Consider the following 121896-nt stretch of genomic DNA (forward strand, 5'->3'; position numbering starts at 1 on the left):
TTCCTCAAATGGCCAGCGCTGGGCCAGGCTGAAGCCAGGAGCTAGGAACTCAGTGCAAGTGTTCCATCTAGGAGCCCACTACTTGAGCTATCATCACTGCCTTCCAGGGTGTGTTTGAGCAGATTGCTGGAATCAGGAGCCAGAGCTAGGACTTGAGCTCAGGACACAGGGATCCCAAGTGCTTTCTTAATGGCTGGGCCAAATGGCCACCTCGACACCAATTAAGTGGTTTTAGTCTCTTCTCCTTATCGGTAGTTAATAGTAACTCACCACAGAACATTACCTTCCAGAAAACTTGGACATTTTGACAAGAATATAGAAGGGAAAGTAAAAATACTGATCTTTCCAATAGCTCACATTTCTGACCATCATTCCCTCTGGTTCTCAGCTTCACCTTTAACATACTGCCTGCTAGCAGTCGCGCCCGTGGTCCTGGGAATCCTCAGCCTGCTACTCTTGGTGTTGTGTGGATTCTTTGGTTATCACTGTAAGTGTGCTAAAAGGAAGAAGCGGGATTTCTTTGTCAGATGGTCATATTTATTTAAGTAAACTGCACATAATGTTTCATGGTTCATGTTTTACAGCCACAATGAATAGAGAGCAGGAGAAAGTGACATGAAACTCTCATAACTTTTTCCTGGATGCACTTGTGGACTCTTAATAGTTGAAATTGAATTTGTGGCTCTTAATAATTGAATATTTAATAAGGGGAGGTTAAGTATTTTTAACCTATACAGATAATATGGAGACTAATCAGTCATTGCCATAATTATTTTGAAAATTTTACAGGTTGTTAAAAAATGTAGCTTCTTTCATTATGCTCAGTGAAACAAGCCTATTTCAAAAGGACAAGTATCATATGCTCTCTCCAATTTAAGGCAAAATACAAGATCAACAGATGTATAGGCAAGCGTGTATATACATATATTTATCCAGAGGAACTGTATAATGGAGACAAGTGTACCATGACATTGAGATACAATGCAGTATGTGTCTCTACTTCTGAATAAGAGATAGACTCCCAATGAAGCTGTTACATATAACCTGACACTAGGATGTTGGACCTTATGCCATTCTCTATACCTACAGTGTCAGGATAAAAAAAAGTTTAGCTTCACAGATCTCCTTTGAATATAGAAATACCAATAGCATTCTAAATAAGCCAAAATATTATCACTCAAGTTTTTTGAAAATTTTAATGCAAAAAGATCAATTTTAGCAATGTGATCAGATTAGTGATAAAAATCAGAATACTAAAACTTTGAGCAGAAAGTTAGATCAATTAGTTATGACACCAAAAGGTTTGTTCTGGGACTTGCTTTCTATGATCTGCTTTTGTTGAGTTGAACTCAATCTTATAAGAAATTGGGATGACACTTTAATATTAGATTTTTAGGAATGATAGTGTATAAATGAAGACATAGTTACGTATCTTTCTATAGTTTTAAAAAATTTTACTAAGAAAATAATTATAGAAATTTAATCATCTTCAAGCAGCATCTTTTATATCCATGTTGTGAATTCTTGTGCTTAGACTTTCAAAACGTTCCAGTCTCAGAGAGCACAGCGAAGACCTTTCATCAATTGATTCAGGATATCCAAGATGAAGCAAAAAAGATTCCTCAGCTCCAACACGTTCTTGACCGGAGTAGAGGTATTATTACTAGTGTGGGGACGAGCCATCTTTACAGGTGGCTGGGTTATTTTGTTTCAGTTCTGAGCAATGTCATTGCAGTTCACGAGAGGGAAATCTCTAACAGGGTAGAATGATAGTGTCCGTTGTTTCTGCCACTTTTAATTCCTTGTGTAATCCTCTATGAATGGAAGAGCAGAGGTAGATACCAAGTCAATTTGCACTCTCACTTACTAATTCACATTTATTTGATGCATATTGTTTACCAACCACTGGACCGGTGAGCAGTGAAAAAAAAAAAAAACACAATGCTAATTTTACTCCTGGAAGGTTTATGGAAAAACATAAAACCCAAAATAAACTTGAATGTCAGGTATACAATAAGAGTATGTGCAAAATGTAGTGTTCTGAAAAATGTGCTTTTGTATATTCTAAATTCATCCTTAAGGAGAGAAATTTCACATACCTGAGCAATCATGCGACTTATTTGTGCTAATTAAATTCTAATATTAGGTTAGTCTATATTCAAGAAAAATAGATGACAAAACTATTGCATTAAACTGTCTTTTAAGTAAAATAAAAAAGTATGTTTTAAATCGATAAGTTGATTTAAAAAAAAAAACCAAATTTCCTAAAGTTCTCCAGCCTTTAGTTGCTGACTTAAGGTAAAAGGTGAGTTTCTAAGTATTAACTTGTTTTCAGGCCAAGATTAAGCTAACTCAGTTAGGGAAAGAGACTGAAAACAGTGTGTGTATTTGGTATTTTGATCATGTGACAGCAACGTATGATCTCTAAAATAGGACAAAGCAGGTATAATGAATAACCCCATCCTTGTGTAAATCTTGTTGGTTCCTTCAGATATCCTCAAGGAACTCCAGAACCAGGACAGGTGTCTCATCAAACCTCAGCAAGGAATAGAAGGTAAAGAAAGCAACTTAGAAGCCAGAGAATTCTAAGCCTGTGGCTAGCAGTTCTTGGTATCAGATACCTTCTTCAGATCATTGGTAACTACTGTTTTGGGTGAGCAGGGAAAAGGCAAGAAACATTTAATTCTGAGAACACTGTATAATTTTAAAGAATTCTTATCACAAGTGATCATGGCATAATGTAGAAATTCATGCCATTTATATATATCACATTAGCCTCTTCTTTCTTTCATTCTAATCCTGTTTTTGTGTCTCTTGCTCCTTTCTGTTTTCTGGGAATTTTTTGTTTTGTCATGTTCTGGTTTTTTCCCCTTTCAGTTCTTATTAGCTTTCTGTGAAGGGACACAAATAAAGCAGGAACCCAAAAATCAGAACGTGGTCAGGGTGGGAGGTCAGCACTATAGCTGGGATTGGTGGTCTCTGGGTTGTATTTTCTTTCTTAGGAGACGGGTGTGAATCTCCTCTGAACCACTGGGTAAGGCACGGAAACTACTGCTACCATCAACCCACTGGCAATGCTTCTTGGTTAGAGTGCTCCAACCGTTGCAGCCATCTAAATGCTACACTTTTAAACAAAGAAAGGATCTGTTTGCAGGTAAGGTTGAATTCCGTCCTTCTGTAATATATAAAGTGAGCCACACGGGAAGAACATGCCTGCCGCTCTCAAACAAGGGAAAGAGGTTCCGTGACTTCATCTGGGGATCCTCGTTCCCCAGAAATGTTCTTTCAGAAAAGGCCATCGTTAATTCCTCAGGTCCTCAAAAATTCACCTGCTGCTAACTCCTGAATGAGGACCAACACAACAACCCCGGTTAATATTAGCACCTGTGAATCCTTGTCTCCCTGTCACCCTCCCTATTATTCTCTTACCCTGCTTGAAATTTTTGGTATCATGTAACCCATAAAAACCCAATAAAAAAAGATTTGTTTTAATTTTATGTGAAAGGTAGAGTTACAGAAAGGAGAGATAGAGAAAGACGGAGACCTTCCACCCGCTGGTTCACTCCTCAAATGGCTACAATGGCCAGAGCTTGGCTTGTCTGAAGCCAGGACAAGGGAATCTCCCACGCAGATGCATGGGCCCAAAGGTTTGAGCCATCCTGCACTGCTTTCCCAGGAGATGGATCAGAAGCGAAGCAGCAGGGACATATCCCTCCATCCATAAGGGATGCCGGCGTAGCAGGTGGAGGCTTCACTTACTACACTCGGCACCAGATCCAGCATGCATCTCATTCTCAAATACATTTTTACTTACATTGTCAACATATGTTATTACTTTTTGTCTAAACCCAGTCCCTCAGAAGCAGAGCTTCTGTCTTTTGTTGTTGTCGTTGTTGTTGTTCAATGATATACCTCAAACTCAATGCATAAGCACAGAGTTGATAAAAGGTAAAGTGAATTTAATAACAGAGTAATTCAGGCAGGGTGTTTGTCACAGCAGTTAAGCTGTTGCTGCATTGAAGAGCTGAATTCCACTGCTGGCTCTGCTTCTGATCCAGTTTCCTGCCTATGCCCACTTTACGGGCCGTGGCACCTGTGTGAAAGACTCGGGTAGAATTCCTGGTTCCTGGATTCATCTTGGCCCTGCCCTGACTGTTTGGACATTTGGGGAGTGAGCCAGCAGCTGGAAGATTTTTCTGCCTTTGTCTCTACCTTTCGTATAAAAAGAAAATAAACATTCTAAATAATAATTCACATTGGAATATAGGTTGCTTTCCAACATCAAACTTCATCTCTCATTTTTTTGTATTTAATTTATCATTAGAAAATGCAGAGACCTTGTAGTGCAGGATTTTTTTTTCTAGTTCATTTGGTGGTAGAAACATACAGACTTCACTACTTTTAGAATTTGTTTTTTCTTCTCACTTGAGACAAGTTCTGTATTTTTCACCTGCTAAGTGCTTTTAATATTGATGAATCATCTTTGTGCTTTATGTCATTATTCAGGACGTGATGAAGCATTTTTCGGCAAGTCGTGCTTGGTTGAACACTTACAACTTGGAAACCAAAGAATGGAAGTTGAAGGAAGGCCCCACTCCTGCTCCTGGCCTGTGAGTTTCTGACATATGACCCAATCCCTCGGTCCTTTCACAGTCAATACATTTTGCTGAATAAACAGGAAAAAAATCATAGGAGGTCCTAGGGACAAATTTAAACAATATTAATTCTGGCTTTTGTTATATTATGCTGTCATCCATTTTATAAACTTTTAATTCATTTACAACTATGATAATTTATATAAATACGCTTTTATTAATAGATTATTTGGTTGTTACAATTTTAATGATAAATATAATAAGGAATTAACATTATGACATAGGAGTTTTAAGATATCTGTTGTTTTTATTGAGAAGGAATATAGAACAATAAATTTTCAGAGTTAGGCCTTTATAAAAGAAAGTGCCCATTATTGAATTACCTTCTAAAAATACAATTCTTGACACTTATGTAATATTGTAAATTTCACTGTTCATTTTGGCTAAACTTTATATTTAAAGCAATGTGTTTATGAGGGAAATAGACTTCTAACTACTGAAAGTGTCCATGGTTAGTTGAGGGGAGTCTGTTTCATTAACCTCTGTGTAAGCATCATTTTATGTTTGGGCCAAATGTCCCATCTTTTTTTTGCTGTGGTTTCGCAAGCAGACCATTCTCTTCTTCCGTACAGAGATGTGTTTTCTCTGCTGTAAGATCAGCATTGCATTTGTATATAGCTTATTTTCTTACTTGTCTATTACATTTATTGTAGAAATGCATGAGTTCTGTGAAAAGACAGGTTTACATACCTGTGTCCTCCACAGTATCATTCAGTGAGAACTTAAGTAAATGTACACAGTTCAAACATGCTGAATATGAAGACTGACTCTGTTTTGCTTTGTTTTCCTTAGATTTCACGGGGATTTGCTAAGTCCAGGTGTGGAGCAAAAGGACAAATGTGTGTACCTGGACACATGCACACACACTGGTACTGATAATTGCACCATGCTCTATGCATGTATATGTGAGAAACCACTGAGGACCACTGAAAGTTTAGGAAAAGCCCAGGAGGTCCTTTAAAATAGTACAGGTGCATGACCCACCTTCCTATCTTATTGTGATTCTTTATTGTCCTTTGTCCATACTGATTCCTGGTTTATGACAGAAAGAGGAAGGGAACAGCTTTGTAAAGAAAAAAAAAATCTCATGGCAGCCTAGAAAATGTAGGCATTCCAGAAACCCACTAGTTTTGTGAGAATTACATGAGCTAATAAAATTATCATTTGCTATGAGTATTTGGATTTCTTCAGTGTTCTTTGTATTTCAGAGCTGTTCATTTAGAATTGCGACACAGGAAACACAGAAAAATCTAATGAGAAATGTTTAAACGATTTAACACATAACCCAGAAAGCTTTGCAGATTTGCAAAGATCGGTATTGGAATAATAAAAACAAAAATTTCATTAAAGCAAATTTCTGAAGTTAACTCTATTTCTAGCTCCTTGGAGAGGTTTTCTAGCACACTGTAGTTCATTTACACCTTCAATTTCCTTGTCCACACTTCAGGAAACAGGAGTGATCTCCTTCCTACGAAGGTTACTTTTAATAGTCACTGGATCTGTTCTCACGTTATTTGATTTTTAATTTCATTAATAATCTCTCTCACATACAGGCTTCACTTCCATTCAAAATTTATTATCTTCAAGTCAGAAATAAATACAGATATTCAGAAAAAAATCCACATATCACCATCCATCAGTTAAATGGATATCTTTGTCTATTCACTTTCCCTTCCAAGTTTCTTCAGAGAAACTGTACTTGAGCAAGAAATATACTCTGTCTACTTTCTCACTTTCCAATCGCTATTCAGAATACTTTTTTTTGGCTTCTCTTTTTCCATATCACTGAGACTGTTTTTAAGACACAACTACGTACTATTCATTTGTCACAAATTTTGAGTGTTTTTTAATACAACTTATCTCTGTTTTAGCAGTAAATATTAAATCTAAGTTATTTTAACTGTTACATTATTTCATCAAACAGGACTGTTAATCTGATATTCTTGAAAATTATTATTGGCATTTTTGGACGTGTGTTATTATTTTGTGTTTGACAGTTTTGTTCTTTCTTGGTTTTCTTTTACTCTGGCCTGGCAGTTTTGGTTTTCCCAGTATTTTCATCTTGAAGGTTTCATTAGGGAACACCAATGTTACTTAGAGTGATATTTGATTTACCTGCACAGGTGCATAAGAGAGAGAATTGATGAACAGGCTGAACACAAATATCTTCAATTACTGATACATTTGACATGCTGCAACATGTTTTATATGAGTAAATCTAATTTTCTAATTCATGAGATTGGGAATAGAAGAGTTGTACTACATATCTGCTTGAAGATGAAATAAGAGCATCTGCCTAAAACACTTAGATCACACACACACACACACACACACACACCTCCTCTTCCTTCCTCACAATACACCGTCTTGACAGAAGAGGTCACTCTTGACCCAGAAAAAAGCACACCACAGATCACAAAGAGTATTTTTCAACTCTATGTGTTGCAATAAAATGGATTGATTTAACAGAAACAAAGATAAATTTATGATTGTGAGTCATGATTGAAAGCTGCTTCACACATCTGTTGCACATATGAAACAGCGCATTCCATTGAAAATGAAACTTTGTAAAGAACCAATTGTTTCAATTAGACATCTGAGGTTTAATTTGACACAATGTAAATTTTTCATATGAGCACAATTTTCTGTATTTTCATACTGGTTTTATAATTGATGCTAAAACATAATTGGCCAACGACCTGCCCTCTTACAGGAGGGAAGCATGTGGAGCAGTGAGGCCGTCCAGGGACCCCCCACTTAGCCAATGAAATCACGCAGATCAACCCTAGCAGTCAGTGGGATGGCAGACGTCGCAGCCAGATCACCCGCACGTTCATAAAATACAATCGTAACGTCCCGTTCATTTTACGGCTAAAAACATTAAAATTTTAAAGTGAATTATCTTTTCAGTTAAGACTTTAAAATGAAAACAATATGATAACATTCCCTTATCTACAGAAGACACAAATTACACAAATTATCCAAGACCTCAAGTGACTTTCGTTATGAATAGCAGTGAATCCTACATATACTGCATTTTTGTTTATATATGGCACTTATGAATAAGTCATCTTATAAACACAGTATTTTTCATATACATACATGAAAATTTACAAACTGGCATAGTGATATTTTTAAACAATGACTATTAACAAAATAATTTTTTAAAAAAATAAATAAGGCTTTTCATAATAAAGTTTTCTAAAACTCATGGGGCCTGGGCATATAGCCTAGCAGTTTAAACACCTATTAATATGCAAACATACCACATTGAAGGACCTGGGTTTGATTCCTGGTCCCAGTTTCTAACTCAAGCTTGTTGCTAACACAGACTCTGGGAGACAAAAATGATGACGCAAGATGTTGGATTCCTGCAATCACGGGCAGCTATGGGTGGGATTCCTGATTTCAGCTTCACTGTGGGCATTTGAGGAGTCAGCCATCATCTATGAGAGCCAATTCAACTGGCCGGCTGCTTCACTTCCGCACCCTGTTTATAGTTTTGGGGGAAAAGTGGAAGACGGCCCCCGATTGTGGATCCCTGCACCCAAGTGGGAGACCAGGAAGAAGTTTTTACCGTTTGTTTTAATATTGTAAAGATTGTTTTTAAAGCTGCTCAAGTTTGCATAAGCTTTGGAGTTGAAATGCCAATTTCTACCACCTTGGATCAGAAGACTTTGTGGAAATCAAGTAGATTTGAGGCTACATATGTAAGAAAATCTTGCCACCCATGGCATTTAGGACTTTGGTCTTGTGTTTTTTTCATGCTCAGTAATTCTTGATCGATTGTTCTTCCAAAACACAGACCCTAGTCTATCAATATCAAAGAATTCTGACGAATTTCTTTGCCACAGAGTGAGGCTGAAATCAGGAACCCCACCCATAGCTGCCTGTGGTTGCTGCAGGTGGCAACTTAAATGCTGTGCTAAAACATCAGTCCTAACTCCTCTCTTGTTAACCTACATAGATTTTCAATGGTTCCTAGAAGATCAGGGTGCCGGTTTGTAACCAGGAAGACATAAGATAGCTCCCACGGGGAAAAGCTTTTTCAGCAAATGAAAATTGTATAACGAGTGACGGTGCAGAAAAGACTGAAGAATTTCCTAAAGAGCCAAATAAGGTGACCCATATACATAATGAAGGAAAATTACAAATGTTTTAGTTGCCCATGAGGCTTTTTAATATAACAAAAATAAGCATGATACTGAATATTTACATATGGGGTTCAGCTCTTCTCAGAGCTGGGCGTTTCAGTGCATTATGATAATCACATTTTCCACTGTTTCTTAGAATATGTTAAAAGGAGCACCAAGGAGAATCAAGGTTACGAGACGTCCTGTTTCAAGACAGAAATTTTCACTTCAATTCTTATATCTTCAGAATTTTTGAAAACAGACTCATTCACTGGGCAATGCATTCAATATTGTCACAAAATATGAATATTATGATAGTTATCTCAGGCACAGTTTCCGATACATAACTGATCTGTTCATACACAATGATGTTTTATTTTAAAGACAAAGCAGAGAAGTTTAAGATTATCATTTTTATAAGGAAATGGAGAGTCCTTTGAGCTGGAGTGCATGAGTTCAGATTCTCAGAGATGCTACTTGTGTAAGAAACTTTTGACTGAAGAAACAGAAAGGAAAATGGCACCTAAATGCTAGCTCTACTCACACAAAAGACAAGGCTCAGGTGTTCAAGGGCTGAATGGTGTTTCTGAGGAAGCAGAGTCTTGGAGAAATGCGTATTGTTGCTTGTTGGGAATGATTGATCAACTGATTTACCCCTGACACACCCATGCATGAGACTTGGATGGAGTCCTGGTTCCTGGATTTAGCTTGGCTCTGCCATGACTGTTGTGTTTGAGTAAAAATCCAGTGCATGGAAGAATTCTCTCTCTCTCTCCCCAGCACGCACACATGCACACACACACACACACACACACACACACACACACACTTTTTCTCTTTTTCTCTGCCTTTCAAAAAGAACAAAAGAAGAAGGAAAGAAGGAAGGAAGGAAGGCCTGTTTTTATGGAATTTAAAATCAATTCCTAGTTTTTACTTAAAAAATATTTCTTGGCATGAACTTCTTAAAGACCAAATATATGAACTTTAATAAAACATTTTTGTGGGGAACTATTCGTGAGAAAAGCCAGTCTCTGGGGAGTGACTAGGTAAGGCATGCTGGAAGAGAATATACTTGGAGGGAAGAGAAATAAAGAGCTGTGTGCCACAGATGTAGGATCATGCACATGGACATTGATGTTGAAGGAGAAATAGGGTAAGACTCCCAGTATGCCCATACATGAAACATGAGAGTTCCTAGGGAGACACAAGCAAAGGACAAAGATCAAAACTACACTTTACTGGGACTCCTAAACAAATGGGAGAGGTTTAAAGAGAATGCTATGAATACTGCTATCCTGAATCACCGGATAGAAATTAACACATCATACCTGAAAATGCATGGCTTCATTCTATAACCTTATTGCCATTGAACTGTTTTTAAATTATAACATAAAATTATAATTATAAAATTATAAAATAAAATTACTAATTATCCTGTATCGTACCATACTACGTTTGTCTGACAATGCTACAAATTTTTTCTTCTCTTTTTATTGTTATGATTATTTTTCATGATGCAATTTTATAGATGTAGGAATTTCCCCCTTTCCGTCTCCTTTCTCCCTCTCCAATTCCTCACCATCACCATTTTCTGCCATATTATTACGGTAGTATAGTCCTTTGCTAACTGTATCTGGTTGAAGTGAATCTTGCTGTTGAAGTGCATCATGGGAAAGAATAAAAAATCTAGTGTCATATTTGCTTTTCTCCACTTTCGTGATACTGTTCTTTCATGTAACTGCCAATGCTTCTTGCAAGCTTGTTCTTTTTTTCTTGTTTCAACAAAATTGATAGAAATACATAATGACACATATAAATAATATGCTATGAAATAAAATGGTTACACACAGGATGGCTTCACTTTTGGAAAACAAAAAGTATAATGATACACACAAAAAACTGGAAGGGTATAAGATTATCAACAGATTTTACTTCTGTTTAGTGATCAAATACTCTTTGTTTTGCTCTTGTACATTGCTTTGCAAAATGATTATTTCTTAAACAAAACAAAGCCTTGCTGAAATAGCTAGTAAGTACCAGAATCAAGAAGCTAAATCAATAGATCGGTGAAACCCAGGGCAGGTACAGCCAGAGTGAGTGGCCAAGCCCAGAGGTGACTCATTACTCTGTCCTTACCCTGGCTGCTGTGTACTGGACTGCTCTGTATACAGCTGACTCTGTCCGCGTATTTAATGGGACTATACGTGTTAGCTGAAAGAATAACAGGATGACCCCAGCAACCTTGGTTTTGCATTGTCACAAAATGTAACTGTTCTGTACTCATTTAGAGTACACAAAAGAGAAACGAAGCACTCCTACAACAAGCTTAACTGACCACAACACTGACTGTTGTTTTCAATTTTCAATGCCAATTTATTTTTTTGTGCCCTAGACTGGAAAAAGTAATTCTTCTCACAAGCAGCTTGGCATGATTGCAGGCTGAGCACTGGGTGAGGGCTTGGGTTTAGGTGCCCTGCTAGCTGGTCTTGTCTTCCAAGTATTCTGCAGGCTTGGAAAGGTTGACCAAAATCCAATCCACATCCAATGAACATTCAGTTTCTTAAAAACATATATATATATATTTGTAAGTCATCAAAAGAACAGCACAATAGATGCGTTTTTATGTAAATAAGACCACCAATCTCAACCTTGCATCTTTTGTCATTCTCCTACTTCAATATCCAACATCTCATGCTGCTAATTACAAACACTACTGAGAACGATTTAAAATTTTAAAATCATGACGACAACCAAGTCATGCCATGCTTAATCTAAGGTGTTTTCTGCATGATGCCTCAGAGTTATTACTTGACATTTTCTGGTTCGTTTTCTATTAAAAGATGTACAAGTTTGGCATAGTTGCGAAGCTTGTGGCATATTAAGGCAGCATTTTTACTCCCTGATAGGTTTTTGTGGGGTAAGTCAAGTACAACTCAGCAGTTACACGACAACTTCCTTTGTTGTTTGTCACATTCTCTGATTCACAAAATATCGCATTTTTTTTTAAATTTTAGCCAAAAGTCTTGGTAGATGTTCTTAGCACATAGTATCAGTTGATCAGTTGTATGATCTTGTTATTCCAATGTGACAAGGATCTCCTACAGAAAACTCAGATTCTGCAACTAGGTAAGTAACCATTTTTTCATTATTTGCCTCTTTCGAGTAGTTAATACTATCTGTTGTTTTTGGATATTAATTCAAGCCACACCTCAGAGGTATTAAATGGTTGACTGAAGTGGAAACATTTTCTGTAAATATGTAATACGCTTTGATTTAATAAGGTAGTGAGAGTAGTGAGTCCAGTTATTACATTGGGTTCTTTTGTCTTAAAATGTTCTTGTGCTTTGGATTTCAAACTGGTTAGCCTCTTCTCTCAGATTAACTTATTAAATAAACAATAACTTTCTCATCATTTTCAAATGTAGATTTCTTACATATATCATCTGATTTTAAGTACTTGATGAAAATTGCTTTCCAGAAAGATGGTGCTAGTTTATAGATTATCCAGATATACAGGTAAATAATTCCTATTTTCCTTTCCTACATACTGTCCACCTCAGTGCAACCACACTTCTCAGAACAAAAATGCCTAGCAATAAGCAAGATGGAAGTAAAATGAACAAGCAAACAGTAACATACAGTAGTTTAAAATTTCCTAAATCTCAACGGACGCAGAGAATATCCAGCAACACAGATGCTGTCATGTCAAGCATGGAGCAGGTCCATTATGCCGACCTGAAAGTTCACAAAACATCCAATCTCCAGGAAATAAAATGCCTTACAAGGGGTAATAAAAGAGGTACAGTAATATGATTTGTTATAATTAGCTCTTGATTCTTTGGTTTAACATATTACCCTTCTCAAAAGCGTTATATACTGCTGTGTTAATTATCTTTACGGCATATTTCTTAGCCGCATTTCAACAGACTATGGTGGAATGGAATACCTCAAATAGTCTGCTTATTCCCTCCAAATGTGTGCTAGCTTCACAGCAAAAATAGGTTATAGAAAAATATTTAGGAATATTTCAGAGGTGAGTTTCATGATTAACGAGGGAAAAGATGTAAAGGTGAGAGATGAGTAAAATATTGTAGCAAAGCTTAAGTGCTTGAACTAAGTGGTAATTGTGCCCATGGTTAGAAAAAATGGACTATCAACACAAATAAAGCCAGTGAAAAACAGAACATATATAACATTAGAATGTCTCTTGATAGATCAGGGGAGAGGCTGACGGTGCTGGCAGAGGTTAGGAAAAGACTCCTGTGAAAATTAAGGTTGCAAACTGAGACTGCTGGAGTGGAAAGCTGATCAGTGGGCAGAGAACAACCTGCGAAAGGTATCTGTGAGTACATAGCCAGAAAAAAGTAGCAAATAGAATATTCCAGGCGAGGAAGAATGGCCAAGTAACAAGCAAGCAGAAAAACATCCTTGTATTTATCCACCTCCACTCCTCCCTTCATTCTGAATTCCATGAAAACAAGAAGCTTGCTGATGCTCCAGGTGTAAGGCCTCGTACGCTCAGGCTTCAAGAAGTTATAAACTCCAGATTTTTCTCTAAACATCAGAGAGCCATCTCCAGGCCTAGGGTGTCTAGGTGAAAACACACCAAGCATACACATCTTTGGTAAAATCAATTGGTTAACAAGTGAATGCTGTAGATCATAAGCCATTTAGCAACTCACAACATCACAAATCAATCAACATCCATTCATTCTTTTTTAAAGACTCATTTACTTTAATTGCAAAGTCAGGTATACAGAGAGGAGGAGAGACAGAGAGGAAGATCTTCCATCCACTGATTCACTCCCCAAGCGGCCACAGCAGCCAGAGCTACACCGATCCAAAGCCAGGAACCCAAAGTCTCCTCTGGGTCTCCCACATGGGTGCATGGTCCCAAGGCTTTGGGCCACCCTCTACTGCTTTCCCAGGCCACAAGCAGGGAGCTGGGTGGGAAGCAGGGCTTCTGGGATTAGAACTGGCGCCCATATAGGATCCCGGTGCGCACAAGCCAAAGACTTTAGCTGCTAGACTACCACAGCTGATTTTTTTTTTTTTTTGCACAAAATTTTCTTTTCTGTATGTGTGCATAAGTTGCTTCATGATTGTCCAAAGTTAATAAATTGTAAAACAGAAAAGTTTTATAACTATAAGATGTTGGGGAAATTGTCTCAGATGACAAATGAAAATGCTTTAAGAATTTAATGGAAAATCAATTTAGTTTATTTTAATGAAAACTATGAAATCTATGCTAACGGAACATTTTAAAGGCTCCTAGAAATGTGTCTTGAGAAACTAATCATAGATTTCCATTTTTGTACAAAAGTAAACTTATCTTTTAGCTTGATTTTTCCATAAATTCAAAAATGTGCTATAGTATCCTGGACTTCAATTTGGATGGGAGAAGTGAGAAAATTTGATGATTAAAGAACCGGGGTTCTCTGTGTGCCTGAGAAGTAGCTAAAGTCAAGAAGAACATTTCAAGGATTTGGAAACCCAAGGCTGTTCTCTGAAAGTGGGGTGGCATGGTCTACAACCCTGTGTTTGCTGACCTCTGGGAAGTGATCCAACCCAACCATTCTTTCCTTTGTGTTATTCTCAGAGCCCCAGTCTGCAGCATGGCCTGTGATAACCGGTGTCCTGGGCATCTTATGCATGACCTTGCTTGCAACACTGGGTGTTTTGCTTGCAAACTGTAAGTTATTAAGAAAATAGCTTGCTTTTATTATAACCAGCACATGAGCAACATAATGTGTGCATGTGTGTTGTGTATACCGAATGACTCTATGCAGACTGGTTTTCTTTGTTTTAATAATTGCATCTGAAATAAAACTAAGCATTGCCATGTTTCTTCTCAGTTTTTCCGAGCAAAGAAGAGCAAAGCAGAGAAATCGCACTTACTCCTATCCCATCTTATAAAAATGATGGTGAGTATTCATTCTTTGCAGGCCACTTGAAATGCTTGAAATTTAGTCAAAGATGATGGCTTCATCAAATTCGCAGATCTTCAGTGAATCATGTGAACAAACGTAGTTTTATCATATATTCAAACTATTTTCAGGTAAAAATACTTACATGGTTGAAAGAATATGAAAATATCTAGATAAATATAAGCATTATCATCTGAATTTATTGTTCTTGGGAGAAATTAGGATACAGATATCTTAAATGCCATTTATTTATTATTTATTATCATCTATTACTATACAATATATAATATATTGCATTATATATCATATATCTCATACTATACAATAATATAATATATGATTTGATATTGATTGTACTAATTTGTAATATTATTTTATTAATTACATAATCATATGTTACATTAACTTTAATATATATTATTGTACATGATTATGTAATAATGTAATGATATATTACATAATATAGTGAGATTATTATTATTTATTCTTCTTGGGAGACATTAGGATTCAAATATTTTAAATGCAAGAATTTTTTAATGTTTTTAGTTAACAAGTTTGAAAATAAAAATCAGTGAAGCAGAAAATTGATCATGGGGAAAAGTAAATTAAAATCTCAAGGAGTTTATCCTCCATATTTACTAAACAGTTAAAATCTGAAAGGTCGATTACACCTATGGTAAGGAGGTGAGAGAAGTGCTCCCGGCACACACTCATCCACTCCACACAGGTATTTAACCAGAGAAATGGAAACACATGTCTGTAACAGACTTGCACACAAATTCTTGCACAATCCGTTCTCAGTATCACAACATGAACAACTGATCAATTATCTTTTCATCATATAATGAAATGTTACTCTGCAATAAATTGGGATGAAATACACACAAACCAATTGAAACCATACCAAGTGAAGAAAGTCAGTTGCAACGAGTTCCATTATTGAAGCATTAGGCTTATACAAGCTGGTTAAAAAGACAGGAAATAATCTATGGTGATATAAATTTGACCTTCATTTGCTTCAAATGGAATAGTGGTGGGCATTTGGGAAGTGACAAGTGGTTGGAAGAACTCTCTCTCTCTCTGTCTCTCAGTTGTCTTCTCTCTCCCTCCGTCACTCTTCCTGCAGTGTAAATAAATATACATCGTATCTAGCTTAGAAAAATTATCTAGCTTAAAGAAACATCAAGTTAGATGTCAAATACTAAAGTGTATGTGGGGGGAAAGTCAGAATCATACTTAGCTGAAATAAGAATCTGATTATTATGTGTTAATATATTCAAATATTGGAAGTACAGGATAAAGAATAAAACCTAGCTGGTTTGCAAGTACACAAAGGAATCAAAAAAAAAAAAAGGAACTGGCGATATACAGAACACTAATGCAGGAAATCACAGATTTTAGAAAAGGACCAAACTATCTGTGGCCTGGTGTTATAAAAATATCAAGGCTAAGGTGAGAACTAACCTGCAGATGTTGTGTTTGGCAAAGGAAAATGCAAACCAGTGAGAAAAGGAGGTGAGCAGACTGCAAAAACTGAAGTAACAGCAAGAATGTGCTATGGTTCTGGTTGTTAATTTTCCAGTGAGCAGTTAAGAAAGAGAAAACAATGAAACACTACCAATCACTTTTTTTTTCTTTACTCCAGATTGAAATAGGCTGCAAGGAGAAATCATGAATTTGAGTAATCCAAGAATGATAGGGGGAGAATAGGCACGGTTGAGAGACAGGAAAATAGAATCGTTTTCTGCAGAAAGAAGTAATGTTAACTGTGTTTGGTTGACAAGAATTAGCTAAAAATTAGAAAATACTGAAATTGTATATATTGATTAAATAGTTGGACTACAAATATTAAGAAAATTTAACGAACTTTATCCTGAAATTATTTGTAATCAAAAGTCCTCATCAGATTTGAAACAATTCATTAATGGTTTTTGTTCACATGGTTGTATATTATTCAGCCATTTAGATGTACACGCATAATTTTAATCATGTCAAACATGTTTATATCACTTTGAAGGTGTCTTCTTTATATGTATAACTTTGTAACAAACTTTTAAAAGTTCAATTATTGAAAGGCAAAGTGGTAAAGAGAGGAAAAAGCAAAGAGTTTGGTCTTTCGTTCACTCCCTAAGTGACCACGATAGCCAGGGAAAGGCCAGGCTGAAGCCAGGAGCGCAGAGCTGAGTCTGAATCTATCAAGTGGGTGCCAGGGTCCCAAGCATTTGGGCAGCACACATCACCTTCCCAGCTACATCAACAGGGAATTGGATCAAAAGCAGACCAGCCAGGACTTCAAGCAGCACTGTGCTACGGGATGATATCTATGACATTAGCAGTGACTAAATGTGCTGTGTCATAAGCCAGTCCCAGCGATTTTGATATAGAAAATTTGGAAATTTATTTATTAAAATTAAAAATAATTAGTAGGGGCCACTGTGATGGCATAGCAAACTAATTCTGCATCCTGTATGGGAGCTCTTTTAAATTCAGGCTGCTCCACTTGCAATCCAGCTCCCTGCTTATGGCCTAGGAAAGCAGTGGAGGATGGACTAAGGTCTTGGGTGCCTGAGCTCATGTCAGATTCTTAGAAGAAGTACCTGGCTTGCAGTTTCAGACCAGTCCAGCCCTGGCTCTTTCAGCCATTTGGGGAGGGAAACAGCAGATGAAAGATATCTATCTATCCATCTATCTATTTACCTCTATCTCTCTTTTTGCTTTTTATCTCTCTCTTTACCTCCATCTCACACTAGGTGACTATAATTTTCAAATAAATCTTTTTTAAAAAAAACAACTTCTTACTTTAAAAACAATCAGTAACTATGGGTTCTGTAGATTGTTCAGAAATGTTAAAGATGCTTGAATGTTCATTCTAATATCATTCACATTACAAACAACATACACTTAATAATAGTTATTCCTACTATAGTGTGTGTGTTTAATATGTTTGCATTTTCTAGCCTTCTCCTGTGATCTGTCTTCAAACAACTGGATTGGGTTCAGAAATAGTTACTATCATTTTTCTCAGAAATATAAAACCTGGCCAGAAAGCCATGCTGCCTGTGTAGAACTGAATGCCCATCTTCTGATGCTAGACAGCGAAGAAGAGAAGGTAGGTCAGGCCTTCGACCTCTCTGTTATCTACAACTGCATTTGGTTTGGAAGCATTGGTGATGGACATCATGACTCGGCAAATTTTGAATGCTCTCAGAAATGTACACCATGCTCTCACTTTGACTTATCCTTCTTCTATTATTAGAATATTTAATTCTACAAGGAAACCCAAATTAACAAATGGGATATCTTGATGTGTCTGAGTGGGAGCCCTAGGGATTTCTTTCATTTTAACTCATGAGTCGGGAAGAAATAGATTACAGACTTTGTGCATTTTCTGGCTCATAAATGCATTCCCACAGGAAATATTATCACTGCTTCGAATGAATGGATGGATAGATCTGAAATGGGATGAAACCAGTGGGTGCTGGTTCCAGAAAGATGGCACGCAAGTCAACGAAAGCGGGTAAGGACAGTGTTTGGATAACAGCTTTTCTGAGGGAATATGGATGGTGCAGGAGTTACCAGTGTAAGCCACAGAAAGCGCAATCAAGAAAAAGGAAAGAAACCATTGTATATGAGGACTAGCATATGGAAAATACTAGCAAGCAATGCTCAAGTCATTCTAAATCATATCACCCTAGGACGTTTATGTATTTACATACTTAACTGCACTGGACTCTTAAGAGATATGTTTGCATAGCTTTAGATAAATTTATAAAGTTGCTAGTGTGATCATCTGTCATTTCATTCATAATTTTCTTTTTAAGGAACACAATAGGGGTAAACATTGACGCTTTCTGCTTAGTGTTTTGTTGTTCAAGGGCATCAATCTCCAGACTACATCATTTTGTTTCTGTTTCAATTTGTCATTTTTAAGGGGGGCCTGGCGGAGTGCTTGTTTGTTCTTGTTAATTTGAACAATTAGATAAAATTGGCTTTTAAAGATACCGCATCTTGATTTTTCAATACCAGTGTTGTTATTGCCTTTACACAGACTAGTACCTCTGGAAAAGGACGACTATTGTGGATATACGGAAGGAAAACTCATTTACAGTGATAACTGCTCATCCAGAAAAAGCTATGTATGTGAGTGTAACATACTCATCTAGTAGCCTCTATTGGATCAAATATATTAAGGAAAACAATAATATAGATAGTCACCCACTGACTTTTATCTAAACAGTGTAAATGGAAAGAGAGTGGAAGATCTTTAAGGTTTGGAAAAAATAAATTGTAAAAAAAAAAAAAAAAGCTATCAAGTCAATTGATGTCTGTTCCCACATGTTAGGGAAGCAATGACAATGTTTTGTTGAAAAACCACCCAGTTTAAGGTATTTTAATAGCCAAAGCTAAAATCCAGAGGAAGGATAATACAATCTACAACTGACATGTTGGTAAGCTCTTGGTGCAAACAACATGAGAATTTAAATTCAAGAAGGTCCAGTCCTACATATTGCCCACACTTTTTTTTTTAATTTACTTATTTTTATTTGAAACGCAGATTTATAAAGGAGAGACAAAGAGAGCAAGAAGATCTTCCATTCATTGGTTCACTCCCCAAATGGACACAATGGTCAGAGCTGAACAGATCCGAAGGTAGATGCCTCCTCCAGGTCTCCCACAGGGGTAGGAGTACAGGGACCCAAGAACTGGAGCCATCCCCTGGCTTCTGGCTTAAGGCATGCCTTGATCCAGCTGTTACTTATATTTGAACAGGGACCAGTGAATGAAAGATTTCTCTCTCTCTCTCTCTCTCTTTTTCTGTGTGTGTGTCCCCTTCTCTCTATATATATATAACTCTACCTTTCAAATAAACGATCTTTAAGGAAGGAAGGGAATAAGAAAAAAAAAGGAAGAAAAAACAACAATTAGATAAAACTACATAGTAGAATCACTCAAACTTTTGCAAATTGATTGGAAAGAATGTGATGATAACTGGCACTGTTACGTACTGCAGGAAAAAAATGTAAAATGGCACAACTAATTGGAAAGTTAGCAGGGTTCTGAAAAAGTCAAAGAGGCCCCTACCATAGACTCAGCCATTCCCATCTTATGTATTTGCACCCCAGAACAAACAAAATAAGAAATAAGCTTATTCTAAAAATTGGAAATAACTCAAATGTGCACCAGCAGATGAGTGGATAAACAAATGATGTTTCCCTACAGCCCAGAATACTATTCCACAACAAATTACCATAAACTATTAATACCCAACAGCACAGACAAATGCTAGTAATCAGAGTAAGTAAAATCCAAGAAAGATAGTAAAGCAGCAGTCACAGCAGATCAGAAATTACCTGGGGAGGGAGAAAGGAACAGGACTGAACGGAGTGGATTACAAGTGTATAGGCCGATTTCGGAGGTGATAAATGCATTGGCTCTCATCAGTGTGGTAATGCTTTCTCAGGAACATACGACAATCAAAACTGTTCAAAATACACATTCTGTGTGAAGCTTCGTCTTTGTCTATTATACAACATCAAAGCTCAGTTTAACAGTATGTCTGTTCAGAGGGAGCTGAAGATACAGTGTTAGTAGAGTCCAGAGTCACGCTGTTTGATTGGTCCCAAAGTTCTCCTGATTTCATTTAGAAGTTCTTAAGCATTATATTTTTGTTGTTGTTGTTTTCTGTCTCACTGGTCTATTTTTTTCTCCTTGCTTCAATATTACTTAGGAACTCAAGTATAAATTATTAAAGATTATGAAAAATAAAAACACCCAATTTGCTTCTTGCTTTCTTTATTATGAATTTATTTACTTTTACTTAATTGAAGGTTATGTAAACAGAGAAATGCGGGAAGAGAAACACAGAGATCTTCCATCTACTGGTTCATTCCCCAAACACTGTCACAGGTGGAGCATTGTCAATTGCAATGCTCTTGGCATTCTCAACGCCAAGAACCTAGGACTCAGTCTGGGTCCCTAACGTGTGGCAGGGACGCAGGGACTTCACTCAACACATGCTGCTACCAAAAATGCACATTTGCAGAAAACCAGCATTGGAAACAGAGGTGGGACTTGAACCTAGGAACTTCAATGCAGGATCTAGGCATCCCAAGATGTGTTTCAAACACCCATCCATCCCCCATGTTCTCCTATCTAGGTTTTAAGTGTATTCTAGATTTATTTTATTTTACTGTGTAGAAAATGCATTGAATTGACTCACCCCTTCCCCATGATGTCTCATAGATAATAATCCTTTATGAATGAATACAGTTGACCGATTTGGGTCAACTCACTAAGTGGCTGTATTCACTAATAGTCAAGCAGGGATGAAAACATTAACACATTGATGTCAGTAGTTATTTTTGTCAACATGGCTTCTAATAATCTTTTTTTTAAGATTGATTTATTTATTTTGGCAAAAACAGCATGAAAAGAGCTATTGATCTTACAATTTGCTTGAATGTTGTCTTATATCAGACAGAACATATGATATTTGTCCATTTGGCTTTGACTTATTTCACTGAGCATAATGGTGTCTCATAGGTTTTGATATTTTTGTTCTTATTTTCATTTATTCAAAATAGTTTCTTTTCTCTTATTAAATTCTTCACTGACTCATAAATCGTACAGATGCATCATGTTCTCCAAGAAGTTTTTCATTTCTTCAGCAACACATTGGTTATAACAAGTAGCATGTTATTTAACTACATGGTGTTGTAAAAATTTTTAACTTTATTCCTGTTGTTGGTTTTGTTTTATGGCTTTTTATATATAATAACTGTATAATAAAGACTATCATATCCAGATGTGAAGATACAATGCAGTATATATCTCTACTTCTTAATCAAAGATGGGCTTCCAATAAAACTGTTAAATATATCTTGACAATAAGATGCTGGACTGTCTGCCATTGACTGTACCAGCAATGTCAAGGAAACACTTAAATAGCACAGTGATGGGCTTATAAGTGCTTATGAAAGACTATATTATTGCAATAACATATGGGGAAACCAGTGGGGGGTGGGAAGGAATTTTAGGAGTAGGTAAGGAAATCCTAGAGCCTAAGGAATTGTATCATAAAATTTTAAAAAGTATTAATAATAATAAAATTCTTAAAGATTTATTTATTTCTATTTGAAAAGCCAATTTACAAAAAGAGAAGAGACACACAGAGAGAAAGAGAGAGAGATAGAGAGATCTTCCATCTACTGGTTCATTCCCCAGATGGCCCAGTAGCCAGAGCTGGACTGGTCCAAATCTCGGAATTTGGAGCTTCTTTCGGGTCTCCCTATGGGTACACGGAACCAAGGAATTGGATCATCCTCTGCTGCATTGACAGACACATTAGCAAGAAGCTGGATTGGAAGTGTAGAAGACAAACTTCAACTTGGTACTGTGTGGGGGTTTCAGCAGCTCGAGCAAAACCTAGCCTACTATGGAACAATGTCAGCCACTCTAATATTCTTTTAGTAATTGTGACAAGAATTTCTTGCACCATCAGCATTATTAATATTTACTGTCAAAAATATGTCAGAGAACATATTTTCAAAAGTCCTTTCTTGAACAACATGTTATTGCCACAATTTAAAAATGTGTGGGTATTCAGTGAACACAAAAAGCCTGTGATATTTGTGTGGGCGTTACATCAATTGGACAGCCACGGCAATGAAAGATTAGAGACAGCGATAGAAAGGGCACAGTGGGCAGGATGTAGATGGGCACATTGGGGAAATTCTTGAGACCTCTGAACGTACCAGGGGGCGATGACTAAGTGTGAGACACCTATGATCTGACGTTGAAACTAAATATAAAAACTGCTCCCCCATTTCCTGTGACCCAGATTACCATGCTGGCAACAGAGGACCGCTGTGTCCACTTCATGGAGGTGACGTGCGTTTCACAACCAAAGGACACCTGTTTCCTCTAAGTTGATATCCACAAAACAGTGCATCAATGTTTTGTGAAACTCAAGCATGAGAACAGCAACAGGTGTTTTAAATTCTATTACTAGACTCTGTAATAATGGGAATTTCCATCAGATGCATGAGTTGAATTGATAATAATAATATCAGTAACAAAAGTTATGGTTGCCTCAGTGATGTCCTTTGTTGAGTATTCTATTATCTAAGATGTCCTTGCCTGATTAACCTCGTTTCTCTTCTAGTCATTTGTTAACAACTGCCCTCCTGGCCACAATATTTTAAGCATCTCACTGTCCCAGGCTGCAGCCTTTGCTTTCCTCTGAAGAAGCCCTAAAATTAAATGCCCATTCATTCATAAAGTCATTAAAGAATAACTTTAGATAAATAAACTATGTTTTCTAGGAATGCAATAAATTTGGAATTATTTAGGAACTGGTGAATAACAAGTGAGGAGTAAACAGATTCAAGCACTTGTAAATTGTGTCTAGATTTCCACATCTTTTGTTTGCACATCTCATTACTTTGTTCACTCACTTCTTATAAGTAGAAGGGTGTATTTGTATTATTTTCATAAAATAAATACTAACCAAGCAAATGTAAGGGATTTAACTAATTCTTCCTAGGACACTACTAAAAATGAATTCAATGATTAAATTGATCATTAGAAATCCACAGAACCAGTTTGAATTTATAATCCTAAATTTTCTGAGTGACAGAGAATCTGATTTGGCTAAGAGAAGCTTTTTCTCTCATACAGAGTTATAGTCAACTTGCATTGGTGAAGACTAAGGCACCATCACATAGGTTCATGCAAAATACATTATAAAAATTATTGAAATGCATTTTATATAGTTTAACTAGAGCCCCACTTGATAAGGGAATGGACTGCTGTACAACCTGATTTTCATGTATTAGTGTTAGTATAGTCCTTCAAGAGCAGTCATAACTCCATCATTCTGCTGTTTCAGTGTATCCTGAAAATTTCTTTATTTTACTAAACACTATTATCATCTTAATGAAAGGATTTGTATTTATTTATTTATTTTGAAAGAAAAAGAGAACGAGACCCCCCATCTCCTGATTCACCAAAACAAATGTGTGTCCAGGACAGAATTATTTATATCCTTACTCATGAAACACTCAATATTTTTTTGAGAACTGTTGTTCATTTAGTTATACAATGTGCTACTCAAAATTACAGCTAGGATTTAACTGTTACAATTAAATATGTATTTGTTTCATTCCATTCCTGGCTGTTGCTTCTTCTCAAAATGTCAATATCAAACTAAACTCTAGGGTAATTGCACAATAGAGGCACTTTGCATATATTTACTGCATTTTGTGTATTTATTTATGTATTTTGACCATAAAAAATATCTTACTGTACTTAGAAGCAAGGTGATGTGTGGTACTTACACCTTGTGAGTTCATAATGTTTTGTTGAGATTCATTAGAATGTATTATATGCATAGTAGTACATTTCTTCAGTCTGCTAGGTGAATGTTATTTTGTGATTATCAGGCTGCGTAGTCATTCACTCTTCCATTCATGATCGTTGGTCGATTTTCAGATGTCTGATACTGTGATCAGCAATGCCATGAACATTCCAGGAAACTATACATTGCTGGGTACAATATTTCACTCAGATACAGAATTACGACTAGAATTGTCCTGTCTGGCTTTAAAAGACAACACCAAAGTATTTCCCAAGTATGATACCAGCTTATACTTTCCTTAAAGTTGATAGTAAACATGGTAGTTCCGTGTATTTTCAGTACGTGGTAACATTTTTGTGTAGCTCTAATTTTAAAACTTATTTCCTGTATATGCTACTTCTCCTAATTTAAAACATTTTCATTTATCTGAAAGGGAGGCATTTGGGTCACCTCCCAAATGCCTACAACAACTAGGATTGGCAAAGTCCATTACACAAGCAGGGTCTATTGCATTGGTGGAAGAACACAAGTGCTTGAACCATTACCCACTACCCAAGGCACACACTAGCAGGAAGCTTAATTCAATGAAGAATAGTCAGGACTTGAACCAGGCATTCTATTATGGCTTGTGGACATGCCAAGGAGCACCTTGACCATTGATCAAAGGCCTGTTCTATCTAATCTTTTTTGTGTTTATTTGAGAAACACACAGAAAGAGGTACAAACACAGAAAAGGAGAGTAAGTGAGAGTATAGAGGGAGTTTCCTTTTCCTGGGTCACTCCCTAAATGCTTACTGAGAAAGTGGGGATGGAGGACTCAATCCAGGTGTCTCATGTGGGTGGCAGGCACCAAGCTACCTGAGCCATCACTGCTGTCTGCTAGAGTGTGCGTTAGCAGGAAGTTGGAATCAGAAGCCGGAGCAGGTGGTTGAATGAAGGAGTCCGGTGATGTGAACATCCTAACACAAATGTAACCACCTCAGATCCTGGCACCTTACCCAGCATCGTTACCGACAGGCTAGATTGTTTGTCCATCCTTTCTATTGTTTGAATTAATGTTATGTTACTCTATCTACTCTAGAAAATATCCTCACTGATATCTCCCTCACTGGATTTTATGAGCGCCCCTTTAGCCGTATTAGCCGATCAATACTATTTTTAACCATTGATTACCATTCATCTACTTTCCATGATGCCATATGATTTTGATTTCCTTCCTGTTTCTCTCACAAAAGCATCCTTTTTAACTATGCATTCTTCTGTGTGCTTCTAAATGTTGGATTCTCCTAAGGTTCATTCACCACATCTCTTCTCGTATAATATAGTATGTTCTGTCTAGTTTTATAAGACTCTCCATATCGTGGCTTTCTTTTCACATCGTGTTTGCAAATACTGATTATATTAATTGATACATCAAAGTTTAGATCTGTATTCCAAATATGTTCTAACCCCCCTTATTTCTTATTTTACCACATACATGATGTTTTAGGTTTCCCACCAAAGATTCGTCTGGGGACAAGAGAGATTTGATCATCTTACATGATACTTCACAAACACCTGAACCTTCACTATTATAAACATTTAAAAAATAGTTTCTATTTAAAAATTTATTTATTTAAATTGGAAAGGCAGATCATACTAACAGAGAGGAGGAGAGACAGAAAGATTTTCCATATACTGTTTCATTCCCCAACTGGCATCAGCCAGAGCTGAGCCAGTCTGAAGCCAGAAGCCAGTAATTTCGTCGTGCTTGGAATGGCGAGACTAGCAGCAATTCAGAACTGTTGAACTATCAAAACCACTTGAGCAGGACGCTCAGAACATGCCCCGCATCAGGGACCTGGGATGGATCGGAGGTTGGGTGGGGCTTCTCCCTTTTTCTCCCCCTTTGCCCCAGATACAGAAAAAAAAAAAAGCAATAAATAAATAAATAAAATGCAGAAATCCCAAGACTTGAGAAGACAAGCTTAGTAATGGTGGCTTTTGTGCTAGCTACAAAAAATAAATAAATAAATAAATAAGAAATCTGAACATTTTTTAGTGTAAATAGGGAGAAGTATCATTTATCTGTCAGTTGTTTTCCTGTAATTTTTAGTAGTTTTCCATAACAGAAATGCCACTATAAAGCTATAGCAAAGGAAATATATAATACTGAGAGTATGCAACCTGGTGTAAAAGCATGACTTAAACATTGGAGATACTCTTGGCAAGACTAAAAGTGGCAATCTTTGATACTGGGATGAAATCAGATTAACTGAATGAATGGTCAAGTTGTCCAGAAGCACTTGGAAATTAAAATACTAACTAGCACATGTAGAGGTCCCATCTGTCCCCCCCATGAGAGCTGAAAGTCTCCTATATTCTGGAGGTGTGTGAGGAAATCATTTCAAAGGAGCCCAAATGTGAGAATTTCCTGTTCGAGCCTTAGGTGACACACTTAGATGAGAAATCATGTTTTTTCCATTCTTGACTCACTCTGAGCCTTGACGGAGCCTTGACAGACATTGCTGGTTCTTGCCTGAGATTTATGTCTTGAAATTTCACCTTTTATTACTCAGCTATGGCTGCCCTTCTGAAGGAGGCACGACTCTGTGGCAACAGCAGGTATGTGGAGCTGCTCTCATCTCTACTAGGGAAAGGAAGATTATGAATGCCAAATGCGATGCAGCCAAGGTACTACTCAATGCGTAGTAAAATACAAGTAGAACACTGATATATTTACTTAATAATTCAAGATAAAAACTTTAAAAATACACTGGAAAATGTATTCAAATATTCAAATCACTACCTATGGGGAATGAGCCAAATGCATCCCTACACATTTGAATTTGTTAATATAATTTAAGCTGAAATAAATTGACCTCATGGCAACATTTTAAAGTCATAATCAATATAACATGTCTTTGAAAATATCTTAATTACTATTTAACCCAGTTATTATAAATGAATTCAAGTAATTTCACTGTATTAAAAAGGACATGTAGGGTTCAGGGGACGCTTCTTCAATTAACAGCTAACGTCTCATAAGAAGCAAAATGAGACATTAAATATAAATTTAACTCTAGCAAAAAATACAAATTAGAAAGTTTAACATATCAATTGCAACTACAATAATAATTTAAAATAGTTAACATCTATTGGGAGCTACGAGTAAAAGTGTGAGTGGTTTTTAAGCTAATATTTAATAAATTCTTAGTGCACTTTTGGATGGGCAAACTAGATTATTAGATACCAAAAAAACTAATTCTCGAGTGACTACAGAGCCCACCAACTTAATCATTAAATCACATTATCTGAATTATTACAAGGATGCAGCTAAAATGACCCTCAATGATTTAGGGAGACACAGCAGCTTTCACTAAGTTCCAACCTACCGTTTTCTTCAATGTATGGCTTACATTTCTGTTTGTGAACCTGCAGTTTTCTCTGTTAGCCATTAAGTCATCTGTCATTTATTCGGATGTGACATTTGATTTTTTCACTATTTCAACATTGTTTAGGCTATGCATCAGTGAACTGTGTTTTCTCATATTCATTTAAATGTAAAATATACTTAAATTTGTAACTTCTCATAGTAACTCAATATTTCATGATAAAAGATCATTTAATAATGCCTAACCCATTTAGCGAATAACTGTAAGGCTCTTAATAAAAATAATATTATGTTAGAAATTAATATATATAACAATGATTTCAATGCTCATGTTTAGAACACAGTCTTTAAGCATTCTTGGATTTTAAAATTATAATAAAATAGATACTTTTTTCAACACAACATATATTTAAATATTGGTATTTTGATGATGCTAAAATATTTCTAACAATGTCAAAAATAAAATACATTAAAAATATATGTAATGTTTTAGTGCAAACAGACCTTATTCATGGTCATCTTTATTTCTCCTTCATTTGTTTTTCCTGGGCTCCACATAATAAATATTTTTAAATACATGGAGCTGTCAATGTCGGACACTTGTGTGATGGTCTAAGAAAAGTTTCAGGTTCCTCCACTGCTAAATGAGCACCAGTTCTCACTCCCCGCCCAGCGTGGCTTGCCTCTCTGAGGATCTACGCATCTCGTAGGTCATTTATTACCGTCTTCCGCAGCTCTCGCAACACAGCACCAGACACCATTCAGCTCCAAAATGAGGAAGGAGAGAGTGGTCTACGCAGAGCTGAATGTGTCCAAGGGCTCAAAGCAGCAGCAAAAAAGACCCCAGGCCTCTGAAAGCTCCACTTCAGCAACTGAAGAGGGAATAATCTACCTGGATTTAAACCTTTCTGGTGCTTCCCGGGAAAATCCGGGGAACGGAAAAGGCAGACATTGCAAAGGTAACTTCAGCTGATCCTCTATCTACGTAATTGTCTGAAATGTGCAGTTGTGGAAATATGGAGAAGGAGTAGGGGATTTGTGAGTGAATATTCTCATTTGTGAAGACCAGAATGTAGGGCAGGTGAGTTTGGCTAGCATGAAATCTGATGACTAATGTTATTCAGATCTGCTCTAACGTGTCGTTTTGTCTGAGAACTCTCTCCATGGAAAGCACAATGGCACAGATGACAATGGTGGATGTGGGTTTGGAAGTCCAGTTTATCTGCATCATTCACGATGCAGGTAGATTGTCCTTCATACCGTCCTTCTGTCTCCATTTTCCCGCGTCAGTGTTTCCATGTCTCTCCTTGTAGACTCAGCCTCCTCTCCAGAGAAGCTCATTTCTAAGATCCTGGGAATCATCTGCTTTGTCCTATCCATCATGATCGCACTCACAGCTACAGGTGCCATTCCCTGTATGTACATTTTTGTCACATTTGAAATGAATTTTCTACTTTTGTGATCAACAGTACTTTTGTGCAAAAAGATCAGGGGATGAAGTGTTCATTAATATTAAGGGTAGTTCAGTAATTCAACTGAAAAATGGAATTAAAAATAAGTTTACTTGGGTTCCAAAAATGTTGCAATACATGGAAGGGTTTTTTTTTTTTTTCGTAATATGCACTTCCCATGAAAATTTTGGGTATCTGCTAGATATATTTTGTCTCAATGTGGAATGCCTATACATGTGTCAAAACATTTAGTTTTTAAATGTATGTATGTAGTCTGATTTTATAATTCAAAGAAGGCTTTAGGAGACTGAAAGATCTTCCTGAGAAATGTATATGGACTTATGTAAGTGGTTCTATCACATGGGTAACTGTAAGAAACAATATTTGACTCTTTCAACACTTTTGAAACAAGTTACCCATGAAACTTCAATACTGTGTTTTCTTTATGCTAATTCTTAGCAATATAAAATTTTGATCTAAACAGCCAAGAGTAATATGGCATATTAATTTTACATTAATTCTTTTCCTAGCTACTGAAACACAGGAACAGAACCATTCTTCTCATATAAGAAGAACTCAGAAAGGTATACGGTTGGTTTCAAAGTTCTGATATTGTAGAGATTATCTTTTGCTTGTAATAAGGCCATGCAAACATGGAGTCATTTTAGGGGAGTAAAACCAGGAAAATGCACATTAGCTGTTACTCAGCACAAATAGCACATTGTTTTCTTTTTTGACCTACAATGAGAAGAATCAGTCATTTGAAATAACTGCACAATAATTTTGCCATTTGAATCAAATTTCCTTCTGCAACATTGTGATAAGAGATGAGCTTAACTATTTGAAAGCCCGTGGTGTGTTCAGTGACTTTTCAGAGCCTGCTGGACTGGATGGTGTCTTTGCTTGCTGTGTGTTAGCAGATCAGTTAGCAGGGAAAGCTGCTGCCTGCTTTCTGTGCCTAAGTGCATCAGTGCTTGCGTTTGGTTCCCATAACCAGCCTGTGGGTGTGCAGATGTGTTATATCCATAGACATTCACATCTAGGTAAGCTCACCTGACTACTCAAAATGCAATAATTCACATTCTTTTTCAGCAAACCATTGTCATCTCTGTCCAAAGGAGTGGTTCAGTTATTCCAACCATTGTTACTACCTTAGCACAGAAAAAAAAACTTGGAGTGAGAGTGTGGCAGCCTGTGCTTCCAAGAACTCAAGTCTGCTTTATATTGACAGCGAGGAAGAAATGGTAAAGTTCTAGATGTTTCATGCATTTTAAACGCTATTTCATGCTACTCAATACGTGTATAATTCATCTACCTTATTGCACATATATGTTTTGGTCTGTCTGACTTTACAATAAGGTATTTCTTTGTATGTCTAGCATTTAATCTTTCCTGTAATACCATGTTTGTATGTACATTTTGTTCCACAAAATAATTTTCCTTTTCAAATTTAACATTCATTAAAAAATTGATTTTGTGTAGGTTAATCACAAAGTGGATGGAAGATGTCATCACAGATCAGATCACACAATACAAGTTTTCAGGCACTAATGGCCTTCTCCCTGAGCACCTGCTCATTGATTATCCTCCATCAGCTATTATCCTGATCTGAAACACCACACATTACCATGGCAGATTTTGTGAATGTTACCTCCACTGCCTCACTCCCCAAATGGCCGCTGATCTGAATCCAGGAGCCAGGAGCTTCTTCTGGATCTCTCAAGTGGCTGCAGGGTCCCAGGGCTTTGAGCCATCCTCTGCTGCTTTCCCAGGCCACAAGCAGGGACCTGGGTAAGAACTGGAGCAGCCAGGATATGAACTGGAGCCCATATGGGATCCTTGCATTCAGGAATTGGAGGATTAGACAATTGAGCCATGCACTGGGCCCACGTCACCTGTATATTTCACTCCTCTATAGCTTACTGATCTTCACTGCTGCATTTTGGACATAGACGCTCTGACATTCCGTTTCTCCCTGATGCTGAGGCCAGTCCATTTTGCCTCTTTCTTTACATCTCTCAGGATTCTCTTGGCTGTGCTCTCGTGGGTTCCAGAGCCTATACATGCATTATCAGGCAGTAACAAAGAGAAATAGGTTTAGATCATGCTGAATCATCCATATCCCACCAACATCAGGATCAATCTTTTTTTTTTTTAATTTACAAGCAACAGTGGGAATGTGCCTAGATTAGGAATGCTGTGGCACCCAGGAACCCACACATTGGCTTCTTTGTCACTTATCTCTTTAGTTGTAATCCCATAATTTCCTTCCAAAACCCACACTCCAAGGAAGACAGTAGAAAAATACATTGACTTGGTGACAGTAACTGGAGACAGGAATGTGTAGGATCTGGAAATTTAGTCATGTCCATGCAATGTTTGTTTCATTAAAATGAATGTCTTTAAACTTACATGAATCAGACTCCTTATGGAAATAAGGAAAAGAATGAAATTGTTAAGTGTAAGTATCTGAGCATTAGTTTTAACTTAAAATGACAAGTATATGTGGAAGCTATTGACAATTATGAAAAACCAGTTTTCAACCATTCTTTGATCAATTCACTGTGTTTTGCACAATTCCGCTCCTATTAAATAGCTAATAACCTGAAGGTAATTATTAACTGAAAGAATAATGAAATTTTTTCAGTGATGTTCTATAATTCTATGTTTCTGATAGAAATTTCTAAACTTGCACTCAGTCTGGTCATGGATCGGTGTCTCTCGTAAAAGCTCTAGAGACTCATGGATGACAACAAATGGCTCAACTTTCAAACTACAGTAAGTTGTTTTGGATGATGCTATATAGGTGAGAAATATATATACATATACATATTTTGCATTTTGTATATATAATGGAAAACTCAAAAAAGAATGAAACACATAAACTTAAGCTGAGTTTTACACAAGAGTCAAAATATTGAAAATTAGTGAAGGAGGCAAGCCTGGTTCAGTGGGTTAACGTGCTGCTTGGGATCTCCCACATCCAGTATTGTAGTGTGTGGTTTGAATGCAGCTTCCTGTTAAAGCATTCTTAAAGACTGCAGCTCCTGGATCAAGTCTTGGGCCCTACCACCCATGTCAGAGTGTGGGAGACTCAAACAGAGTTGCAGGTTCCTAGTTTCAACTTTGAACAGCCCAGGCTCTTCTAGCAAATGACTCTCTCTCTCTCCATTTCTCTCTTTTTCTCTGTCTGCCCCTCTCTATGTTTTCCCCCTCTCTTTGTCTCTGCGCCTTTCAAAGTGAAAATAGTTAAATAGAAATTTAAGTTAGTCAAATCTTGTATAAATTTAAGATGGGCTGCTCGTTTTTAATAATAATCAAATTTCCTCATATTATATGAAAATGTCATTATTCATTTGCTTTTGTTTAAAAGATAGTCCCTATAAAATATGACTGAACTGTGTATTTTCAATCACCACAGAATATCAGAATCATCATACAGTGCACATAACTGTGTTATGTTCTACCAAAATGGCCTTGCATCAAGCAAATGCGGATCTTTAGCGCCATACAGTTGTAAGCATAAGCTTTGGGATTAATGCATCTGACTTTGGAATCTTCCGGGTAATTTCATATTTCGTGAAATGGAATATTACAAAAGTCTTAAAGTTATTTTTGCTATTTGTTGTATTAATGAAATTTATAATAGTTAAATATTTGTTTTAATTGGATAGAAATAGTGTATTTCTATAGTTTAATGGTTTTGTAACTGTTTCAGACTGCGTTTGAGTGATTTGGAATGAATTTTCATTTGGTAATTGTTGATTGTCTTTGCCTGCTTTCCTGCTGGACCAACGTTTTCTTACATTTTTATCGTTAAGCTCTATTTAGCAGAGCCAATAAGCCTTTGACTATCACATATACCAAAATTCATTATCTCTAAAATATAGTACTTAAAATATTAAGTTGTTAATAAGTTTAGTCATTTTAACAATATGGGCTGATATCCTGTTATACTCCTCAACATTATAAGTTATTTTTTGCCTATTTCTTCCAGATTTTATGTTCTTTGTAATGAATTTTGCTGAAATGTCAGTGTTTTACATTCATGCTTTGTCAATGGCATCTTTATTTCAAGTTTGGTTGTGATGTTTGAACTGTAAATAGAAGCATAGTTGAGATGCATGCATTTAGGGGCTGGTTTGACAGACAAACCTAGACTCTCTTGAATTTCTTTTTCCTTATGCAGTTATTCTATTCTACTCAATCACACCTCTTTTTCTTCCTTAGTCAGAGTCAGAGAGAGAGCTCTTTCATCCACTCCTGAACTGCCCAAGCATCCACAACCGCCGAGGATGGTGATTCTGAAGCCAGGACTCAGGAAGCAAAGCAGGGTCTCGCGAGTGGGTGGCAGGGAATCAGGGGCTTGAGCCACACCTGCTGCTTCGGGGCTGTGTTTGCTGACATCACACAGGACATCTTAACCCTGCCTGAAATACAAATACTTACATTCTAAAGCCATGTTCACTGTCTCAAAGAGTTATTATTTTTTTTCATGAACATAAAGAAAGGTAAAATGAACAGTATAGGAAATATTGTCCTCACCTGCTATGTCATGATACATTTAAATAAGAGAATGATGGACCTATAATTGTTGCTTAAAGTCTGTACTATTGCAATGATATTGGGGAAACAGTGGGGTATATTGTTAAGGGGAGGTGGAATGGAAAATCCCTCATTCTATGGAATTGTAGCATGAAAATAAAATTAAAAAATAAACCTATACTGTGCAATATAACGTACTACACAAGCCGACAGAAGGCTGTCGTAAAGCTGCAACGATGTGGGAGACAGGGCCACAAGCACTTGCATCATCATTTGCTGCCTTCCCAGTCTCATTGGCAGGAAGCTGGACTGAAGCAGAGTAACTGGGGCTTGAACCAGCGCTCCAGTGGATGATGCCAGTGTCACAAACAGAGGCTTAACTCACGGCACCACAACATGTAGCATAGCAGGCTGATCCTCTGCCCTGTGGCACCAGCATTCGATAGGAGCACCGGTTCTTCTCCCGGCTGCTCCAGCTCTACGTTGTGGCCTGGGAGATCAGCAGGGGACAATCCAATTCCTTGGAACCCTGCACTCATGTGAGAGACGCAGAAAATTATCCTGGCTTTTAGCTTCAGATAAGTTCAGCTCTGACCATTGTGGTCATTGGAGGAATGTACCAGCACGTGGAAGACCTTCTCTCTATATATGTATCTGCTTCTCTCTCTGTAAAATCTGCCTTTCAAATTAAAAAAAAATTCTTTAAAAAAATGAAGTAATCACAATAATGTACATTTGCTTCTCTCACTCTCCATACGCACTTATATTTGTATATGGAGGTTCCTCAAAAATCAGTAAACAATAAACACCTTTTAATCTATTCTAACCACAATACATTATAACACTCTGTGTGCGTATGTATGGGTGTCTATATTTGTGTATTTTTATGAGAACAAATTTATACTATTTCAGTAATACGTATGCAGCTTGAAATCACTACCCCCAAAATGACAAATCTGTGTTTTCTGTTAGATGTAGTAGTTAATGTAGAATATAAAATCCCGTGGGTTGGAACAGACACCCTGGAATACGATGATTGTTTTCCGCTCATGTGTGCACTCCTGTGGAACTGTGGTCTTTATGCTTCGTACTTGTTGACTGTTATGGTTAGTGGTGCCTTAGCGGTGCCTATAAAGTGGGCTGGAAAATAAAATCTTTCTAAAAAACTACTGTTATTTTCATTAATTTCTACTTTTGTCTTTGTTTCTATTGAAATTATGTAACAGGAAATTTTAATCCTCCTAATGATTACATATAAGGAAAAGCTGATATGTGGCACTGTTTAAATGAAAAAAGCTAGTCAATATTACAGAGATAGTAAATCCAGAAACTTTCAACAGAAAAGAACACTGGTGCATGTTCCATTATTTCACATCTTTAATGAATTATTGTATTCTTTGAATTCCATGTGAGAAAAGGTTATTTAATTTATAAAACATTCATATGCAAGCAGAAATAAAATATTAGTTATAATAAATAGAAATACGAGTACTTACAACATTAAAGTAATTAGATAAATAAATGTTTTATATTTTTAACACTTTGTATTTATTTGAAAATCAGAGACAGAAATACAGCTTCTATCTGCTGGGTCACTCCCCAAACGCCGACAGCACCCAGGACTTAGCCAGGTTAAAGTAGGAGCTTAGATAGTCATCTACACTATGCCACGTGCCTGGTGAGTGATACCCGGAGAGAAACACCATTGGGAAATCACGCTGCGTTTATCTGCCATAATTCCCTGCTCTACCAGGCACAGAACTAAATAACCAGCAGAAAACTCCTTGCTAAAGCTTGTTGCTCAGAAGGGAGAGAGAAGGGAGGGGATGCATGTCCAACATTCTGGTTTCTGTGCGGGATCTGCCGGAGTGGGCTATTAAGGGAACCCTTGTAGGGAGGTTGATTTATCTCTCTCCTAACTGAAAGTTGACTGGGACCTGTTGAGAACCATGCTGGGACAGTGCAGCACCATGGAGCTTGCAAAGACTTCAGGAAACCACAAGAGGGAGCCACAGAGTAAGAGCTCTAAGAACAGGGCACTCCTCTTCACTGGGAATTTACACACAAGGCAACTGACTCTCACTTTCCGAAAAGATTGAGATCTTCAGAATCTCTAGCTGACCTGAATGGAGGAGGTAGCTGGTTTTTCCAATAGCCTAATCTCAGCAAGAACGGCAAGGCCCTCAAAGAGACAGGGTAACACAGCCCAATGATCAGAGGAGGCGGGGGGGAGGGGGGGAAATGCAGAATCCAGCAAATCAAAAGCAGAACTAATAATTCAGTGAGCAGTTAAAAATAATTAACTTACATTTTATTAATAAGCCTAGATGAAAGAGGACACAGATTGAAAACTAAACAAAAATAGGAAACCAATAAATGACCCCAAAAAGCATCCCAAACATCCAACGATGAATCATTATTATCTGTCAAAAATCACACAGAAAGAATCTTAGTAGCGTCATAGGAAAACGCTGGAAAAGAAAACTAACCAAGAATATTTCATCTGGGAAACCTATTGATCAAAATAAAGAACAAATTCGGACTTTCCCGAGAAACGGTAACTGAAAAATATCCCCAGTGCTGAAACTACCACACAAGAAATACTAAAAAGATTTGTTTAACGTGGATGAAAGATACTAGACAGTCATATAAAGGAATGTGAAATATAAACTCAATGAGAAAATTCAAAGTACATACTAATATTAAATAGTATAATGTGATGTAAGTCATTTTAAATTCTTGTATGGAATTAAAAATTAGATTCTAAAAAAAACAACAAAGTTCTGCTAAATGTATTCATTAAACTATATGAGAAAAACTCCTTGGCTTTCATGATTTGAAGGCTTCATGTAAAAGATCTAGTTTCATACACTAGTGCAAATGTGAAATACTGTTATACTTGGATTATAAAATAGGTAATTCATTGTTCATGAGATGTGACATTAAATTATGTGGATGATCACACCTGAATATCCTGTGTGTGCACTTGACTGCTTGCTTATACTTAATAACTTGACTATTTCAAGAACTGAGACTTGCTTTTTTACATTGAATTGTTGAAATCGAGGCAGCAATGCTCCATTTTTTATTTCCTGCATAGTAATTGCATTTCGGCCACAACCTGTGGTGCAGGTGCAGTCTTGCCCTGAGTGACTGCTGGAGAGACAGAGCAATGATAAACTCCTGGGCCACCAGAGTCTCGAAGCTCTTAGCGAGTCCACCTCACACTTCTACGCACATACATGCCATCCCCGAGCATGCCACGTGTCCCTGGGAAGACTCAAGGGTGACGAGAGGAAAGGGCAGGTGACTCAAGGGTCACTCAAGGTTCGAACAGAAACTTCTCACCTTGGGGACTCTTTGAAATCAAATTTTCTCTCACACGTCTGCAGAACGCAGCAGGCCTCAGATTCGCGGTGTTTCATTTAGTTTGTCCATTCTCAAGGACTCCGGGGAGACTGTTCTTATTCACAAGTTACGGCGGAGCACAAATGCTTAACCACTCACACAGTTAAATTGTTTCCGTATGTCTAAGACGCTTGCAACTCAGCCCTTAGAGCATTCGGAAATGGAAACTTGTACTGTTATGGAAGATTAGTAAATACTGTTTCACACACTTCTTCCCTTATATTCTTATTATAGCATTGCTACTAGGATGACAAAAATATCTAAAATAATAATATTGCCAAGAATGGGCATTTAATGATATTTGTCTTTAGTTATTCATGCAAGCTACTATGTTTCCAACTTTGATATAACTTAAATCAATTCCCTAACTTCTTTTATATTTCTCTTTTTTTATTTCTCTACCTTAATTCTTAAAGTTCTTGCATTTAATTCTATTCTCTACAAGTTATTCAGACTTTCTTGATGAAAATAAATATTGCTAGAGAGGATAAAATAATAGGCAACAGTACACTAATCACCATAATATTAAATTGTGACTCATGTTGATTGAAGATGATTCCTGCAATTTTGTTCAGAATTATTTGTTACAAATGACAAAAGCCCAGGAATGTAAGCAGGTACAGAAATTGATCGTTAAAAAATTCGCATAACTCTAAAGTGGGGAAGCTGGGAGTAGTGGATTCTGAAGGCACCTGTTAAATGACAGATGAGAAGATGTTTGCCCCAGCACGTAAAATGCCCTGAATGCCAGTAGCCCATGTAGGAGTGCTTGGCTCTGCGTCCTGGCTCCAGTTCTGATTTCAGACTCCGGCTAACACACACCCTCAGAGGAAACATATGATGCTTCAAGTGCTGGATTCCCACGACCAGGGGGTGAGAACCAGATGGCTATCTCAGCCCCCACTTGGGTCTGGCCCACTCCTGCGCGCTGTGGGCATGTGAGGTGTGAACTAGCAGATAGAAGCTATATCAATGTCCCTATCTCTCTGCTTTTCAAATCAATACCAAAGTGTTAAGAAGTTAAAACTTATATTTATTTAATTACTTTAAGTTTTTGATATTTTAAATTTACATAAAGTGAGTATGGTTCCCATTTTTTCACAAGACAGATTCAGAAGTATAAGGCTCTCCCCTCGGCCCCCTCCTCCAACCCTCTATTTGCCTCTTATTATTTTTCCAAATTGTTACACTACCATAAAAATAATTCATTTCACAGTAAAAAGTGTTACATAATTTTATTTTTTTGTTGTTGTTTTCCTCTACTGGCCACAACACGATAAAAGATAAATCTTTAAAAATATGAGTGGAAACAAAATTTTAAATAATGAAGTTTGTTTCAAACAGAATGATTTTCATTACTTCCATAAATGCAATTAATTGTTGCTGGCAATTAAAGGAAATAAATGAAATGAAACAAAAGGGAATGTTTTTATCATCATTTCAAAGGATATTTACTTCCAAAAACATCTAGGAGATTGAGATCAAGCAAACACAAATTTAGCTTTCTAAATGCTGGAGGAATGGAGTTTAACTCCAGAGTGTATCCATGTACCCCAGGCAGTTATTGAGTCTTCCATCATAGTCACTGAGGTGAATGGCTTGTACGTATTTGTGTCTGTGTATTTCTTTATATTTAAATTAATATTCATGTTTATACTGTATGTGCATGTTGTATATACTCATGTTCCTACTTATTATAACTAATATTTTATTTATGCTTGCATATAAATGTTTTATAAATTAAATGACCTTTTCTCACATGGAATTCAAAGAATACAATAATTCATTAAAGATGTGAAATAATGGAACATGCACCAGTGTTCTTTTCTGTTGAAAGTTTCTGGATTTACTATCTCTGTAATATTGACTAGCTTTTTTCATTTAAACAGTGCCACGTATCAGCTTTTCCTTATATGTAATCATTAGGAGGATTAAAATTTCCTGTTACATAATTTCAATAGAAACAAAGACAAAAATAGAAATTAATGAAAATAACAGTAGTTTCTTTAAAAAGATTTTATTTTTTTCCAGCCCACTTTATAGGCACTGCTAAGGCACCACTAACCATAACAGTCAACAAGCACGAAGCATAAAGGCCACAGTCCCACAGGAGTGCACACATGAGCGGAAAACAATCATCGTATTCCAGGGTGTCTGTTCCAACCCACGGGATTTTGTATTCTACATTAACTACTACATCTAACAGAAAACACAGATTTGTCATTTTGGGGGTAGTGATTTCAAGCTGCATACGTTTTACTGAAATAGTATAAATTTGTTCTCATAAAAATGCACAAATATAGACACCCATACATACGCACACAGAGTGTTATAATGTATTGTGGTTAGAATAGATTAAAAGGTGTTTATTGTTTACTCCTTTTTGAGGAACCTCCATATACAAATATAAGTGTGTATGGAGAGAGAAGCAAAATGTACATTATTGTGATTACTTCATTTTTTTTAAAAGAATTTTTTTCAAAAAAAATTTGAAAGGCAGATTTTACAGAGAGAGAAGCAGATACATATATAGAGAGAAGGTCTTCCACGTGCTGGTACATTCCTCCAATGACCACAATGGTCAGAGCTGAGCTTATCTGAAGCTAAAAGCCAGGATCATTTCCTGTGTCTCTCACATGAGTGCAGCATCCCAAGGACTTGGATTGTCCCCTGCTGATTTCCCAGGCCACAACGTAGAGCTGGATCAGCTGAGACACGAACCGGTGCTTCTATCAAATGCTGGTGCCACAGGGCAGAGGATCAGCCTGCTATGCTACATGTTGTGGTGCTGTGAGTTAAGCCTCTGTTTGTGACACTGGCATCATCCACTGGAGCGCTGGTTCAAGTCCCAGTTACTCTGCTTCAGTCCAGCTTCCTGCCAATGAGACTGGGAAGGCAGCGAATGATGATGCAAGTGCTTGTGGCCCTGTCTCCCACATCGTTGCAGCTTTACGACAGCCTTCTGTCGGCTTGTGTAGTACGTTATATTGCACAGTATAGGTTTATTTTTTTTATTTTATTTTCATGCTACAATTCCATAGAATGAGGGATTTTCCATTCCACCTCCCCTTAACAATATACCCCACTGTTTCCCCAATATCATTGCAATAGTACAGACTTTAAGCAACAATCATAGGTCCATCATTCTCTTATTTAAATGTATCATGACATAGCAGGTGCGGACAATATTTCCTATACTGTTCATTTTACCTTCCTTTATGTTCATAAAGAATAACTCTTTGAGACAGTGAACATGGCTTTAGAATGTAAGTATTTGTATTTCAGGCAGGGTTAAGATGTCCTGTGTGATGTCAGCAAATACAGCCCCGAGGCAGCAGGTGTGGCTCAAGCCCCTGATTTCCTGCCACCCACTCGCGAGACCCTGCTTTGCTTCCTGAGTCCTGGCTTCAGAGTCACCATCCTTGGCGGTTGTGGACGCTTGGGCAGTTCAGGAGTGGATGAAAGAGCTCTCTCTCTGACTCTGACTAAGGAGGAAAAAGAGGTGTGATTGAGTAGAGATAAAGAGCTGCGTATAAGGAAAAAGCAGTTCAAGAGAGTCTAGTTTTGTCTGTCAAACCAGCCCCTAAATGCATGCATCTCAACTATGCTTCTGTTTACAGCGTCAAACATCACAACCAAATTGAAATAAAGATGCCATTGACAAAGCATGAATGTAAAACACTGACATTTCAGCAAAATTCATTATCAAAGAACATAAAATATGGGAGAAATAGGCAAAAAATAACTTATAATGTTGAGGAGTATAACAGGATATCAGTCCATATTGCTAAAATGACTAAACTTATTAACAACTCAATATTTTAAGTACTATATTTTAGAGATAATGATTTTTTGGTATATGTGATAGTCAAAGGCTTATTGGCTCTGCTAAATAGAGCTTAACGATAAAAATGTAGGAAAACGTTGGTCCAGCAGGAAAGCAGGCAAAGACAATCAACAATTACCAAATGAAAATTCATCCAAATCACTCAAACACAGCCTGAAACAGTTACAAAACCATTAAACTATAGAAATACACTATTTCTATCCAATTAAAACAAATATTTAACTATTATAAATTTCATTATTACAACAAATGGAAAAATTAACTTTAAGACTTTTGTAATATTCCATTTCATGAAATATGAAATTACCTGGAAGATTCCAAAGTCAGATGCATTAATCCCAAAGCTTATGCTTACAACTGTATTTTTTTAAAGATCCGCATTCGCTTGATGCAAGGCGGTACTGGTAGAACATAACACAGTTATGTGCACCGTGTAATGATTCTGATATTCTGTGGTGATTGAAAATACACAGTTCAGTTATACTTTATAGGGACTATCTTTTAAACAAAAGCAAATGAATAATGACATTTTCATATAATATGAGGAAATTTGATTATTATTAAAAATGAGCAGCCCATCTTAAATTTATACAAGATTTGACTAACTTAAATTTTTATTTAACTATTTTCACTTTGAAAGGCGCAGAGACAAAGAAAGGGGGAAAGACAGAGACAGGGAGAGAGAGAGAGGGAGAGAGAGAGAGAAAAAGAGAGAGAGAGAGTCATTTGCTAGAAGAGCCTGGGCTGTTCAAAGTTCAAACTAGGAACCTGCAACTCTGTTTGAGTCTCCCACACTCTCACATGGGTGGTAGGGCCCCAAGACTTGGGCCAGGAGCTGCAGTCTTTAAGAATGCTTTAACAGGAAGCTGGATTCAAACCACACACTACAATATTGGATGTGGGAGATCCCAAGCAGCAGGTTAACCCACTGAACCAGGCTTGCCTCCTTCACTAATTTTCAATATTTTGACTCTTGTGTAAAACTCAGCTTAAGTTTATGTGTTTCATTCTTTTTTGAGTTTTCCATTATATATACAAAATGCAAAATATGTATATGTATATATATTTCTCACTTATATAGCATCATCCAAGACAACTTACTGTAGTTTGAAAGTTGAGCCATTTGTTGTCATCCATGAGTCTCTAGAGCTTTTACGAGAGACACCGATCCATGACCAGACTGAGTGCAAGTTTAGAAATTTCTATCAGAAACATAGAATTATAGAACATCACTGAAAAAATTTCATTATTCTTTCAGTTAATAATTACCTTCAGGTTATTAGCTATTTAATAGGAGCGGAATTGTGCAAAACACAGTGAATTGATCAAAGAATGGTTGAAAACTGGTGTTTCATAATTGCCCATAGCTTCCACATATACTTGTCATTTTAAGTTAAAACCAATGCTCAGATACTTACACTTAACAATTTCATTCTTTTCCTTATTTCCATAAGGAGTCTGATTCATGTAAGTTTAAAGTCATTCATTTTAATGAAACAAACTTTGCATGGACATGACTAAATTTCCAGATCCTACACATTCCTGTCTCCAGTTACTGTCACCAAGTCAATGTATTTTTCTACTGTCTTCCTTGGAGTGTGGGTTTTGGAAGGAAATTATGGGATTACAACTAAAGAGATAAGTGACAGAGAAGTGAATGTGTGGGTTCCTGGGTGCCACAGCATTCCTAATCTAGGCACATTCCCACTGTTGCTTGTAAATAAAAATAAAATTGATCCTGATGTTGGTGGGATATGGATGATTCAGCATGATCTAAACCTATTTCTCTTTGCTACTGCCTGATAATGCATGTATAGGCTCTGGAACCCACGAGAGCACAGCCAAGAGAATCCTGAGATGGAAAGAAAGAGGCAAAATGGACTGGCCTCAGCATCAGGGAGCAAACGGAATGTCAGAGCGTCTATGTCCAAAATGCAGCAGTGAAGATCAGTAAGCTATAGAGGAGTGAAATATACAGGTGACGTGCGCCCAGTGCATGGCTCAATTGTCTAATCCTCCAATTCCTGAATGCAAGGATCCCATATGGGCGCTCCAGTTCGTATCCTGGCTGCTCCAGTTCTTACCCAGGTCCCTGCTTGTGGCCTGGGAAAGCAGCAGAGGACGGCCCAAAGCCTCGGGACCCTGCAGCCACTTGAGAGATCCAGAAGAAGCTCCTGGCTCCTGGATTCAGATCAGTGGCCATTTGGGGAGTGAGGCAGTGGAGGTAACATTCACAAAATCTGCCATGGTAATGTGTGGTGTTTCAGATCAGGATAACAGTTGAAGGAGGATAATCAATTATCAGGTGCCCAGGGAGAGGGCCATTAGTGCCTGAAAACTTGTATTGTGTGATCTGATCTGTGATGACATCTTCCATCCACTTTGTGATTAACCTACACAAAATCAATTTTCTTAATGAATGGTAAATTTGAACAGCGAAATTATTTTGTGGTACAAAATGTACATACAAACATGGTATTACAGGAAAGATTAAATGCTAGACATACACAGAAATACCTTATTGTAAAGTCAGACAGACCAAAACATATATGTGCAATAAGGTAGATGAATTATACACGTATTGAGTAGCATGAAATAGCGTTTAAAATGCATGAAACATCTAGAACTTTACCATTTCTTCCTCGCTGTCAATATAAAGCAGACTTGAGTTCTTGGAAGCACAGGCTGCCACACTCTCACTCCAAGTTTTTTTTTCTGTGCTAAGGTAATAACAGTTGTTGGAATAACTGAACCACTCCTTTGGACAGAGATGACAATGGTTTGCTGAAAAAGAATGTGAATTATTGCATTTTGAGTAGTCAGGTGAGCTTACCTAGATGTGAATGTCTATGGATATAACACATCTGCACACCCACAGGCTGGTTATGGGAACCAAACGCAAGCACTGATGCACTTAGGCACAGAAAGCAGGCAGCAGCTTTCCCTGCTAACTGATCTGCTAACACACAGCAAGCAATGACACCATCCAGTCCAGCAGGCTCTGAAAAGTCACTGAACACACCACGGGCTTTCAAATAGTTAAGCTCGTCTCTTACCACATTGTTGCAGAAGGAAATTTGATTTAAATGGCAAAATTATTGTGCAGCTATTTCAAATGACTAATTCTTCTCGTTGTAGGTCAAGAAAGGAAACAATGTGCTATTTGTGCTGAGTAACGGCTAATGTGCATTTTCCTGGTTTTACTCCCCTAAAATGACTCCATGTTTGCATGGCCTTATTACAAGCAGAAGATAATCTCTACAATATCAGAATTTTGAAACCAACCGTATACCTTTCTGAGTTCTTCTTATATGAGAAGAATGGTTCCGTTCCTGTGTTTCAGTAGCTAGGAAAAGAATTAGTGTAAAATTAATATGTCGTAGTACTCTTGGCAGTTTAGATCAAAATTTCTATATTGTGTAGAATTAACATAAAATAGATTTTCTAAGACAAATTAACACAGTATTGAAGTTTCATGGGTAACTTGTTTCAAAAGTGTTTAAAGGGTCAAATATGGTTTCTTACAGTTACCCATCTGATAGAACCACTTACACAAGTCCATATGCATTTCTCAGGAAGAGCTTTCAGTCTCCTAAAGCCTTCTTTGAATTATGATATCAGACTGTATACATACATTTAAAAACTTAATGTTTTGACAAATGCATAAGCATTCCACATTGAGACAAAGTATATCCAAGCGATCGTCAAGAATTTCATGGGAAGTGCAAAATGTGAAAAAAAAAAGTGGCCATGTAGTGCAACATTTTTGGAACCCAAGTAAACTTATTTTTAATTCCATTTTTCAGTTGAATTACTGAACTACCCTTAAATACTATGAACACTTCATCCCCTGATCTTTTTGCACAAAAGCACTGTTGATCACAAAAGTAGAAAATTCATTTCAAATGTGTCAAAAATGTACATACAGGGAATGGCAATTCTAACTGTGAGCGCGATCATGATGGATAGGACAAAGCAGATGATTCCCAGGATCTTAGAAATGAGCTTCTCTGGAGAGGAGGCTGAGTCTACAGGGAGAGAAATGGAAACACTGACGCGGGAAAATGGAGACAGAAGGACGGTATGAAGGACAATCTACCTGCATCGTGAATGATGCAGATAAACTGGACTTCCAAACCCACATCCACCATTGTCATCTGTGCCATTGTGCTTTCCATGAAGGGAGCTCTCAGACAAAACGACACGTTAGAGCAGATCTGAATAACATTAGTCATCAGATTTCATGCTAGCCAAACTCACCTGCCCTACATTCTGATCTTCACAAACGAGAATCTTCACTCACAAATCCCCTACTCCTTCTCCGTATTTCCACAACTGCACATTTCAGACAATTATGTAGATGGAGGATCAGCTGAAGTTACCTTTGCAATGTCTGCCTTTTCCGTTCCCCGGATTTTCCCGGGAAGCACCAGAAAGGTCTGCTTCCATGAGGGTTATTCCCTCTTCAATGGCTGAAGTGGAGCTTTCAGAGGCCTTGGGTCTTTTTTGCTGCTGCTTTGAGCCCTTGGACACATTCAGCTCTGCAAACTCCACTCTCTCCTTCCTCATTTTGGAGCTGAATGGTGTCTGGTGCTGTGTTGCGAGAGCTGCGGAAGACGGTAATAAATGACCTACGAGATGCGTAGATCCTCAGAGAGGCAAGCCACGCTGGGCGGGGAGTGAGAACTGGTGCTCATTTAGCAGTGGAGGAACCTGAAACTTTTCTTAGACCATCACACAAGTGTCCGACATTGACAGCTCCATGTATTTAAAAATATTTATTACGTGGAGCCCAGGAAAAACAAATGAAGGAGAAATAAAGATGACCATGAATAAGGTCAGTTTGCACTAAAACATTTTATATATTTTTAATGTATTTTATTTTTGACATTGTTAGAAATATTTTAGCATCATCAGAATACTGATAAATTTATGCATTTTTCATGACAAATGTATTCATGTTATGATAATTTTGAAATCCAATATTGTTCAAAAACTGTTTCCTTTTCTCACTCTTATTCTGCAAATTCAAATAAAGTAAGCTATTCTGTTTACATCTAGGAATGCATGCATACAGACACAATAATAAGAAAAGAGAAGTCACAATCAAATATCATCTGCCTTACGCAAGCACTGCCTCATCGTTTTCCTTTTAAACAGTGAAATATGAACTAGAGTAATTTTTTCCAGTCTCTGTTTAATACTACCGTGTCACATGAGAATAGAAACACATTGTGAGAAATCTATGCTGAAGCAACATTTTCACTGTGTTAATATCACATGACATTAACATTGTGGAAATACATGGCACACTAAAGATAAAATAATCAATTCTGCAACAAACTGTACAGCTTAAATAAAGTGCAAGAGAAAGTGATGTGAAGAAGACAGGTATTAAACATGAGATTTGTGAGTCTGCTGCAAGTACACTATACAAAGTTGCACTGTAGTCATCTACCTTTTAGGCAAGTACAAGCACACTTTAAAATAAGAATTAAGAGAACAGTGAACACACAAGCACATAGTCACTTGGTGTCATAATATAGGTGCAATGCATCCATGTAACTGACAGCGCAGTAGGTGTGTTTAGCACAATCACAATGTGGTTAACATGTAGTGTCCGACATTATGATGGCTATGACATCATTGAGTGACATGGATTTTAAATTTCTGTAATAATTTGAGAGGACTGTCTTGATATACAGTCTGTCATTAACACAAACAACTTTATGCAGCCCACAACTATAAATGAATACAATTGTGCCAATATCCCAAGATTCTATGAGAGTAAGTGTCTGTTTTCCTGAGGAAGAGGTCCTGGAAGCTGAGTTGTCAGCACTGCTGTAGTCACATTGTTCTCCGAGCTGGACTTCAACATGCTAGACAAATGGGAAAGAGGGCTTACGGGTTTTCCTCTGTCTGCGTGTGATTGGTGCAGTTATTTGCTTCGGTCTTTGCTTAGAAACCTTACGTTTTGCCAAGTCCGTATGACAGTTGTGGAACTCGGTCATTTCTGCAGAGAAGCAGTTAAAGACAAGATAAGTAATGGCCTTTCTGTCAAGTGGAACATAAGTGTTAGAAATTCAACTTGTCGGGCCCGGCGCGGTGGCGCAAGTGGTTAAAGGTCCTCACCTTGCCGCCCGGGATCCCATATGGGCGCCGGTTCTAATCCCGGCAGCCCTGCTTCCCTTCCAGCTCCCTGCCTGTGGCCTGGGAAAGCAGCAGAGGACGGCCCAAAGCTTTGGGAACCTGCACCCGCGTGGGAGACCCGGAAGAGGCTCCTGGCTTCGGATTGGCATAGTATCGGCCCGTTGTGCTCACTTGGGGAGTGAATCATCGGACGGAAGATCTTCCTCTCTGTCTCTCCTCTCTGTATATCTGCCTTTCCAATGAAAAAATAATAAAAAATAAATCTTTAAAAAAAAGAAATTCAACTTGTCATTTCTGTGGGATCTACTTCTCAGGAGCAGCCAACTTAAAGGAAAACATGGGGCATTTTTGTTTCATAGTCCTTCATGATTCTGTTCACACATCTTACATAAATAGAATTATATTTATCGATGATAGACAATTATTAGTAAGAGTTTAATCTAGTTGTAATTAAAGCATATCATGGAATCTAACACGAAAATAAGGACATGATATAGTGAAAACAATGAACTTTGCTTTTTAGTTTCCTAGCTTAAGTAATGCATGCATGGAAAAATAAAGGATATACATACAGTTTAATGTGAGTATTTGAAATTATGTAAAATTGAATGAACCTACTGTAATAGCACCAATCATGTGGCGATTGTTTAGTAAGCTTTAATGCGTCTTATTCTCTATAGAGTGAAGGATAAATGAAGATTTAAGGTAAAAATAAACCATCCTGCCTCCGTACAAAACAAGTTTAAAAAAATTCATTTTCTTCTCCAAACATTAATCATGTAAGTCTTTTATCAATGAAATGAGAGCATTATCCTTAGGCCTGAAAATTGTACTGAGACATTTTGCATACATTGCATGTACTTTAAGATTTGAACACCCAAAGGAGAGAAGGAAGATATGTCATGGATGAAAAGACAGTCAAAATCATATCACTTATTGAACATAACCTTACCAGCACAGTCATTCACACTTTTTGGATAAGAAGCACTTTAAATATGTATCTTGATTTGAATTTCACAGAGGTTTATGAAGGCAAATATGGTTTGTTTCATCTCTCACACAGGGCAAAACAAGCAAAACCATCAAGAGAAGAAGAGCTTTGTGTTTTCTCTGTCTCAGAACTAGAGTGTTAAAAGTTTGATTCGCATTTAATTTTTCTGACTTCAATCCTAACTTTGGTTCACTATTTCCAGTTACTTTCTTACACATGGAATAAAATCAGTAGACAGAATTTGTGCAGAAATTGTGATCCAGCTACAAAAGTAAGCACATACTATGGGTGCCTTCAACTACAAAAGAACCTACCAAGGCTTCGCAGTTGCATAGTTTGCCAAGGTCTGAATCTATTTTTTTGGAAGAACAGCTACATGTGATGCAAACAGCTGGGTCCAAGTGATCTAAGACAACCACCCTCACAGCAGCCTACTTAGAAACTGCTTTAGCAAGCAGAGAATAACCACCAGGGCTTTGTCCACTGGCCTTCTTGGCTAGTGAGTACAGGCTAGCTTACATGGCTGAGTATGTGTTGGGTCCTTCCTGTGTTCCGCAAGATAGCGAGGTGCTCAGGCCACAATGTGACTTTGTGGTGAGAAAGTGCTCTGGGCAGGATGTGCTCTTCAAGCTGTTGCTAAAACTGGATGCCTTCAGAGGTGTTTTCTGGAAGGTTCCAGAGAAATGAAGGCTAAGACGTGTGGTTACAGCAAAGCAAAAGTTTTATAGTCTTTTCTGTGCAAATGTGCTGGAATTGATAAAACATACATTAAATTAGACATTCTAAAATTCACATTCACAGTGAAGTCAATCACAGAGCCTGGGAGGCTATGCATGGTACTTCAAGGTAGAGATGAGAGGATAAGTAAAAGTAAAAATCAGCAAGAGATACTTGAAAATATGTTTATTTAGAGACTATTAGGTGTTTGGTAAGACATAATGCACAAGACCATGTGTATTACATAACCATGTTCTTGCCTTATACTTCTACATATATAGATTTAAATTTTTTAAACATCTTTCGTTGAAGAGACTGTCCTGATAATCAAGATGGCAGAACAGGGTAGGACACGTTTAAACAGATGGAGAAACATCAACCAATATGAAGCAGAGAGGGCACATTCCAGGAAATAGGAGAGGACAGAGCAACAGCAGAGGGGTACCAGGAGACTGACAGCCGCAGGAAAGCAGGGAAACAATGGTGTGGTGTTGCAGTGATTGATACTCCAGCAGCATTCAGCAAAAGGTGATCTGAACTGCACTAGTAGCTGGAATTCTACCAGAAACAAGGTGGTAAAGGACTTTCACTGGGGGCTCAGAAGGTGAACCCAAACAAAGACCTGCCCATCCTACTGTCTGTTTGATTTAACCAGGAGCAGAAACAGAGTGGCAGATCCCAAATGGGCAGTGTGGGAAACAGGGTGGATGTCACAGCCCAGTCCACCCCACTAGAGCTGAATCAGGCACCATTTTTGTAAGGAGGAAAAGGCAAGGGAAGGCATTGGGCATGCGCTAAGCTGGGAGTGAACTGATTTATGACTCAGCAAACTGCAACAATGTGGCATTCTACAGGTTCCACCTAAGACAGGTCCAAGTAGTCCTCAGACCTGATGACCAGCAGATCAAGAACTCTAGTAGCAACACGTCAGGTGCCATTTTGTACAGTGTGGCTAAAGGTTCAGGACTGCAGAGGACGTCAGTGAGCCACACAGGTGCTGAGCTCCCGAGAACTCACTGAGTTCTGAGGATTGCACTAGTCCCACAGGCAAATTAAACCGACTGCAGCAACATATGTGTCAAAATAGCTCCCTGTGGCCCTCAGAATAATGGCCAACAGGTTCTGGCAAGATTACCACCAACAACCTAGTTATAAAGGACTCCTGGTGTCTCCCTAATCCTGGGACCTGCTCCAACCAGATGTGGGAGAAAGATTGTGGAGACAATGGTGCAGCCTCAGCACTGATTCACAGGAGGTGGAGAGTGGTGAGCCAGGAGCTGGGGCTGCGAAGACCATGGTGGAAAGCAACATAAGAACCCAGAACTGGAACTTGCTGGAGGGAGTGGCACAATCGGCTGCGAATAAAGAGCTGTGTACCAACTGCAATAAGTAAAATGAAACTGTAGCCTTGTGGCTGACACAGCTTAGAAACCCGCCCCAAGTAGAAGATTTTGCTAACCATAAGGTGCAGATGCAGTGAAACCCCAATCAAAATACCGATGACATTCTTCTCAAATGTAGAAAAACAAGAACAAAATTGATATAGAAACAGAAGATAGCATGAATATCTAAGTCAGTGCTAAAAAAAAAAACAAAACCAGAAGAATCACCATAAAAGATTTCAACACATATTACAGCGCAATTGTAATCAAAACAGCCTAGTATGGGCACAAAAATAGACCTCTAGACTAATGGAAAATATAAACCTCAGAATTTAATTCACACATCTACAACCAATCTTTGAAAAATCAACCAAAATCAATTCCTGCGGAAAGGACAGTCACTTCAACAAACGATTCTTGAAAAATTGAATCTATATGCAGAAGCAAGAATATGGTTATGTAATACACATGGTCTTGTGCATTATGTCTTACCAAACACCTAATAGTCTCTAACTAAACATATTTTCAAGTATCTCTTGCTGATTTTTACTTTTACTTATCCTCTCATCTCTACCTTGAAGTACCATGCATAGCCTCCCAGGCTCTGTGATTGACTTCACTGTGAATGTGAATTTTAGAATGTCTAATTTAATGTATGTTTTATCAATTCCAGCACATTTGCACAGAAAAGACTATAAAACTTTTGCTTTGCTGTAACCACACGTCTTAGCCTTCATTTCTCTGGAACCTTCCAGAAAACACCTCTGAAGGCATCCAGTTTTAGCAACAGCTTGAAGAGCACATCCTGCCCAGAGCACTTTCTCACCACAAAGTCACATTGTGGCCTGAGCACCTAGCTATCTTGCGGAACACAGGAAGGACTCAACACATACTCAGCCATGTAAGCTAGCCTGTGCTCACTAGCCAAGAAGGCCAGTGGACAAAGCCCTGGTGGTTATTCTCTGCTTGCTAAAGCAGTTTCTAAGTAGGCTGCTGTGAGCGTGGTTGTCTTAGATCACTTGGACCCAGCTGTTTGCATCACATGTAGCTGTTCTTCCAAAAAAATAGATTCAGACCTTGGCAAACTATGCAACTGCGAAGCCTTGGTAGGTTCTTTTGTAGTTGAAGGCACCCATAGTATGTGCTTACTTTTGTAGCTGGATCACAATTTCTGCACAAATTCTGTCTGCTGATTTTATTCCATGTGTAAGAAAGTAGGTTTTCTGTAAGTTAGTCCTTGTTCTTCTGAAAGTCCTGATACTGCATGCTACTGATGGTGCTCAGCAAACTGTCCAAAATTTTCCATCATGACCAACTGCTGAGTGAATAAGTTACTCAGCATTGGAAAAGGAATCAGAGTGTCTTTGAACATCCTAATTCTTCACCTAGGAATTTTTTTAATTCATTACACAGGAATCAACATGAAGTTTCCCTCTTTACTAATCTTTTCTACAATGTATCAGTTTTGTTTAGGAATCTTTACTTATGATACTCTAACTCTAAACTCTTATGTGTTTAGCTTTATTCTGGCATTTATTTTAAAATTAAAAAAAAAAAAAAAAACTCCCTTAAGCTCTTTTTGTGACTTTGCAGAATGTTACATTGGTACCTAAACTAAACGAAATGGGTAGCAATTTCAAATGTTGTTTGGGCTCTATCCTATGCTTAGCCTCAATCCTGTATTTAAGAGATAAGTCATCTCAAGTAAATTAAAGCCACAATGGCTGGGTGTGGCCATCTATGGCTCAGGCATCATGTTTGGGTTCTGCTTTTGAGTCTCAGCTGCTCTGCTTTTGATTCAGCTCCCTGCTTGTGGCCTGAGAATGCAGTGGGAGGATGGCTCAAGTCCCTGGACCTGAATCCATGCGGAAGACACACAACAAGCTCCTGGATCCTAGCTTCAGATTGGCTCAGTTCTCGCATTGGTGCCATTTGGGGAGTGAAGCAATGGATGGAAGACCAGTCCCTCTCTCCTTTTCTCTGTATAAAATCTGCCTTGCAAATAAAAATACGTGAATATACAAATACATCTTTAAAACATTAAGCCACAAATACACATATTTATGTAAAAATGCATAGACATATATGCGTATATCAATGTAAATATTATAAAATTATTATAAATTAAAATATGAATATAAATTCTCTGCTGATGTTAATGTTTGTATTAAATATCATAAAATATTAAAATACATTTATAATTATAATCCAGAAATGTTATCTAGATTTCGTGTTTCGTTAATCACATAACACAGAAAAATGCCTGGGAAATAATATTTAATTAAATTTATATAATATTTACCTTAAAGTTGAGAGTTACTGTATTGAAATGTTTTTCTCTGCATTGACATTCCTACTTGTATGGAATCTGGGTCTTTTTTTTTTTCATTGAAACTACAGCAGCGTATCATTCTTAACAAAAATAAAACAAAACTTGATAAAATTACATTTAAACAACACCATTACACATGAGTGTTTCTGTTTTGTTTCACATTTATTTTAATTTTAACTCACAAATAGAAGGGAGAATGTGTGGTGTTTGTCTTTCTGTGTCCATCTTATTTCACTGGAAATGATGTCTTCAACTGACATCTATTTTGATGCAGAGGATGGAATTTTATCTCTTCTATGGCTAATGTTCCATTGTGTGTATCTATAGGTGTATGCGTACACTACAATGACTTTATCCATTCATATCGATGAATATGATTATAATTATACCGCAAAGAAGCCACAACCTATTTTTAAATAAATTTAAACTTTAAAAGATCTTAAATTTACAAAAAGGCATATAAAATAGCCCAGAGAGCTCTACTATATTTCACCCTTTATTTTCCTTAGATTTACATCTTACATTGAAATGGACATTCATCAACTGATATTGATACATAGCATTCCCTTACGTAGTTCATCTCTAATATCCTTACGTTCCATTACAACATCCAGGATACCATTCTCCATTTGTTTGTCACTTTTCTTTCACTTCCTTTTTACCATGAGCATTTCCTTATTATTTTTCAGTGTAACAGAAATTGTACATAGCTATAATTCACAACACTTTCTTCCATGAGATTGGGTGCTCTGTTCTGGGGAATATAGAATGATCAAGAAAGTTGATGAAGAAAATAGAGTTAAAATGCTTATCTGGGCACAGAAAATTTAATATTCTTGCTTCATTTTTCATTGTGTATGTTTCCAGTGAATGTTTTGGAGACCATGTGGTGAATGATGCCCACAAAGAAACAGGAGAAATAGAGATGGATCCAAGTCACTCACATTAATCACTCATGAATGACTATTATCAGCTGCTCACTATTTTAGCAAGTGCATGACGGCTCTCTATGTAATTAGTTTTATGTATACATTGTATCTTCACAACTTAGAGGTCATTTGCATGCATGCATACATTCATACATGCATGTAATCTACGCAGGTATATAAAACTTATTTTCACTTACATGTCACAGCATAAACGATTCTAGTCTAACCTGGAAAAATATGTGCATGGTGCATCTTAAGTAGCTATACTCAGCTTCTGTCTTTGCTTATTTCCACACAGCTCACCTGGTCATATTTCATAATTTCACTTTCGGTTCGGAAAGATTGTGTAATACCATCATTTGCTTCGTAAAGCTGTGCTGCTTATTACCTCACATTTCATCATTTTCAAGCCCTAAAATGTTGAGGAACCTAGACTTTTCCCGTCAATGGGTGGCCAGAACACATCATCAGATTATCAAAATTATCTGTGCCCAAATGCAGAGGAAGTGTTGCGGTCTGCGTTGTCTTCACAGGAAGATGGTGTAGGGCATTTGTCATATATTTCTAAGGGATAAAAATTGACATATCTGCTTTCAGTTCTAAATTAAAAACAGGGCATGTCTAAGTCATCAAGTTCTAGAGAAGGCATTTATCCACAAGCATCAGGATCTGCCCTCTCTGATCAGGTGTGTGCGTGTGTGTGTGTGTGTGTGTGTGTGTGTGTGTGTGTGTGTGTGCATGTGTGCGAATTAAGGAAGCGTGTTTAAATTTCAAAAAGTTTGAATGTAATTACTGAAGGTAGAAATGTGTCATACTGTTATAGCCTAACCTTTATGACTGTGTCATATGAAAGTTACTTAGGATATGTTCATACTGAAGAATCTAAAGTTCTAATGTTGCTATAAGAAGATTTGCAGAAACAAAGCTAAAAGAATGAATTTTCACATGATGGGTCAAGATAATTAAGTTTTAAATTTACTTTTCACATCTTAGAGTTTTAGGATCTTTTGAAGTCATTCATTTTCTTTGATACAAAATTTTACCTTTAAAAGAAATAAATTATTTGTTTCTTCTAAATATCAAAGTAAATGTGAAATAGATTTACTCTAAATAACTATGTTATGCTTTTTACTAAATAGTTTTTTCTTGAAAACTCTGGTAGATAATGTAAGATTTAGTATAACATGTGAGATTACATTTTAATGATGACAATATGAACAAATATTGTACTTAATATATTTGGAAAAAATTTTGAATTTCATACCTAACTTGCAAAATTAATCAATAAAATAACTATAAAATGAACACTATATTTGTCATTATTCAACCTCACTGATGTGAAATATTTGATTAACTATTAACAAAGTAACATATCACTTATATTTCACATTTACAAATAACATGAATACTTATCACACAAGTAGCTTATAAAACTAATTTTATCTGACTTTTTTCCCCTTCTACACATATTTTATTTAGAGATTTACTTTATTTTATTTTTGTTGATGTTTATGTAATTGAATAGGGTGGGAAGAGTTGGGATGGGTAAGGATCAGGGGAGGGTGGGCAAGACCATTTTTTAAACATTTTCTTCTTCCTGTATCTGAGGGAGGAGGAAATACAAAGGGCTTACCTAACTATTTATGCATAGTTATTTCCATTCTTTTTTTTTTAAGATTCGCATTGGGGAAATTTTCTGTGTTTTATTTGCCCAATGAAAACACTTCACCGCACAGTTACACCAACTCAAATGTTAAATTTTATTTTATTCAGAAATTATTTTTAGATGAAGTCTGTATATTCCACTTTGGAGTAAAGCTACAATCATAATTAACTATGGAATTGATGCATGATTCGAAAACTCAGCATGCCTGGGGTACGTATTTTCTATATCAATGGCAAGTTTTACTGCTGGGTCATTTTAAGAGAGCCAGAATTTTAAGCATATAAATAAAGGGAAAGCAATGAACTCTAATTCACTTTCTGTTCATTTCATGGTTTCTTATTTGATAATTCCATCAAGTCATTAAAACTTTGAAACCTTTTTTCCTGGTAATTTATTAACAATCAATAGTAAAATTATTAAAAATTTAAAGTAACTAGAAATAGTGAGCTGAAGTTAGGATCTGAAGTCAGAAAAATTAAATGTGAATCAGACTTTTACCACTCTAGTTCTGAGACACAGAAAACGCATACCTCTTATGCCCTTGATGGTTTTGCTTGTTTTGCCCTGTGTGAGAGATGAAACAAACCATATTTGCCTTCATAGACCTCTGTGAAATTCAAATCAAGATACATATTTAAAGTGCTTCTTATCCAAAAAGTGTGAATGACTTGTGCTGGTAAGGTTATGTTCAACAAGTGATATGATTTTTACTGTCTTTTCATCCATGACATATCTTCCTTCTCTCCTTTGGGTGTTCAAATCTTAAAGTACATGCAACGTATGCAAAATGTCTCAGTACAATTTTCACACCTAAGGATAATGCTCTCATTTCATTGATAAAAAACTTACATGATTAATGTTTGGAGAAGAAAATGAATTTTTTTGAACTTGTTTTGTACAGAGGCAGGATGGTTTGTTTTTACCTTAAATCTTCATTTATCCTTCACTCTATAGAGAATAAGACACATTAAAGCTTACTAAACAATTGCCACATGATTGGTGCTATTACAGCAGGTTCATTCAATTTTACATCATTTCAAATACTCACATTAAACTGTATGTATATCCTTTATTTTTCCATGCCTGCATTACTTAAGCTAGGAAACTAAAAAGCAAAGTTCATTGTTTTTTCACTATATCATGTCCTTATTTTCGTGTTAGATTTCATGATATGCTTTAATTGCAACTAGATTAAACTCTTACTAATAATTGTCTATCATCGATAAATATAGTTCTATTTGTGTAAGATGTGTGAACAGAATCATGAAGGACTATGAAACAAAAATGCCCCATGTTTTCCTTTAAGTTGGCTGCTCCTGAGAAGTAGATCCCACAGAAATGACAAGTTGAATTTCTAACACTTATGTTCCACTTGACAGAAAGGCCATTACTTATCTTGTCTTTAACTGCTTCTCTCCAGAAATGACCGAGTTCCACAACTGTCATACGGACTTGGCAAAACGTAAGGTTTCTAAGCAAAGACCGAAGCAAAGAGCTGCACCAATCACACGCAGACAGAGGAAAACCCGTAAGCCCTCTTTCCCATTTGTCTAACATGTTGAAGTCCAGCTTGGAGAACAATGTGACTGCAACAGTGCTGACAACTCAGCTCCCAGGACCTCTTCCTCAGGAAAACAGACATTTACTCTCATAGAATCTTGGGATATTGGCACATACGCTCGACTGTTGTCAAATAAAGACAACAGAGAGACTCACAAGGGCTTCTGATTGTGACAGCTGATAAAGCTGTCCCCTGTGACACCAGCTTCCCGTAGCAGAGTGCCAGTTAGAGTCCAGCTGCTCTGCTTTGGATCCTGCTCCCTGCTAAGGCATCTGGCAAAGTAATATAGACAATCCAAATGCTGGGACCACTGCCATCCATCAGGGACCCAAGCAGAGGTCCCAGATCCTGGCTTCAGCCTGGCCCAGCCCTGACCATTGCTGACCCTTGCAGAGTGAACCACTAGAACACAGAGCAAACTCTTTCTCTCTTCCTCCTGCTCCTTTTGTCTCCCTCCCACCCCCATCTGCCCACATCCCATCACAGGCATCATTCTGCCTTTCCAAAAAATCAACCTCTGGGAGAAGATGGACCCAAAACTAAGCAAGATATTTATGAAATGTACCATTATTTTAAGAGCAAAAACCAATCATTTAAATATCCATTGGAAGATTAAACGTGTTAATAATCCAATTCTGTCCAGAAAAATAAAATACACTGCAGCCATTTATAAGAATTTGGCATTTTATAAGCTATGGGTGGAACTAATGATTGGATTGTTCTACTTAAATGAAAAGCAATCCACAGTTATTTTATATGACCTGTTAAACGTAGCTTTCTTAATATGACTTGGAGAAATTGGTTTTTGCTGCATGTACATAAAAAATTGAATAGCATGGATGTGATTTTTCTCTGGAGTGATTTAGAGAAGTGCAGGACGGTAGACCACTGGTTTACTGCTGGTTTTTAACCATCTGCATTTCTTATATTACCTTTTCTGAGAAATAACATAAGTGGTTACAGTGTCTCCTCATGCAAAACATTCCAGTGTTTGCATTAAGCACAAAGATAACGCGACCATTTCTCTTTCTCTTTGTGATCTTTTGCTTGCTGATTCTCTCTGACAGCACTTCCAGTTTTGTTGGCCTGGTTTGTTGCTGTAGCCATGGGTCTGCGCTTCATTGTCATGGTAACAATGTGGAGTACTATAGTCAAGAATTGTAAGTAATGGATGCATATCCACACATTGCTGAGATAACATGAGTGGTGAGGAATACAAGCATTTAATGATTGTTCTTATCTTAATAGCGTTATTGAACCAAGAAGTTCCAATTTCTTTCAATGGTAAGTGCATAGTTACAATATTTTGGACCACAATTGTATTCATTTATAGTTGTGGGCTGCATAAAGTTGTTTGTGTTAATGACTGACTCTATATCAAGACAGTCCCCTCAAATTATTACAGAAATTTAAAATCCATGTCACTCAATGATGTCATAGCCATCATAATGTCGGACACTACATGTTAACCACATTGTGATTGTGCTAAACACACCTACCGTACTGTCAGTTACATGGATGCATTGCACCTATATTATGACACCAAGTGACTATGTGTTTGTATGTTCATTATTCTTTTTAATCCTTAAAATGTCTTTGTACTGGCATAGAAAAAGTAGATGGCCGCAGCAATTTGCTGTATTGGAGTGGCAACAGACTCACAAATCTCACATTTAGTATGTGTCTAATCACGTCACTTTTCTCTCATTTGATTTAATCTGTGTTGTTTTGTCCCTCATGATTCCAGAAGTAATTGACTATGAGTTTAAGTGTGCCATGTATTTCCACAATGTTGATGTCATATGATATTAACACAGTGAAAATGTTGCCTAAGCATACATTTCTCACAAAGTGTTTCTATTGTCACAGATCCTATGAATGTGTACCTGTGGCATGAAGTGAGTGTATATACAATTTCATTAAACCGGGACCTGGAAAAATTACTCCAGTCCCTATTTCACAGGGTTTTCTTTTTAACAATGAGGGAGTCCTGGTGAAATGTAGATGATATTTGCTTTTTACTTCTCTTTTCCCGTGAATGTGTCTGTGCACATGTATTCCTAGATATGAACACAATAGCTTAGTTTACTTGACATTTTGGAATAAGGATGAGAAAAAATATTTACGTTGTGTAGACGAAATCTTCCTGAGCACCCATGCACTATTATTGATATCTTTTCCCTTAGGAGATTACTCTGGCCCGTGTCCACAGGACTGGATGTTTTATAGAAATAACTGCTACTGGTTTTCAAATGAGAGTAAATCCTGGAAACAAAGCCAAGCTTCCTGCATGTCTAAAAATTCCAGCCTCCTGAAGATATATAGTAGAGTGGACCAGGTAAAGTCCTTAACTTCCTTTCCTGTACTTAATTTATGAGTTCAGGTATTAGCACATCAGCCTCAATGATGCGAATGAAACATAGATTCAATGTTTTACTGTGTCACCAAGCATTTCTGCATTCAAAGTGACAAAGCACAGAAACTGGAGTATGAGTTGCAACTGAAACAGACTGTATAATTTTTTCTAAGAGTGTGAAAAAAACAAATGATTAAATGATGGTGGCTTTGTGTTGACTAACATTCTGAACACTGTTGTAACTTGTAGTTTATTTGTGGTTTCAAACAGGATTTCTTTAAATTGGTGAAGTCCTATCATTGGTTAGGACTGACACAAACACCAACAAATGGATCTTGGCATTGGGAAGATGGCTCCATGGTCTCCCCTGACATGTAAGTCTCTGGATCAGAAGCTGCAAAGGTGTTCTTGGGCTATCCCTATATCAGTCCTCCAGCACAGTTTTTGTGTGAAATTCTCTTGCTCTAGTAGATTGAGTGTAGAATGCTTAGCTCCCAGACTTAGAGGACGGTGCTACAGAATGACAAAGACAAGTAATAATAAGTGGCATAAATGATTTACAATCTAATAAGAGCTGTGCAAAATAGATGTCCCTTTCGTAAACGAGGAGACCAAAGTCAAGCTCCTAAATATAAACGTTGGTATTGATTGTTGGATAACTTGAGAAATTATTGCTAGGAAAGAACTTCTACAAGTATGAAGAGCACAATCCAGCAAGTTTTGGCAAATGCATATGCCCATAATACAATTAATAAGAAAATGAGTAGATCTATCACTTGCAAACTCTTCTTTTTGATTCTTTGTAAGTGTCCTTCATGCCCTTCCTTCCATACTTCTTTCTCTTCCCAGATAATAATTTGTTTTCTATGATTATAGATTAATTTGCAGCTAGTAGAACTTAATAGAAGTGGTGTCTATAGGATATATTATTTTTGATGTCACAGCTTTTGACTTGGTATAATTATTTGAGATTTAGCTGTCTTGTGTGAGTAAAGAGATTTTGTTTATCTTTTGGTCTTTTGATGTATACTTAAATAGTTCCTGGAAGTTGACTATTGCAAATAAAGCTGCTTCCTGTGAATATTTCTGTACGGTTATATGCACGGATATAGAATTTCCTTTCTCTCTTACACTAATAGCAGAAAGTTGAACTTCTATTCCCTAAAATAGATACACACTTAACATTTAAAGAAAGTGTCAAACTGTTACCATGACATTTGCAAATTTTACAAGCAAGTTTTCATAATCGTTTGCAACTTAACGTTCGCTGCAGCAGCAAGTGAGAGAGTCCCAGCTGCTCCCCATCCTGGCCAATTCTTGCGATGAGCAGACATTCTAAGAGGTGATGTGCTTTGACATCCCACTGTGGCTGTAACTTTGATTTATCAAATGACTAAGGATGATGTGAATCACTGCACTTGTCACTCATTTTCAAATTTTCTAATTCAATCATCTCTGCTCTGATTTTATGAGTATTTTTTATTCTGGGTTAAATCTACTTTCCTTTTCCTAACTTCTCTTGATGAAAACAGACAGTGATTTGAAAACTGTCCCAACTGAAGCCTTCTTGCTAGCAACATGTGACATCATTTGGAAACATCTCTGAATAGCGTGTGCCATGCTTTCATTTCTATTTCATTTAAAATGGCTTCTGAATTCTCTTCTGTATTATTCTTCAGCAGACGGATTATGTAAAAGCATGTCATTTCATTTTCAGCATTTGAAGATGGGTTGAGACACATTGATATAAATTTCTAATTTTGTCCTATATTTCTCCAAGTCATTGCTTATATGGCTTGAAATCTTTTACATTGATTGGGATTATTTTTTATGAAGGAGACTATGGTCTATAGGTAGAAGTGTCCTGTACATATTTTAGTAGAAAATGTTTTCTGTCATTACTGAATGAATATTCTATACACAAGCATTGATTGTGTCAAGTTGACTATTAGTGCTGGTCAAGTTTTTCAGTTCCTTCCTCATTTTCTATATATAGTTTTTCTTATATATTTATTTTACTTTTTATAACTAGATTATAATTATATTGATAATCATTGAACTAGATATTAAGATTTCAGACTTTAATTATAAATATACACTACTCCTTACATTTCAAATGGATCTTTCATATCTTTTTGCTTTTACTTGTAAACCATAATATTTCTAAATTTCACATTAAAGTCATTTCATCATGATTTTTCTAGTTTTATATTATCCATCTATTCTTACATGAAAAAATTCCACTATTCATTTTATTAATCATAGAATTTCAAAATACTCAACATATCAGGGAGAAATATATCAATAGATAGATATTGCTATGTGGAATATGCAGACACCCACTTGTGTGTGTGTGTGTACACCCACATACATATATGAGACTTTTGACAACAATTTAACTTCCTTACAACAAACGCATACAGACACACACATGTGTATCTGAAGAGGCTGTTTATTTTTCCACTAAACATCATTTGTTGATTTCTAAATTGAATCCTCAACTTGTTTTAAATATTTTAAAACTTTGGTTTACTTACATTTGTATATGAAGATGTTTTAGACTTGTAAATTGATTAACTTTCAATGTATGAAAAAAATGACATGTAATTTATAACAAGATGTAATGTTCACCTTTGTCATCTGAGTTGACTATATTTTTAATACCTGTGAATTAAAAGTATAGGCATGATCCTAAAATGTTATTATTTAATTTCCTCTTAAACTAAATGAAATTATCTCATTTTTATATTGCTGTATTAAGAAAGACATGAACATAATTTGTAATTTTCTCTGATGTAGACTAAGAATCGTGACAATGTGTAACAGCAGCTGTGTTGTCTATGGCTCAAGCTTTAAAGGCTACACAGAAGACTGCTCAGCTGCAAACACATACATCTGCATGAGGAGGATTGCATAAGCACCCAGCCATCCATCCCATCAAACAGTGGACAGAGAAAAAACTACAGCAGTAGAAAAACTGGAATCAGAACAGAGAAAACGGATGAAAATAGGACTGTTGGATTTGGACCCTCTAGGACTAAATGATAGAGATCTTCATGGGCTGTGAACATGCCACGTGGCCAATCACTCCTGAGCCCCTGCCTGCTACTTGGCACGTGTGGCTCATTGCTTACCTGCCCATGTCCTACACCTGGAGCGTGACCGCAGACATGACCAGAAAGTCAAAGGAAATAGATGTTCCTTATAGCCAGTTACCGTGTCTGGTGGGTGAGGAGACTGCCAGAAGTCACCCTCCTACTTTCCTCTACCTTAACCTTTAAAACATGTAACTTGGGCCTGGCATGGTGGCCCAGTGGCCTGGATCCTTTACGGGTGCCTGTTCTAATCCCAGTAGCCCTGCTTCCCATCGGGCTCCCTGTCTGTGGCCTGGGAATGCAGCCAAGGGAAGCCCAAGGCCATGGGACCCTGCACCTGCGTGTAAGACCCAGAGGAAGCCCCGGGCTCCTGGCTTCAGATCAGCACAGTTCTAGCTGCTACAGTCACTTGGGGAGTGAATCATCACATGGAAGATCTTCCTCTCTGTCTCTCCTTCTCTCTGTTTATCTGACTTTGCAATTAAAAAAAATAAATCTTTAAAAATGAACTTGTAACTTGTTCATAATAAAGTGGATATTCCTCACCAGTTTGTCTCTGGTCGTTCTTACCACTGAAGAACACCGTCGCCTCACCCTCAGTGACTTTGGGCCCTGCTGGCAGGCTTAAACCCTGAGAATGTGACATACTGCAGCACAAGGACTTCTTAGTGATGGTCAATCGCCAACATTTATTAACAGCATCAGACTTTTTAAAGACAGATGGTCACAAAGGCATAAGGCAGGAGGGTTTGAAGAATATCAACAGCAAGAGGGAGTTTACTAGTTAACAGTTTGTTCCTCTAGCAGGTGCCTTTCCTTAAGCATCTTTCTGATCTGGTGTCTAAACCTGAGGATTATGGAGTTTCCGGCCTGCACATTTCCACATCAACTGCTCCAGCCTTCCCAACAGGATTGTAGCTAGTCACGGCTCCATACTGGCAAGGTTTCCCAATGTTCTCTCTTTGATCAATTATTTTCCTACAGATCTAATCAACTGTCATCCTAGTCTTACACATACAAAAGCCAGCGCTTTTACAATCATCAGTCAGTATTTGGCCATCTCTTATAAGCATGCATTTATTAACATTTTTCTCACTTTCCAGAAGTTGAAGCCTAGAAGAAAAATATTTTCCATTAATTTCCAAATTTACTTCATATGACAATTGCATTTTTAAAATTCATTTCATATTGTTATGGCTATAAAGAAGAAAAAGTGCCACTTTCTTGGGTTCTATCAACACAAATAATGAAGGCTACAGCAATCAGATCCAACATTTAAATCTGGAATTAAAAATGAAACATTAGCTATCATCTCTGATTTCAAACAACTTCAAAATTTTCTTCTGGATTTACACTATTTTGTTTGCATTTCAGTTTTTTTTTTTTCTTTTTTCAAAAAAATAATTTTAAAATTTATTTGTAAGTGAGAGAATCATTCCATGCACTGGTTTACTCCCCAAATACCCAGAATGGACAGAATTGACCTGGGATCAGAGTAAAGAGCTGAGATACCAATCGAGGCCCTCCACCTGAGTGGCAGAAACCCAGATGATTTAGTCATCCCTGAGTCTGCAGTGGCAAGAAGTTGCATTTAGGAGGTTGAGCTGGAGACCAAACCCAGGGAATGTGGTACAGGATGTGGGTGTCACTGCTAGGCTAACCACCTTTTCCTAGTTACAGATTTCTAGTAAACAGGCACTGTGGTATGAATCATAATAGCAATTAACTCTGTCTTTGGAAATACCTATTTTGCTTCTTCCAGATTAGAGCACAGGTGTTCATCCTAGCTGGTACACATAATAATTAAAAAGATTGTAATTTGCATATAATGACAAAACAATTTAGGAAATGCTCTATTAAATATGTTCTATTTCCTGAGTGGAGGCATACATCGATGAGACTGCTTTCAAAAAATGAAAGTAAAACAATAAATTTACTCTGAAATCCATGCATAGATTTTTATAGCATGCATTTTCCAGCAGCTTTTTAAATACTTCTCATAAGCATGGGTTCCAAAATAATTTTTAGCACAATGACATTTTCTAATTCCATTTTTCTGCAAAGTTCCTGAAGTAATCTTGAGCTACATTTAGTAATTAGAACCAAATAGGAAACCACTTTGAATCCTAAATGAATCTAAAAACTAAAGTTGAACACCAGTATTGTGTTGGAAAATAATATTTGCTGGGTGTGGACACTTTAAACAGAATCTGGATTATTTTATTCAAGCATTTTTTAATGATGATAAGATTTTTAAGTTAGATTCAAATATTTAAAGATGCACCTGACAATTAGTTTACTACTAAAATTTAGGATAGAATGTAAAAGGGAGGAAGATAGGATGGTACCTTTATTATGCTTTTCCTTTCCTACATGCCAGAAGTTTTTCACATGCTTAAATTTGTCAGTTACTGTGTTGCTCACGACATCCTCATAAAATAATTTCTCTAAAGTAAATTACAAAGAAACTAAGATTGCCCTTCCATCTTTCACAAATGAAAGAACAGTGACTGAGACGCAGAATGTTTTCTTTCTGTGTCACCATTTTGACAAGACAAGTTGATGGCGTTTACACATACAACAAAATGGCTATTTATCATCAATAGTAACTAATATTTGCCCAGGAGAATCCATCTGGAATCAACTCTGCCAACACCTTGATTTCAGACTCTGGCCGCCTAAGTGGTCAGAACATTTCTTTTGTTTTTTTTAAGTCCCCTATGTGTGGAAATACATTTGAAGAGTCCTGGAAAATGAAAAAGAAAGTACACAAAGTAATTTTGATTTGTAAGCCCTCAAAAGGTAGGACACACACGAAGAAAGCATTGCCACAGGGGCCACAATGTGGCACAAGAGGCTAAGCTTGGACCTGCACTGCCATCATCCCACCAGGTGCCAATTTTTCTCCACTTTCAATTTAATCCCCATTAATGTGAAAAAGATGGCTCAAGTGTTTGCGTCTCAGCCATTCACACAGGAGAAACAGATGGAATTCCTGACTCCTGGCATCAGACTGGTCCAGCTCCAGTCACTACAGTCATCTGGGGAGTAAACCAGCAGATAGAAGATTCTCTCTCTTTCTAACTCTGCTTTTCATGTAAATAAATCATTTGTTAAACCACCATGCATTCACAGTTTAGAGTAAAACAAATAACATCAAAATTAAAATTTTAACTGTGGAATGTTCTTAGTGTATAATCTTGTGCAAGTTTATTTATTAAATTACCTTTAAATAAAATATAGAATGCTAATACCCCAATCACAGAACTGTTAAACTACCTCGGTGAATCAAAAAGGTAAATTGTTTAGCTTAGTACAGCAGCTGTTTTTGCTTTCCTCTCTTCTATCTTTTTCCTGAGTAATAAATAAAACACCTGTCCACATCCATATTATTTAGTTACACAAAAATAGTGTTTTTCTGGATGGAAGTTTAGACATCAGAAGACTTACTTGCCCAAGGTAATAACTGTGCCGTCCAGCCACACCCACTTCTGCTGGTTTCTACTATAATATGAACTGATCCAAAACTTTTCTTGTTGCATGCTACACTCCATCTTTGACAAACTTTTTGCAAAGTTCTGAAGAATGATAAAAAAAACAAATGAGGTAGTAGAACTTTCATGAAACAGAATATAGTGATTTACATCTGTATGTATCATTTTAATGACATGAATCTATCATTTGAACTCTCTGTCCCATGCTACTGAACAAAACATGGAGACATTGAGTTACATCCTTGAGCCATAGATATATAAAAATTGCCAGTGACTCATTTATTCACTAAGGAATTAATTTTATGGATTGTAAAAGTGAACAAATATGATTGATAGTTAAAATTGTTTAGATAAGATTACGTATTCCAAAGGGAAAGATATCAATTGGGCCTTCATTGTCAGTAGCATGCATACTACAAAAAAAGGGGTACGGATGAAAGGAAGACCTAAAATGAGATTTGTATTATTATTGTTGTTGTTGTTATAAAGACACAGAGAAAGTGAGATCTTCCATCCACTTGTTCACTCCTATGACCTCAATAGCCAGGCCAGCCCAGGCTGAAGCCAGGAGGCAAGAACCCCGTCCAGGCCTGGCACTTGCATGTCAGTGGTCTGTGGGGTCTTTTAGCTTTGGCCCTAGCCTGATTCAGGCTTCACCACAGCCCGATTTTACTTTAGGTGCAATATCTGTCCAGTAGGTGACCTCACTTTATTGACGGAGACCAGGTCCTTAACTCTCTCATGGTTATTTACGGGAGCAAGATCAGAGTGGAGGCATGCCTTCCTCTGGTAAAGCCCTTGTCATGTGCGGGAATGGATTTTTGGAATGCTGGCATCTAGGCCTGGTTTCCATATAGACCATGAAGACAAGGGGTCACAGGCCTGTGTTAATGAGGGGTCGTTCACTTAGCACCAGACTGCCCAGCAACTAGGACAGTAACTAAATTAACTAATCAGTGAAAGTGTTTGCTAATGATCGTTATTGTAACCTACAATTAATCTCAGAATCTCAGATTTATGTCATGTTCAATTTGTACACATAGAATCAAAACAGACTCAGGGGGCTGCTCTTGGTCCTTGTACCTGACCCACGTGCCAAGAGGCAACTCTGGTCCCTGCTGTTCTTTATCTTGTATTATTCATTCTTAATTCTTTCTAAGTAATCCTTTCTGTGCCCATCTCTCAGCCTCATATCTGGCAGGATTTTTGCATGCTGGCACACGACAGTGGCCCAACTCTTGGCCCATCATCTGCTCTTTCTCAGACACATTAACAGGGAACTGGATCAGAACTAAAGTAGTCGGAACTCCTAGCAGCATTCCAATAAGGGATATAAATGTCCTATGGTGGCTGACTTCTCCGTGTCACAATGCCCACAGCAGATGATTTTAACAGAAAATGTTTTCCAAGGAGATTTTTTAATAATCCAAAACCTCAAAAGTGAAAATGCATTCAATGTGAGAAGAGTGGGAGTAAAATCTGTCAGCAATGTGTCAGAGGGTTAGGCAGCCACCTATAATAGAGGCAACCCAGATAAACTCCAGTTCAAGTCCTGACAGCTCCACCTCCCATCCCAGTTTGCTCCTACTGTGCGTGGCAAGTGCTTGGGCCCTGCTACCTGGCATAGAGTTCCAGGGCTGCTGGCTTGGGCCTGGTCAAATCCTACCTGTTGCAGCTATTTGATGAATGAACCAGCAGATGGAAGTGATCTCTGTAACTGCCTTTCAAAACAAATGAATAAACCCTTAAGCCAAAAAAAAAATCTGCCACCAGTAAATGAGACAGCATTTGCAAAGCCTGGATGGGTGGAGTATACAGCAGCCATGAAGGTTTCAGCAAGTTGCCTCCAGGAAATCCTGGCTTCCTACCCTGAGAAAGCTCAGAAAAGTAGGAACAAATCAGACAGCAGATGGCCTGTACACAGTTATTTGTACTTTGTCCCAAGTGCTAAGGAAAGCAACTTAGAGGTTATTGCATTGTGCATTCAACATTACAGTCAAATGGAAAGGATCTCCACGATTTCAGTGTAAAAAGTACTTTGAAGAATATAAAATGTGAATCAATACTAAGCATTTTCTGACAAGTAAAACTGCTTCAAATTTATAAAATAAAATTTGGTCTTTACCATCTCTTCTTCAGTATCCAATCTAAGAAAACTTAAACCTGAATCAATGCAATGTTTAGGACATTCTTCCCAAAGACCCTCTATTCTTGGAAGATAGTAGCAGTTTTCTCCATACTGATGCCAATTGGTGCGACAAATAGGACATTCCCACACTGTTAAAAAAAAAATAGAATGTAACTTCCATCAATGCATACTTACACACAATAAATCCACCAGCGAATTTGACACATACCACTTGATTTTCTGTTAAAGATTGTATATGCTTACACTTAGTATTGGATTTCTAACAAATTCACAATGCACCCCTTTAAAAATATTTTCAGCTCCAGATTTATAAAATGCACAGAGAGAAACAAAAGGTTTTTTTTCAAAGAAATTATAAAATTAGAAGTTTATCAGGAAATTTAGTCATTAAATATATAGCTGTTAACATCACCAACAGAATGTGATTTCTGTTCAATACCTTAAAAGCACGCATAGATGTATATTAACAAAAACAAGTAACCTTAAAGAGCTAGATATGCAATACATAAGTAAAATCGGTTTTTTTAAATTGCCATTCAGTAAAAACCAGGGTCCTAACGCAAAAACTGCATTTGATAGCATCCTTACTTGATCATGTGACTAACATCTGAATACGACTACATGGGACATGCTCTTTTACCTACTAGTACATTTCACTCACACCTACTTATGTGTATCCAGTTTTACATAACAGGAAAAAAAACACAGTTGAAACTGTTCCTTCTCTCACCTTTTTTGAAAATAGTTATGAGTCAGAATCCCTTTAAAAATTACTTGCTTCAAGTAACATGCTTAGTCAAATTGGAAGCCATACCTTTCACGCCCTTCCCCAGGTTGGACTCCCCCATACCTGAAACTAGAGATAATATCACGTAAGCACTCCCCTTTCCAAACTCATGGGAAGCCAGGCAATAGGGCGGGGTGCCCCTTCTCTCTCCCTCCATTGCAGACACACTGTGAAAGCAGAAAGATCCCTCTCCTGCCTTTTCCATCTCTGCCCACTCGATCTCTGAAGGTGTGTCTGGGATTGTCTCACCTTTTAAACAAACAAGGAAAAAATTACCTGCTTCAGTTTCTGTTGCATTGGAAGAATTATTTGCTGAATATCCTTCTGCTTGAAATGACTCCTGATTCACTGAAAAAAAATTCCAGTCAGTTTTTATTTTTTATTGACTTAACTTATTTCTTTCAAAAGGGAGAGAGACAGAGATAGGCCAAAAAAATTAATGCAAATACTCTGAATACCCAGGACTGTGCCAGGCCAGAAAAAATAACCCCAAACTCAATGCAGGTCTCCCCCAAAGGTGGCAGGGACCCAAATACTGACACTATCTCCTGCTGCCTGCTGTGTCTGCCTAGCAGGAATCTACAACCAAGATGATAGCCAAAACCGGAAGGCAGGTGTTCCAACATCATCCTAACTGTTGTGCCAAACACCAGCCCCCAGACTGCTCACTGTTAAATCTACATAGAGAAAAATATTGAACATTCCTATACACAACATCCTAACTTGAAATACAAACATGATTAAAAGAGCACTTGCCGCAAAGAATGCAGATTAAATAAGAAAGGCACAAACCCAAATTAGAAGCACACCAAGTTCAAGTAAAAAAAAAAAAAAAGATCACAGAAAAGGGAAAATATGAATAGCTGTTTCACAGGTCTAGATTTTTTTTTTTTTGCAAAATTATGACTAGTAGAGAAAGTTTGAGAAGAAGCAATAAGTCATTCAGTAAGACTCATAATTTATTTAGAAAATGTGAAGTTTTTGGGTGTCTGTAAGACATTACTTCCAGCTCTTTGCAGAGACCATTATGCATGATTGAAACATTAAATTGGTTCACTTCAGAAGATTTCCCCATAAGCAATGAGCAAGTGGGTTTCTATGCCATACCATGACTTACACTTTGTGATTAAAAATGCAACAGACGCGAGCAGCACCAGGCCCAGGATCCCCAGCATGACCACCACACATTTCCATGGAGACGAAGCAGCAAGATCTGCAAGAGGGCATTAACTATGTGACTCAACGTGCTGTTTCCTGCTTCACTACAGTAAATGACATGGATGGCTCACACCCCAAGAATGGGAACAAAGCAAAATCACAACTCCCCTGAATCAAAACAAATAAAAAAGATATTTTTCCTCCTACATTAAAATCTTTCATGTATTTCAAGGTTATTTTGAATTGGATATAATAGGAATCCACTTAAAATTTTTTTTTATTTTTATGTGAAAGGTAGAGTTACAGAGAGGAGAGACAAAAAATGATCTTCTATCTGCTGTTTTACTCCCCCAGACAGTCATAATGGCCGGATCTGAGCTGATTCAAAGCTGAAAGCCAGGAGCCAAGAGCTTTTTCTGGGTCTCCCACATGGGATCTGGAGCACAAGGACTTGAGCCACCCTCCATTGCTTTCCCAGGCCATCAACAGGGAGCTGGATTAGAAGTGGAGCAGCCAGGATGTGCTCTGGTGCCTACGTGGGATGGTGGCACAAGAAGAGGCTTAGCATACTATGGCTCCAGCTCCACGAGTCCATGTTCTGCCGTCTATTCATGGGCAAAGTTTTCCTAACACTGTTTGGGACTATTCTTGCTCCGTTGTGTTTTGTCATGATCTTGCTTTTGAAAACGTATGAAATTATTTCTGCGATCTTGAACTTGTCTCTATCATTCTGTACATGCCACTGTCACACTGGTTTGGTTACTGTAGTTCTGATACACATCTGGAAGTCAGGAAGCATACTGTTGTAGACACTGAGGAGGTAAACCGGTGGATAAAAGATTATCTTTATTTCACTCTTTCAAAAAGAACACTGATTTAGTGCACACAATGAAGTGATACTACTTACCCTGGTGAGAAAAAGGCTTCATCTTCCCATAAAAGTTTGTGTAGATTGTTGTTGATTGGAAGAAAAAGAGACTCTAACTTCCATGTGTGTGCATTTCACAAAGTTTTGCATATTTTAAAATTGAATTTAAAAAACAAAAAACAGAAAATACGTCCACTTAGACACCTAAAATGTGACTGACCTTTGCTAGGGCGGGTCTCAGGATGCTGTCTCCTCTGCTGCCGAGATAAATGCTGAGGTCGCACATTGGAATAAATCGCCCCCACTTCACTCATTACTGAATGGCACAGGCAAAATAAAAACGAGTCAAAATAGTTTTTAATTCATATAGGTGGTGAAACCAACAAATAAATGTGATGCTGAATATTGTAGCATGGAGTACAGCGAGGTCATAAGTAATGGGGATTTAGTACAAGCATAAGCACATTTTAAGTATAATTTTTTTTTTTTTTTTGGTTAGCGAGTTGGGACACTCGACCATTTTTTTGGTACCTTTCCTATTTTCCATTCACATTTAAGATCCACAATATCATTTGCTAGCAATAAAAACACAACACAGCGATTGATCTGATGGGCGCACAACACCCTGCAGGGTGGAATTGATCTCGCAGCGCCCCCTGGCCTTTGAGGACCTCTATGAGTGCACCTGCCCCTGCCTTCATGAACTTCTCTTCCACTCCCGCCTTGCTCTATTTTCCCAGAATTCCATGGGCCATGCTGGTGGTATCAGCATTTCTCCAGTCCTCGGGACTAGTTCCATTTCTTCCCTCTTCGATACAATTTGTCTCCTACACTGGCTCATTATAATTCTACTTCATGCAATCCATAAATCAAATCTACCTCCTTTAACGATAAGCCAAATACCACATCCTTCAATAACAACCTCTTCTATATTTTTTTCTTCATTCTGTATTTGCCACCATCCTATTCATCAACTCCTCTCTTTTCTTTCCTTAGTATCATGCACATTATGATTAACCTCTTACTATCGCCTTCTTACTGCCATAATTGTTCTTTCTATTTCATTATGCAAATATCAACATCAACTTAGCTGCAAGGTTAATATTTTGGGAACTAAACAAAACATTTCACATAAAATTTGGAGAGCGGTTTTGAAGCATTTTAGAAAAGCTAAAACAATATAAAAATGTTTACTGTCATATTAGAAAAGAAAATGCTCAAGTTCTCAGAGTCAAAACAAAGCATGGGAGTCACTGACTAGGAGTGCCTCAGATGAGCTTTGTATTCCTTATTTTAGTCCATTTCATGTATACAGCAGTTTTTCAATATTTTGTTTCACACTAGATATTTAGCCAAGATGACTATAATAACAAAATTGTATTACTAAAAATAAATTATCTCACAATTTTTGCTTTGCATATTTAAACCTCTTCTAAGTATTATGTTAAAATAATAAAAATAAATAATAGTAATTAGATTATTTAAGATTATCCAAGCTTACCAAATTTCTCTTCTACATTGCTCTTATTTTTCAATCCTTTGTGACCTTATTCCTGCTCTACCTTCCTATCCTACCCCGTCATTCATGCTTCTATTCCTTTTTCTTCTCAACATTATAGACAGTTCAGAATCAACGTACACAAAGAAGTATATATAAAATTAGAATACATAAACCCAACTACTAAAATATAAATTTTATTTCAACATATCATTTCAATATCTCAATGCAACTTCTCTCAAAATCCTGAAAAATGCTCTAAGAAATAGAACGAATAACTGGAAAGTTACAAATACCTGATTTTGAGAAGATGCTTGAACTTCACAAGGTGTGTGGATATCTAACTTGAGCAGAAGCAGATCTTAGATCTATGAAAAATTTTTAATTTAAGAATTTTGATGTTTCTTAGAGGGGAGCAAGAGGCTGGGAACCACAAGAAAATATAAAACTACACAGGTTGACAATATTTCGGTCTGTTGTACGAGAACCTTCTAGCACCGTGCAGAAGACTGTCCTGAATGTAACCACACAGGAAACTGGTTTGCTGCAGCTCAGTCTGACTGCACCACCATCTGACGTCTTCCATCGGTCTTGTAAGTTTCATTACAAAATACACCTACACTGACACTCAGCTTCCACACAGACCTTGCAGTGGTTAAAAAAAAAAAAAGTCGTTGAGTATATCACTGAATGCATCATTGATCATTGAACAAGTAGTTTCAAAATATTTTAAATTATTTTGAAATGTACCTAGCTATAATCCATATTCTGTTAATCCTCTGACAGTATTCCTTACAGGGACGGCTGTGGTATGTCTTTTTGAACATTTTCTATCTGTAGTAGTTGCAATGTTTCATTAAGTGGTATATACGAGAATTTTCCTAGTATGCCTTGGTGTCTTGTTAGGTTTTTGAACATTAATCCCAGGAATATAGTTCCAATAGGTCCCAGTTACTAATCAATAACAACAAAAAAGGAAGCAAAATAATACTCTTGCAATTTTGCTCAATACTGCTTTGGCTATTTGTTGTCGTCAGTAGCTTCAGATGAATTTCAGAATTATTTTTTTATGTGAAGATGCCATAGAAATTTTTATAGGGGCTGCATTCTCTCTGTAGATCACTTTGTAGCAAGAACATTTTAACAACATTAATACTTCTAGTTCGTGCATGCGGGTGTCTTTCCATTTGTCTATGTTCTCCAATTTCCTTCATCAAAGTTTTGTGGTTTTCAGCATACAAGTCATTGTCTGTTTCTCTAATGAAATTTATTCCTATTTCACATTTAATATTCTTACAAATAAGTTTTTAAGTTCCTTTTGGCTTAAATTTTAGACTATGATTTCTAGTACATTGTTGAATAGTAATGATGACCGTGATCACTCTTGCCTTGTACTGGATTTAGAGAGAATATATTAGATTAGCCATTAATTGTAGGTATTTCACATTTGGCCTTTATTTTGTTAAGCTCCTTTTACACATGTTCTGTTCAGAATTATCATGAATTTTGTAAAATATTTTCCATGCATTTCTTGAGAACACCATGTTCTGTTTGTCTCTGCTTTTGTTGATGTGAGCTACTATGACATTATAGGAACACATTTCATTCCGTTTCTTTCAGCTACACTTTGAACATATTGTTAAATTCAGTCTGCGAGTATATTTGTGGTTAGGTTCACCAGTGACTTTGAGTTGTCACTGATGTCATTGGCTTCAGTGTCAGAGTGATGACCTTCATAAACGCATCACATCTTGCTCTATTTTGGTGGGCAGGTCAACAAAGATTCTTTATTCTTTTATTGAAAACTCAGTATGTGGGTCCAGTGAGGTGGCCTAGCAGCCAGATTCCATGTGTTGCAGGTGCAGAGATCCCATAGGGGCACTGGTTGGAGTCCCTGGGGCCCCATTTTCCACACAGCTCCCTGTCTGTGGCCTGTTGAGGACAGTCCAAAGATTTGGGACCCTGCACCCTCGTGGGAGACTTGGAGGAGACTCCTGGCTCCTGGCTTCAGATCAGATAAGCTCTGGCCATTGTGGCCACTTGGGAGTGATTCAGTGGACAGAAGATCTTCCTCTCTGGCTCTCTTTCTCTCTGTATATCTGACTTTCCAATAAAAATAAATAGATAAATTGTTTTTTTTTTAAAAAAGCTCGTAACTAATTCACCTGTGAAACCACATCAGTCCTTTTTTTATACACACTAATGATAAGGAATGTTCTAATTATTTACTTATTTTAAGTTTTTAGATAGGAAATGATTGTCCATGAAGGGTGCACTTGGGCAAAGCCAATTCAGAAACACATAATTCTTTTTTTTTTTTCATTGATTACATTGCATTGTGTGACACTGTCTCATAGGCTCTGGGATTACCCCAACCCCTCCACGTACCCTCCCCCCATGGTGGATTCCTCCACCTTGTTGCAGTATTACAGTTCAAATTCAGTCAAGATGCTCTAATTGCATGCATAGATTCCAGCATCTTATTGTACAGATAAGTTCAATGGAGAAACCCATAATTCAATCCACAATTTCCATATGACAAGTAGGAACTAATAGCCTATGCCATTCACCTGCTCTTTCCAAAAGTCTACACTAAAAGCCACTGTCACTGAAAGTGGATCCAAAGCTAGAGCCCACACATTCTGATATGACACAAAGGGTGCATCAAATGCTCACCTTCCCATTTCTTCTTGATGTTGGCCTTTAAACATTTTTAAATGTCATAGAAAAAGCATACATTACGAAAGCAAAATTGGCAAGGTAGAATTACACCACACACACACACAAGCAAGCTTCTGCACAGTACAAATCTTGAGCAAGTAAAGAGAATCTACAAAATTGTAGACACCACATATCTGATCAGGAGTAACATTTGAAAGTGTACATAGCTCAAAAGCAATAAAAATTATGTAATAATAGTAATAATAATAATAATAATATATTAATGACCTGACTTAAAAATTATCAACAAGAAGCTGACATGATTGCATAACAAGCTAATCACCAGTCTGTGCACTAATTCAAGCCCAGCTGCTCCACTTCCCAGTCCAGCTCCAGACAATGACCTGAGAAAGCAGAGGAGGACAGTCCTGGTCCTTGGGCCTCAGTATCCACTCGAGAGACCTGGAAGAGTCTCCGGGCTTCAGATGTCCCAGCTCTAGTCATTGTAATCATTTGGGAAGTGAACCAGAGACTGGAAGATCAATCTCCCTCTTTCTAAACACTTCAAGTTTAATACGTAAGCCCTTTAAATTTTTTTTTTAAAACAAGCATAATATGCAGAAAATATTACAGTTTTCATTACATGAAATAACTATCTTTACTGGAAAGCAGTATCTCACACCAACTTAACATAGACTCAAGTTAATTTGTTTCTGTTTCTTTCATAATTGTGGTGTTTCTCTTGCCATTGACATTGCAAAAAGCTACTAAGTTCACAAAACAAACAAGAGTTGAGATGCATTTACAAAATATTGTATAAAAAAATATTCATTCTCACCTTCCCTATTCATTTTATACCAAGAAGTGTTTTTACATTCTCTGAGTTTTAACATTTTCAAGCCACTACTTGCCAAATATGTAAAAAATATCATTCTTTGAAAGTTATGGGCATGCTAGCGTAATTATAAGTTATATAGAGAGATAAAGATAGAGAGAGATAGAGAGAGATTCATGAGGAAGAGGAGGAGGAGAATTCAGAAAATATCAAAAACTAGTATTCAAACTGACCATACATGGATATTGTGACTTAATTTGAATGGTTTTAAATATTTTGGAATCCTTAAAGTTCTAATCATCACAGACTGACCCCCATCTTCATTTCTTTCTACTTTTTGTTTATTTTTTATTTTCATACTCTTTGAAAAGCAGTGAAACAAACAGAGAGAGAGACAAAGTCCATCTGCTGGTTCAACACCAAAAGACCCATAATCACCAGCACTGAGACAGGGAGCTAGAAGCACAGGACTCCATCCAAATCTCCCATGTGAGTGCTGCAGAACCAACCACTTCAGCCACCACCTGCTGTCTCCCAAATGCATCAGCTGCAATCTGAGTCAGAGGCAGAGCAAGCAGCATGGCAACCAGGCACTCTGATTGGGATGCAGACACGCAGGTGCTGAAACAGCTGCAGCACAGCACCAAATCTTCAAAGTTTTCAAACTTCATCCTTCCAAGCTTCCTGCTCTTCATGTCGGGTTCTCAATCACGATAGCTTATGTTTGAATCTTTGGTTATTAAACTTCAAATAAATTAATGCTGTATTTATTATGGATAATTTGCATGGGATTTAGCACTCTAAAGACACGTGGTTTTACATAACCATTGACTTTCTTTCATGAGGTGAAAAATTATCTCAGAAAACTTTCACCATTTCCTTTATTTTTAAACCTTTAAAAATTTAATGTCCATAGGTTGTCTTCTTACACATACAATGCACATGCTCTTCACAATTCCCATCAATTAACTTGGCATTTCTAATAAATTTACACTGATTATAGGTATTGTTAGGTCTTTTTAATCCAAGCCTGGAAGAGAACAGAATTTAGATTACAGATTAAAATTTATTTGGCACTCCAATGCATTCAAGTAAAGTTATTCCAATTTATTAAGTATTAAAGAAACATAATAAAGAGTATTTGATCCTTTCAAAAGCAAACAGACCTCAGAGAAGGGAGCCTCAAAACAATATTCCTCTGCTAAGTCACTAACATAGTAAATGACAAATATAAGGTATACATTACAAAAAAATCTGAAATCTATTTGTGAATTTCATTCCGATTTTAGTATATGTGCTGAAGAAGTGAGCACTGTTTGTGAATTTCAACCCCTTCCTTACAGCTTCTTATACCCTATAAGGCTTCTCAATGTGATTTGGATCACCTAACTACTGATAGTGTAACCACTTTTATGTTTTACAATACTCTGATACATACTAGGTTACTAACATTATAAACATTAGAAATAAACAAAGATTAAAAATAAAGAGAACAGCAAAGGCTTCTTAAGATGTCATCAGACATTGCTTGAGTAACTTCTTAGCATGCTGCCAACACAATTTTGCTTTACTCTCTTCCACCTCATCCTATTTTCTCTTTTTACCATTTCATGGAACCACAAGACCAAAGAATTTTACATCTCATCATATGTCATTAATTAATCAACATGACTGTCCTACAATTAGTGTTCTAAAAGACTAGGAGCATGCTTACTTGTCCAACGTAAAAGCTGAGCCATCCAGCCAAGCCCACTTCATTTGGCGGCTATTGAAGTACAAACTGATCCCCAAGTTTTTCTCATTCACATGACATTCCCTTTTTGACAATCTTGTCAAAAACTCCTGGATGCAGAAAAAATTAAATCAGACATCATTGATTCATTGGTTGGGTATATAAATATTGAGAGATCTTTATTGCCACGGATGACTTTCATTTTCTCTGGAATATATACCCGTGGTAAGAATGTTCTTGAGATTTCCTTCCCACCAACAATGAAGTACATACTGATTCACCAATCAACAAACCATTGTGAAAGTCTTATTATACTCCAGATTTTGTGCTAAATATTGAGTATGGAGAGGTGGTAGGCAGTCTTTTAAATAGAAATCTAAGAAGAAAAGATGCATAAGGAGCTGTCAGAAAGGGAAGTACAGGGTCAAATGGCAGTGCCTATCAAGAATTCCCACAGGGCCTGGCACAGCAGCCTGATGACTAAAGTCCTCGCCTTAAACACACCAGGATCCCATGTGGGTGCCTGTTTGTGTCCCAGCTGCTCATTTCCTGTCCAGATCCTTGCCTGTGGCCTGGCAAAGCAGTAGAGGATGGCCCAATACCTTGGGACCCTGCACCCACGTGGGAGACCTGGAAGCTCCTGACTCCTGGCTTCAGATGCTCTCAGCCCCAACTGCAGCCACTTGGGAACTGAAGCCAGCAGACAGAAGATCTTTCTCTATGTCTCTCCTTCTCTCTCTAAATCTGACTTTCCATTAAAATAAATATGTCTTAAAAACTAATTACCACTAGATCAGGTGAACATAAAATGTGTACACTGTGCTCTGATATCAATGATAAGCAAGATTTGGCAGAGAAAACTTCAAGGATCAGAGCAAAAGAGCCCAGTTGCAGCACACTGAATTACACTTTAAGGAACATATAAATGAACACACAGAACTGGAAGTATGGAAAGCCACTGATAAGGAAAGAGACTGGGGAGAGAAGCAAGAGTTCAACTGTGAATCAATCTTACACAAAGGTTGCAGGCTAGGGACCTTCTACTAAGAACCCAGAGGGCTGATGCAAGAGAACAGAATAATCAAAGGGAAATGTGAAGTTACTTGTGTGTAAAAAGAAGATGTAAACTCTAAAAAGTCTCCTGAAGAAGCTTATTAAAATGTAAGAAACATACACTTGTCCTTACCAGCTCTTCTTCCACATTTAACTTAAGAAAGCTTGAACGTGACTCTGAACAGTAGCGTTGACAATCTCTCCATGGAATCAGATTTCTAGAAGAGGAGTAGCAGTACTTCCCATGCTGCTGCCAGTTCTCATCACAGGGCTGACACCGCGAGGCTAAAGAAAAGATCAGAATATGCCTAGGTGCCTTGTGACAGCATTCCTAGTTAAAACTGCTGGTGTGGTAATTGTATGGGAAGTAAGCCATACATAAACTAAGGGATAAAACATATTCACACAATTTGATATGGCTCCCTATTAACTCATTTCAATCACAATAAGATCAGGGGGTCAATGGCTAAATCCTCATCTTGCATGCACCAGGATTCCATAGGGGAATCTGTTCGTGTTCTGGTTGCTCCACTTTCTACACAGCTCCCTGCTTGTGACCTGGGAAAGCAGTGAATGACAGGCTAAAGCTTAGGGACTTTGCTCCTGTGTGGGAGACCCCAAGGAAGCTCCTGAATCCTGGCTTCAAATTGGCTCTTCTTCAGCCTTTACAGCCATTTCGGAAATGAACCAGAAATTGGAAGATCTTTCTCTCTGTTTCTCCTTCTCTCTGTAAAATCTGGTATGCCTTTCCAAATGAAATAATCTTTTTTTAAAAAGATGCACATAAATATGAAGATATAAGATCTGAACAAAAAAATCCCAATAGGACAGTTGTTGTTACCAAGTCAGCACTACCAATAACTCCAACTTTATATGGGTTCTTAAAGGACTTGTCTAAATATATAACATGATGCACTATAGGTGCATAGTGCTTCATATTCGTTCATCCATTACATGCAAAATGATGCACATACAAATAGCTATTTTCTAACACCTGGAATCCTCCTGATATTATTCTTAAATACACTTACCTTTTGTTGATGGCTGTTGAATCTCTGAATTTCCTGAAATCGATCCTTTTGGATATCTTTCCTGATTAAATGTGAGATTTCTGGAAGTGCTCTCTGTTACTAAGAAAAAAATCACAAACTTCAGTTTGCTTCATTAAATTTAAACTAAAATTAACTTTATTTGGATCAAAATGAAATATTTGTAAAGAGAATGTCAATTATAATAGCAATATATTATCAATAACTTCCAAAGTGTAGTAATTTGGAGAGAATCTGCAAGCAAATATCATAATACAAGCCTTACAAGAAAATTAATAATTTTAACTGAGCAACTCATTCTCATAAGGAAAATTCTGAAGATTTCTCTGAGGTAATTCTGAAGTGAGGTTAATTATATGATAAAGAATAACAGGCAATACAATTAAAGATGTGCCAAGTAGGAAAAGACAGGTTATCAGTTCAGATGCCAGGATCGCATTTCCTAGGAGCTAAGTTTATTTAGGTACAGCTTCTAAGTCCAGCTTTCTGCTTATGCACATAAAAACACAGCAGAGGATGGCTGAGGTACTTGGTACCTTGTCATCCATGGGAGGTACCCGAGAGGAGGTCCTAGCTCCTGGGTTCAGCCCAGCCCGAACTGCCTGTAGTGGCCATCAGGGAAGGGACCCACAATACGGGAGTGTGCTCTGCTGTCTTGTGTCTGTCCTCAGAGCCTCAAATTAAAAAATAACAAGAAGTTTTGGGGTACAAAAAGTAGAAGAAAGAGGAAAGAAAATTCCAGGTCGATAAAATTCAGTGACCCTAAGGATTAAACATTAAGAGCATAATAATTTGATGTGGTTCTTCAAATAATCTCCTGTTACCTAGACCACGTAAAACACAGCCATGCCTAAGAAATAATAATGGTGATAAAACATGCATGACATTCAAGAGATTAACAATGAACAAGCCAACTTCTTCTATCATGGAGACTTACACTTCATAGCCAGGATTCTAATAGGCAAAAGCAACCCCAGGCAGACCAGACACAGGACCACTGCCATTAATTCCCATGGCAATAGTGGGCCAGAGACACCTATAAGAAAGAGATAAACAGTTCAACATGATCCTCTAGAAGTTTACTCATAGTTCTAAAAATTATTTTATAATCAAACTCCAAAGATATTTATAAATCATAGATTATAACTGTATAATTTTGTACATTTTGCATAAAACTATTCTGATATTAATGGTCTTAATGTAATTTTACCACAAAGCATTTAACCTTCTTGAAATAAAATATTTAGGTTGTATGAAATGATTTTTTAAATTTTACCAATGATAAAAGAAAACTTAAAATCCTATCACTGCTTATTCCACTCAGAAGTCCTACTACTATCATTTGGCTTTATTAACACTATGAGGTCTATTTTCCATAAATGAAATACATCTTGATTAAATCACAGGTCACTAAATTTTTTACATGTCTATAATTAATAGGTTCACACTTGTGTGATAATTTATTGGGCTATTCAAACATTCTTGGAAACTGAGGCATCCTATTTTCATGCTAAATAAACCCTGCCATTACCAGGTACTTTCAAGTTTGAACTCCAAAATTCTTTTAAAGATTTATTTGTATTTGAAAGGCAATTTGCAGGGAGAAGGAGAGATAGAAAGAGGTCTGCTTCATTCCCAAAATGGCTGCAAAGGTCATAACTGAGTCTATTGGAAGCGCTAAGCAATGAGCTCCCTGCACATCCATGTGGGTGCAATCACCCAAGAACTTCACCCAATGGCAGGGAGCTGGAACAGAAGTGATGCCACTGAGACATGAAACGGAGCCCATATGGGATAGTGGCACTGCAGGTGGAGGATTAGTGTGTTCAGCCAATATGCAGACCCCAAACTTTAAAATTTTGCAGCAAAGGTTACTGAATTGTAGTGTAATGATATTTTATGCCTTCTTAACAAATCAATCTAAACTTTTTATCCTCAGTCACTACATTAACTACTGTTATGTTTGCTGTAACTTAGAATTAAGGATATATTTTAGACAGTGTTTTAAAGCAGGGTTAGAGGCACCTGCTTTCCATACCAGAGTGTCTGATTCTGATCCCTGCTTCCTGCCCATGTCACCCTGGGCGGCAAGCATGCCTCAGGTGCTTGAATCCTGCCACCCACATTGCAGATCTAGACTGAGCTCCAGGTTTCTGGCCTCAGGCTGACGAAGCCCCACTTGTTCAGATATTTGGGGAGTAAGCAGCAAACGGAACCTGTCCAATTTTACCTATCCATCTGTCTTGATCATGGTTCCAAGCAAATGCAATGATAATTATTTTTTTTTAAGTACACATGATGTAAAGTAATACCATGAAATAAAAAGTCACGAACCTTGACGTCTGACACTGGTGGTCCCTTTGATCTCAGCCACAACAGGTGTTCTCAGCGGATGGGATGGATCTTGAATTTGAAACTCAGAGGATGTCCCCATTTTTCCTCTCATCTCTCAGAGTCAGAAGTGAAAAAATAACAGTAGCACAAAAAATTTCTTAGATAAGTCGCCTGTTGCTGAAATACATAATAGTTAAAAAAAACTATTGTTATTTAAGTCAAATACAGCATTTGAAGTTCTTTTCAAATTATAATTTCCCAAGCTCAAATTAAGTTTTCTGGTTAATCAACCCAAACGCTACTGAGGGACTGATGTCATTATATTTGGAAGGAAATATCCCCTAATCCCTTACAAAGCTGACTTCTTCCTGGTGCTCTTCAATACAAATCAATAAAGCAGGGAATACAACTCTGTATAACAATTTCTTTTTCTTAAATTTCTGTATACTTACTTCTATTTCTCTTGATTTTTACAAGAAAATAAAGTTGCAGTCTAACTTAAAAAAAAAAGATTATCACTAATGTTACAAAATAAATTCTTACAACACACCATTTTGGAAATTACACCCAAATAAAAGTGAAAACCCACAATGGGCTATTTTATAGCCACAGAGGATAATTAAAAGTTTAAATACAGATTAGAATCAGGACCCTCCCTCCCGTGCTTCTCCCACCACATTGCAGCCACTATTTCCACACTCACAAGCTCCACTTGAAAGCTCTCTTCTGCTCTCTGCACTTACAACTCCTCCTCGGCGCTACCTGCTGCCAGGAAGCCTCTTCCTTCTGATGTTGTTCATGTTTATGCTTTGTCCTCCAATACCGACCAATCAGGCAAGTATTTCAAATGTCAAATCCTACCTCTTTTACAACATCTTCAAATATGTCAGTTAGAGAGCCTATCTTCCTCCATGATTCCACTTACTTTACACATTCCTGCTGCATTCAGTCTTCACCTTCCTTTCTACTCTGTGCCACTCTCCCTGCACTATAATGTATTCGGAGAACGGAAACCAATTGAAAACATCTTGTCAGTGCCACAGTTATTTCTTATTTCAGTTAATGAGCTCTAGACTTCCAACAACTGCTGCTTTAGCTCAAACTAGATATTTTAATATTAAATTCATTGAAACTCACCATTAAAAAATCTGAAAATGTTTCAAAAGATGGTTTGATAATGACCTAATGCCTCTAAAATGCATAGCTACTTAATGTATTTCTTAAAGTGTGAATCAGCCAGTGGCCTGTCTGAATTTTTCACAGCAGAATATTTGGTTTGTTTATGTTCTCCAAGTATCTTTTGACAAAGATATCAAGATTTCACTTTCAATTTTCTCTCATAAACTTATATCTGAGATTTAACATACATGATTACATTTTCTCATGCATTTCTCTACTGACTCTCCCCCTCACTCTCTACATCCATGTTTCTCTTCGTAAATCTAACTTCTCATCATTACCCATCTTCTGTTGATTTATGAAAAGTTTTCTAAACTACTGGGCTTTGAATAAATAAATAATACCTTGAAAAAATATAAGTACCTGATTCTCAGAGGAATGAAGAATGAACTTTGCAGAATATATAGTTCCTGGAAAGAAGGTATTCTAATATTTGCCACAAAAGTTGCACTTAAGAATTCTTCAGGATTCTTGACATATATCCAAGACTGACCCCAAAGACGAAACAAAAATGCATGCGGGAATGTCTGTCAGTCTGTCTCATGTAAGAAATTAGACAGGTGAGCACAGGATGCAAGAGTGAATAAGAGCTCCCTAGACAGAACCACACAGGAAGCACTTACATCTAAGAGAGTTGCCAGATTTGGAGCTGCCTTTCACCAGTCTGACCTTTATTCACTATAAATACCTATTACATTTATAGGAATGGTGAAACTGTTTCACTTGATTTCTGGGTTTTCAGAGTTCATGAATCAGAGTATTATCTATCAGGAACATCAGTCCCTTCACTGCATCCCTGTTTCACTACTCTGCAAGGGATTACTCAACATTGTAGCCTACTTAATTTTTTTAAGATTTACAGAGAGAAGGAGAGACAAAAAGATCTTATGTCTGCTGGGTTACATCCCAAGTGACTAAATGGCCACTGACCCAATCCGAAGTCAGGGTCCAGAAGCTTCTTCCAGGTCTCCCACACAAGTGCAAGGTCACAAGGCCTTGGGTCTTCCTCTGCTGCTTTCCCAGGCCACAAGCAGGGAAAGCCACTGACGTCGAACAGCCAGTGCATGAATTATAGTCCATACGGAATCTCAGCATGTTGTAAGGTGAGAATTTAGCCACAAACCCAACGTGCCTTGGCCCACTGCCTGCATTTTTATTCTTTCCTTGACGGTAGGGTATTAAAGTTGGTGTTGGTAGTATCACTTTTTCATCTCTACCCTCCAAAATAAATATAAAGTATAGGTCTTCACTTACTTTCAAAGTTTGCATAGATTTCCATGTCCCCCTTTTGCTATACAAATTTTGGGCATTGCCTAAGAAAGTGTTCCTTCATTCATTCATTGTCTCTCTCTCTCTCCATCTCTCCTCTCTCTCACTCCCTCTTTTTTGATATTTTGTTTTTATTTATTTGAGAAATACAGAGTTAGAGGGACACACAAATGGACAAATTCAATGAAGGAATCCCTACCAGGGACAAAAGAAGCAGACAACAGAAAAAGAGAAAGCAATTTTCATATCCAAAATGATCCTGTGAATTTCAAGTCTGCAAGATAAAACACCAGAAACCTTTGTCATCTCCGTAATCTCACGTCATTTCAGGATTACTTTCCTTTTAGGTGAGGATTCCTTTATTTTCTTGATGTGCTACAATTTTGATAGTTTTATGGCACAGAACCAAAAACAAAATGCTACTAACCACCAATAAAACGTAATTCTAACCCTAGAAAATTTATTCTCTTTCCAGAGCAAGAAGCTTCCAGAAGGAATCAACACTACTAACACTTCAATTTCAGATTCTGGCACTTAACTCTGAGAGAATCAGTGTTGGTTGTTTGAACCCATTTGTTTAAGTCATTTGTGACAAATAGTCATGGGAAATACAAAGAAAAGAAACTGGACAATGTTGCTGTACTCCTAAAATAGGAACAAACATTAGAAAAGTGTCATTCATTCATGACTTAGTCAAGCACAGCACATGAAAACTGTCAACTATGAAATGTCCTGGTTGCATAATCTCATGTAAGTTTATTTATTCAATTGCCTTTAAGAAATATAAGATGCTATCTACCACTCATTGAAATGATAAGCAACTTCAGAGAATTATAAAGGTAAAATGTTGAGCCTAGTACAAAAATTATATTACTTTCCTCTTATCCATATATATTGTCTTTTCCTGAACCATTTATTACAGACATGTGTCATAAAATCATACCCACATTAAATGTTTTCATTTGTAGGAAATAACACATTCTGAATTAAAATTTTAAAAGGATGTACTTGTCCAATGTAAAAGCTGTGCCATCTAGCCAAATCCTGTCAACTGTTTGCTACTGTAATATAAACTGATCTCAAACTTTTCATTCATGGGTCACACTGAGTCTTGTTTGAGTGACACTAGATTTTTACATAGAGATAACAACATAATCATTTATATATGTATACATCAAATATCACCTATTCTGAATTTTACATTCTGTAACAGTGAGAGGACACAGATGGATTAACCTAGTTCCTTTTCTTGCTGTTGCACAACCATTTCCAAACACTTGTTTATTTACTGGGCAATTCATTTTCTTAAAGATTTATTTATTTTTGTTACAAAGTCAGATACACAGAGAGGAAGAGAGACAGAGAGGAAGATCTTCTGTCCAATGATTCACTTCCCAAGTGAGCACAACAGCCGGTGCTGCACCAATCCGAAGCCAGGAACCAGGATCCTCTTCCAGGTCTCCCACGCAGGTACAGGGTCACAAGGCTTTGGGCCATCCTCGACTGCTTTCCCAGGCCACAAGCAGGGAACTGGATGGGAAGTGGAGCTGCCAGGATTAGAACCGGTGCCCATATGGGATCCCAGCTCGTTCAAGGTGAGGACTTTAGCTGCTAGGCCATGCCGCCGGGCCCTGGGCAAACCATTTTAATCCACATTATACTCTATACATTTTCATAGCTTATGGATTACAAAAGTGAGCAAATATGGCTATAGCTTCAGTTGTTTATATAAGAGTAAGCAGTGAAATAATGGGAAGGCTTTCATGAAACTGATATAATAAGAGTATACGTGCTAGGCTCTAAAGAAAGCAACTAGATGGTTTTGTTGTTGCTATTATTATTGTTACTATTATTATGTGTGAAAAGCAGAGACAGAGATAGTGAGAAAGATGGAAATATCTTCCATCAGCTAGTTTACTTTCTAACAGCTGGGGCTCAATAGTGCCAAAGCCAGGAGCTCAAAACTCCATCCAGTCTTCCATGTGAGTGACACAGACCCAGGTGCTTCACCAATCAACAGCTGCTTACCAAGCACATTTGTGGGAAAGTTAGATCAGAAGTAAAGAATTTTGGACTACAACTGGCACTGTGAAGAAGAATGCCTCTGTCCAAGAATGAAGCTTAATCCCACACTGCACCGAGCAGGGAAGTTTAAAAAGGTTTAGTACGCCAAAAATATTTGTGAAAGACCTAACAAGCTCTAGACTTAAAATGGAGAACATATTAAATACGAGAAGAAAATTAGGAGGGTTTTGAAGAAGATAAAATCTACTTACACAGATGAGATAACAATTGTGAAGAATGGATAGATAAAAAATTGGGGAGCCATGATGGTATAAAGGCATTGCCTCCAAGAATGCCTGGCTTCCCTCCCTTGCAACAGTGCAGTGGAGTCACGTAGAGCAGAGAGCTCAAAAAGCAGGGACAAATCAGACTACAGGTGGCTTGCACATGACCTATTTGTGCTTTTTTCTCTCAAAACTTCAGGAAAGCAACTTTTTCAATTATACATTTAAAGCTATCAAATTGAAAAGTTTTCAATGATTTCAGTATAAAAGTACTTTAGAAACATAAAGCATTTCTATATTTTGAAAGGATACTACAAAATTTGATACTTCCAAAACTTCCAATTTTATTTTCATTTATTTATTTGTTTGCTGTATCTTTGAAATGAGAGAGAGATATTGCCCACTTCAAATTGACTTCCCAAATTCCCACAATAGCCAGGACTGGGCCAGGGTCATCTTGCCTGCTGTGCCAACACCAGGATGACCTGGCTTAAATTCACAGAGAAAAACCACATTACAACTATACTGACTATACTGACTTAACACTATACTGACTTAAAAACACAAAAATGAGCAAAAACAATTTTCCTCAAAGAATTCAGATTAACTCAGAGAGGCAGAAGCATAAGGATCCAATTAAACATGCAGCAAGTCCATGTAGACACTGACCACAGAACCACAGATAATCACGCACCAAATGATGACAGGAAAAGGAAAATAGCAACAACGGCCTCAAAGATCAAACAAATGCTTTTTCAAAACTTTTCTGGTGAAAGTAGTATAAAAAGACACACCAAGTCATTACGTAAGGTTCATGATACACTTGGAAAATGTGTCTGGGAAGTTATCTCCAGTACTGTGCAGAGAGCATTACACATGATGAAGAAATTGACATGATAAACAATTGCATTAGGCCCAATACATTCCCCCAGTGAGGTCTGGAAAAGTTGGCCTTTATTTCCATTGTGACATAGACTTTATGGCTAAGACTCCAACACACACAGACAGCACCAGGCAACCAATCCACAGAATCACTGCCATAAATTTCCATGAAGATGGAGCAGGAACATCTATGCCAAGAGACAAACAAGCCATATGATGCCAGCTTTCCAAGATTTGCTCAGAGTCCTGCATTTATTCAGTATAATAAATAACATAGCGTGTCTTGTCCCCTAAAAATAGGCACAAAACAATAACATGACTCATTCTGTGTGAGTTAATTTCTGAATTTAAATGTAATTGGATTTTTTCATTCTTTGTATGTTTTCCTCTAGTAGTTAAAATGTCTGAAATCTTTCATTGAAGTCTCATCTGTTTAAATGTGAGTTTTGCAATAAATTTCATAGAGCCTACTTTCTTCTTCTTCTGGATACAGTTTTCTGAACAGTATTTGTTAAGCATTCTATTCCTCATTATTTGTGGGGGTTTTTTCTCTCTCCTTTTTTTCTTACAATAAGGTTTTTATGCAGGTGATATCATTTCCGGGATCTTTTTGTTCTGTGGTCCTATAAGTCAGGGTCAGTGTTTACATCACTGTTATCCTGTTTTAATTGCTGAACCTCTGATATATATTTAGAAATTATTAACTATGACATAACCAATCTTGCTATTGTTAATCAAGATTGCTATGACTATTTGTTGCCATCAGTGGCTCCAGATGAATTTCAGAATTATTTTTCTGTTTATGTGAAGATGCCATAGAAATTTTGATAGGGGCTACATTCTCTCTGTAGATCACTTTGTAGCAAGAACATTTTAACAACATTAATACTTTTACTTCGTGCATGCGAATGTCTTTCCGTTTGTCTATGTTCTCCAATTTCCTTCATCAAAGTTTTGTGGTTTTCAGCATACAAGTCATTATCTGTTTCTCTAATGAAATTTATTCCTATTTCACATTTAATATTATTACAAATAAGTTTTTAAGTTCCTTTTGACTTAAATTTTAGACTATGATTTCTAGTACTTTGTTGAATAGTAATGGTGACCGTGATGACCGTTGCCTTGTACTGGATTTAGAGAGAATATCTTAGATTAGACGTTAATTGTAGGTATTTCACATTTGGCCTTTATTTTGTTAAGCTCCTTTTACACATGTTCTGTTCAGAATTATCATGAATTTTGTAAAATATTTTCTCTGCATTTCTTGAGAACGCCATGTTCTGTTTGTCTCTGCTTTTGTTGATGTGTGCTACTATGACATTATAGGAACACATTTCATTCCGTTTCTTTCAGCTACACTTTGAACATATTGTTAAATTCAGTCTGCGAGTGTATTTGTGGTTATGTTCACCAGTGACTTTGAGTTGTCACTGATGTCATTGGCTTCAGTGTCAGAGTGATGACCTTCAAAAACGCATCACATCTTGCTCTATTTTGGTGGGCAGGTCAACAAAATTCTTTATTGAAAACTCAGTATGTGGGTCCGGTGAGGTGGCCTAGCAGCTAGATTCTACATGTTGCAGGTGCAGGGATGCCTTAGAGGCACTGGTTGGAGTCCCTGTGGCCCCGTTTCCCACACAGCTCCCTGCCTGTGGCCTGTTGAGGATAGTCCAAAGATTTGGGACCCAGCACCCTCGTGGGAGACCTGGAGGAGACTCCTGGCTCCTGGCTTCAGATCAGGTAAGCTATGGCCATTGTGGCCACTTGGGGAGTGATTCCATGGACAGAAGATCTTCCTCTCTGGCTCTCTTTCTCCTTGTATATCTAACTTTCCAATAAAAATAAATAAATAAATTGTATTTTTTTAAAAGGCTTAGTATCTAACTCACCTGTGAAACCACATGGCACCTTTTTTTATATACACTAATGATAAGAAATGTTCTAATTATTTACTTATTTTAAGTTTTTAGAGAGGGAATGATTGTCCATAACAGCTTCACTTGGGCCAAGCCAAAGTCAGAAACCCATAATTCAATCTGCATTTTCCATATGATAAGTAGGAACTAATAGCCTATGCCATTCACCTGCTCTTTCCAAAAGTCTACACTAACAGCAGCTGTCACTTAAAGTGGAGCCAAAGCTAGAGCCCGAACATTCTGATATGACACAGAGGATGCATCAAATGCCCACCTACCCATTTGTTCTTGATGTTGGTCTTTAAACATTTTTAAACGTCATAGCAAAAGCATACATTACAAATGCAAAATTGGCAAGGTAGAATTATACCACACACAAAACAAGTGTCTGCACAGTACAAATCTTGAACAAAAGAATCTACAAAATTGTAGATACCACATATCTGATCAGGAGTAACATCTAAAATTGTATATAGCTCAAAAGCAATAATAATTATGAAATAATGGCAGTGATAACAGTAATAATATATTAATGACTTCACTTAAAAATTATCAACAAGAGGCTGATGTGATGGCATAACAGGCTTATCATCAGTCTATGCACCAATCCAAGCCCAGCTGGTCCACTTCCCAGTCCAGCTCCAGGCAATGCCTGAGAAAGCAGAGGAGGACAGTCCTGGTCCTTGGGCCTCAGTATCCACTCGAGAGACCTGGAAGAGTCTCCGGGCTTCAGATGTCCCAGCTCTGCTTGTTGCAACCATTTAGGAAGTGAACCAGAGACTGGAAGATCAATCTCCCTCTCTCTAAACACTTCAAGTTCAATAAATAAGTCCTTTAAATTTTTCAAAACAAGCAACATATGCAGAAAATATCACTGTTTTCATTACATGAAATAACTATCTTTATTGGAAAGCAGTGTCTCACACCAACTTGACAGAGACTCAAGTTAATTTGTTTCCATTTCTTTCACGATTGTGGTGTTTCTCCTGTCATTGACATTGCAAACAAACCACTAAGTACACAAAACACACAATCCTAAAAGTCGAGAAGCATTTACTAAGTATTGTCTAAAAAGATACTCATTCTCACCTCCCATGTTCCTTTTCAAGCCAAGAAGTGCTTTTACATTTTCTGAGTTTTAACATTTTTAAGCCACTACTTGCCAAATATGTGAAAAATATCATTCTGTAAAGGTTATGGGCATGCTAATGTCCTTATAAGTTATATATATATATACATATACATATAAGTTATACATATATATATACATAACTCTATATATATATAGAGAGAGAGATTCATGAGGAAGAGGAGGAGGATAATTCAGAAAATATCAAAAACTAGTATTCAAACTGACATACATGGACATTGTGACTTAATTTGAATGGTTTTAAATATTTTGGAATCCTTGAAATTCTAATCATCACAGACTGACCCCCATCTTCATTTCTTTCTACTTTTTGTTTATTTTTTATTTTCATACTCTTTGAAAAGCAGTGAAACAAACAGAGAGAGAGAGAGACAAAGTCCATCTGCTGGTTCAACACCAAAAGACTCATAATCACCAGCACTGAGACAGGGAGCTAGAAGCACAGGACTCCATCCAAATTTCCCATGTGAGTGCTGCAGAACCAACCACTTCAGCCACCACCTGCTGTCTCCCAAATGCATCAGCTGCAATCTGAGTCAGAGGCAGAGCAAGCAGCATGGGAACCAGGCACTCTGATTGGGATGCAGACACGCAGGTGCTGAAACAGCTGCAGCACAGCACCAAATCTTCAAAGTTTTCAAACTTCATCCTTCCAAGCTTACTGCTCTTCGTGTCAGGTTCTCTATCAAGATAGCTTATGTTTGAATCTTTTGGTTATTAAACTTCAGATAAATTAATGTTGTGTTTGTTGTGAATAATTTGCATGGGATTTAACACTCTAAAGACACATGTTTCCACATAATCATTGACTTTCTTTAATGAAGTAAAAAAATTATCTCAGAAAACTTTCACCATTTCCTTTATTTTTAAACCTTTAAAAGTTTAATGTCCATAGGTTGTCTTCTTACACATACAATGCACATGCTCTTCACAACTCCCATCAATTAACCTGGCATTTCTAATAAATTTACACTGATTATACGTATTGTTAGGTTTATTTAATCCAAGCCTGGAAGAGAAAAGAATTTAGATTATAGATTAAAATTTATTTGGCACTTCATTGCATTCAAGCGAAGTTACTCCCAATTTATTAAGTATTAAAGGAATATAATAAGAGTATTTGATCCATTCAAAAGCAAGCAAACAGATCTCAGAGAAGGGAGCCTCAAAACAATATCTCTCTGCTAAGTCACTAACATAGTAAATGGCAAATGTAAGGTAGATATTGCAAAAATATCTGAAAGTTACTTTCATTCCAATTTTGGTATATCTGCTGTCGAAGCAAGCACTATTTGTGAATTTCAACCCCTTCCTTATAGCCTCTTATACCTTATAAGGCTCCTCAATGTTTTGGATCACCTAACTACTGATAGTGTAACCACTTTTATGTTTTACAATACTCTGTACATACTAGGTTACTAACATTGTAAACATTAGAAATAAACAAAGATTAAAAATAAAGAGAACAGCAAAGGCTTCTTAAGATGTCATCAGACATTGCTTGAGTAACTTCTTAGCATGCTGCTAACACAATTTTGCTTTACTCTCTTCCACCTCATCCTATTTTCTCTTTTTAATTGTATCATGGAACCACAAGACCAAAGAATTTTACATCTCATCATATGTCATTAATTAATCAACATGACAGTCCTACAATTAGTACTCCAAAATACTAGGAGCATACTTACTTGTCCAACGTAAAGGCTGAGCCATCCAGCCAAGCCCACTTCATTTGGCTGCTATTGAAGTACAAACTGATCCCCAAGTTTTTCTCATTCATATGACATTCCCTTTTTGACAATCTTGCTAAAAACCTCTGGATGCAATAAGTACAGAAAAAAAATATATGTCTGATGTCATTCATTCATTGGCTGAGTACATAAAGATTGAGAAATCTTCATTGCTATGGAGAACTTTCATTTTGTCTGGAAAATCAACTGTGATAAAACCGCACTCAAGATTTGTTTCCCACCAACAACTACAAACATATTAATTCATTAATCAACCATTATGAACGTTTTTATCATATTCTGCACTTATACTAGATATTGAGTATGCAAGGTCAGTAAATAGTCACGTTAAATAAGAATCTAAGAGGAAAGCATATGGTTAAGCAATGTCTGAAAAGGGAAGTGCAGGGTCCAACGGCAGCACTTGTCAAGGACTCTCACAAGACCAGGTGATCACAAAATGTGTGCAGGTGTTCTGATTCTATGATAACCGAGGTTTAGCAGAGAAAATGTCAAGGATCAGAGGGAAAGAGTCCAGTTGGAGCACACTGAATTACACTTTAGGGAACACATAAATGAACACACAGAACTGGACGTGATGGGAAGCCACTGGTAAGGAAGGAGACTGAGGAGAGAAGCAAGAGTTCAGATGAGAATCAATTTTGCACAAAGGCTTCAGACTAGGAGCCTTCACTGCGAACCCGGGCAGGGCTGATGAAAAAGAACAGCATCACCAGAGTAGCATATGATGCTCCCTGTGTGGGAACAGCTAGAAAAAAGACATATAGTCTTTTTCAAAAAAAAATGTCTCCTGGAGAAGATGACTAAATGTAAGAAACGTACACTTGTCCTTACCAGCTCTTCTTCCACGTTTAACTTAAGAAAGCTTGAACGTGACTCTGAACAGTAGCGTTGACAATCTCTCCATGGAATCAGATTTCTAGAAAAGGAGTAGCAGTACTTCCCATGCTGCTGCCAGTTCTCATCACAGGGCTGACACCGCGAGGCTAAAGAAAAGATCAGAATATGCCTAGGTGCCTTATGACAGCATTTCTAGTTTAAACTGCTGGTGTGGTAATTGCATGGAAAGTAAGCCATACATAAACTAAGGGATAAAATATATTCACACAAAATGATATGGCTCCCTGCTAACTCATTTCAATCATAGTAAGATGACAACTCCATGGCTAAAGCCTTGCCTTGCAAGCACCAGGATCCCAAATGGGCTCCAGCTCATGTCCCAGTTGCTCCAATTCATGCATAGCTTCCTTTTGTGGTTTCTAAAGCTGTGGATGATGGGCCAAAGCATTGGGACTCTGCACTGGTTTGGAAGACTCTGGGGAAGCTCCTGGCTGCTAGCTTTGGATCAGCTCAGCTTCCACCATTGTAGCCACTTGCTTAGCGAACAAGCAGATGGCAGATCTTTGTCTCTCCTTCCCTCTGTAAATCTGATCTGCCTTTCCAATAAAAAAATAAATATTGTTAAAAGATGCATATAAATACTAAGATACAATGGGATAGCAAAAGAATACCAAAAGGACAGTTGTTATCAAGTCAGCACTACCAATAACTCCAAATTTACATGGCTTCTTAGGGAACATACTTAGTCTAAACATACTACACAATGCACTGTGGATATACAGTACTTGCTGATTCACTCATCTACATTTTCATTCACACAAATGGTTATTTTCTAACACCTCGAATCCTCCTGATGCTATTCTTAAATACATTTACCTTTTGTTGGTGGCTGTTGAGTCTCTGAATTTCCTGAAATCAATTCTTTTGGATCTCTTTCCTCGCTAAATGTGAGATTTCTTGAATTGCTCTCTGCTACTAAGAAATAAATCACAAACATCACTTTGCTTCATTGCATTTAAAGTAAAATAAACTTGATATGACATGAAACGGAGGTATTTGTAATATTGTAAAGAGACTATAGCATTATCAATGACTTATAAGCAATGCAATTATCTGGACAAGATCTGCAAACCAATATAATAATACAAGCTTCACATGAAAATTGACAGTAGAAATTAACATAATAACCTCAGAAAAATTTATTCTGTTTAGGAAAATTCTGAAGATTTCTGTGAGGTCAATTATGTGGTGAAGAATAACAGGCAGTAAAATTAAAGATGCTACAGATAGGAGCAGGCATTCAGATTCGCAGTTAAATGCCAGGATCACATATCATAGGGATTAGGTTCATTTCGGTCCAGCTCTTGAGTCCAGCTTCCTGATAAACACACATAAAACTCAGAAGATGATGGCTCGGGTACTTAGTACCCTTCTACCTATGGGAGGCACCCAAGTGCAGGACCTATTTCCTGGAGTCAGCCCAGTCCGACCTCCCTGTAGTGGCCCTGTGGAAAGTGAATCAGCAAACGGGAGTGTGCTCCCACCATCTTGTTTCTTTACTCAGAGCAACAAATTTAAAAATAATTTTTAAAATTTGGGGGCCTATCCAGGAGCACGGCATGTTATTCCATCTTTTGAGGTTTTGTTCAATTTCCTTTTTAAATAGTTTGTAGTTTTCTTCGAATAGGTCTCCTACGCTTTTGGTTAGATTTATTCCCAAATACTTCATACTTCTCTCTGCTATTTTGAATGGTATCCTGTTCATTGCAGCACAATCAGTAATTGCAAAAACATGGAAGCAACCAAAATGCCCATCAGCAGAAGATTGGATAAGAAAGCTTTGGTTCATCTACTCCATGGAATACTACTCAGCTATTAAAAAAAACAAAATGCAGTTCTTTGTGGCTAAATGGGCACAGCTGGAAACTATAATGCTAAGGGAAATGAGCGAATCCCAAAAGATTAGATACCACATGTTTGCCTTGATTTAACCTGTAATTTTTTGTTTGGTTGTTTGTTATTTTTTGAACCTGTCATTGATACTGTCTCAACCCAGATGTTTCGAAGAATGGAACTTGCATTATTTTTAACATATTGTTTACCCAATACTATGTCAATTAATTCCATAATGTTGTATATTGATACTGAGGCCTTGTTGGGGCTTTTAACTGACCAGATCTTTACTCTGTTAGACCTATCTTCAGACCATAGAAGGTCTCCCCAAGAGGCCACTGAACTTATCTGGACAATAAGACGCTGAACTTTATGCTAGGCATGTGTTTGCAAGTAATGAATCTCAACTGAACTTGAACTATGGTTATGCAACAAGGTGGAGGAATCCACCATGGGGGGAGGGGTATGGGAGGGGTGGGGGGAATCCCCAGCGCCTATAAAACTGTACTACATAATACAATGTAAGCAACAATAAAAAAAAAAAATTGGGGGGCCTACATGGTGTCTCAAGAGGTTTAAGCTGCCAGCTTCAATGATTCATCACATTTTGAGGAACCAATTCAGGTCCAGGAGCTCTGCTTTCTGTCCATCTCCCAGCTGATGCAACTGGGAAAGCTGACGATGACAGCTTAGCCACGAACTTTGCAGTCATTTGAGGGATAAAATTCAAATAGAAGACTTTTCTCTCCACCTCTCTCAAATAAATCTTCAAAATAATTTTTAAGATAACATTTTTAAAATAACAAATAAGAAGGAAATGAGCCAAAAAATTTTTAAAAAGAAGATAGAAAATTCCAGGTAGATGAGATCAAAGCAACGATCCCAAGAATTAAAGAATAAGAGCAGAATACTTTGATGTGGTTCTGGAGATGATCTCCTGGTGCCAAGACCAGGACTGAAACACAATCATGCCTAGGAAATGAGAATGGTGATAAAACATTCATGACATTCAAGAGATCAACAATAAATAAGTTCACTTCTTCTGTCATGGAGACTTACATCGCTTGGCCAGGATTCCAACAGAAGAAAGGAGGCCCAGGCAGACCAGACTCAAAGACACTGCCGTTAACTTCCATAGCAACAGTGGAGCAGAGACACCTATAACAAAGAAATAAGTAGTGCAATATGATCTTCTAGGAGTTGACTCACAGGTGTTATAAATTATTTCATGATCAAACTCCAAAGAGATTTATACACCTTGGACTAGGAAAATTCTGTTTTGCACACTTTGCATACAATGTTCTGAATTGATGGTCTTGATGTAAATTTATTTATTTATTTATTTAACCTTCTTGAAATAAAATATTTTAAAGTTATTTGGAATACTTTATTAATTTTACCAATGATGGAAGAAAAATTAAAAATCATATCACTAGTTACTCCCAACAGCACATGGAACATTCCCAGCACAGATTCTATGGGAGGTCACAAAAAAGAGGCTCAACAAATTAGAGAGAATAGAAATCAACTTGAGTGTTTTTTCTGACCAGAATGTAAATAGTCCAGAAATCCATAAAAAGAATGTTGTGAACAACAAGAATATATGTGAATTACAGAGCATCCTCTTGAATAAACCAATGGCTCAGGCAAGAAGTCCATGGGGATAGTTTAAAATATCTTGAAACATACTGAAATGAAAAGCAGCATCCTACAACCTATGTGATGAAACAAAAGCAACAACCACGGTGGACTGCTGACAATCACCACGAACAGCTGTTCAGCAACAGGTTTGATGAGCTAGAAGACATGAACAAACTTTTTGACATGTACAGCTTACTCAGCTTGGATCATGAGGAAATAAACAACAGACCAAACACAGGCGGTGAAAGTGAATCAGTAGTACCAATTTTTAAAAATCTCCCATCATCTCCCAGTCAGGCTATCTTCACTGATGAATCCTACCAAACTAACAGCACTCCTTCTGAAGCTATTTAAACATTAGAAGAGAAAAGCGTTCATCTAAAATCATCCTAGAAGAACAGAATTACCCGGATGACAAAGCTAGACAAGGACATAAGAAAAAAGGAAGCTACAGGTCAGTATCCTTGATGGCACAGATGTGAAAATCCGAAACAATGTAGTAGCCACACAAATAGAAGAGTACATTGATAGATAATTCATCACAATCTAGTGGGATAGATTCCAGGGATGCGGGCACTGTTCAGCAAACATAAATCAATATCTGTGATACATCACATCAACAGAGTGAAAAACAAAGTAGCATGATCACCCAACAAGGCAGAAAGAAAACTTGATAAAATTCAACATCCCTTCATGATAAAATTCTGACCAAATTAATCATAAAAAGAATTGTCTCAACATAAGAAGGCTACATTCAAGAAGTCATTAGCTAACACAAATTTCTAATTTTTTCATTTAGAGGGAATAATTTTCATATGTATTATATGAACAGCTTTAAGAGCATAATGCTAACACCATTGTAAACATAATGCTTTAAGAGCAAAATGATAAATACCATTATACTTTTTACCAAAAATATAAACAGCGGTGTGACAAGTAAATGATGAGATTAAATGAAAGTGAGGGAGAGGTATAATTATGTAAAATACTGTTTCAAATACACATACATGTGATGATGGCAGGTATGATTTTATCAATTAAATAGAAATAATTAGCCACAACACAGGAGCTATGAATCAATGCCTGAATTACCCTTGGTTCTCAAATTAGTCATTGTAGTTACTTGATTGTGTCAAAAGAAAAATTAGGTCAAATGAGATAACTTTAGGCAAAGTCTCTACTCAAGAAGTCTTTATTTAATCTGTATTACTAAGATCATAGGGAACAATGCATACCTTTCTAAGTCCACATTCACCTTCATCTAAATAAGATTACAGTTGTGCCTGTGCATAAAAGTTTGTCCATTTGCAGTTTTAATTAAGGATATATTTTAGACAGTGTTTTAAAGCAGGGGTAGGGGCACCTGCTTTCCATACCAGAGTGTCTGATTCTGATCCCTGCTTCCTGCTCATGTCACCCTGGGCGGCAAGCATGCCTCAGGTGCTTGAATCCTGCCACCCACATTGCAGATCTAGACTGAGCTCCAGGTCTCTGGCCTCAGGCTGGCCCAGCCCCACTTGTTCAGATATTTGGGGAGTAAGCAGCAAACGGAACGTGTCCAGCTTTACCTATCCATCTGTCTTGATCATGGTTCCAAGCAAATGCAATGATAATTATTTTTTTTAATTACACATGATGTAAAGTAATACCATGAAATAAAAAGTCACGAACCTTGACGCCTGACACTGGTGGTCCCTTTGATTTCAGCCACAACAGGTGTTCTCAGCAGATGGGATGGATATTGAATTTGACATTCAGAATGTGGCCCCTTTCTTCCTCTCATCTCTGAGAATCAGGTAAAAAAAAAAAGTTGAACAAAAATTTAAATTTCTTGGATAAGCAACCACTGAAATACATGATATAAATGGATTACTCTTGTTTAAGTCCAACATAAAATTTGAACTTCTTTTCAAGTTACAGAACATTGCCACATAAAACTTCTCCAATCTCAAGTTAAATTTTCTCTACAGAAGGACTGATGTGATCGTATTTGGAATGAAGTAAATCCCTATTCCAGGCCAGGGAATACAACTCTGTATAACAATTTCTTTTTCTTAAATTTCTGTAGACATACTTCTATTTCTCTTGATTTTTAAAAGAAAATAAAGTTGCAGTCCAATCTTTAAAAATGATTATCAACTGTAAATTCTTACAGTATACCATTTGGGACATTTCACTCGAACACTTTTGAATTATGAATAGCATCATATGAGCCTAGATGGTAACCAGTGAAAATAAATAAAATTTTAAATACAGATTAGAATCAGGACCCTCCCTCCCGTGCTTCTCCCACCACATTGCAGCCCCTATCATCCACACTCACAAGCTCCACTTGAAAGCTCTCTTCTGCTCTCTGCACTTACAACTCCTCCTCGGCGCTACCTGCTGCCAGGAAGCCTCTTCCTTCTGATGTTGTTCATGTTTATGCTTTGTCCTCCAATACCGACCAATCAGGCAAGTATTTCAAATGTCAAATCCTACCTCTTTTACAACATCTTCAAATATGTCAGTAAGAGAGCCTGTCTTCCTCCATGATTCCACTTACTTTACACATTCCTGCTGCATTCAGTCTTCACCTTCCTTTCTACTCTGTGCCAGCTCTTCACTGTGATGCACTTGGAAACAGAACTAGTTTGCTTTTTGAGGGTTTGGGGTTGTTGTTTTTTTTAATTCTTTTTTCTCATGATACAAATCTAGGCTCAGAATTTCCCTCTCACCCTCCTACACTCTCTCCCACCCCACTGTTTTTCCCTAGAGTTTTTCACTGTTTTTCACAGAGTTTAGTGCCTCAACAACAGACACAAGTCCATCATTCTTCTACCTAAGCGTAGGTATAGAGAATGGCATAATATTGAAAGATTTTGTTACCGCCACAGTTGTTTCTTTGTTCAGTTGGTGAGCTTAAAGATTCCAACAGCTGGTGCTTTAGATCAAATTAGGTATTTTACATACTAAATTCATTATAACTCACCCAAAAAAAACCTGAAAATGTTTCTAAAGATGCTTTGATAATGATAGAAGGCCCCCAAATGCACGGGTTCTTGGTGTAATTCTTAAAGTGTGAATCAGCTGGAGGGTCTCTCTGAATTTTTCCCAGCGGAATTTTTGGTTTGTTTATGTCCTCCAAATATTTTATCACCAAGATATCAAGATTTCATTTTCAATTTTCCCTCATAAACATAACTGTGATTTATCATGAGAAGGCACAATATATTCAAGTCTGCATTTTCTCATTTATTTCTCTATTGATCCTCCCCCTCTCTCTCTGAATCCACATTTACTTTTCTCTAAATCTTTTTATCACCATCCATCTTCTGTTGATTTACTGAAAACTATATAAACACTGGGCTTTGAATAAATAAATAATACCTTGAAAAAATATAAGTACCTGATTTTCAGAGGAATGAAGAATGATCTTTGCAGAATATATAGTTCCTGGAAAGAAGGTATCCTAATATTTGCCACAAAAGTTGCACTTAAGAATTCTTCATGAGTCTTGACATAAAATTCAAGACTGATTTCAAACACCAAACAATAAATGCATGACAGATTGTGTGTCAGTCTGTCTCGTGTGAAAAACTAAACAGGTGAGCACAGGATGCAAGAATGAATAAGAGCTCCCTAGACAGAACCACACAGGAAACAGTTACATCTCAGAGTGTAACCAGGGTGGGAGTCTTTCTTGCACCAATCTGGCCCTTATTTACTATAAATGCCTGTTACATTTGGAGGAATGATCAAGCTGCTTTTCACTTGATTCCTGGGTTTTCAGAGTTCATGAATCAGGGCGCTATCTATCAGGACCATCAGTCCAGTCACTGTCGTCCCTTTTTCACGTCTCTACAAGCGATTATTAAACATCAGAGCCTACTTTCAACCCACTGTTCTAGAAGGCAGGGCATCAAAGCTAATGTTTTTAATATCAGTTTCTCATCTCTCTCCCAAAAAAATAAATACGAAATATAAGTCTTCACTTACTTTCAAAATTTCCACAGAATCCAATATCCCCATCTTCACAATACAAATCTTGGGTTTTATGTCCAACAAAGAGTTCCCTGTTTGTCTACCTCTCTCTTTGATTTTCGAAATTTTGTTTTTATTTATTTCAGAGACATAGAGTTACATAGACATGCAATTGGACAAATCCGAAGACGGCATCCCCACCAGAGACAAAAAAATAAAAAAGCACACACACAGAAAATGAGAAAGCAATTTTGATATCAAAACAGATATGTGACTTTCAAGTCTTCAGCATAAAACACCAGAAAACCCTGTCTGTCATCGCCGTGACCTCACGTTATCTGAGGACTGCTCTCCTTCCCGGTGAGGTTTCCTGTATTCCCTTGATGTGTTACAACTTTGACAGTTTTATGGCACATACTGAACCAGCACCCATATGGGATCCAAAACGCCGTCACACCAGGCCCAACATAAACTGATTTAAAACTTTTCCTTCTCTGGGCCACACTGAATCTCTGTATGAGAGTCAAGAGATCGTTGCATGACAGATAACAACATAATGGTTTAAATATACACATATCATACGTAGCCTACTATGGATTTTCTACTCTGTAATACTGAAAGGATGCAGATGAACAAGGTAGTTCTTTTAACTACTGTTGCACAACCATTTCCAATGACTTATTTATTCACTGAGCAATTCATTTTAATCTACGTAATACATAATGTTTTTGTAGCTTTTGGATTACGAAAGTGAGCAAATATGGTTGAAAGCTACAGTACTTTAGATAAGAATAGGCACTGAAACAATGGAAAGGCTTTCATGAAACTGACAGAAAAAGTAGTGTACATGCAAGAGGAAAGAAGGTACAGGATCTAAAGAAAAGAGTAAGATGGTTATTATTACTATTTTGCATGAAAGGCAGATAGAAAGAGTGAGAAAGATGGGGATACCTTTTCTTCAGCTAGTTTACTCCCTAGCAGCAGGGCTGGACAGGAACCAAGGCAGGAGCTCAAAATTGCAGTCTTCCTCGTGGGTGACAGCGCACAAGTACTTAGGCCATCAAATGCTGCTCTCCAAGCTTGACACAGGGAGTTAGATCAGAAGTGACGGATTCTAGTCTCTGACCGGCGCTCTGAAAGAGAATGTCTATGTCCAAAACTGAAGCTTCATCCCTTACGCCACATTGTACCCAGCAGGGAAGTTTAAAAAGTCTTGGTGTACCAAAAACATTTCTCAAGGATGTTAAATTGGAGAAATTACTAAGTATAAGAAAACAGCTGGGAGAGTGGGAAGGATATAAAATCTGCTAACACAGATGAGTTAATAATTGTGAGGCATGAACGGGCAGAGTATGGGAAAGCAATGATGGTTTAAAGAGGTTCCCTCCTGGAGTCCCTGGCTTCTCTTCCTTGGAACAGGGTAGTGGAGTCACTGAGAGCAGAGAGCTCAGAAAAGTAGGTACAAAGCAGACTGCAGGTGGCCTACACACAAGTTAGTTGTGCCTTTTTTGATTTTCCACTGTTAAGGAAAGACACTTGTTAAATTATGCATTCAAAATTACAGTCAAATTGTAAAGATTTCCATGATTTCAGTATACAAAGTGTTTTAGAAAACTGTAAAACATGTCTGTATTCTGTAAGGATTGAAACAATACTTAACATTTTCTGAAACTTTAAAATTACCTGAAACATAGAAAACAAAAGTTTGGCCATATCATCTCTTCTTTAGTAGCATATCTATAAGAACTAGACCCTTAAGCAATGTAATACTTTTATAATACCTTCCAAAGAAGCAGATATCGTGTGAAATAGTAATACTTTGGCATTGATGATACCATTTTTTTAACAATACAAAGTTCTTACACTATGTTAAAAAATAGACAATAACTGATTGTTTTCTCTCTATTATTTATATCCAATAAATTTGTACTTCAGCACATTATAGCCAAAATATTATTTGACTCTCATAGAATCATAAATTCTGCTTTTTTGCCATTATATAAGCCAATATCTGATCACCATAATTGTATTCATCACTAAGTCAACATTTAACAAAGCCATTATTTGATCATGTAACTGACATCTATACCACACTACATGAGAAATATTCTTTTACATACAAGCGGAATCGACTTACACCTATTTACATATATCCAGGTGTATGTATTATGTAAAACAGCTGAAAAAACAGCTCACTCTCACCTCTTTCTGGAAAATAGTTATGACTCAAGAGTCTTTGAAAATGACTTGCTTTACTCTCTATCTTGTTTGAAGAGAGATACAATGACTATCCCGATTGAACTAACTTCTGATTCTCTGAAGGGAATTCCAAAACTTCCAGTTTTATTTTCATTTTTTTTTTCATTAGAATGATTGAGAGAGAGAGATTACCCACCTCAAATTGACTTCCCAAATTCCCACAATTACCAGGACTGGGCCAGGACAGAGTCAGGACCACATCAACCAAGGCCTCAAAGGTGGATGTCAGGGACAGCCTTATCTGAGCCTTCACATTCTGTCCTCAAGTTCTGTGTGGCAGAAAGCTGGAAACAGAAGCATAGCTAGGATTCAAATACAAGACATTCCAGTACGAGATGTGGATATTTAAAATGGGTCATCTTGCCTGCTGTGCCAACACCAGGATGACCTGGCTTAAATTCACAGAGAAAAACCACATTACAAGAACACTATATTGACTTAAAAACACAAAAATGATTAAAAACAATTTTCCTCAAAGAATTCAGATTAACTCAGAGAGGCAGAAGCATAAGGATCCAATTAAACATGCAGCAAGTCCATGTAGACACTGACCACAGAACCACAGATAATCACGCACCAAATGATGACAGGAAAAGGAAAATAGCAACAACGGCCTCAAAGATCAGACAAATGCTTTTTCAAAACTTTTCTGGTGAAAGTAGTATAAAAAGACACACCAAGTCATTACGTAAGGTTCATGATACACTTGGAAAATGTGTCTGGGAAGTTATCTCCAGTACTGTGCAGAGAGCATTACACATGATGAAGAAATTGACATGATAAACAATTGCATTAGGCCCAATACAGTCTCCCGATGAGGACTGGAAAAGTGGGCTTCTATTTCCAATGTGATTTAGACTTTATGGCTAAGACTCCAACACACACAGACAGCACCAGGCAACCAATCCACAGAATCACTGCCATAAATTTCCATGAAGATGGAGCAGGAACATCTATGCCAAGAGGCAAACAAGCCATATGATGCCAGCTTTCCAAGATTTGCTCAGAGTCCTGCATTTATTCAGTATAATAAATAACATAGCATGTCTTGTCCCCTAAAAATAGGCACAAAACAATAACATGACTCATTCTGTGTGAGTTAATTTCTGAATTTAAATGTAATTGGATTTTTTTTCATTCTTTGTATGTTTTTCTCTAGTAGTTAGAATTTCTGGAATCTTTCATTGAAGTCGCATCTGTTTTAAGGTGAGTATCACACTGAATAAAATAGTCTATTCTTTATCTCTGAATCTTCTTGATACATTTTCCAAGCGTCATTTATTAAACAGACTATTTATTCCTCATTGTGGGCTTCTTCTTTTCTTTTTTCTTCAATTCTTTTCTCTTTTTGTAAACATATGACATCATTTCTGGGATCTTTTAGTCCAGCTGTTATATGTCAATCGGTGCTTATGTCACTGTCATCATGTTGTAATTGCTGTATGTCTCTTCCATATGTAGAAATTAGAATCTGCTTTGTCTCCACCTTTGCTATTCTTTTTCTTAATATTTATTTACTTCTATTGGAAAGTCAGATATGCAGAGAGGAGGCGAGACAGAGAGGAAGATCTTCCGTCTGATAGTTCACTCCCCAAGCAGCCACAATGGCTGGAGCTGAGCCAATTCGAAGCCAGGAGCCTGGAGCTTCTTCTGGGTCTCCCGCATAGATGCAGTGTCCAAAAGCTTTGAGCTGTCTTCCACTGCCTTCCCAGACCAGAGGCAGGGAGTGGGATGGGAAGCAAGGCTGCGAGGATTAGAATCAGTGCCCATATGGGATCCTGACACGTTCAAGGAGAGGATTTTAACCACTACACTATCACGCCGGGCCTCCTAGCCTTGCTATTCTTGTTCAAGATTGCTGTGGCCAGTGTCACCTTCTGTAGCTTCAGATGAATTTTAGAATTATTTTTCTGCTTATGTGAAAAAATGCCATAGGAATTTTGATAGGGACAACATGATTCTGCATATTACTTTGTAGCACAAACCATTTAACATTAATACTTCTAGTTGGTGCATGCAGGTGTCTTTCCACTTGTCTACGTTCTGCAATTTGCTTCATCAAAGTTTTGTTATTTTCAGTGTGCAAGTCATTATCTATTTCTCTAATGAGACTTATTCCGATTTCACATTTGATACCATTGTAAATATGTTTTTTAATTTCCCTTTGAAGCAGTTCATTGCTACACTTGAAGTTGTGATTTATTTGTATGTTAACTTTGCATGCTACAAGGTTTGCTTATTGGTTTTGACAGAGGTTCTCATAGAACTCTGAGGACTTAACATGTGAGCTCATGTCAATAGAAAAAAAAGGTCTAATTTCCTGCTTCCTTTCTGCTTTGGATTCCTCTTGTTTCTCCTGCCTAACTCTCCAACTATTATTTCTAGTATTTATTGAATAGAAGTGGTGACAGTGATCACCTCTGTCTTGACCTGGGTTTGGAGAGAATGTCTTAGATTAGACGTTCCCTGTAGTGTTTCATATTTGGCTTTTATTTTGCTAAGCTCCTTTTACACCTGTTCTGTTCACAGTCATCATGAATTTAAGTTTAATTGTAAAATACATCCTCTGCATCCTTTAAGATCATCGTGTCACTTTTGTCTCCTACCCCATAAATGTGATACATATGTGAATTACCATGATATCCAAGGAACACTTTTCATTTGTTTTTTTAATTAAAATTTAAATACACTGTTCAATTAAAATTGCCAGTGTATTTGTGACTATGTTCATCAGTGACATTATGTTGTCACTGGTGTCATTGGCTTCAGTGTTAGAGTGATGACACCTGCATATATGCATCACTTCATACTCTGATTTAGGAGGAATTCAAGAAAGATTCTTATTGAAAGCTCAGTATGTAACTCACCTGTGAAACTGCTTGATTGCTTTCTTTTTATACACTAATGATAAAGAATTTTCTTGTTATTTGCTTCATTATTTTTAAGCAGTTAGGAAAGCGAGAGAGAGAGAGCTCTCCCATCTCCAATTTACAAAATATTGTCTAAAAAGATATTCATTCTCCCTTCCCATGTCCTTCTAAACACACACACAAAAAAAGTATTTTTACATTCTCGGGGTTTTCACATTTTTAAGCCACTACTTGCCAAATATGTAAAAAATATCATTCTTCGAAGGTTATGGACATCTTAATATCCTTGTAAGTTAGATATGAGGAGGAGAATTCAGAAAATATCAAAAACTAGTATTCAAACTGACCATACATGGACATTGTGACTTAATTTGAATGGTTTTAAATATTTTGGAATCCTTAAAGTTCTAATCATCACAGACTGACCCCCATCTTCATTTCTTTCTACTTTTTCTTTATTTTTTATTTTCATACTCTTTGAAAAGCAGTGAAACAGAGAGAGAGAGAGTCCATCTGCTGGTTCAACACCAAAAGACTCATAATCACCAGCACTGAGCCAGGGAGCTAGAAGCACAGGACTCCATCCAAATCTCCCATGTGAGCGCTGCAGAACCAACCACTTGAGCCACCACCTGCTGTCTCCCAAATGCATCAGCTGCAATCTGAGTCAGAGGCAGAGCAAGCAGCATGGAAACCAGGCACTCTGGTTGGGATGCAGACACGCAGGTGCTGAAACAGCTGCAGCACAGCACCAAATCTTCAAAGTTTTCAAACTTCATCCTTCCAAGCTTCCTGCTCTTCATGTCGGGTTCTCAATCACGATAGCTTATGTTTGAATCTTTGGTTATTAAACTTCAAATAAATTAATGCTGTATTTATTATGGATAATTTGCATGGGATTTAGCACTCTAAAGACACGTGGTTTTACATAACCATTGACTTTCTTTCATGAGGTGAAAAATTATCTCAGAAAACTTTCACCATTTCCTTTATTTTTAAACCTTTAAAAATTTAATGTCCATAGGTTGTCTTCTTACACATACAATGCACATGCTCTTCACAACTCCCATCAATTAACCTGGCATTTCTAATAAATTTACACTGATTATAGGTATTGTTAGGTCTTTTTAATCCAAGCCTGGAAGAGAACAGAATTTAGATTACAGATTAAAATTTAATACATTTCAATGCACTCAAGCAATGTTACTCCCCAGTTACTAAATGTTAAAGAAATATATTTCTTGGGCCTGGTGCAATAGCCTAGCAGTTAAAATCCTCGCCTTGAACACACCAGGATCCCATATGGGCACTGGTTCTAGTCCTCGCAGCCTTGCTTCCCATCCCACTCCCTGCCTCTGGTCTGGAAAAGCAGTCGAGGATAGCCAAAGCCTTAGGACCCTGCACCTGTGTGGGAGACTCAGAAGAGGCTTCAGGCTCCTGGCTTTGGATTGGCTCAGCTCCAGCCATTGGGGCTGCTTGGGGAGTGAACCATCGGATGGGAGATCTTCCTTTCTGTCTCTCTTCCCCTCTGTATATCTGCCTTTCCAATAGAAATAAATAAAATTTTTAAAAGAAATATATTTCTTAGGCATGTTTATTTATGTATACATCATAAACAGTACTTGATTCTTTCAAAAGCTAAGCAAGTAGATCTCAGGAAGGGAGCCTCAAACAATAGTCCTCTGCTAAGTCACTGACATAGTAATGGGAAATGTTTTTGCCATTTAGTTCTTAGCCTAAGGAAGATATATAAAAACATCTGAAAATTATTTGTGAATTTCAACCCCTTCCTTATAGCCTCTTATACCTTATAAGGCTCCTCAATGTTTTGGATCACCTAACTACTGATAGTGTAACCACTTTTATGTTTTACAATACTCTGATACATACTAGGTTACTAACATTGTAAACATTAGAAATAAACAAAGATTAAAAATAAAGAGAACAGCAAAGGCTTCTTAAGATGTCATCAGACATTGCTTGAGTAACTTCTTAGCATGCTGCCAACACAATTTTGCTTTACTCTCTTCCACCTCATCCTATCTTCTCTTTTTAACTGTGTCATGGAACCACAAGACACAGAACTTTTACATCTCATCATATGTGATTAATTAATCAACATGACTGTCCTACAATTAGTGTTCTAAAAGACTAAAAGCATGCTTACTTGTCCAACGTAAAGGCTGAGCCATCCAGCCAAGCCCACTTCATTTGGCGGCTATTGAAGTACAAACTGATCCCCAAGTTTTTCTCATTCATATGACATTCCCTTTTTGACAATCTTGTCAAAAACTCCTGGATGCAACAAATACAGAAAAAAAATTACATCTGATGTCATTAATGCGTTGGCTGGGTACATAAAGATTGAGAGATCTTCATTGCTATGGAGAACTTTCATATTGTCTCTGAAATATACAACTGTGATAAAAATGCACTCAAGATTGTTTCCCACCAACAACCACATACATATTAATTCATTAATCAACCATTATGAAAGTTTTTATCATATTCTGCACTTATACTAGATATTGAGTATGCAAGGTCAGTAAATAGTCTCGTTAAATAAGAATCTAAGAGGAAAGCAGATGGTTAAGCAATGTCAGAAAAGGGAAGTGCAGGGTCCAGTGACAGCACTTGTCAAGGACTCTCACAAGACCAGGTGATCACAAAATGTGTGCAGGTGTTCTGATTCTATGATAACCGAGGTTTAACAGAGAAAATGTCAAGGATCAAAGGGAAAGAGTCCAGTTGGAGCACACTGAATTACACTTTAGGGAACACATAAATGAACACACAGAACTGGACGTGATGGGAAGCCACTGGTAAGGAAGGAGACTGAGGAGAGAAGCAAGAGTTCAGATGAGAATCAATTTTGCACAAAGGCCTCAGACTAGGAGCCTTCTACTAGAAACCCAGGCAGGGCTGATGCAAGAGAAGAGCATAACCAGAGTGGTATATGACATTCCATAGGTGGGAATAGCTCAAAAGAAAACATATAGTATAAAACAAAAATGTCTCCTGGAGAAGATGACTAAATGTAAGAAACGTACACTTGTCCTTACCAGCTCTTCTTCCACGTTTAACTTAAGAAAGCTTGAACGTGACTCTGAACAGTAGCGTTGACAATCTCTCCATGGAATCAGATTTCTAGAAAAGGAGTAGCAGTACTTCCCATGCTGCTGCCAGTTCTCATCACAGGGCTGACACCGCGAGGCTAAAGAAAAGATCAAAATATGCCTAGGTGCCTTGTGTCAGAATTTCTAGTTTAAACTGCTGGTGTGGTAATTGCATGGAAAGTAAGCCATACATAAACTAAGGGATAAAATTATTCACACAAAATGATGTTGCTTCCTGCTAAGTCATTTCAATCATAATATGAAAACTAAATTATTAAATCCTTGCCTGTAAGCACCAGGATCCCATATGGACACCTGTTTGTGTCCCAGTTGCTCCACTTCCTAAACAGCTCCCTGCATGTGCTCTGTGAAAGTTGCCAATGATGATCCAAAGCCTTAGGACTCTATATCTGCTTGGTAGATCTCTCAGAAGAAGCTCCTGACTCCTGGCTAGAGATTGGTTCAGCTCATTGGAAAGTGAATCAGTAGATGGAAGATCTTTCTCTCTGTCTTTACTGATCTCCATAATATTTGATCCGCCTTTCAAAATAAAATAAATAAATCTTTAAAATGATGCATAGAAATAAGATATGCATTGAGACAAAACAATCCTAAGAACAGTTTTTGGCATCAAGTCAGCACTTCCAATAACTCCAAATTGAGTAGGTTCTTAGGGAACTTTTGTCTAAATATACAGCACGATGCCTCCTGGGTATATAGCACTTACTGATTCACTCATTTACACATTCATTCATCTGTTACATGCAAAATGATGCACACACAATTAGTTATTTTTTAACTCTTGGAAACCTCCTGATCTTATTCTTAAATACACTTACCTTTTGTTGACTGTTGTTGAATCTCTGAATTTCCTGAAATCGATCCTTTTGGATCTCTTTCCTGGTTAAATTGGTGATTTTGGGAAGTGCTCTCTGCTACTAAGAAACAAATCACAAACATCAGCTTGTTTCATTGAGTTTAAGCTAAAATAAACGACACTGCATAAAACACAATATTTGTAAAAAGACCGTCAATAATTACAATAACACATTATCAATAACTTCCACACATGTTTAATGATTTGGAGATTATCTGCAAATATCATAATACAAGCCTCACAGGGAAATTAACATATTAGAAATTAATGTATTAACTACTGAGAAGCTGATTCTCATAAGGAAAATTCTAAAAATTTCTCTGATGTAATTCTGATGTGATAAAAACAGCAGGCAATAAAATTAAAGATTTTAAAATTACTTGATTTAATTTAAAAAATTAAACATAATTAATGATATTCCAGGTAGGTTCAGGCATTCAAATTAGCAGTTAAGATGCCAGTAGCACATATCATAGAGGCTAAGTTGATTTAGGTCCAGCTCTTAGTCCAGCTTCCTGTGGATGCACAAGAAAATAAGAAAATGCAGCAGATGATGGTTAATGTACTTGGTACCCTACCATCCACGGGAGGTACCCAAGTGGATGTCCTAGTTCCTGGATTCAGCCTGACCTGCCTGTAGTTGCCATCAGAGAAAGGAACCAGAATATGACAGTGTGCTCTGCTGTCTTGAGTCTGTCTTCAGAGCCTCAAATTAAAAAATAACAAGAAGTTTTGAGGTCTACATGGTGGCTCAGAGGATTAAACTGCCACCTGCAATGATTCACCCACTTTGACAAGTTAATTCAAGTCCAATCATTCTGCTTTCCATCCAGCTCCCAGCTAATGCACCTAGAAAGCTGATGAAGACAGCTTAGCCTCAGCCTTTGCAGCCATTGGAGGGGTAAAAAGGCAGACGGAAGATTTCTCTCTCCACCCCTTTCAAATAAATATTCAAAATAATAACAAAGAATGTTTTAAAATAACAAATAAGAAAAAAGGGCCAATAAAAGAATGTAGATATTGCCAGTGGGTGAGAGAAAATCAACGACCCTAAGGATTAAAGAATAAGAGCATCGTCATATCATGTGGTGCTTAAAATGATCTCCTGGTACCAAAACACAACTAGAATACAACCATGCCTAGGAAATGAGAATGGTGGTAAAACATACATGAGGCTAACAATGAAAAAGCCAACTTCTTGAATTGCGGAGACTTACTCTGCTTGACCAGGAATCCAACAGACAAAAGCAGGCTTAGGCAGACCAGACTCAGAACCACTGCTGTTAACTTCCATGGCAGCAATGAGGTAGAGACATCTATCACAAAGACAGAAACAGTTCAAGATGAACTTCTATGTGTTTATTCACAGTTTCTAAAAATAATTTCAGGAGGGGCATGGTGGCACAGCAAGCTGCCAATTCTAGTCCCAGCCTCTCCACTTCCACTCCAGCTCCTACTGTTGTCCTGGAAAAGCAGTAGAGGATGGCACAATTCCATTCCTCCCCAAGCACCCACTCATGTAGGAAATCCAGAGGAGGCTCCTGGCTACCAGCTTTGAACTGGCCTAGCTCTAACCATTGCAGTCATTTGGCACATGAACCAGCAGATAGAAGATTTCTTTCTATATCTCTCCCTCTATGTAACTCTGACTTCCAAGTAAAATAAATAAATCTTTAAAAAGATTATTTCATAGGAAAATTCCAAAGAGAGGTATAGACCCTGCATGAGAACTATAGTTTTGCACATTTTACATGAAATTGTTCTGGAGTATTGGAAAGATTTACAGAGAGAAAGAGACAGAAAGAAAGATCTTTCATCCACTGATTTACTCTCCAAGTGAGCCAATCCGAAGCCAGGAGCCAGGAGCTTCTTCTAGGTCTCCCATGCGGGTGCAGGGTCCCATGGCTTCGAGCCATCCTCCACTGCTTTCCCAGGCCACAAGCAGGGTGCTGGATGTGAAGTGGAGCAGCCAAAACACAAACTGGCTATATGAGATTGTGGCACTTGGAAGTGGAGAATTAGCCAGTTGCACTGCAGCACCAGGCCTTTTAATGTAAATTTTAGTATATGATATTTCTCCTTCTTAAAATAAAATATTTAAAAATTATATGGAATGTCTTCAGAATCTGATAAATGACAGAAGAAAATTCTAAGGTCTTGTTACTAATTAGCCCACTCAGAAACTGTATTATCATCACTTTGTCTTATTATCTCCACTATGTCTATTTGGTTCAAATACATTTTGGGTTTCATAGATTACATTTTAAGTCTCTATAATTTGATATGATAATGTCCACACTTGCAGAAAAATTTATCTTACTGTTCAAAGTTTTTTGAACGCTGAATCCCAATTTTATAGTAAGAAAATAATAAACTTTTCCCATTACCTTTTACTTTCAAGTTTGAAATTCAAAATTGCAAAGCATTTTTGGCTTTGTAGTGTTACTTTTCATTTCAGCAACTGAATTTGAACTTCTCTTTTAGTTACTATTCAGTGTAACTGTTATTATGGTGAACAATCTCTTACCATCTCTGTTATTGTCAGGTAGTAAGTTACAAATAATTATTTTGATGAGGCCATCACGTATTCAATGTGTCAGCCTCTTGGCAAATATACCTGAGTACATTTCATCATTTGCATGTTCTTTTTAAGACTTTGATATAGAAACTTTAAGTGTTCAAATGCAGGAAAGTATTCCAGTATTTTCTGTTATTTGCCCCCTTCTGATCACACTAAGAAATCTCTCCCCCATCACCCAGCACACTGCTCAGTCCCCCTTCTAAGCCCAGCTCCTTCAAACCACCTCATGACCCTGTGATCTAAAGTCTATTCAACTCAAGACACAAAAACAAACCAGCAAACAACTTCTCTGTCTCCTGTTCTGCTCTATCTTCCCATCTATCTCACTCCTTTTCATAGACTGTTGAGACAACAGGTTGAGTCTGCACTGTGGGAACAAGCAGGTTTGTCTCAAGCACTTGAGTCTCTGCCACTCACCGTGCAGGCTCAGATGAAATTGCACACTGGCCCTGTCCTGACTGCTGAGGAGTACATTTCAAGATGGAAGCTCACACTTTCTTTCTCTCTCTCATAAAAATATAAATAAGTCATTTTAAAACATGGAGTAAAATAATAAAAATATGAATAAAAAAGCCACACACCTGGATATTCAAAACGGGTGGTGCTTTTGGTTTCAGACATTTCAGGTGTTCTCTGCAACCGTGATGGAGACCGGATTTTCACCTCAGTGTACGTCACCCTGTGATCTTCCATTTCTGGGAAGCGGAATTGAATTTAAGATAACACACGAGATTTATTTAAATCCATGGACTGTAGAAAAGCTTCTACTAGAACAGACTACAGGCCCCAGCAAGATGGCCTAGTGGCTAAATCCTTGCTTTGTACATGCCAGGATCCCATATGGGCACCAGCTCATGTCCTGGCCGCTCCACTTCCCATCTAGCTCCCTGCTTGTAGTATGGGAAAGCTGTAGTGGATGGCTTGAAGCCTTGGGACCCTGCACCTATATGGGAGACTGAGAAGAAACTCCAGGTCCCTGGCTTCAGATCAGCTCATTTCTGATCATTGCAGCCACTTGGGGAGTGAACCAGAGAGTGCAAAATCTTTGTCTCTCCTCTCTGTAAATATGATCCGCCTTTCCAATAAAAATAAGTAAGTCTTTAAAAAAAAAAACTATAGAAACAGATTGTTCTTAGCTAAGCCCAATGAAAGATTTGTAGCTTCTTTCAAATTAGAAAGTATTGCTAAAAACAGATTAATACTGAAATAGACAAGATTTAGGAAATAAGTTCTTATAGCAGATCACTTGGTCTTTAACTCATTTGTTTAAACAAGTGACAATACATGTTGAGTTATCTGATAGCCACTGCATAATGAGTGGAAGTTTTTAAATGTTCGGATATGTGTGCCCTCCATATTTCACTTGCACTCCACCCTTGGCAGTCCTATAGCCCACAGCACCTACATCCACCTTCACAGACTCCACTCGGCTTCTCTGTTCTGCTCTCTGCACTTCTGATCTCCTCTTATGCCTCTCCCTCTTTCGAGGAAATCTTTCTGATATTTGTCTTTCCGTTGCTTTGTTCTCCTATGTTGTCCCATCAGTTTGAGGAAGTTGTCTAAAAGACGGCTTAAGTTCTAACTCGATTACAACATGTTCACAAGTATTTCAGTAAGCATCCATCTTCACCCCCCTGGTTCACATTGCTTTATGCATTTCTGCCTTTCCTGTCCTCACCTTCCTTTCACTCTGACACAATCTGAGGACACAAACCACGTCTGAATGAACTTGCTATGGCCACGATTATTTCTTAGGTCAGCTGCCGAACTTGAGAATTTTAACAACTTGTATTTTACACAAGACAGAGTATTTTATACATTAAATTTCTTGTAGCTGAAAACTGTATTGAGAAATGGTTCAGAGGAAGCATCGAGGTTGATTTGAAACCTAAATAGTCCCTATGTATTGAACTATGTATTCTTTAAATAAGTTATAAGCTATAAATCAACTCATGGATTTTCTGAACTTTTTCCCAACAGAATTTATGATTTTTCTTGTTCTTCAAGTGTTTTACCATAAACATAGAAAATTTTCATTTCAAATATTTCTTTCCAATCTAATCAAGTCTACATTTACCATCCATTTCTATATTAATTCTTTGTCTAAATCCATACTTTATTTCTAAATATAATATTCTATTAATTGAATGATATTGATTCACTTTTACTACAAATTTCTAAAAGGGTAGCTTTTGAATAAATTAATATCTTAAAAATTATAAGTACCTGATTTTTCAGAGGAAGGTGGCAAGATCTTTGTAGATGTATATTTCCTTGTGAAAAAAAGGGTGTTCCTGATGCTTGTAACCAAGACTTGCTCTTCAGAATTCTTGATGATTCCTGGTACAAAACGTGATGACTTAAAGCTTAGGCAGTGAATGCATACGCTGGGATCTCCGTCAGTCGGGCCAGTGTGTACGAGAAACTAACAGGTAAGCACATAGTTAAAAGAATAAGAGCAGGAAACCATTGTATCTGAAAATATCTCCAAAGTGTGACCATTAGTCACTATAAATATCCAATATCTTTGCAGTAACGATCAATACGCTTCGCTCAGTTCATGAGTTTTCAGACTTCACGAGAACAGGTATTGTCTACTAACAAAGTGGGTCTCCTTCACTGTCCCCCATTTTTCAGTTCTCTGCAGGGCACTGCCAACAGCACATCTTGATTTTAGTTAGTGCTACAGAAAGTAGGGCATTAAAAGTAAAATGTGTGATGTCACTTTCTGGCCTCTCCTCTGCAAAGTAAATGTGAAAAACTTGCATAGCATCACTTGCAATCACAGTTTCAAAGAAATTTAATATTTCTGTCTTTCCAATGCAATTCTTGGGATTTGTTTATTCAAAAAGCCCTGTCTAACTTACTCTCTTTTAGAAAAAAAAAATATATTTATTTGATTCAAAGGCAGAGAGAAAGTGCCAGACCCACAAACAGGTCAGTAGACAGTTTCCGCCTGCTTATTGACTGCCCAAATGCCCACAATGGATGGGTTGGCCAAAACTGAAACCAAGAGCCTGAAGCACATGTGGGTGGCAAGGTTCCAAGTATCTTACTCAGAGTTACCTCTCAGAGTCTGCACTGGCAGAAAGCTGGATTCAAGAGCCACAGGAGAAAACTGAATCCAGATTCCTGACTGTGTGCTATGGCATCTTAAGCCAATAGGTTACACACCTGCCCCACTTACCTCTCATTGCACCTGAAGACTCAAAATATCTGCCTGTTTTTGCTTTGTAAATTCTACATAATAATGTGTTTAAGCTCATTTAGATTTTGTCTTAATATCACCCAGAGTGATTCTACTAGTTCTGTGATTTCTTTTAGTAAATTTTCTGTTTTATTTTTAAATGCATAAATGTATGCCAACATTTTGTATTTTATGTCATTATTCTCCAAAAAGAAGATACTACAATTATATAGAAATTAAAGTGCATATAGTTCCTTCTAATGCAAACACCTGTCTACTTGTTTGTTCTTAAGATTTGTTACAAAATTACGTTTGATTTCCTAAAGGTAAAACATGGAATATGAATATGAAATTTATTTGATTGTCTCTATTTCAATCACATATTATATTGCATGTTTTCTTATATCATTATACTCCAAAACATTATTTATAGTACTTGTGGTAGTTAATCATCCTAATTTCCAAAGTATTTAACGGAATGACTTCACATTTCTATTCATATCCTGTGATTTTTTTTCTTCATGTGGCCATGCAGTTACACAGTTTGCCACAACAGTTAATCTGTGAAGTATTACATTGCTATAAAAGCTTCCACTTATTCCAAATGCATTCTTATTTCAAATCTATTTGAAATTTATTAACACATATTTTGTTTATAATTTTGCTTCTTTATAAGTTGTAATTTTCTTCTTCATTCAAATTATGATCAGCTCATAATTCAGGAGTGGTCTAACTATGTTGGGCTTTAGACATTGGTACCTACACAAAACAAATTTGGAGATGTTGGATCTTTCTAGGGGCCCTGTAGTAGGTTCTGTAGACAGTAACAAACTATTCTTTTTTTTTTTTTTAAGATTTATTTTTATTATTTTTTATTGGAAAGGCGGATATACAGAGAGGAGAGACAGAGAGGAAGATCTTCCATCCGATGATTCACTCCCCAAGTGAGCCGCAACGGGCCGATACTATGCCGATCCGAAGCCAGGAGCCTCTTCCGGGTCTCCCACGCGGGTGCAGGGTCCCAAAGCTTTGGGCCGTCCTCAACTGCTTTCCCAGGCCACAGGCAGGGAGCTGGAAGGGAAGCGGGGCTGCCGGGATTAGAACCGGCGCCCATATGGAATCCCGGGCGTGCAAGGCGAGGACTTAACCACTTGCGCCACCGCGCCGGGCCCAACAAACTATTCTTTAAAGTTTAAGTGAGACCATATGGAAAGCTTTACAATGACATACGTTCAATCTACTTCATAAACACTAACTTAGCCCTTCAGTAAATAAAGAATTCATCAAGCAGCAAGTAGAAAATTCACTGTTGCTCAAGAGTATAGACAAAGACTATAGAAATAATCAAATCTCAGAGTGTCGATTTCACTTGCGTACAAAATGAGGAAGGAAGAAGGAGGAAGGCATAAAGGAGAAGGTGGGAAGGAGGGTAAAGCTGTACATATAAAAGTGCATGCAAGTTGCTCATCACTTTATTTTTAAAAATGAAAAACTTTGTAAACTTTTTTTAATTACTTCAGTAGTTAACATGTGTTCGTATTTTTAATTTCTAATTGGAGTAATTAGACACTCTGTGTTAGTAAATAACTTACTGACTCAATATTCTCCCAATTTCTCATCATGCTATAGAATTGTAATTAGTTTTGTTTTTCAATTTATGACAAGAAATGAGCATTTCTATCTTGCTAAACTTGAAGCTCTATCAAATAATGTTTTGTTCTTCTACCAAATATCTTAATAGTTTATTTGACATTTTCAGAATCAAACTTCTGATATCATATAACTTCTATTCTTAGATATATGGATATTCCATGACATGCAATTTTTAGAATAAAAACACAGTGTCTGATTTTACTTACATCTCACCAGAGAGATTTAGTAACAGAATGTAAAGAAAGAAGCAGTGAGTTGGTGAGTTGAGGTTCAGTCAACAGAAATCATCTAATCCCAAAAATGTAATAAAACCTCAAAACCTCATTCCACTCACCTCACCTCCACTTAGGCAACCATTGATACAAGAGTGGGGAAGCGACATTCAATTTCAAGGCATGTAATGGGGTTGGTACAAAGACAATCAGATGGTACTGGCACAAAAAAAGACACGTGCACTAGCAGAACAGATTGAACACCCCAGAAATTAATCCACACTTCCACAAACAACTAATGTTTGACAAACATCCTAAAATCATTCCCAGGAGAAAGAAAAGTCTCTTCAAATGGCGTTGGAAAAAATAGGATTTCTGCATGCAAAATCATGAAACAAGTCACCTTACCTCACAGCCTAAAGAAAAAAAAAAAATCAACACACAGTGAGCAATGACTCAGAGATCTAACCTAAGGTCTGAAACCATAAAATTACTGGAGGAAAGCAAAAGACAAAACTCTAAGACATTATCATTATAGGCAAGGACTTCTTGGAGAATAGCCCAGAAGAACATACGATAACTCCTGTTCCACCACCAAACCTGTTCCCTGCTGATGGCCTGGGAAGGCAGCAGAGAATGGCCCAACTGTTTAAGTCCCTGCACCTGGAGGAGACTACTGGGTCCCAGCTTCAGTCTGGCCCCGCTGTGGAGCGAACCAGCTCATGAAAGCTTCTTTCCGTCTCTCCTTCTATCTGTGTAACTCTGACTTTCAAATGGAGGCATAAACTCTTTTACCAACGAAACTGTTAAATATACCCTGACAATATGATACTAAACTTTCTACTATTGCCTATACCTACAATGCCATGATACACTTAAATATCATGATATTGAATACTTAATATTTAACGATTAATTAGCATCAAATTATATATTTAATACTCAAACGGCAAAATGTTAAACTTGCAACTGTTGGAAAATTATTCTAATACTGTGGATGGTAAAGTGAGATTAAGGAGAAAATAGAGAGGGAGGAAGGGGAAGTGAGGGGTGAATCCCTTTTTCTTTTAAAACCATATCACGGGGCCCAGTGCCGTGGCCTAGCAGTTAAAGTCCTCACCTTCAACGAGCCTGCTGGGATCCCATATAGGCGCTGGTTCTAATCCTGGCAGCTCCACTTCCCATCCAGCTCCCTGTTTCTAGCCTGGGAAAGCAGTTGAGAACGGCCCAAAGCCTTGGGACCCTGCACTTGTGTGGGAGACCTGGGGGAAGTTCCTGGCTCCTGGCTTCTGATCGGCACAGCACCGGCCACTGCAGTCACTTGGGAAGTGAACCATTGGACAGAAGATCTTCCTCTCTGTCTCTCCTCCTCTCTGTATATCTGACTTTACAATAAATAAATAAATCTTTAAAATATATATCATGTAAAATAATAAGAATAAATTTTAAAATAAAAAATTTAAATATAGATTTTGAAATACAGAAATAACATTTTACTTAGGAGCGTGTAAGCTTATGAAGATTCTTCTGTGGAAGTATAAATAGTGCACGTGTCAATAATATTCCCTTACTCTTCCCTACTTCCAACACACATCCACATATATAAATATATGTATATATATGTGTGTATATATGTGTATATATACATGTATTTATTTCTTCATTTTTTATCTGATAGGAAGTATAGAGAAAAATTATCTCCACCTTGCAATGATATAATAAAATCTCATTTCCCAGACAGGAAGGATCACTGCAAAACCATCCTGAAAAGCAGTGTTCCCCTTTCCTGAGATGGGGAATTAACTCCCGACAGTGATGGAAAGAGGAAAACAGGCAAAAATCCTGATGGATCACTCTGAAAAAAACAAAATTCAGGGAGGCCTTCATACGTGTGACCAACAGGAAGGAGCCAATCTGCGAAAAAGGTGTTCTGTCGTGGACCACCGCTGCCTTTGCTCAGACCAACATCTTCCACATCAAACGCACTGGGGCCTCAAGAAGGGACTGCATCTCCAGGGAAATGCTAGTCACTGCTTCTAGGGTGAGCAAAGGCGTGTCTGTCTTGGGGAAATGCTGCTTCTCATGGATTTCCTTTTGAAAGCAGACATCAACATCCTATGTCAGAACATACACTATCATATATGCTCAGGAGATCTCAAAAAAAAAAAAAAAAAACAGATTGGTTCCCAGACAACTGAGAGAATAATGACGTGAAAGAGCTTGCCCTTTCATCTCTCTATCCTTTGATGTGGTTAAGTGGAGGTAGAACTTTCTTCCATTACAGAGTAACCTCTGTAACAAAATCAAAAGCCAGTGAAGATGGCTCAGAGATAGGGAAGAGCTATGGGATAGCAGAAACAAACGACTGGTCGTCATTAGAAATTCTGTGCTATGGGCTTGGGCCAAATTCAAAGCATGCACAATAAGCCATATCCTTGCCTAATTGCAAGAATACGATGTATAAACTATGATTTTTATCATCTGCATCTCTAAGATTTGCTACACTTTGCATTGTTGTTGGATCTGTGTTTTGAGAAACAAATGAGAACACTTCTTCATTCAGCTTTGACTCCTTATTTACTAAAACAAATTTTGATTCAAATTGTTTTCATTGTATTAAATAAGATATAAACTGGAAATAAAGTGAGGTTGTCATTCTAAGGTTTTTTTTTTAAATATATGTAATGGGCATACAAGGAAACTGATCAATTTGAGCTTGTGAATTTTAAGAAATGGATGTTCCAGATCAATTAGAAAATAAAATGTGCATGAAATATTTTTTTACTAGTGTGCGAGATGAAAGCAAATGTCTGAGAAAAAAAGAGAAACAATGATAAATTCATGAACTAGACTTAACTTTCCCCTTAGAAAATATGCAAGCATCCTGTATGAATTACATTTCTCAAAGTATTGGTCAAAAATATCACAAATACAAACCACCCTTTCATCTGCTTGGGCAATTTGCACAACATAACTTCCAAATTACAGAATGAAGAAAAGGAAATTAAAATAAAGGTAGAAAGTACTTACATTTATCAATCTGTTCATTATAATATTAATTGCTCTGTGATACAAAAGAAACACCATGAAATTATTCCAGAAATATATATTGATATCCAAAATTAGCTTCCTATTCATCCTTTCCAAATCTGTACATTACACACCTGTTATGAGAAAAAATGGTTATTCAAGATGCATATGGGAAATATATTATGAGTATGTGAATGAAAAGAATGGTGCTGGATGGTGGATTTGAGCTAGAAGTCAAGATGCCCACATCTCTTATAAAAGTACCAGAATTAGATTTCTGCTCTTGCTCCCTATTCCAGCTGCTTGATGATACAGACCTGAGAGTGTTGGGGTGGACAACTGTGATGTAACAAGTAGTTGAGTTTCCGCCACTCACCCTCATGGGACACACGGATTGAGTTTCCAGCTCCTGCTTGAAGCCTGGCCCAGGGCCTGACTGATGCAGGCATTAGGGAAATGAACAGAGGATCTGAGTTTCTATCTCTGTCTCTCTCTCTCCCCCACTCCCTATAACTGTAAACAAATCAGGCAACAATGCTGGAAAAGCAACATATACATGTCAGGTCCTTGTAAGTTGGGTATAATAGTATGATCAAGAAGTAGACATTCTTGTTTCTAAAATATTCTGGATACCATATAAAGAAAACAGTTGTATCTTTAAAACTTACGGTGCAGTGGGTTAAGCCATCACTGGCAGTAACAGTACCCCATATCGGAGCGGCAGTTGGAGTCCTGGTTGCTCCTCTCCTGATCCAGATCCCTGTTAATGCACTCCGGAAGGCAGTAGACGATGACATGAATAACTGGGCCCCTGACATCCATGTGGGAGGCTTGGATGAATTCCTGACTCCTTATTTGGTCTGACCCAGCCCTGATCAACACAGCCATTTGAGGAGTGAGCCAAGAAATGAAAGATCTCCTTCTCTTTGTCTCCCCCTCACTATCTGCCTTTCAAATAGATTAGATAAAGCCCAATAAGGTAAAGAGAAATGACTTCATCTTGATGTGTGATTTTAATCTCTGAAAATCAACCTTAGCTTGAAAAAAAACTGTATTTAAATATTTGAAAAGCATGGTTGCAGCGTGTGAGAGAGCTCGTGCCAAACTTGTCTATGATGCATTAATGAGTCGTTATTAACCAAGCTTGGTGATGGCAGGGCGCGCTAGAAATTAGTAAATGACAAGCACACATGGCAATCCAGTCTGAACTGAGACCCTGAGAGGAACAAAGGGTCATTATCATGAAACCCATCCATTGAACTGAAGACCTGAGGTCCAGCTTCCCCAGCTGTATAAGTTATCCTAAGAGACACTTAGTGAACAATCAGGACACACTTATAAAACTGTGAACATTCACCTTTTCCTGGCTTCTCTGTCCATATTCCAGTACTGCTATGCCTCACCTCTCCTGAAACTCTTGAAAATACACAAATTAGTAATACAAAGCATCTTAGCAGTTGCATCTTCACTGACTCACCCAAGCAGTGAACAGAGGGTGAGGAACACAGACACACAGGGGCCATGCTCAGGAGCTACCATTCCTTGGCGTCTGTGCACAGGAAACCAGAGGGCAAGCAGGTACTGGAGTCCGAGAGCCGGAGCGCCGGGCGATGGAAACACGCCACCAAGAGACCGAGCCCTCACTTTCATGGGCCTTTATAGGGACTTGTAATGGGAGTGGTTACACAACAACTCAATACCACCCCCTTGCAGGTTCCAGGTGATGATAGGTGAGCGTCACAGGTGGGGGCAGAAAGCACCACATAGGTTGGGGAGGTGTGGCTGTCAAGCCCATGACCCTGAACTAGTTGCCTAGGACCACAAAAATACAAACCAAAGTAATTT

General features: G+C 37.4%; 6 protein-coding genes and 1 long non-coding RNA gene across 11 annotated transcripts; 3 read left to right on the plus strand and 4 right to left on the minus strand.

Annotated features, from left to right (window-relative positions):
* Positions 1–11739: 11739 nt before the first annotated feature.
* Positions 11740–18971, plus strand: LOC121155551 (killer cell lectin-like receptor subfamily I member 1). The gene is made up of 7 exons (XM_040978980.1): positions 11740–11914; positions 12349–12587; positions 14388–14480; positions 14644–14712; positions 17673–17824; positions 18129–18232; positions 18764–18971. Exons 2-7 carry the CDS (start codon positions 12374–12376, stop codon positions 18876–18878), a joined length of 747 nt encoding a protein of 248 aa, XP_040834914.1. The 5' UTR covers positions 11740–11914; positions 12349–12373; the 3' UTR covers positions 18879–18971.
* A 9117-nt stretch (positions 18972–28088) lies between these two features.
* LOC121155552 (NKG2-A/NKG2-B type II integral membrane protein-like) lies at positions 28089–33900 on the plus strand. Its single transcript, XM_040978981.1, has 7 exons — positions 28089–28405; positions 28760–28861; positions 29428–29481; positions 29990–30141; positions 31575–31675; positions 32319–32461; positions 33128–33900. The coding sequence occupies exons 1-6, from the start codon at positions 28219–28221 to the stop codon at positions 32434–32436; spliced, it is 714 nt and encodes a 237-aa protein (XP_040834915.1). The 5' UTR covers positions 28089–28218; the 3' UTR covers positions 32437–32461; positions 33128–33900.
* A 5783-nt stretch (positions 33901–39683) lies between these two features.
* LOC121155413 (NKG2-A/NKG2-B type II integral membrane protein-like) lies at positions 39684–45316 on the minus strand. Of its 2 annotated transcripts, XM_040978704.1 has the most exons (7): positions 45080–45316; positions 44624–44725; positions 43990–44043; positions 43330–43481; positions 41799–41899; positions 41005–41147; positions 39684–40335 (listed from the first exon to the last, which is right to left on the minus strand). In XM_040978704.1, exons 1-6 carry the CDS (start codon positions 45264–45266, stop codon positions 41030–41032), a joined length of 714 nt encoding a protein of 237 aa, XP_040834638.1. In that variant the 5' UTR covers positions 45267–45316; the 3' UTR covers positions 39684–40335; positions 41005–41029. The 2 variants fall into 2 exon arrangements, with proteins under 2 accessions (XP_040834638.1, XP_040834640.1); XM_040978706.1 differs by lacking the exon at positions 44624–44725.
* An 8416-nt stretch (positions 45317–53732) lies between these two features.
* Positions 53733–61929, plus strand: LOC121155415 (NKG2-D type II integral membrane protein-like). Of its 2 annotated transcripts, none has more exons than XM_040978711.1 (8): positions 53733–53884; positions 54972–55074; positions 56285–56392; positions 57493–57585; positions 57674–57709; positions 58612–58763; positions 59052–59155; positions 61581–61929. In XM_040978711.1, the coding sequence occupies exons 2-8, from the start codon at positions 55035–55037 to the stop codon at positions 61696–61698; spliced, it is 651 nt and encodes a 216-aa protein (XP_040834645.1). In that variant the 5' UTR covers positions 53733–53884; positions 54972–55034; the 3' UTR covers positions 61699–61929. The 2 variants fall into 2 exon arrangements, with proteins under 2 accessions (XP_040834645.1, XP_040834644.1); XM_040978710.1 differs by having other exon boundaries at positions 54991–55074.
* Positions 61930–62538: 609 nt separating this feature from the next.
* LOC121155414 (NKG2-A/NKG2-B type II integral membrane protein-like) lies at positions 62539–72343 on the minus strand. Of its 3 annotated transcripts, none has more exons than XM_040978707.1 (8): positions 72127–72337; positions 70553–70648; positions 69424–69519; positions 68583–68654; positions 68370–68375; positions 67496–67647; positions 65327–65454; positions 62539–62989 (listed from the first exon to the last, which is right to left on the minus strand). In XM_040978707.1, the coding sequence occupies exons 2-8, from the start codon at positions 70644–70646 to the stop codon at positions 62863–62865; spliced, it is 675 nt and encodes a 224-aa protein (XP_040834641.1). In that variant the 5' UTR covers positions 70647–70648; positions 72127–72337; the 3' UTR covers positions 62539–62862. The 3 variants fall into 3 exon arrangements, with proteins under 3 accessions (XP_040834641.1, XP_040834642.1, XP_040834643.1); XM_040978709.1 differs by lacking the exon at positions 62539–62989 and adding an exon at positions 63306–64622 and having other exon boundaries at positions 72127–72343; XM_040978708.1 differs by lacking the exon at positions 68370–68375 and having other exon boundaries at positions 72127–72336.
* An 18686-nt stretch (positions 72344–91029) lies between these two features.
* LOC121155416 (natural killer cells antigen CD94-like) lies at positions 91030–121657 on the minus strand. Its single transcript, XM_040978712.1, has 9 exons — positions 121529–121657; positions 120052–120185; positions 114196–114394; positions 112551–112664; positions 110606–110704; positions 93646–93744; positions 92764–92915; positions 91867–91994; positions 91030–91187 (listed from the first exon to the last, which is right to left on the minus strand). The coding sequence occupies exons 2-9, from the start codon at positions 120157–120159 to the stop codon at positions 91061–91063; spliced, it is 1026 nt and encodes a 341-aa protein (XP_040834646.1). The 5' UTR covers positions 120160–120185; positions 121529–121657; the 3' UTR covers positions 91030–91060.
* Positions 106182–108605, minus strand: LOC121155417. The gene is made up of 3 exons (XR_005883667.1): positions 108458–108605; positions 107563–107690; positions 106182–106533 (listed from the first exon to the last, which is right to left on the minus strand). It is a non-coding gene; the product is annotated as an uncharacterized LOC121155417 (long non-coding RNA).
* Positions 121658–121896: the final 239 nt, after the last annotated feature.

The sequence above is a fragment of the Ochotona curzoniae genome, unplaced genomic scaffold (assembly GCF_017591425.1).
Source record: "Ochotona curzoniae isolate NIBS_2020 unplaced genomic scaffold, NIBS_Ocur_1.0 contig_2927, whole genome shotgun sequence".
In the NCBI taxonomy this organism is placed as follows: domain Eukaryota; kingdom Metazoa; phylum Chordata; class Mammalia; order Lagomorpha; family Ochotonidae; genus Ochotona; species Ochotona curzoniae.

Coding starts and splice junctions, on each gene's coding strand:
- LOC121155551 (XM_040978980.1), top strand. CDS start 12,374: ATGCCTAGCAATAAGCAAGATGGAAGTAAAATGAACAAGCAAACAGTA. Junction 14,713..17,672: donor CCCATCTTATAAAAATGATG/GTGAGTATTCAT, acceptor TGCATTTTCTAG/CCTTCTCCTGTGATCTGTCT. Junction 18,233..18,763: donor ACGCAAGTCAACGAAAGCGG/GTAAGGACAGTG, acceptor GCCTTTACACAG/ACTAGTACCTCTGGAAAAGG.
- LOC121155552 (XM_040978981.1), top strand. CDS start 28,219: ATGAGGAAGGAGAGAGTGGTCTACGCAGAGCTGAATGTGTCCAAGGGC. Junction 28,406..28,759: donor AAAAGGCAGACATTGCAAAG/GTAACTTCAGCT, acceptor CTCTCCTTGTAG/ACTCAGCCTCCTCTCCAGAG. Junction 29,482..29,989: donor TATAAGAAGAACTCAGAAAG/GTATACGGTTGG, acceptor ATTCTTTTTCAG/CAAACCATTGTCATCTCTGT.
- LOC121155413 (XM_040978704.1), bottom strand. CDS start 45,266: ATGAGGAAGGAGAGAGTGGAGTTTGCAGAGCTGAATGTGTCCAAGGGC. Junction 44,726..45,079: donor AAAAGGCAGACATTGCAAAG/GTAACTTCAGCT, acceptor CTCTCCCTGTAG/ACTCAGCCTCCTCTCCAGAG. Junction 43,482..43,989: donor TATAAGAAGAACTCAGAAAG/GTATACGGTTGG, acceptor ATTCTTTTTCAG/CAAACCATTGTCATCTCTGT.
- LOC121155415 (XM_040978711.1), top strand. CDS start 55,035: ATGGAATTGATGCATGATTCGAAAACTCAGCATGCCTGGG. Junction 57,710..58,611: donor AGTTCCAATTTCTTTCAATG/GTAAGTGCATAG, acceptor CTTTTCCCTTAG/GAGATTACTCTGGCCCGTGT. Junction 59,156..61,580: donor TCCATGGTCTCCCCTGACAT/GTAAGTCTCTGG, acceptor TCTCTGATGTAG/ACTAAGAATCGTGACAATGT.
- LOC121155414 (XM_040978707.1), bottom strand. CDS start 70,646: ATGAGTGAAGTGGGGGCGATTTATTCCAATGTGCGACCTCAGCATTTA. Junction 69,520..70,552: donor TGAGACCCGCCCTAGCAAAG/GTCAGTCACATT, acceptor GCCCTCTTGCAG/ATCTTGCTGCTTCGTCTCCA. Junction 68,655..69,423: donor TGCATTTTTAATCACAAAGT/GTAAGTCATGGT, acceptor ATTTTTTTTCAG/TGAATCAGGAGTCATTTCAA.
- LOC121155416 (XM_040978712.1), bottom strand. CDS start 120,159: ATGAATAGGAAGCTAATTTTGGATATCAATATATATTTCTGGAATAAT. Junction 93,745..110,605: donor TGGATTCCTGGTCAAGCAGA/GTAAGTCTCCGC, acceptor TTTATTTCTTAG/TAGCAGAGAGCAATTCAAGA. Junction 92,916..93,645: donor TCAACAGCCACCAACAAAAG/GTAAATGTATTT, acceptor TCTTTTCTTTAG/CCTCGCGGTGTCAGCCCTGT.